Source organism: Choloepus didactylus, chromosome 7 (assembly GCF_015220235.1).
Source record: "Choloepus didactylus isolate mChoDid1 chromosome 7, mChoDid1.pri, whole genome shotgun sequence".
Classification (NCBI taxonomy): Eukaryota; Metazoa; Chordata; class Mammalia; order Pilosa; family Megalonychidae; genus Choloepus; species Choloepus didactylus.
The window spans coordinates 56,425,436-56,569,614 of NC_051313.1; the positions used below are offsets into that span (position 1 = coordinate 56,425,436).

The 144,179-nt window shown below is 36.8% G+C and overlaps 1 non-coding gene and 1 pseudogene across 1 annotated transcript; both read right to left on the bottom strand.

Moving 5' to 3' along the window:
• Positions 1–17,556: 17,556 nt before the first annotated feature.
• On the bottom strand, positions 17,557–101,551 carry LOC119540573 (annotated as a pseudogene).
• Positions 101,552–136,345: 34,794 nt separating this feature from the next.
• Positions 136,346–136,534, bottom strand: LOC119541010. Its single transcript, XR_005218148.1, has one exon. It is a non-coding gene; the product is annotated as a small nucleolar RNA SNORA73 family (small nucleolar RNA).
• Positions 136,535–144,179: the final 7,645 nt, after the last annotated feature.

Consider the following 144,179-nt stretch of genomic DNA (forward strand, 5'->3'; position numbering starts at 1 on the left):
GCTGTAGATGAATCTGGGATCACATGGCACACAGATAGCTGGCATACTTGCCATTGTTGAAGTGATGGGAGGCTGCTTGTCCACCTTTCTGCTTGCATTCTTATTCTCCCTCCCTTCCCTCTCTACTTTTCCTTAACAAATATTTACTGAGCACCGATTTTGCCCCAGGAATGATTCTAGTGATATGATGGTGAACAAGATAGAAGTGCCTCAAAGAGTTTCTATGTAGAGAGGATATGAACAAATAAAAAGGCAGCATGATGAAATGTGATGAATTCTTTGGTATAAGAAATTCACTGTGCTACAGAGTATAAGTAGTGGCTTTTTAATTTAGATTTGGTTTCCTGGAAGAAGTGATAGCCACGGTGAAGCTTGGGTTATAAGCAACAATAAGCAGGAATTTGCCAGAAAGAGCAAGTTTAAAAGGTCAGGGAGGGGGTTCCAGGCAAGAATCAGTATGAGCAAGAGAAGAGGGGTAGGAAAGGCGGGCGAGCATGGACTGGTTGACTCATATCTTTAATTTCATCATTTCATTTCATAGAATCAAAGAAAACTTATTTGATGCCTCTGTTTACTGGAAACAGGTTGTGCTGCATCCCATGAAATATGTTTCAGGATGTTTAAGGCATTTTATTTTTCAATCTAAAGAGTGTGCTTTTACACTTTCCATCTGAAATAAACCATTTCTAGATTTTTGGGTTTACTGATTATGGTTTACCATTGCATGATTCTTCACGCTATTTAAAAATCCAGGATAAAAGAATCTCTCATTAAGTTAGGTTTCACCTGAATATGAACATGATATAACTTCACTTTTAGCAGAATGACATCTTCAAGTTTTAGCGTCTTCTAGGTTTAGCTTCTCCAACATATGGTTTTCCTTGTGCATAGATCCACACAAGCACTAACCCATATGGGATATCATAAAACAGCTGCATTTAAGCGAAAGCTGTTCCCTAAGGAAAAGGAACATTTAAATGGCATGTATTATCCTCCAGCTCTGCAGTCATAGACAATCTGAAGGTTAGACACTAAACATGTATACATACACAGAGACACATTTTTACAGAAACAGATAGGGTGTTTGTGAGATCTTCTACCGCACATGTTTACAATGTTTCCTAAAACCAAATTCTCTAATTTGATTAAGTATTTTTTAACCATTATTTTAAATTATAATATCAATAGCTATCACTTATAGAGCATTTTCTGTGTCAGGTATCGACCTGCCATATTTAATTGTCAAAAGTCCTATAAAGTCATCATCATATGTGCATTTTATAGTCAAAGAAGCAGAGACTCAAGAGGTAAAGCACTTTGCCTAAAGTCCCAAACCTAAGCTAAATGCAGGCAGTCTGGGATCTGCACTCTCTGTACTTTATACTATATTGCCTCTCAGGGAGGGAGCAGGGCAAAGTAAGTGATTCTGATGACAATCAAACTTGCAATCATGATACAGATGAAGAAATTTTAGATTATGATGACTGAGACTTGCCTATATGAAATTAAGCCTGATGAATAATTAAAACACTAATTTGCTTTCTGTATATCTGTATCATTTAATTGGAAACCATCTTCTCATTTTGTACTTTTATCTTTTGTTATACCAAGCATTCAGTGCTCTTTGAAATAAATCCTTTATTTTTCCTATTATCAACAGAATTTGGGGCAAAGGTGACTCCACCTTTAAAGTACTCAGGAAGCGTGAGTGGCATCTTAAATATAACCATCTGGTAAGTGATTTTCTGGAATCCATTTATAGAATCAATTCAGAGCTGAGCACACTGTAATTTTTGAAGTGTTTTCATTCCTGGAAAATGAAAATTTTATTTTAGATATTTATGGATTTAATACTTCATGATTGTTTGGTTTCATTAGTAAATGTGCTGCTTCTATCTTGCCAACATTTATCACAAATAAAGATGCCTATCATCTTGCCATTTCTTATTACTCAATATTTAGCATCATTGTTGCTATTGATTTTGTTAATGCAGCAACATTCTGAATCATGTTTATAAAATCTAATTTTAACACAAGTGAGTAAAATTTACAAATCCTTGTAAATGTTCCATTTGCTAGAGCAATATACATTTACTGAGATTTTATTTTTTTATGGTAGATAATGCATTTGATGTTTTGTGCGTAATTAGAGCAAGGAAAATTAATCCAGGCAAAAGTAGAGGCTTGACTTTGTTATTTTTTTGTTACTTTTTTTCTTTATATATTTCATTATTAAAAACAAGAAAAATTAAAATACTATATTGGCTTCCAGATCAAAACGATGAAGTAAGCACATGCATGGACTTCCTGGGGCTATGATTGCACACTGAAATCCAAAGAGTCAATTAGGACAGTTAGAGAGTTATGTGCAGGCCCCACTTTTCTGAAAGTAGAAGGCTAATGGAAATGTGTGAACAAGTGATGGAACAAGGTGGAGGAAGCAGGCATGAGAGTGCTGAATGGAATCCCAGAAACCAGAAGTTGGATTCAGAGTAGGCTGGGAAGAGACAAACCATCTGAAGAGAGCTAAGGATTCCAGTTTCCATGATTGTGCTTCTAAATTCTGGCACGAGAGGGGTCCAAAGCCTGATGGGCTCATTTACTCACTAATGGGAAGCTGTTGTTCAACTGTTCTGTTGCATAGACAAACTTTCCAGTGGTTATTGCATGGATTTTGGGACCAGAGTGCCTGGAGTTGAAATCTCACTCCTCTATTGACTTGTGAGGCTTCAGGCAAATTTATTAACCTGTTTGAGCCTCACTTTCTATAATAATGGTGGAGATAATAGTGCCTCCTTATAAGATATTGTGAGGTTGATGAGAGGAATGATACATTTAAAATTTTAAAAAATTCCCAATGATAATTTCTCAGTACAGTTAGTTGCTGTTTCGTTATAAATTCCCACCCAGTGGGGAACATCTTCCTGACCAAAAGGGGGATGTGAAATGAAATGAAATAAGCTTCAGTGGCAGAGAGATTCCAAAAGGAGCCGAGAGGTCTCTCTCATGGGCACTCTTATGCACAATATAGACAATCTTTTTAGGTTCTAATGAATTGGAATAGCTAGCAGTAAATAACTGAAACTATCAAACTGCAACCAAAAACCTCTGAATCTTGAAGATGATTACATAAAAATGTAGCCTATGAGGGGTGACAATGTGATTGGGAAAGCCATGTGGATCACACTCCCCTTTGTCCAGTGTATGGATGGATGAGTCGAAAACTGGGGGCAAAAAAAAAAAAAAAAAGCACCCAGTGTTCGTTTTTACTTTAATTGTTCTTTTTCACTTTAATTTTTATTCTTATTCTTTTTGTGTGTGTGGTAATGAAAATGTTTGAAAATTAATTTTGGTGATGAGTACACAACTGTATAATGATACTGTGAACAACTGAATATATGCTTTGTATGACTGCATGGTATGTGAATATATCTCAATAAAACTGAATTAAAAAGAAAAAATTCCCATCCAGGGGAGATGTGTAATGGGACACAAAGCTAATTATACAACCATAGAAGATGGACATTATCATTCTACAATAGGTGATAGCAAACTTTTCTATAATTGGCCAGATAGTAAATATTTATGGCCTTGTAGGCCATAAGGTCTCTTGCAACTGCTTATCTCCATCTATAGCACAAAAGCAGCCATAGGCGGTACATAAACGAATGGGAGTGTTTGTGTTCTAATAAAACCTTATTGCAAAAAGAGGCAGTAACCTGGAGTTGGCCTTGGACTGTGTTTGCTGAAACCTGTTGTAGAATAAATAGCTTGGCTTTCATATGTAAGAAGACAACAAAGGGTCACTAGACACATGAGTTGCAGAGGACACTGTGAAGAATCTTCCAGATCCTCCTTCAGTGAAGGACTTGTTGCCCCAGATACTGGGAGGGCTGTCAGCAAACAAATCAGCTGCCAACCTCTTCAGGAATTACCTCAGTTGCAGAGAGAGTGCTGCCCAAGGCCATGCTTCTTCTTGGACCATATCCAGTGACTGATGGATGTGAGAGTATACATGCCTGTCCGTGTTGGTGGTCTATCTGAGGATACTCAAAAGGATCATTCTAATTTCAGGCTGTCCATGGGATCAGTGGAGGCTGTCTTAGAGTCTGAATTGCAGATGAGCTTCTTCATCTGCCCAGTCCTGCTTCCTTTACTTCCCTTGTGCAGGTGTTAATTCCAAGGCACTTGGTAAATACCCTGAACACTCAACTCTGCCTCAGTGTCTGCTTTCCCAGGAACCCAATCTGTTACAAGGGAACCAGGGATTATGAAAGTGAAAGACCAAGATAAATTGACAGAAAATCTGTACTTGCAAGAAAAATTCAGACAATAGAAGGGAAAGGAAATGAAATTAAATAACTAATATCAATGTACACAGATTTAAGGATATATTACAGCTGTAAACCCATAAAAGATCCAAAAATAAATTTAAATTTTACAGAATAAATAACATAAAATAACTAAAAGAGATCAAAACTCTGAAGAAATAGGGAAAGCCAGAGGGGAAAATTCCAGCAGGACTAATAATTTTTTAATTAGAATATTAAAAAAGAAAAGAGAAAATAGAGGACCCTAAAATATTACAAGAATATTATCATGGGTATAATCTCAATCCCCAAACTAAATTGTGGAAGATATTTAATTTTCAATAGCAATTTAACTTTTCTTTTAAGCTTTATTTTGTGGAAAAACTTAACTCGGTGTGAAATGGAATTTCCTTGTCATTTGAATTAGCATTTCCTGATTACTGATAAGATTGAGTCCTTTGTTATATGTTTATCAACTATTTAGATATCTTTTTTTGTGAAGTGTCCTACCCATTTTTCTTTTACATTGCTTGTCTTCTTGCAGATTTCTAAGTATTATGTATCTATTTCTATATGTACATGTATACACATATCTATATCTGTCTGGGAATAACATCTTTGTTGGGTTATGTGTATTGCAAATACCTTAAATTACTCTTTGGTTTACTCTTTCAATCTTTTTCAGTGTCCTTTGATGAATAATCTAATTTATCAGTCTTTTCCTTTATGGTTAGTGCTTTTTTTGTGTCATTTTTAAGAAATCTTTGCCTATGCCAAGATCTTGAAAATATTATTTTAGGTTTTCTTCTAGATTTATTATTTTGCTTTTTCTGTTCTCATCTAGAATTGATTTTATATGTGGTATGAGTTAGAAATTATATAGTTATATAAATAACCCAAAGACATTTATCTATTTATAAGACTGTTCACCAATTGTTCACTAGTGCCACTTTCGTCATAAATCAAGTGGTCAAACACACGTTTGTTACTTTCTGGATTCTGTTCTGTTCCATTAGAATATGTTTCTTGGTGCCAGTAACTGCACTACCTATGTCCTTTGAACTTTTTTCTTTTCCTTCAGAATATCTGCCTATTCTTATCCCTCAGAATGAGCTTGGCAATTTCCACAAAAACTCCTCTTGCATGTTCATTGGTATTGCCTTGAATCTTTAGAATGATATAGATGTGACATGCTGACAATTCCAAAACTTCCGATGGTACATCCCTCCATTCATTTAGGTCCTTATTAATATCTTAATAATCTTTGCATTTAATTTTTCAGTAGGGGCACTGCATATCTTTTGTAAATTTCATCCTAGGGATCTGATGTTATTTGATGCTATTGAAAGTCATATATATTTTATAACTACATTTACTAATTTCTATTGCTAATATTGAAATTCATTAGTTTTTTATAATTATGTTTTATACAGTGACCTTGCTAAATATACTTATTAACTTCATTACTTCATATGTATGGGTTTTTTAATATATTTCTTTGTACAAAATCATATCTTCTATGACTAATGGAAATTTTATTTATTCCTTTAAAACACTTACGTCTTTTTTTTTTCTTTTTACTTTTTATCTTCACAGAAAGGTTGGATAGAAGTAGTAATAAAAGTCATCTTTGTCTCATTCTTTATTTCAGAGGAAAATTGTTCTGTATTTTGTCATTTCACCATCTAGCATGATGTTAGCTGGGTTTTGTTCTGTTTTGTTTTGTTTTGTTTTTTGCTTTTGCTTTGTTGTTTCTTTTTAAGACATCCTTGAGCAAATTAAGGGAGTTGCCTTCTTTTGATAGTTTATTATCAAATTCTCTACATCCACTGAGAAAAAACATAATTTTCATTTCTCTGCTAATCTCTTAATATGTGCAATTACACTGATTTTTAAACATTAAAATGACCTTGGATATCTAGACTAAATCTTATTTGTTTTTCATATGTTAACTTTTGTATTCTGCTGATTTGCTTTGTTAAATTTTCTTTATAGTTTCCATATCTATTTCTAGAAGAAAGGAGGATGTGTCATTTTAATTTCACTTCATTTCCTGTTAGAATTTTGTATCAATGTAATGCTGGCCCCATCAAACAAGTTGAGAAATGTTCCCCATATTTTTAATTCCTGAAAAGGTTTTAAGATTGGTGTTATTTCTTCTTTAAATGTTTTAAAGAATTCACTGGTGCAACATTTTATGGCATACTTTAAAAAATATTCAGTTATGGGTTTGTGCCATTTGAATGTATTATGTTGCCCAAAACACCATTACCTTTGATGCAATCTGGTGTGGGCAGACATTTTGGAATTCTTTGATTGAGTGTTTCCATGGAGATGTGACCCACCCAACTGTAGGTGACAACTCTGATTAGATGATTTCCATGGAGGCGTGGCCCCACCCATTCAGCATGGGCCTTGATTAGTTCATGGGAGCCCTATAAAAGCTCAGACAGAAGGAGTGAACAGAAGGAGCAAGCTTGCCACAGCCAAGAGGGACACTTTGAAAAATGCACAGGAGCTGAGAGAGGAGCTGCAGATGAGAGACTGTTTGAAGACAGCCATTGAAAGCAAACTCTTGCTCCAGGGAATCTAAGAAAGGACAAATGCCCCAAGAACAACTGAGAGTGACATTTTGAAGAGGAGCTGCAGCCTGGAGAGGAACGTTCTGGGAGAAAGCCATTTTGAAACCAGAACTTGGAGCAGACACCAGCCATGTGCCTTCCCAACTAACAGAGGTTTTCCAGATGCCATTGGCCATCCTCCAGTGAAGGTACCAACTGTTGATGCATTACCTTGGACATTTTATGGCCTTAAGACTGTAACTGTGTAACCAAATAAACCCCCTTTATAAACGCCAATCCATTTCTGGTGTTTTGCATCCTGGCAGCATTAGCAAACTGGAATAGGGTTTATTATCTTTAATAGATCAGGTATATTCATATTTTCTATTTCTTTTTGGATCAGTTAGGTAAATTATCATTTTTTAATGAATTTATAGATTTCCTCAAATTTTTCAATTTTAGTGACATAAAGTTGTTCATAATATCCTCAGATTATTTTTAATGATGTTTTACTTCTCAATCCTATTATTTGTTATATATGTCCACTATAAAATTTTAACATATAGGCATTTTCTAGGATCACAGACAGCTCTCTGGTCTCTTTTCTATGGGTCTATCTTTGTGGCAGTACCCCATTGTCTGAATTACATAATTTATACTTGTATCATTATGGTAATTATTCAGTAGAATGGAAAACTTGATGATACAGGAGAACACAACAAATATAAGGCCCTTGAGTAGGGGGCAGGAGATAGGACCTAGTGTCTCTTTTAACAGAACAAAAAGCTGATTAGGTAGGTACAGATACAAATTGGTAGATATTTTTGTCAGTGAACATATGGAAGGTCTCCTCTGATTGCTTCTACTTTTTCAGTAAAATAAAAAAGAAAGTCGCCAGCTGAAAGTGAGACGGCAAAAGAGATCTGAATGTTTGAGAAGACATGGTATGAAATACAGGGCAGAGAATGTTTTGATATTGTTGGGAGTGGTTTGTTTGTTTTAGGGCAGTTGTGGTAGTTTGGAACCATTATGTACACCAGAAAAGGCCATGTTCTTTTAATGCATCATTGTGGGGATGACCTTTTGTGGTTGGGGACTTTGATTAGGTTGCTTCAATTGAGATGTGACTCAGCCCATTCAAGGTGGGTCTTACTCTTTTACTGGAGTCCTTTATGAGAGGATAAAGGGTGGAGACATTTGGAGAGAGCTTAGAGAGAGAAATGCCCCCAGAGATGCTAAGAGAGTAGAGAAGCTGAGAGCAATGGAACTGGAAGTGAAGGACCAGCAGATGCCAGCCTTGTGCCTTGCTATCTGACAGAGGAACCCCAGATGCCAGGAGCCTTTCTTCAGAGAAGGTATCCTCTTGTTGATGCCTTAATTTGGACATTTTTGCAGCCTTGGAATTGTAGCTTGTAACTTAATAAATCCCCTTTGTTAAAAGCCAACCCATTTCTGGTAAGTTGCATTCTAGCAGCTTTAGCAAACCAAAACAATGATACAGTAGGTTTGATGATTTCTCAAGTCTCACTTGAGATCAGTGGTGACGACTTTGGGAGCATAGCTGTGAGTTTTTCTAGCCACAGTCAGCTACTCATGTATAGTACAGTGTAGGTAGAGAGTTGGGTTTAAACATGGATAGAGTGTTAACAAAGATGACATAAAAGAGAGAAGCCATCAGACAGGTGCAGAAGGCAGGAGAGCTCTGGGAGGGAGGTTTTTGGGATAAAAAGAGATATCACGAATTAGTCTGAAATGACAAATAGATATGAGAATATGATAAACACATACTTCTATTTTGCCCACAGACACACAGCACATTCTCAAAGTAATTAGAAATGCCAAGAAAACCAAATCTGAAACAAAACCAAGAAACAAAAGACCTAGTTGAGAAAATCATGTTCTAAGTATGGAAAAAATGACAGTGTTTCATCAAGCAATTGGTGAAATGTAAGAAATGGGAGCAATGCAAGGAATTCACAGTGTTGTGATAGTGTAATACTAACACATCATCTGGCTTTGTAGTGAACAATAGCTCCAAGGCTTTACTCATATATTGTTGTTTATGGGGTTTCAACTTTAAGAATCAAGACAGAACACAGAAAGACTTAATTATGATTTCCTAGTTGAATGTAAATATTATTTTAACATAAAAGTAATCATTGATTGAAGGTGGAAGGTAGAAGAGAGGAGGAAGGGTGAAAGGATTGAGTCAAGGTGTTGAGTAAAGAGCAATGATGAACTAAAAATATATTATTTAGTGTCAACCAACTATATAAGTAGATGAAAACCAGTGGTATTCTGGAACTGAGCTGTACTGGATCACTAAAGCTTATTGCTAAGTTTTCAAAAATTTTTTGAGCCAGTTCTTAAACCTCTGGAAGCCTGATATTGGTCATGGTGGTAGTATTCACACCACGGAAATTAGTATATGCTACAAAATGGGTCTTTTTTCTCTTCATTTAACCCATTATTAAATATTCACCAGTACCTCACCAAGCATAACCATTAAACAAGTGTAAGCATGGAGGCTAGTGGGTTAGATTTTTAAATAATCTAAATCTAAAAAACAAAAGAAAACAAAACAAAAAACACCTCCAGCTTTTAGTCAACAGCAAAAGAAATAAAAGCAAGAATGTTTAATAATAACTTGACTCAGAGGGTTATAATTGGGAATTAGGAAGATTGAAGATTTAAGACATTTTCTGTTCTATCTGGCTTGCTAACTACAGCACACTGGAATTTCTTTGGTAAATTTAGAGTCATTCAATATATATTTAAATATATAGACATACATATATAGCTATATGAATTAAATTTAAAGCTATTTCCCTAGATATAAGTATTTTGGTGCATCTAATTTTATTTTCTCATTATTACTATCACTCATGTATTATTTAGACACCGAAATTGAGAAATACAAGTAAATATGAAATACAATAACAAATGGTATCTACCCTCACAGTTACCTAAATCACTTCAGTGGGTTAAGTGCTTTTAGCCTACTGGGTAGACACTTATCTGGCATAAGCATCATGTTCTTTGGGGGAATACTAATCACCTCTGTCCCCTGAGGATGTCTCATTTGTCTTCCTAAATGCAGAGCTTGAACTCTTGTTGAAGTGTTATTGCCTTTATGTAAGCAGAAGAAAACACATGCAGCAAGGAAATCACAACCCTCATACAGATAGGTTTTTGTAGGGGAAGAACTAGATCTTAATGTTCCAATTGAAATTTAGTTTAGAAGAGCATGAGAACTTTTCTGTAGTTTTCCCCTTTCCACTCTGGATATTATCTTGTTGCTTCCTTCACAAATTAATTGGCCTCTTTTCTTTATGTTTATTTTTAGTGAAAAGAGATTGTAGAACCTGCTCCTTCTAGGGCACTTTCCAGGAAGAAATTCATTTGCATGAGTTTCTCATTTTCTGGTTGATTTCTCATGCAAGTTTCAGTGTGAACTTGAGAACCTAACATAGCAGATTTTAGAGATGAATCCTTGCCGGGGAAAAAAGAATTTGGCTCAGATATGAGTCATGATCTATTAAAAATCATGTGAAAAAGGAAAAAAATACATTTCTGGGGTATCTTTCATAGTTAAAAAAAAATTGTAGTGTTCAATCAATGTTGCCTATGATTGTGACCTGGAAAAAAATGTCAGTACTTGAAAAAGGAATATTCACAGGGAATATTTTTAAGTGAACTTGAAACATTCTTTTTTGGAGAAGATAACTTTTATATTTAAACATATGTTGTCAAAAATTTGAAAATAACTTTTTGTTTCCTGAGAAAGATAGAAACGTGTCTTAACTTACTTTGCGAATCTCTGTCAGAAGAATATAATTTAGTAAACCAAAACCTGCCACATTCAGTAGAAAAATTGGGTTTTATATTTGGTTGTCAAAATAGATAAGTGGTAACCATGAGGCAAGATTAAATTTTATCTTTCCTTGGTGTGCAATAACATAGCTAAAATTTATAGGATGGGACTATGCTAGAGGTATTATCTATCAATTTTTAGAGTTCAAAAAACTATTGTATAACTGAATCAAAGAATATTAAACTTAGGAAGCTTTTAATCATAAATGAATCCCTTTTGCACAATTTAGATATAATGAAATTGACATAAATATACAACTGCAATGTGTGATAAGTTGTGTATTATAGCTGTATAAAACAGAAGAGGGAGATGATAGTAAGAGGGCTGGCTTTAGATTTTAAGGCAAAGGTCAAACATTAACTAATTTGGATTTTATCCAAAAGGAATGGAAGCAATTGAAAAGTTCTAAGGAGTCAAGAGATCCAATTAAGATTTAAATTTAGAAAGAAAACTCTGGCAAAAGCATGTGGAATGGATTTGAGGTGCTGGAGATCAGGTTAATGCAGAAATCATGGCAAGAGATCCTGGGGATAGAGATGGTGCAAAGGATTTGAGAGGTATATAGGATAAATAATTTTCTACTTGACACTTACTTGCTTTGTGGAAAGGATTATTGATGCTCTATCTTCAATTCCCCCATCCCCCGCCATTTCTATTAAATCCCTCCAATCAGGGTTTTGCCTCCAATATCCACTGAAATTTCTTTTTTCAAATTCACCAATGATTAATTCTCATTCCTTTTGTACATGGTCAGACAGTATCATATGACACAACCAATCACTCCTTCCTCTAAACATTTTCTTTCTTGAACATAACACTCTCCTAGAGATCTTTTACCTTACTGACCATTTCTTCTTTGTACACTTTGCTGGTTATACTTCTTCTCACTGACCACTTACCATTAGAGGGCTTCAGATCTCAATCCATGGACCTCCCCTGCCCTTCCCTGCCTTCTCTTCTCCTGGCCTCCCCTCCCCTCTCCTCTCCTCTCCACACATTCTCCTTTGGTGATTACTTCCATTCACTCAGCTTTAAATGTTATGTATAAGCTGTGGAATCCCTGATTTACATCTTCTATCCAGATGTCTCACGTGAATGCCAGATTGGACAATTCAAACTGAATACACTGTAAACATCATATGTTCCCAAATAAGCTGCTGATTTTTTCCTCCAAAATCTTTTCTATCTCCAGTTTTTCTTTTCTGCAGTAGATGAAAATTTCAGTTTTCCATTTGCTCAGGCTAAAAACACTGGGTTCATCGCTGACTCCTCTCTTTCTTTCACACCACACATCCAATCTTTCATGAAACTTCCTTGGCTCTAATTTTAAAATGTTTTCAAAATTTAATCACCTCTGATCACCTCTTATCACCTCTACTGCTACCAGCCTGTCCAAGCCACAATCATTTTAAATTCAGAGTATTATAATAACCTTTTAACTGGTTTTACTCTTGCTCCATGCAGTCTGTTTTACGTTCAGCAGCCAAAGTGATTGCTTTGAAAGGCAAATAAGATACTATTTCCCCACTGCTTAAAACCCGATAGTAATTCCTCATTTCACTCAGAACAAAAGCTTTAGTTTTTCTAAATGGCCCATAGGTTCTACATTTTTGATTTTCCATTATATTTTCCACCATAATTGCTAAATTACTCTACCTCTGTCATTCTACTCCAGCCACACTACTTCCATGCTATTCTAAACACATGTCAGTCTTGCCCCCACTTCACAGCATTTGCACTGGCTTTTCTTTCTCTATAAAATGCTCATTCCTTCAGTATTTTCAAGTCTTTGTTCAAATGTCACGTCTTCAGAGGGGTCTTTCTTTGCTAGTCTATTACAAGATTGCAACCTACATACTGTGCTTCCCATGCCCCTAACACTGATCTGTTTTTCTCTTTTATTACCATTTATGAAATTTAATTTTATATATATTATTTGTCTTCCTAAGTAGAATGCAAGCTCCTTAAAATCAAGGATTTTTGTCTGCTTTTTTTAAATTGATAAATCCCTAATTAATGGTCAATACATGTATGTTGAGTAAATAAAAGGACAAATGCAAGTAGGAGGAAAAAGGTGAGGGTTGCTTCCAACAACTTGAATGGCTATTGATTTGGTGACCTCCAAAGACTTAGGAATTTAAGAGGAAGAACAGATTGGGGTCAAGATAATATATTCAATAAGGTATATGGGATGTTTTGGGTGTTCTTTTTTACTTTAACTTTTATTATTATTTTTTGTGTGGTAATGAAAATGTTCAAAAATTGTGGTAGTGAATGCACAACTATATAATGGTACTATGAACAATTGATTGTACATCAAGGATGATTGTATGGTATGTGAATATATCTCAATAAAATTCATGTTTTTTTTTTTTTTTTTTTTAAAGCTAATATATTCAAGGTTGGGCATGTAAAGGGTGACCACCTGTCCCAATTTCCTGGAACTGGAAGGTTTTCTGGGATACACAAATCTCAGTGCTAAAACAAACAGTACCTGGCAAACTAGAATGTTTAATTGCTTTAAGATTGAGGTACCTGGGGGAAATATGTCCAGGTAGTCAATCTCTCAGTGCTAAAACAAACAGTACCTGGCAAACTAGAATGTTTAATTGCTTTAAGATTGAGGTACCTGGGGGAAATATGTCCAGGTAGTCAATAGGTTACTGGGTTCCAGGATTTAAAAGAAAGATCTGGACTAGAGATATGTATTTGTTGAGCCATCAACAATCAAGTATTTCGTGATTTTAAGAGGGTAAATGAGATTTCCATTATGCAGTTGAGGGAGGGACAAATTATTTTTCTCCCCAATGACCAGAGTGCAAATTTAGGGGCTTGCTATGGGTTTTGCTTTGCAGGTAAAATTTGACTTCTAGAAGAATGGTCTAATAATTCTATAGGACTGGGTCTGCTATTGGTTTAAGAGTAAAAGTTAGATGAGCTATTTGAAGTTTCTACTTTTTCATGATCATCTAACCTAGAAAGATTTCAAGCAGAAACCTTAGTATGAAATACTTTAAAGTATCATGGAGTGAGGATCTCAGTACCCAAAAGAGGCAGTGAACAAGCAGCAAACTGTTCAAGGTGAAGAAATCCTAATAAATTGCCCTTATTTCAAAACTCACAGTGAAACATACAGGTATTGTTTTCTTTGCACTGCTGGTAGCAAAGCTAGATGTAGATGATTCCCAAGTTTTCAAGTTATGTTATGTCTGCAAGTAATGAAAGCATTTAATACCAGAATTTGAGATATTAAGCTTATGAAATAACAGCAGTGACACTGAAAGGTGCATGTATATATAGATCTCAGTTATATCTCATAAAACACAATCTGAGATTTCTGTTGAAAAGCATTAGTGTAAATCAGTTTATTAATGAAAATTTATCCTTGTCTAACTTTAAGCATGTGTGAAAGTTACTTGACATATGTGCCACTTTGGAACTGTTATGGAACCCAGAGAGCCATGATCTTTTAATCCAATCTCGTTGGAACCTTTTGATTGACTGTTTCCATGGTAATTTGACTCACCTAACTGTGGGTGAGACCTTTGATTAGATCATTCCACGGAGGTGTGACACCACCCATTCTGGGTGGGTCTTAATTAGATCACTGGAGTCCTTTAAGACAGACATTTTGGAGAGGAGCAGACCAACACAGACCCAGATACCTGGAAATGCTGGGAGATGCATACAGAAGGATGTTTGGAGATGCTAAGCTAAGAGATGAAGCCCAGAGTTTGCCCCAAAGAAGCTAAGAAAGGACTCCCAGATGCTTAGCGAGAAATGCCCTGGGAGAACAAAGAAAGGAAGCACAGGAGCTGAGAGAAGTTAAGAGAGACAGAAGACCAGAGACGTTTTGGAGAAAGCCATTTTGAAAACAACCCAGGAGCAAAGGACAACAGACGCTGGCCACGTGACTTCCCAGCTGACAGAGGTGTTCTGGATGCCACTGGCCTTTCTTTAGTGAAGGTATCCTCTTGTTGATACCTTAGTTTGGACACTTTTATGGCCTTAGAACTGTAAATTTGTAACCTGAAAAATCTCTTTTGTAAAAGCCAGTCTATTTCTGGTATTTTGCATAATGGCAGCCTTAGCAAACTGGAATAATGTGTCTTGTATATGTTTTCCATATACTACTATTAGATGTTGATCTCTCTTTAAACATATTAGATTTTACATTTCTCAGGCATATACATTTCTTCCAGTATTGACACTAGAGATTATTTTTTTCACAGATAGAATGTAGAAGAGTGGGAGAAGCAACTTAAGAACATTGACAGAATTTCCTCTTGAGTAATAGAGGTAGCACGGAGTGAAGCCCAAGAAGATATAACTATTTGAAGTGCTATGCATCTAAACATTTCTTCTGAGAAACACTATTTTTCTAACCTGTGCTGTCCAATTTGGTAATCACTAGCTACAGGTGGCTATTGAGCACTAGAAATGTGACTAATCCAAACTGAAATGCACTTGAAGCATAAAATACACACTGGATTTCTAAGACTTAGTGTAGCACAAAGACTATGAAATATCTCATTAATGATTTTGTTTAATATTTATTTAATAAATTGTTCATTATTTTAACAAAGTTATTTGCTGGATTAAATAAATACTGCAATATTTAATATTGATCACATGTTGAAATAATAACATTTTGCATTGATTGTGCTAAATAAAACAGAATAATATAATTAATTTCACCTATTTCTTTTTACTTTTTTAATATGACTCCCAGACATTTTTTTCAAAATGTATATGATTTGCATTAGTGGCTCATATTTAAGTTCTATTAGACAGTACTGTTTTTCAAATTCTTTCTTATCCTCTCTGCAGTCAACTTCAAATGCAAAATGAGAGAACATACTATATTACCACATGCTGTGTGTGTGTGTGTGTGTGTGTGTGTGTTGGTGGAGTGGGTGGGAGTTTAAAAATTATAATCATATTTTTCCCCCATCCATCTCAAGTTCTAGTCCATCCCTAAGTTTAAAATGCTAAACACCAATGACATATCATGAAAATATCTTTTTGCAGTTTTATACACATTAAAAAAGAATATTAAACAGGGAATATTATGGAGTGGTTGCTATTTCATCTCTAAATAAAGTACACTGTGCTGGTTTGAAGCTGTTATGTACCCATAATATGCCATGTTCTTTTAATCCACTCCTGTAGGTGCAGACCTATTGTGGGTGGGACCTTTTGATTAAGTTGTTTGAATTGAGATGTGACACCCCCCCTGCCCCCAATTCAAGGTGGATCTTTATCCTTTACTGGAGTACTTTATGAGGATAAATGGCAGAAAAAGTTGAGAGAGCTTAGAGGGAAACACCCAGAGAGGGCTGACAGAACAAAAACTCAGAGGGGCTAAGCGACAACCCACAAAAACTCAAAGAGGAGGCCACTGGGACCAGGAACTGAAAGCAATGAAATCCAGGAGCGAAGGAGCAGCAGGTGCTGACCGTGTTCCTGCTATCTGACAGAGGTACCCCTGATACCATCGGCCTTTCTTCAGAGAAGGTATCGTTCTGCTAATAGGACATTTTCATGGCCTTAAAACTGTCAATTAGAAAAGTAATAAACCCCCATTGTAATTTGCCTACTCATTTCTGGCATTTTGACAGCTTTAGCAAATTGAAACATACACATTTTGTAGATGTGTAGGAAGAATTTTGGAATATTTTCCCTTGACATTTAAACAGCACTCTCTTGGGGGAAAAAAAGGAATTTAAGCATACTTTACAGATATTACAGGTATTATTTTAATGACAGCTTTCGAATGTTGATATCATTTACCACCTATAAACTTTTGAATCCTTAGATAATGGGGAAATTACTTAAGAATATATTATTACAATGCTCAAGCTTAGAAATGTGATACTTTCTGAATTTTGTATGCAATCCTAAAATTAAAAAAAAGATTGTCTTCAATTTTATAATAATAAGCATCATACAATTTTTCTTCCAAAGGTATAATTTGAAAATGCTCATTAAATGCTTGTTATGTGCCACGTACTGTACTAAGTTTAATTCTCACAACTAACCTATGAAGTGCCTACTATAATTATTCTTTTGTACATATATTTTAGTTGTTTATTGTCTGTCCTTCCCCATCAGAATGAAAGCTCCTTGAGAACAAGGACTTTTGTCTGTTACATGTATTCCTTGGTCCCTAGAGAATTGTGTCTATCTATAGTAGGAATTCAATAAATATTTTTGTTGTTGACTGGATAGGCATGAGTTAATGAGATATTTGGGGCTACTGTAGAATCTGATACAGAAAGAGGGCGCTAGAGAGAAACCCTGCTCCCTGCAGTCTCCCCATTTTACACTTGGAGAGGAGTGAATTCAGCTCTCTGGATGACAGGGTTGGTGGGGTGCAGAGTTACCCAAAGCAGCCTTTGGAAGGAGGTGGAGGGAGCTAAGTTCTTGACTGTCAGCCACCAGGCCTCGGTTGGACCTGGGACCCTGAGATGGGACATTTGGGGGAGTCACCCTTGTCACCAGCTCGCTGAAGAACTGGAATAATTTATTGTTTTTGAGCTGAAGGCCCTTGAAGACAGAGTAGGAGGCAGAGAGGGGAGATCCGAACCTTTACCCCCACCAGTCTCTGCCAGATCCCCAGGTACTCCTTTGGGCTCAGCCCCACTAAGAATTGCCCAAGAACCCCCAAAGGCTTGGGAGACTACTCTGGAGAGCAGGAATTGGTGTGCTGGACCTGGAAAGTCCTCTGACTAGTGGCCCAACAGGTGACATGCCAGAAGTGGTGGCTTGCTGTGGAAGATCTCAGGGCCATCCTGAGCTCAGATCTTGGCTAAGATCTCTGGGGTGGCTGCTTCTGCAGCAGGGCCAAGGTGCCCCTCTTCTCAATTGAGCACAGCTGCTCCTTTGCCCGCTGGAGCTTGGTGGGGTTTCGCATCGCTTGGATGATCACTGCCTTCCTCTCAGCTCATTCTCCAGGCGGTGCTTCAGGTTCTTGGAACCTCACTGTTTGTTCTCTTACAGGCACTACTCCTTCTCTTCCTCCAGATGCCAGGCAAAGTCCTTGGCCAGCTTCTTCTCCTGCTTCTTCTTCATTTTCCACTTCCAGGATGTGTGCAGGAACTTGTCATGAATCATCTGGAAGAACCTTTTCTTGGAGTGATCCTTCCACATCCACCCTGACTTGGGTTTCCCTTGGAGGTCATCAGAATCTCCTCCTCCTCCTTCTTTAGCTTCTTGGATGCTGGGGCCTGGGCTGAAGAACCTCGCTTCTTTTACCTGAGGTGCTTGTCACGGTCTCCTTGAACAGAAGTGGCTTGCTGGACTCTGCTGAACGCGGGGAGAGTCTGCTGATTGAGGTGTCACTTCTTGCTGTGGCAGTGAGGGCCCGGGACCTGGCACTTGCTGACCCGGGTAAGGCTCTGGTGATCCTGGGCCTGGTTGCAGCTGATGTTAAGGGACCCCGGGGTTGGTTCTTCCTTACTCTGGGCTATCTACGAGTCTGGTTCTCCCTGGCCCTGGGAGAACTTTGGTGATTCTCCACTTGGTTTTAGCTGAAAGGGGTGGGAATGGGGAGTCAGGGCTTGATTCGGGCTGTCTTTGGGGTGACCCCAGGCCTAGATCTTGCTGACGCTGGGATTGGGGTAGGGGTGGGGTTGTGGTGGGTTCTTGGATCCAGCTTTGGCTGCCTTCAGGGGGACCCCAGGCCTGTAGTCTGCCGGAGACTGGGTGATCCAAGGCTGGTCTCCAGCTGACATCCGGGACCCCAGGCCTGGTTGCTGCACAGTCCAAGGAGCCCTGGGCTTCCTTGTTTCTTCTGGGTGAGACTTGAACTCTACAAGAGCCTATCGCACCGGTAAAACTGAGGAGGAGCTTCTGCGGATTCAGGCTTTAGGCCTTCCAGCCACCGGCTGTGCCTCAGCTTGCAAGTTTCCAGGTCCAAGCACACCTACAGATGCCAAAGCCTCTTACTTTTTTTTTTTTTTTAAACAGATCAAGCAATTGATGTACAGAGGGGTTAACTAGCTTGTACACAGTCACCCAGCTAGTCAGAGAGGGTATCTGGGATTTAAATCTGAGATTCTGGTTCCAAAGGCCTGACCTAATCAAGATATACTCTCATTCCTAAAGGTGATATTTTGCTGATTTTTTTTGTGTCTAAACTAGTTTTACATATTTATAAAATGCAGTCAATTACAGTTAAGTTTAACTCTATCCGTATATTATGTTAATTAATTAAAAATCTAACATTTATTGAGCACTAAACATGTGCCAGAAACAGTAATAAGAACTTTATATTTATTATCTTGTTAAGCCTTACCACAAAACTATGATAATTGTGATCCCCATTTTAAAAATGAAGAAATTGAGGGTTCTAAAGTTTGAGAGGACAGCTGGGATTCAAGCCCTGATCATGCCTGATATCAAAGTCAATGAGATTTACAATTTCTGAACTAGACACAAGTTGTGAGACAAAGATATAGTGGCTTTGTAAAGTTAAAATAGAGGGCTTGCTGCAAAACTGATTGTGAGCTAAAGAATGGACAAGGGTGTAGGAGCAGAGAATTGGATGGGGAAAATAAGTGAAAAGGTGAAAGTAGATGAGCTACTTTTCCCCCCATCTCCTTCACCGCACATTGTTTCTTTCATTTATCAATAAAAGAGGCAAAAGAAAAAAAAAGTACTGAGAAATAATCAGTTGGTAAAGATACAGAAATATAGGTAAAATTCTTTGATACCACAGTATATATATTATTTTAAAGTTACTCATTATAGAGATATTTGTATCTGATATCACATTTGTTGTAACTATAAAATCACCCTCAGGGTATTTGAATACTGCTTTTGAGGCTTGGAAATTTGTGCCCTGATGTTTGGAAATTTGTGCCCCAAGGCCTTAAAGCAGATTTCAAAAAAAAAATGATTTAAACAAATACGGATTATTGTATTCTTGTTTCTGTTTACTTATTTCCTGCGGGCTTCACTTAAAGGTTGGTTGAAGCAAACTGCTCCTAGCATCCCTATTCCAGAAAAAGATTCAATCCATTTGGCAGTTAGTGAGATAGGGACTTTCAAGGTTATGTAGAGCAGGCAGTAAGATCTTAATAGACTGTATTGTAGGAGGTTATAAAACCACAGGATCAGATCACTTCACTCTTTTTGAGTTTGGATGTTAGAACACTGTGAAGTGAAGTAAGCATTTCTGCAGTGTAGACTGTAAATTCAGATTATGGGCAGTGGGAGCAGGTTGGTGCTGCTAAGAGTTTTATACTTACTGAAAGGTTTGTTAATGGCAGAGACATGAAACAAATGTTATTTACGAGGTTGTTAATGTAGTTAGTGAGAAACATCATTATTATCATAACCAAAATGTATTTATTTGAACCCTCAGAATGACTTACCAATAAAAATTACTGGATACATCAAAGGTGATAGCATAGTGGCAGATGAGCTACACATCTAAGTGTGTTGTACTGTATTTTGTGATAATGCTGTCCTGACTTTACTTTTTTTAGCAACAGTTAGGGGGAAAGCTTCTTCCACTCTGCTGACATTTTCTTTCCAATCAAATAGAGTCACAGTAGCATCATACTCCTGGCCCCTTCCACTGACTGTGCCTCTAAGGTGTGGGGAGAAGTGACAAAATTGCTGGTGAATTTGGGAAGAATAATCTGTGCATGCTTGACTCCACATTGTATTTCTTTCCTCCTGGGAGGCCGGTCTGCCTTCAGAAAGTATGCTTTCTTTTATGCTTCTCTAGAGACTGGCCTTCCACATGGGGTCAAACCTGCCAAGACTGGAGGTAAAAAATTGCCTGCTTCTGGGCTCAGGTACTAGGCACATTTGGATCGCTGAACTTCATTGAGCAATAAAGGTGATATTTCAGTTCTTATGTTATAATCCTTTTTTTATTCTTTTATTTTTTTTCTCTTGGTTCAGTATTTGAAAGGGGAAAACAGGTACTATTTATCTTATCTCTTAAATACTCCAACATTTGGTGTATATACTGGGAAATCCAAGGAATAAAGGAGGCAGTAGAATCTGTAGACTCAACATGTGGAGAACTTTTTATTGGATCTGAAGTGTGTGGCTTTGGAAATCCCTGTGTGGACAGCAAACTGTGTTCTGGGTGGTTTGTCAAGACTGATCATATGTCAGGTGGGCTATTTGATTTGTGAGGTTTAAGATGGCCACACAATATTTGAATCTGGGTGAGTTATTGTACTTATAATGACTCTGACCACAAAACCATGGCTATTTCTATGGGGTTCTCCACCCTCACAAAGGAAGTGCGGGGTCTCTCACCTTAACCCCTGCCAGCAAAAGTTGAAAGATGCACAGGTTTTCTAATCTAAAGATAGAGTGGGGGGTGAATGCTTTGAACAAGGTTTCCAGTTGGCTATGCCTCAGATTGTATCCTAAGAAGCAACACAGCTTTTCTCAGCAATATTGACTGAGACTAAGTAAGATTGGACTAAATGGGAAAAAGCTTAGGGTAAACCTGAGGAGTCTTTTAATGAGTTTATTAGATGGGAATTTAAATGTCGGTAACTGAATTCTCAACCCCTATAGACAAGCAGTGAGGTTGTAAACATTTGAATTGTGAGTGCCAGGCTTAGCTTGGCTGTGCAAAATTAACTGCCCCAACTTCTGTCCTGCATTTAAGCCCAGGGAGAAAACTCTGCAGGGACTGACTTTGAATTCAAGGGCATAATAAGTGTGCAGGTACAGGCGTTGTCTGACTCCTGAGGGAGTATGCCTGAGAAATATATTGACTTGAACTGGGAAGAAAAGAGTGAACTGCAGAGCACATGGTCGGCTCAGAAGGGCACAAGTTTCAGAAGCATCAATAACAGCTTCTGTTCAAAGATCTGCTGAGGGTGATTTTTCAACTGAAGCAAATGTAAGACAAGGAGAAAGCCTTCAATGGGACCCATGTTTCTCAGGCTTAAAAAAATGGGACCCATGTTTCCTAACAAGAGACAATCATAGGCATGTCTAACATGTTTTCTCACAAATATTTTAGGGGCCATTATTAGGAGAACACATCTTCAATTCAGATTGAACATTATGAACCCACAGCTCACAAGTCATGGTTTGAATACACTGGATGGAAAGTGTATTAGTTTTCTATTGTAGCTGTAACAAATTACCACAGACTCAGTGGCTTAAAAGAACACAAATGTATTAGCTTACTATTCTGGAGATCAGAAGTCTGAAATGGGTTTTATAAACTAAAATCAAAATGTTGACAACACTGGAAGGAACTGTTGGTTCAAGGTCCCTTCCATCATCTTCAAAGTGCATAACTCCAACCTCTGCTTCCATAGTCATATCTTGTCTCTACTCTGACCCTCTTATCTCCCTTTTATAAGGACCCTTGGGACATTGGATCCATCCAGATAACCCAGGATAATCTCCTTATCTCAAGATCCTTAATTTAGTCACAACTGCAAAATCCCTTTTGCCATGAAAGGTAACATAGTCCCAGGTCTGGGGATTAGGGTATGGATATCTTCAGGAAGTCATTCTTCAGCCTACCAATGATGGAGAGGTACCTCAAACAGGATATTATGACTAGTGCTGCCATGTCTACAACATCACTCTCTAAGAAGAGATAATTTGCACAAGTGGATTTTCTCCCTAGATCTAGTCAAGACATAATGTCAAAATTTCCCTTACTGAGAGACTGCCTCTAATTGAGTTTAAGTTCAAAGGTTATGGATTCTAGAAACCTACCTGACTACCATCTTGCTGAGGTTGAAATGAAGCCATTCACCACCTACATCCCTTGCCTTGAAAATGGATTCTCTGCTATTACAGCATTTGGCAAATCCTAGAATCCAATTTTACCTGATATTATGGCTCTGGGATGAGACATATGGCTTGTTTTCTGAATAGGTGTGCATGAGGCCAGTGCAGTAATAATCTTGTAGCCTGTTAGATTTTTAAAATCTTTTAAAAGTGAGGCACACCAGGAAGTTGGCTTTGAACTAATGCAAATTCTGAGACCCTGAAAATATTGCATCTTTTCCAGTGACATACAGTGCAAGTTGCAGATATTGAATATTTCTTCATTCTCCTCATTCAGCAAAAACTACTCCAGATGAGACTGAGCAGGTAAGAAACTGAGGAGCATGAATTTTGGACTGTAATTTCCTGCCCTTTAGCTAATCAAGGTAAGACAAACTTATTTCAGACTTGAATTTCTTTTGTTCTCCCTTTTAAATTTAACTTGCAAGGAGATTTAACCTTTAAACTTCACTGCTTAGAAGTTTTATAATTGGAAAGGACTTTAGTCAAATTTGGGGCTCCCTAAGTTGTTGTCTGTTTAGTTTTTGAGTATCTTTATGCTTTAGATGAATGGAGTACTTGTTATTTAATCTAATCTAAGGAACTCTGTTATGTTTAGTGAATGTAGTTGTACATAATCTGGAAAATGGAATAAGAAAGCAATTTTTATTTTATGTGATCTCACATAAACAGATTAAGAACAGTGTTTCCTAAACTACATTCCATGTAGCACCTGTATTTTATCAAACACTTTTTTGAGGTACTCTTCAGAAAAGTTGTTCTATTGTCAAATATATTTGGAAAACATTGATTAAACAACACTGAACAAGTTTGTTTGTTTGTTTGTTTTACCTGCTATAGCACTTCTCAAAGACTTTGATATGCCAAAATGTATTGTGACTCTAGGAAAGAATACTAAAATATACAGAATCTTTGAAATTTATTTGTTTTTCCATAGATAATATTTTGTTTTTCAATAGATCAATTTTCCTGGAGATGAGAAGTCTGAAGTATTTAAAAATACTAATCTACAATTATTTGAAACTTTGACTGTATATTTTAATTTGTATTCAAATTAAACTTCTGTGACCTTGGGAAAAATCATATTGATTTTCACTTTCCATCCCATACTCCAAAGAATTTTGAAAATTTAAAATATACAGAGAAACTATGCTATTGATGACTGCCGTTAGGGGAAGAATGCAGAGCTATATTTTCTGTATTAATGACATCCCTAAAAAACAGATAAAAAACAAACTGTACATTAAGTTTATAAAATATATGATGAAGACTTGGTTAATAAACTACCCAGTACATTTAATCTCACAAGTCACAAAACCCCAAATGAGAAAATGCACACTACATTTAACCTCATGAGCTAAAAAAATTTCAAATGAGTTCTGTGCATTGACAATGACATGAGGAAAAAATGCTTTGTTGTGGATTTGTCAACTGTGGGATGTTATTTCTTATTTTTTAATGAAGTAGTTAACATAGTCTTTCCTGCTTTGCATTTGAAATTTTCTTAAAAAAAAAATCAACTCCAGAAGTTAGAACAACAGTAAACTCTGGGTGAACTTAAAGAAAGAAGCATAAAAAAGGATAAAGATAATAACAGAAATGACTATAATAAAAAAAAATAATCAAAAAGACAAGATAGTCAAATAGACAAGATCATTAAATTCAAAAACTGCTTTTTCAAAAGACTAATAAAATAAACTGAATGCAGAGGAAATTAATGAAGAGGAAAGTGATGTCACATATAAATAATATTAAGAATAAAATAGACAAATTAGACAATATGTAAAGTAAAAGCTGAAAACTTACAAGTGAAAATAATTAACAACTTTGTGTCATTAGGTTTAAAAGCTTAAATGAAAAGATTAATTTGTTTGAAAATACAATCTAAAAAGACTGTCTCAAAAAGAAACTAAAAATACATAAAATCAGCACTGAGTTGTTAAAATTTTCCACACCCCAAATTCTAAACACAGTTAGCTTTACAGGCAAGCTCGTATCAAGGGAGATATAAGCCCTTCCTTTTATAAGCTCTCATGATAATAGATAAAGCAGAAAATACACAAATTCAAATATTAAATGTAATATCTCTTAAATAAGAAAGAGACCAAACTGGGAAAGGAAAATTATAGGCTAATGTCACTCTGGATATAAATGTAAAATCTTTTACAAATATTGACAAATAGAACAAAGGAATGTCTCAGAACAACAACAACAAAAAAAGATATATAACTAGGTTTACTTGTATGCAACAAATATTGACAAATAGAACAAAGGAATGTCTCAGAACAACAACAAAAAAGATATATAACTAGGTTTACTTGTATGCAACAGAAAATCCATTATTATAAATCTCAACATTAAAGGAAAAATACTCACATGATTGATATGATTGCAGCTCTACAATAGTTGCAGAAACCTCATTAGTGACTGAGAAAAATGAAAAGCAAAAGTTTTCATAAACTAGGAATAGGACTTAACATCCTTAACATGTCCAAGTAAACCTTTCCCTCCTCTCTCTGCCCCTTTATCTTTAACTTGATGGCTCCTAAAACATCTTACTTAATGGCTAAATTTTAGAAGCTGTTCATTTAATATTATAACATGCCAGAAATACTTGCTAATACCACTTTTTTTCAGCATTATAGTAGAGGGAGTCAGTGAAATAAGTCAAAAGAAATAAACTATAACCAAAAAAGAAGATACCTAGATAAAAAACTGAAGAGAGTATACTAACACACTTTTCTAATAAATTCAGAAAATTTGATTGTTAGAAGATCTACATGTAAAAATCAACTGTTCTCCTTAAATTAGCAATACATTTTTGGAATAAGCAGTTTTTGAAAGATAAAATTCATAATGGCAACAAAATATATTACCTAGAATAGTTTTTGTAAAAATATATAAACCTTTTGAGTGGCAAATCTAATTTTATTTGTTCCTATGTAATTAACCAATTTCCTTTATACTTTTCATTGAAAAAATCATCCCTTTCTCTATTGTCTTAAAATGTTACTTTTCATATCTTCCAATAATGCTATTGTAGATCTTAACAAAACTAAATAAATGAAGAAAGATATAATGTGTCAAAAGCTAGGAAATTCAATGATAGAAAATGGCCCTTCTCCCTCAAAGTAATTTATAAATTCAAATTCAATAAAACTATAACAAAAAGCAAATAAGTTTTTTTCTGGATGCTTGGAAAACATTTTCTAAAACCTATATAGAAGAGAAATGACTGTGAACCATCAAAGAAATATCAAGAAGGATAATGAATGATAATTTACCCTGCCAATTGTCAACTCTTACCACAAACCACAATAATTTAAAAAGTATTTATAGTTGTACATTGGCTAAACCAGGAATAGACAGACAAACAATGAATAAACAAATATGTAGCTAGGAACATTGCATATAAAACAAGCAACATTACAAGTCAAGAAATGAGTTCTTGAAAAAGATATAAAAACAGATTTTTTTTCCTGTGGAAACAAATGTATCTAGATCTATACGTCACAAAATGCAATAAACAATTCTAAAGAATTAAACATCTAAATGGAAAATTCTAAAACTTTCAGGAAAAAAATTAAGTGAACATCATTATGACCTGGGATTATGGTAGGATTTCTTATATAAGATGCCTAAATTACTAATTTTACAGAATGTATTAATAAATTTGATAATGTTACAATTTAAAATTCCTGTGGAATAGAAACATCATAGAGAAAACAATATTTGAGCTATTGATTTAGAGAAGTCATCTAAATTAATATCCACATAATATAAAAAGCCCTCAAATTATTAGATGAATAATCCAATTGAAAAATTGTCCCAGGGTATGAACACACACTTCATAGGAAAGAATACCTGAATGTCTAAAAAATATATTGAAATATTTTTGACCTCCTCAGCAATCGAAGAAGTACATTTATATAATATTCACATACCACTTCATGCCCATGAAATGGAAGAAAATAAAGTTCTATTTTACTATTTAATTGGAAGAGTATGTGATAACAGAGAGTTAATATATTTTGGATGGGTATATACATTTATATAATCATTTTAAAGAGGGATATTTGCAGGTCCTAGTAAAACTGAAGATGGGTATACCCAAGACCCAGCAATTATTTTTCTTGTTTGTCCTTCTAGAGTTATTCTTGCATTTGCATTTGCTAAGGAGATATGTGGACTTAAGTGCCAGAATGTTCATTACGTAGATAAATAAGACTTAATTATTTTAAGTGTACTCATATAAGGGCATGTTATACAGCTAACATATTTAAAAATCTCAACAGCATAATCTTGAGTGAAAAAGTTGCAAAAACACATAGAGAACAGCACTTAACAATCGAGTATATTGTTCATAAATACATATATGTTGAAACTATAAAAATGCATACTGAAATGATATATTTCAACTTCAGAACAGTGGTTATTTCTAAAGAAGAGATCATAGGATGGAGAGGATAGAGATAGAGCTATAAGTAGCTATATAAGTGCTTTATAAATTTTTTAAAGAGATCTGATTAATTTTAAAAATATTTTTAAGATAAACTTGCAAAGGTATCTGTACTTATGATGCCATGAGCAATTGTATCTACCTGTTTTTAATATGTTTTGAATATTTTTCAGTAAAGCATCATTTTTTTCATGTAGTTTGCTTAAATAATGCTTCATAATGGGAGAAGTATAACATTTCCTGTGAAGCATGATCTCAATTAAATTCTCACATTAGCTGCATGAATCTTATTTCCATTTTACAGTTAAGGAACGATGAGTCTAATAACTTACTCAAATGTGCATAGCATATTTTTTTAAAAATTGGCTCATAAATGATATCAGGGAGTTAAATTCTGATTTCTCTGACTCCAAACTCTGGGCCGACTCCACTATATATCACTACTAAAACACACCGATATTAGGTAATAGTGTCTTGGAATGAGTGGTGAGCTGTTTTAGAGGATCATTATGGGGAACAATTGGTGAGTGACAAAGTACTTTCCAACCTATGTTGGGCTTGTCATAGATCCTTGCTACTTTATCTTCTATTCATTGCTTTTGATCCATGAAATTGTGCTGGTGAGATGATTCTGGCAATAAAATCTGTGATGGATTGCTTGGACCAATAAGCTCTGATCCATAATGGTTGGAGGTATTGCTGCAAATGTCCACTTTATAGGCTAAAGCATGGAAATGCTTCCTCACATCATTATTTTCTTTAATTCAAATGTAGTTCCAGATTTGTTTGCTCTTTCTCTGTGTTCATCTCTAGCTTTCACGTTTATTGTCCTTCTCACACCAGTTTTATGACATAGCTGCTCCATGATGATACATTTTGATAGAATATATATTTTGTAATTGATTTTTCTGAAAAATATGTCTTACAAAATTCAACTATCTGCAGTGGAACTTCTAAACATCTAAAAATTGTCAAGATAAGGGACTTCACTGTAGGTTTCAATATTATTATTTTTAAAAAGTTAATGTTCACATTTAAAATAAAACTTCATGGCTTAATTCAATTTCTCCCTGATGTTTCCAAATAATTCTAGGTTGTTGATTTAACTTTTATTTTAGATTGCATACTTTATATTACTTTTTCATACAGAATTATAGAAAACCCCAAACTTTACATATTATGTACTATTTATCAGGTGGCTCTCTGAAAACACTTAAGACCAGGAATAAACCACTAGAAGTACTATTACTTAACTGTAATTTTAAAATTACGTGTAATTACAATGTGTAATTTGCCACATTGACAAAATATACTTTGAAAATGTGCTCTGTCCAGTACTCATGGAAACTACAACAATTCCAAGTCTTTAACTCTCTTACCAATTTCTCTTCTTAAATTTATTTTACAGGAGAAAAGGCATTGTGAAAAATAAGCCCTAGATGAATTGTATTCTTCCTTCCTCCCTCTGTCTCTTCCTTCCTTCCTTCCTTCCTTCCTTCGTTCCTTCCTTCCTTCCTTCCCTCCTTCCTTCCATAAAGCAGAATCACCATCACCCTTGAAGAAATAAAAAAAAGAAATTGAGGAAATTGATAAAGAGTTTAACTTTTAATTCTTACCAATGCATGCTGGGGTAATTCAGGTACAACATATGTCAGTGGAAGTAATGGGAATCACCTATTGAGGATTTCCTATGTCACTAGCACTTTCATTTAATATCAAATAACCTTCATAGCAAACCAATGAAGTCAGTATTATTGTCATCATCATCTTCCAGCAAACTGAGCCTCATTGAAGTTAAGTAACTTGGCAAGTAACTTGCCAAGGGCACACAGCTAGTTCAAGTGCAATCACTTTACAGAGCCAATCATCTAAGACTACAGAAGCTGCACTTGCAATTATGCTATAATGCCACTGTGATAGTGTTTGAAAATCATTTGCTAAGTGGATTATCATTCTACACACATAATGAGCACCATTTTGTTCAGTTAGTATGTCATGTGAAATGATGGTCAGCATGCCAACTGAAGTCACAGAGCCTCAATGTCTGTATGAGAACCAAGTTAGAAGGTAATTAGGGAGATACATGACTATTTGTCATTTTGAATTAAACATAATAATAATGAAATACTATGATTTGAATAAAATCAACACAAGAGAAATGAAAGGGTTATTAAATCAACAGACTTGTGGTTTGTACATGGGAGGATCTGGTAAAGAAAACTATATCATCAGATGCATTTTTTTTTAAAGAAGAATATGTTGTTTCATACTTAATTTTATGTAATACACATGCTCTTTTATTATATTAGTGTCATCAAAACATTATTCCTAAAGCTATCTTTTTTTTTTTAACTAAAATTGTCCTAGCTTTCCCAAAACAACTTCTTTTTAATATGGAAGAAAGATAAAAATAATTTGGTATGATTTCTCCAGGTTGGACAGCTGTTGGAGTTTCTCTTCATTTCAGACCCAGAAATATGATAGCCATGAGTCAAGAATATGGACATAAATCATCTAGGCATTTAAGGGATTAAGCTTTCTTATTCAAATCAGCCATTCTGTTTTCATTCAGTTGGTAATTGTAGAGGAGAAAGCAATTTACATTCCAAATTGGATGAAAAGAGAAGTCAGAGACCTGTTTGAATGAAAGGAACGCCTGGTGCATGAAGATAATTTTACCTGCACTTTTCTGAAGGATCCCTTAAAATGGGGAGATTGGGAGACTTGGTCCTAGTTAGGGAGCTGACTGGGCAGGCTGGTGTCCATGTCCAGATCCTGAGATTCCCAGGAGTGGAGAGAGCCCAGCAGAATGTACATGCATGGAGTTAGGAGCTGGACAGAACTGTAGAGAAGAAGGCTTGACTCTATGAGTGTATCAAGTCCCTAGTACAGGGGTGTGGTACACTAACTTAAAAAAGATCAAAGTTAAAGGAAGGTATCCTGGTGTGTAGAAATTAATGATCTCTAAGTAATCAAATAAAAGTGAACATAAAAAAAGCAATAAAAACATTCAAATAGTCTTTTAAATTTGGAAAGAACTTTTGAATCCTTCCTTCCTTCCATCCATCCATCCATCCATCCATCGATTTAACCAAAACCATGGGTAAGATGCTAAGGGTTTTGCATGAGTAAAACAGATATGATCTCCTGTCTTTATTGTCATTACAGTCTGTGGAGGAATACATTGAACAATCTCATGCAGTTAAATAGTTATAATTGAGATATGTGCTATAAATACCAAGGACAGTGTTCTAGTTTGCTAATGCTGCTGGAATGCAAAACACCAGAGATGGATTGACTTTTATAAAAGGGGGTTTATTTGGTTACACAGTTGCAGTCTTAAGGTCATAAAGTGTCCAAGGTAACACAGCAATCAGGTACCTTCGCTGGAGGATGGCCAATGGTGTCCGGAATACCTCTGTTAGCTGGGAAGGTACATGGCTGGCATCTGCTCCAAAGTTCTGGTTTCAAAATGGCTTTCTCCCAAGACATTCCTCTCTACACTGCAGTTCCTCAAAAATGTTACTCTTAGTTGCACTTGGGGTATTTGCCCTCTCCTAGCTTCTCTGGAGCAAGAGTCTGCTTTCAACGGCTGTCTTCAAACTGTCTCTTATCTGCAGCTCCTGTGCTTTCTTCAAAGTGTCCCTCTTGGCTGTAGCTCCTCTTCAAAATGTCACTCACAGCTGCACTGAGTTCCCTCTGCCCATCAGCTCATTTATATGGCTCCACTGATCAAGGCCCACCCTCAATGGGTGGGGCCATGCCTCCATGGAAATATCTCATCAGAGTTATCACCTATAGTTGGGTGGGGCATATTTCCATGCAAACAACCTAATCCAAACATTCCAACTTAATCCCCACTAATATGTCTACTCCACAAGATTGCATCAAAGAATGTGGCTTTTTCTGGGGGACATAATACATTCCAACCAGCACAGACAGTATGCCATGAAAAAGAATTAACGATGAAACTTCAACTGTTGGGATGTCAGGTAATACTCCCTGAGCAAGTGTCAGTCTGAAGGAGAAGGAGATAGGTAATGGGCATAGGGAGTCTGGTTCCATGCAAAGGGAGGAGTTTTGATTATTTGAAGAGTGAGAAGACCATTGTGATGGGACTGACTGATGGCGGAGGGAAGATAGTGACATGACATGATTTTGAGGAGGTAAGCTATCATCAGATCATTCAGGAATTTTAGGACACTTGAGAGTTTTTGAACTTTATCTTAGTCAAAAAATCCCCAATATGGGAAAAACGTCAAAATGCTAAACTCCCTTACCTGGGAATTCCTGATATTCCCACAAACATTAGGGAATCCCAATTTAACAAGTCAAGCCCTTGATCTTGGGGCTGGCCCTTATGAAACCTATTCTTGCAAAGGAGAAGCTAATCCTACTTATAATTATGCCTAAATGTCATCCCCTTAGTACCTCTTTTTTTTTGCTCATATGTGGTCTCTTTTTCTCAGCCAACTCTGCAAATAAACTCACTACCTTCCCCACTATGTGAGACATGACTTCTGTGGTGTAAGTCTCCCTGGCAATGAGGGACAGCACTCCCAGGGATGAGCCTGGCCCCAGCATCATGGGATTGAGAATGCCACCTTGACCAAAAGGGGGGAAAGTAATGAAACAAAATAAAGTTTCAGTGGCTAAGAGATCTCAAATAGAGTTGAGGCATCAATCTGGAGGTTATTCTTATGCATTATATAGATATTCTTTTTTAGTTTCTAGTGCATAAGACTAACCAGAAGGAAATGCCTGAATCTGTTGAACAGTAATTCAGTAGACTTGATTCTTGATTATAATCATGTAACTATATAGCTTTTATCGTGTGGCCATGCGATAGTGAAAACCTGGTGACTGACACTCCATTTAACCTGTGTATGGACAGATGAATAATAAAATAATGACTATATATAAAAATAATAGGAGGGTAAAGGGTATGGGATGGTTTGGGAGCTCTTTTTTATTTTTTTAATTTTTAATTTTTTAAATATATTTTTTCTTTATTTTGGAGTAATAAACATGCTCAAAAATTGACTGTGGTGATGAACATACAACTATATGATGCTACTGTGTGCCATTGATTGTATACTTTGGATTGACTATATGGTGTGTGAGTATATCTCAATAAAATTGCATTGAAAAGATCCCCAATAAGAAGATAGATTCAAATCTACATATGGAAACAGAGCATGGTGCTTTAGGAAAATAAGATTCAAAACACTCAATTCTAAGAAATTTCTGGCCAAGTTAGTGAATATAAGGATAAAAATAAATAAATACTGCAAACTTCTAGGTAGAAAAACATATCCCCTTAATTGGAAGTGGGGACAACCAGCCTGGTTTAGACTTTCACTCAGCAACAATCAATGCTAGAAGATGAAGTTATAATATCTATATAGTTCCAAACCCTAGGAGGAATATTAATCCAGACCAAAAGTAAATGAGGATGAAGACAATACAGATATTCTCAAATATCAAGGTGTTTGTCATTGTTTCCTAGGGCTGCTAAGGAAAACATCACCCACTGGGTAGCTTAAACCAACAGAAATGTATTCTCTCATAGTTCTCGAGTTGTTGACAAGGATGATTCCTTCAGGTGGTTCTGAGGGAGAATCTGTTCCATGCCTGTTCCTAGCTTCTGGTGGTTGTTGGCAATCCTTGGAGTTCCATGGCTTGTAGTCAAATAACTACAATCTCTGCCACTGTCTTCACATGCTCTCCCCTGAGTGTGTCCTCTGTCTTCCAATTACTCTGTCCTTATCAGGACATCAGTCACTGGACTTAGGGCCTACTCTATTCCAGTATGACATCGTCTTAACTTGGTTTGTAGCTGCAAAGATCCTATCTCCAAATAAGATCACATTTGCAGGGACCAAGATATACATATCTTTTTGGGGGACACAATTCAACCTACAGTAATATTCAAGGAATATAAAATCCATGTGCTCTTTAAAAAAGTGAAACAACGTCTGCTGGATGAGAACATGTACTTAATTAAGTACTACACTGAAAGGCATTTGGGTTATTTCCAATATTTTTTTAATCAATAATGCTATGAATATAATTTTGCAAGTTCACAAATACATCTATAAGGTTAATTCTCTAGAGTGAAACAGTTCCAGCATATTTTGATTTTTCAATTGAATGTCTACATTTTAAACTTCGTATAAATTTTAGTAACCTTTATTAGCCCATTAAAACTTTTTAATTAGATTTCAAATTTGTCTCATAAAAATGTGACCAAATTGGCTTTCTCTTTGTTTACGTGAACATTTTTGTTTGAAGGAGAAGCAGTAGAGTACAGTGGTTAAGAGCAGAATTACTTGAACCAGATTGCCTAGGTTCAAATTTCAGTTCTGCTATTTTCTAATTGTATGACCTTAAGCAAAAAACATAACTGCTTTGCTCCTCAGTTTCCTGGTTTTTGAACTGTGAATAATAATAGTACCTACATCACAGATCATGATGAGGTTTAAAAAATTGTTATTTAAGTGATTAACGTAAGTGGTGGTGTGAGTTAGGTATTATCAGTATTGTTATTATTATTATCATGTGGTAAATCCTGTGTGTGTATGTGTGTGTGTGTGCGTGTGTGTGTGTGTATATATGTATATATATATATATGTATATATATATATAAAATATTACTTTCTAGTCTCCTGAATTCTTTTCTTGCAACTGTCTGTTGTTTTGTTTTCCCTTAAATTTAAGGAGGAAAATATGCAATGAATTTACACTTTTAGATTAATGAATAAATATATCTTAATGAGAAGAAAAAAACAGGATAATACTACTCTATCTTATGTATTAGTTTGAAGAATTATTACATTGTTCATATTTGATCATTTTTGACCTACAAAAATGGCAATTGCATATGGTTCAATCTAAGAAATGAAAAAGAAATGTTTTTGGGTAATGTTAAATGTTTTTTAACATAATAGTTACTTAATTTTCCGAAACTCAGTTGTTCGTTAAGACAAAGCTCTAAAGCAATTTATTCTCTGAATAATTTCTCACCTGATCCAACAAGTTTTGTCATTTGCACAAATGGGCTTATGTGACATTTTAATGTGGTTATACTGTAGTCTCTATGTTTTTGTTTTTACAATATTTCTCTTTCCAATTGCAGACTTTTATCATTTTACCTTTTTTTGATTGCCAGCACTTATTTCTATATCTCATATGAAATAGATGTCCAATATATATTTATGGAATAAATAAATAAATGTATTTGCATATGTGGGGTGGCACATAGGTAGAACAAGTTTTACATGTTGGTCTACCTAATTAATATATCAAGAGCTTTCTTGCTCCCCCCAATATTTTTCACCTCTTATTTATTAATTAACAAGTTAAACAATTAGAATGACTGTCCTTTAGCTTAAGCCAACAAACAGTTTGAATAAATGCAATAATATATACTTTTTCAGCAACTGGTATGAATAGAAGTAGAAATAGGCCATATTTTAGTTTCCAAGCTGCTAAAACAAATGCCATACAATGAATTAGCTTAAACAACACGAATTTATTAGCTATTGGTTTTGAAGATAGGAGACATCCAAAATCGAGGTGTCAGCAAGGTGATGCTTTCTCCCTGAGACTGTGTCATTCTGGGACTGGCTGCTGGTGATCCTTGGTCCTTGGCTTTTTCATCACATGGTGATGCACATGGAGGCATCTTCTCCTTTCTCTTCCTGGTTCTGTTGACTTCCACCTTCTGGCTGCCCCCTGTGGCTTCCTCTTCATGTCCAATTTCCTTTCTTTATAAGGACTTCAGTCTTGTTGGATTAAGGCCTACCCTCATTCAGTTTGGGTACACTTTAACCAATAACATCTTTGAAGCTCCTATTTACAAATGGGTTCACACCCATAGGAACAGGTGTTGGAACCTGAATATGCCTTTTCTGGGGGACATGAGTCAATCCCCAACAAGCACTACCTCGTTAAGTAAACCCAAGACCTTTGTTAATGAAGTCAAACAATAAGAAAAATATACCTCATCCTTCTTAAGTGCCCACTATGTGGACAGCATGTCCTAAGTGTTTTATTTGTGTTCTGTCATTTAATCCTTATACAATCTCATAAGATAATCAATAATACTACCCCAGGTTATGAATAGGAAAATTGAGACATAGGGAGGTTAGGCAATTTCCCCAAGATCATGTTCCAGTTAGTGGAAGAGCTAAAATGTAAATGTAGCAATGTGATCCAGAGCTACTTGCTTTATCCTAATGTGGACTGGACAGTTTGCCTTCCCAGATGTACTTTTCTCCTGTCTCCATCCTGCTTTTCCTTGACTGAAGAGAAGGTCTCAATAGACTCATTTGCTTTCCAGTCTCCAGTAGGGCTTGGCTCATGTGTGACACCAGCAAGAGATGAGAAGGTGAAAAGAAGGTGAGGTCAGGACTTGTTACTCTGGCTCTCTTCCTGTAAGGTTCCCGTGGGTTTGCTGTGTCTCTCTAGCAAAGACCACAGTTCCTGGAGGAGTCACCCACTCTGTGCTCCAGTGACTGCTCCCTCCTCTTGCCTCCTCAGGCTCAGGGGTAGGAAGATTCCTGGCTGTTACTAGCCCCAGAGAGTCCTGCCATGATCCCTTGTTGGTTTACTTGAAACTTACTTATATTTTTGTAAGTAGTCTCTTTACTGAACTCTTATCAAATTATACAGTTTGGGTGTGTCATTTCTTCCTTGTCAGAATCATGACTGATGTATCCTCTAATAAAGTACTCAATTATATTTTTAAAAGAATTATGCCATTGTGTCATATGATTATGCCTTTTTTTTGCCAAAAATATAACAAGCATATTAGTGCTTAGCACATAGCTAAGTGCTTAATTAAGTGCTTGTTGACTGTAGAACTTTGAGACTTTAAATTTAATTAAGATTTTAAAATAACACAATTATATTTAGAGTTTACCATATTATTTCTGTAGTGCTGAATTTAAGATGATGGATATTTCAAAAGACATTCCTGTGATCCATGCTTTGAAAGAGGCCTAGTTAATCACCATGATATCACTTCATAAAGCCTAATTTCCTGAAAAACCTAAAGTTAAAATAGAGAGACTATATTAAAGAGGTGTGCACATTTGGCCAATAATAGTAAAAGACATTATTATCACTAATTTATTCTAGTAAGAGCTTATTTTCATCTCACTTTCTGGAAGATCCCAATTTAAATTTATGATGCAGGACTCATCATTGAGAAAGAAATAAATGCTAATCTAATAAGTGACTGAAGGAATTAGATATTATTTACTTAGAGATTATCTAATTGCAAACTTGTTATACTCTGAGGCCCTGAGAAACAGGTGACTTTCAGAAGAGAGACAGAATAATAATACAGTGTTCTGAACTCTAAAATTAATATTCTTTCTGGTACATCCTACCACTCTCATGGACAATATGCCAATGAGCATGTACACTTCTGTAGAATTGCTTTACATGCTATTTCAATTTTTTTAATTCAATTTTATTGAAATATATATTCACATACTATGCAGTCATACAAAGCATACATTCAGTTGTTCACAGTACCATTATATAGTTGTGTGTTCATCACCAAAATTAATTTTTGAACATTTTCATTACCACACACACACAAATAATAAGAATAAAAATTAAAGTGAAAAAGAACAATTAAAGTAAAAAAGAACATTGGGTGCCTTTTTTTTTTTTTTTTTGCCCCCATTTTTCTATTCATCCATCCATACACTGGACAAAGGGGAATGTGGTCCATATGGCTTTCCCAATCACATTGTCACCCCTCATAAACTACATTTTTATACAATTGTCTTCAAGATTCAGGGGTTCTGGGTTGTAGTTTGATAGTTTTAGGTATTGACTGCTAGCTATTCCAATTCATTAGAACCTAAAAGGGTTATCTATATTGTGCGTAAGAGCACCCACCAGAGTGACCTCTCGGCTCCTTTTGGAATCTCTCTGCCAGTGAAGCTTATTTCATTTCATTTCACATTCCCCTTTTGGTCAAGAAGATGTTCTCCATCCCACGATGCCGGGTCTGCATTCCTCCCTGGGAGTCATATTCCACGTTGCCAAGGAGATTTACAATCCTGGGTGTCAGATCCCACGTAGTGGGGAAGGCAGTGATTTCACCTGCCAAATTGGCTTAGCTAGAGAGAGAGGGCCACATCTGAGCAACAAAGAGGCATTCAGGAGGAGACTCTAAGGCACAATTATAAGGCAGGCCTAGCCTCTCCTTTGCAGCAACAGTCTTGCCAAGGGCAAGTCCCGTGGTAGAGGGCTCAGCCCATCAAACCTATGTCTGTGAGCACATCAGCAACCATCGAGGTGGGGAAGCCCAACACCCCTGCATTCTCCACCAGCTCCTCAGGGGGGCTCTGCATATTTTTTTCATTTTTTTTTAATTGACTCTTTTTTTTTAAATTAACTGTTAATTATATAAAAAAAATTAAAAAAAAAAAAACAATTAAAAAAACATTTCAAACAAACCATAACAAGGGAGTAAGAAAAAGACAACTAACCTAAAATAACTACTTTACTTCCAACAGCTTTACATGCTATTTTAAATGGTATTTCTCAGTGGAATGACATCCTCTTCATCTAAGTCTAGAATAGAGCAGGGGAAGGTAAGTGTAGGTACAGACAGTTTAGTTACTTTGGAGTTAGGTACCTGAGGGAATCCACACTTCTTGCTCTCTTGTGGCTGGGTGGAACCAAGTGGTAGTTCTGGTCAAGAGTTTTGAGTAGAAGTGGCATGAGTCGCCTCAGGCTGAAGCATTGTGCCTAAATCCAGCCTTTCCTTGGGCCCATTCCTATCAAAGAATGTGTGGAGATGGAGACTATGTCAGCCCTGATCCCTGAGTGACTAAGAGGAGCACAGCCCCTTGCCAGTCTGCATTGGACACCCCGAATGATTGAAACATTTGTCTTTCTTTATCATGGACCTTTGAGGGGAGTTTGCTATTTAGTCTAATCTACCTGATACAGTTTGGAATGGCTTCCCTCCACTACTCCCCCCCCCATCCCCAAGAGAATGAGGGATGAATACCATTTGGGAGAAGTAACACACTTGCTTACCAGAGCTTGGGACTGAGTTTTGGTCCTGTAAAACAGATTATTCAGGGACTTTGTTGTTTGTTTTGTTTTCTATTTTTTAAGTTTAGTCTTCAAATGCTTGCTGCTACCTGGTTAAATTTAGAAAAGATGCCAACCTTAAATGATCAGCTTGGTGAAAAGGGAAATAGTTCTTAAATTTACTTATTTCAGTGTCTTGTAAATGCCTGCTGTAGGACCACTTTGCACTTTGAGAGGTGGGAAATATTTGGTTTAAACTTAGAGATTTTTGTTTTGTTTTGTTTTAAGATCCCAGTACTGTTTAAGGTCTCTAGTTATTTATTGTTATATTTTAGGGAGTGGTTTTTCTTGACTTGGCATCCTCAAAAGCAAACTGTATTAGTTAGGGTTCTCCTTGGAAACAGAATCAATGAGAGATGTCTCTGATTATCAAATTGTAAAAGTGACTCACGCAACTGCGGGAGCGCACGAGTCCAAATTCTGTAGAGCCGTCAACAAGCTGTCAACTCCAAGGAAGACGTCCAACGAACTCCTCAGGAAACGAACCGACAACTTTGACGAACTCCTCAGGAAACGAACTGGCAACTTCGACAAGCTCCCCAGGAAATGCTTCACTGAGCAGCTGAAGAAGAAGTGAAGGCTCTCTAACCGTCCGGCTTATAAGCCTCCAACTGATCACCCGGACCAAATCCAGCCAATTGCATTCTCTCACTGTGGAAGGCATGCCCCTTGATGAGTCATCAGTCAGCTGCAGTCAATTGACTGATGATCCAACAAACCGGCTTATCACCCGGACCAAATCCAGCCAATTGCATTCTCTCACTGTGGAAGCACGCCCCTTGATGAGTCATCAGTCAGCTGCAGTCAATTGACAGATGATCCGACAAACCAGCCCGTTGGTTTATTAACCAGCCTCAAATATCCTCACAGCAATCGTCAGGCCAGTACCCGCTTGACCAGACAGCTAGGCCACCTAGCCAAGTTGACACATGAACCCAACCATCACACAAACCATGAGATGATGATTCATATGAAATTGTTTTATATGCCAGAAACAGCTAGTGCAGGAGTAGGGAAGTGGGCCTGGGAAAGGAAGGAGACCAAGTGAGATGCTGTATCAAGCAAAGTGCTGCAGAGGATAACTGGGCCTAACCACTCAGGAGACTGTGGAGACCATATAGGTATACTTCAGAGTTGTCCCAATCAGAGTTAAGGGAGCTGGGACATTCACCCCCCCCACCCCACCCCCCACACACACTTGTCAGCTATTTGTTAAATGCTGTCCTCCCTAGGGCAATATAGTTTTCCAGGTACTACCAGTCCCCAAGCAAACAGATAAAGCAGTTCAGGCAGCAGGAACATAGCCCCTTGATGAATCTACTGTCTGCTATGGAGTGACCATCAGAAGAGTTTGACACTCTAGAGGAGATTGATACTGATGATATGATGGACATCTCTGTATTTTCTGCTACTCTGATATAGGAGCTTGGTTATATCTCAAACTCTAAAACTTTCTATATATCTTATCAAGTGGCCAAATTTGCAGATAATAACTGGTTAATTATAATGCCTACATTTCAGAAAAATAATATTGGGATATATTATTAAGATTTGTTAGGTACATTTCTAGCTTTATTATATCATAAGATACATCTTACAGAATCTCTTTACTACCTGAAGTTTTCTCAGGACTCCCCTTCCTCAAGTCCCTTTCCTGCTCACAGTGGCCAGCAAAAGAGAAAGAGGTCCCCTATTGCTGAACCCTAATCATATCCTCTCCAAGAATTTCTTGGGCAATAGACGTCCTTGTGATTTTTCTTCAACGATTGGGTTTGGATCTTGTTCCCCAAAACTAAATATTGATAAGATAGATTTGTAAATGTAAAGAATTAAAAAAAGAAAAAGTCGATTTTAGAACAATTTACAAATTAAGGACTCCTAATAAGGACTAATTTACCTGATATAAAAGAATGCTGGACTTTAATACACAGTTTGAAAGAGTTGGCCTTAACCCCCACAAATTCAGAACATCTTTCAAATACAGGATATTTGTGGAGAGCCGTCTCCCGGGACGGGCATAGCGCATGCGCTGTAAACCTGCTCCAAAGTCCCCCCGCCCATCGAGTGGTGCCAAGATGGCGCCCACATCCTGCTTCCGGCTTCTGATGTATGTAACCACCCGCTGTATTCACCAATCATGCTTGTGTGCGTGGCGTTTGCCCATTGGATATACGTAAGGTTTATAAGAAAGTTCCCGGGCAGAGCTCGGGGAGACAGCCCACAAGGAGCCGTACCTGACGGCCGCATCGAGGTTGTTCTCCCCCGAGGTGTCTCGCCCCGGGTGGAACCTGTAAAGATGATGATTGCCTAGTCCCATTAAAAGTTTATCTGCTTTACCACCGCGAGTCCTGAGTGATCACGAGTGCGTCGGGTAAGACATTGTCCGCACCCTCTCTCCCCTTATCTCTCTGGTCCCCATCGCCGGCCGACCGAGGACTCGAGGCGGGGCGGAGAGAGCGCCGGACAAGTGGTGGCCCGTACGGGGAACTTCGAACCCGCAACCTCATTTGCGTTCCCCTCGCCCCGACGGAGACGTGCTCCCGGGATCCGTGGTTTGACCTCCGCGACTGATCACCGCGAGAAGGTAAGCACCCCCTTTCCATACGAGGACTAGGGCCCGTGGGCGTTCAGGTAGCCCCGGGGACTCGGAAGAGCTCTCCGAGTGATTAAGAGATAGTGCCGACTGCAAGCATGGGGCAGTCTGAAAGCTCACCCCTATTAACCCCCTTAAAGACCCTTTTGAAACAGCGGGGTATCTCAATTAAGAGAAGTTCTCTCCAGCGATTTCTTGATGATGTGGCCACTTTTGCCCCCTGGTTTCCTTGTTCTGGCAGCCTTAGTCTGCCCTCTTGGATGAAACTTGGTCGTGATGTAGACCGAGCGCGCCAAACGGGTGTCTGTTTGGACCCGATTCTAGTCCTTATATGGGAGACTGTTAAGGGCCATATCGCTCCCTCCACGTCACAGTGGAAAGGCCCTGACCCGGTGCTCGACTGGGCCGGAGGCTCTGTTTGTGTTTTTCCCCAGGAACCAGGACGTCAACCAGTGTGGGTTCCGGAAAGACTGGTGGGAACCGTGGCATCACCTGGGGAGGCCGGGGAGCAGCTGTCAGAAACGCCAACGAATATACGGCCTGGGCCATTGGACCAAGCCTCCGGCCTTCAGGGACTTGAGAACATTAGGAAATTGAAGCCTGTTAGTTTCGACCTTTCCACACTGGGCGAGACTGTAAAAAATCTGTGGGACCAAGTCACCTCTTGGTTCTCTTGGCCCAATTTGACTAATTGGATTCTCTTGATGGTGGGACTATTGGTGGGATTAGTCATTGTTAAATCTTTGCTAGAACGCCTGTTTCAAGCGCGGCAGTACCGTGTTACCACTATGATGGCTATGTCCTCCACCTTTGATACCCCCAACAGCGACCATTCTGATGGCCATACCCCATCCTGGCCGCCTCGGGCGGGGCACTCGGGAGCGAGGTTTGTAGCTAAGCGCGCAGCTGTGTCCCGGGTATAACGGGCGACGCCAGCAGTCATAATTTTTGTCTCAGGTAGGTCCCTAAGGCAGAGTCATAGTTGTGGCCAGACTTGACTCTAGCCAATGCATAGGGACGCCTAGTGACGCCTCCGACTCTGGTTAATGCTATCCCTGCCCCCGCCTTTGTCCCCCAGTTGCAAGGCAAAGCACTGCAGGGAGAGTCATGTTGTTTCCAGCTCACGGACTCTCCTGTCTCCATATGAGGTGAGCATTCTGGTCGGTGCTAGAGGCTCCGCCGCTAAATGGCTGAGACCTAGTCCAGACTCCCCAAAGCACCGGAACAAATTGTGAGCCATCTGGGTTCACGGGAGCACACTCATCACTGGGGACACTGGGTCGATATAAATAATAAAGGGGGAGAGTGGTGGCCCGTACGGGGATGTGGAGAGCCGTCTCCCGGGACGGGCATAGCGCATGCGCTGTAAACCTGCTCCAAAGTCCCCCCGCCCATCGAGTGGTGCCAAGATGGCGCCCACATCCTGCTTCCGGCTTCTGATGTATGTAACCACCCGCTGTATTCACCAATCATGCTTGTGTGCGTGGCGTTTGCCCATTGGATATACGTAAGGTTTATAAGAAAGTTCCCGGGCAGAGCTCGGGGAGACAGCCCACAAGGAGCCGTACCTGACGGCCGCATCGAGGTTGTTCTCCCCCGAGGTGTCTCGCCCCGGGTGGAACCTGTAAAGATGATGATTGCCTAGTCCCATTAAAAGTTTATCTGCTTTACCACCGCGAGTCCTGAGTGATCACGAGTGCGTCGGGTAAGACATTGTCCGCACCCTCTCTCCCCTTATCTCTCTGGTCCCCATCGCCGGCCGACCGAGGACTCGAGGCGGGGCGGAGAGAGCGCCGGACAGATATTGTTACCTAAAATGGGTGTTTTTCCTACCCCAACCAACTGTTCTCACTATTTTCTTCACTGACCTTTGTTTATGAGGCAGAACAGAATTAGGCACATGACAGATTCCAGTGGAGTATTGGTTGTATTTAGATGGTTGAAATGTCCTTTCTGGGTTGTTTATTTTCACCTGAAAATATAATCTACTTAAGACTATTTAAGAAATAAATTGATCTATAATTTTAAGAGAAACTTTCTGTTATTAACTTTAGCATGAATAAAGGGAAATAAATGCTTTGAGAATAATTAGTTCAAAAAAGTGACTTAATGACCGTATTGCTAATGTTAAAATAAAATATATAGGATTACAAAGAAAAGTAATTATAGTAAAGTACAGTAAAACACATAAATATGGAAGAAATGATCTAATGACTAAGAATCTGGAAAATATCTTTCATTATAATGATTCTTCTCACATTTGCATCAACTCATTTGAAAGTTGATTTTTCATGTTTAATATGTATCTAAATATTTTCCTGATTACATAAGTAATATAAGCTCATGATAAAAAGTGGAAAAATATAGAAAAAACATAAATGTGGTAAGTGACTAATAGTACCGATATATAAGATGGATCTTACCAATAGTCCAGAATTTTGGTATATATCTTTCATTATGAGTTATTTTAAACATTGGGATAATAATGCTAAATACATTCTTTTATAAATTTATTTGTCTTAATATAATATTGTATTTTCCATCTCATTTAATGATTGCTTAGTATTTTATTTGTGGATAGCACAATATAGTTAATATGTTGTTGAATCTTCAGGCTTTTTATTTTTTCCCATTATAAACAAAGTTGTAATGAGTATCTCTAGAGAAACTATCTGATCATATTAATTCTCTTTTAGCTTATTTTTATTAAAATGAATTTGTTAAAAAATACTGTAAAGCACTTATATATAGCTGAGTGTCTTGTGGCTTCCACTATTCTTTCACTATCTATGTGTACATTTTAGTAGCAAAATGACATTCATTTCATTGTTGCACATCTGTGATAAATTTAATATTTTGGTAAAATAAGTCCCCCATTATCATTAACATGTTTCAGTATTCTTCACTTTCTTACCAATTTATGGTGTAATAAATTCTTTAGATCTAGTTTTTAGAAATTGTGTGGTGATTTTAGTTGGAATGGTCACTATGTTTCTAACTGTATTTAGTACTTTTTTCATTTCTTCACATTTTAATTTACATTTATCAGTAAACTTTAATGTTGAAATTTCTTGTTAAGTTGATTCATCAAAAGTTGACATAGTTATTACTATCATTAAGGGGTGTTATATTAAATTTTTATCTGATTCATGTTGAAATATTGGAAACTGTTGATTACAATTGTAATAGTTTAGTGGTTGATTCATTTGGGTTTGTTAGTAAATATCATATCATCTCTTAATATTAACAATTTATCATTCTAACTCCTTTCTTGGCTAGCACATGAAGAACAATGTTAAATAGCAATTGATGCAAGAGTATCTGTTGTCATATCCTTGACTTAAATGAAAGTTTAGTGTTTCGGCATATGCATCATGTTGCCTTTGATTGACTATAGATTTTTAACACATTTTTATCTTGTTACTAGATTTCCAAGTATTAAACATCCTTGCATTTCTGAAAGAAATGCTGTTTTTTTCTTGGTGTATTTAATATATTGCTGAATTCTACTTACTAATGCTTTGTTGAGTAACTTTTAAATCTTTTTTTTGTTTGCTTTTTGTATCTGAGTTTGGTTACTACCTTTTTAATTCAAGCTTTCTATTTTATCTTTGGCATCAGGGATGTTTCGGCTTCACAGAAACAGGTGGGAAGACTTACAATTACAGTTGTTTTCCAATATACACAATGTGGCTTTTATTTTAAGAGACATTGATGACAATCAATACAAGTTCAGCATGGACCTTGGGAGTATCTATTCATTAAGGAATGTCCTATGGATTAAAATGCATGAGAAATATAATGTACATGTATTGGGAAGATAAAAAAAATAACAGATGTGTAGGAAATGGGGTAAGACAGCTATGGAAGAAGTAATACATATCAATCCTCAGCTCTGGGATTGAGGTGGACCAGAAACTTAAATGAATATCATGTATGAAGTCTTTAGATACAGACAAATGGAATAAAAAGAATAATGAGAGGTCAGAAATAATGGGTGGAGAGTTGCTAATTAAAAGTGTAATATCAGAAGTAGGTTTGTATAGTACCAGTTACTCAGAAATTCTCAGAATGAATAACGTACGTGAGGAGGCTTCAACTGTGCTTGACACTTGGTAAGTTATATATATTTGGGATGGACTTTTCTCTAAAAAATCATTCCTGAATTTGGGCTCCTTGACTTATATCTTATGGGCACAGCAGCAAAGGGCTTTTGAAAACACTTGATTAAATGATGTGCTAAGGTTCTGTAACATTTGCAATGTGTAATATTTTTACTTATACATTTTTGTAACAACAACAAAAAACTGATTACACAAATGTATAGCATAGCAAGAACTAAACATAGTAAAAAAGAGAAAATTTAAAAACACCAGAATTCCAAACAACTTTTTTCCTCCACTTATTTGGTAATAGTATTGATTTAGTTTTACACATTTTCTTTAAATTAATGTCCAAGTTTGTTTGTTCATCAAAATAACATGCTTCCTTAGGTAAGATGCAAAATTTTTAAATATTGATGCTTTAAAAAATCATTTAATTTGGGGGAAAAGACAAAAACTGATTTATGCTTAGAAATGTATTTTAGATCCTGTTAGAATTTTAAAGTCCAGTTATGAGAGCAATATGTTGCTTTAACTATTTTAACTTAAGTCTGTTATACCTAGCTCTTTTACCACTCTCTCCCCACAAAATGATGATGACTATCATATTGAATTGTCTATGTTATCATTTGCACTGTATGTAGTTGTAAGTTACAATTTTCATTTTCGTGGAAAGTGCTGCCTCATTGTGGATGGATTAGGAATCACTGAAGCTTAACAAGTGATTAGTTAGGGCTTAATATGTCTTCATGAAATGTTACATGTAAACTTGCTTCACATATAATATGTATGTAATTATTATTGTGGAGAAGAAACATTTTGGACAAGAAAAATTATAAAATAAGATACCGTCTGGGAAAACTGCTTAAATATAATGAACAAATAGTCCTTTTCAGAGTAACAATATTCATGGATTTTTGCTTTATAAGGTATCTTGAAAGTATCAAAACAGAGTAGTGAAAAGACAAAGTGATTTTAATATTCACATCCTATTCTTAAATATTTTAGTACATTTAATATGCAGTACAGCAAAATGAGGATTTTGCCTACTACTCTCACAAGCTCGTATTTTCACTTTCTATTTTGGTTTTTACATTATCTTGATTGATGCTAAGGCAGCTGAATTGTACCTAAATAGTGAAGATGATAAATTAAATTACATTATCAGGGCTGATTTCATCAGTCAGTTCCACAAAACATTGACACTAGTAATAGAAATGGTAACAACAGTTAAATAAATGACAATGATGCCATTATCTATTTCTTTTTTCATTTTAATATGTGTATAATCTTTGTTCATAGCATCTAAATCATTCTCCTTAGAATACAAAAGCAAGTCTCAGTAGACTGGGAAGTACTGTCTAAATCACTTTCTCTTTGAAAGTTAGAACCATGTTATAGAACTGTAGTTTTTGAAAATAATCAGTTTTACATTCAACATCTTCTCTTCCCAACCCTTGTTTATAGATGTACAAATTCTCCTCCTCCTCATTCTTGTCCTCTTATTATTACTATATTTTTGAGTTATAGGTTGCAAATTTCTTATACAATGTTGCATATGGAAGTAAGCCTGGGTAGGAAATCAGTAAACCAGGACTGTCACACGCCTGACACTGATTAGACATGCATGCTCTTGAGTTGCCTTTCCATGTGCATTGAGTTCTTCATCTCTCATCAGAAGACATTACGTTATTCAATTTTCCAGGGTCTTTTAAAACCATATCTAAAACAGGAATTGGTTCTTTTTCAGGATGGGATCTGTTTAATCTGTTTCAAGTCAACTCAATTCACAACTGTTCCATTCAACTCTGTTCGATCCAAAGAGCATTTATCACTGCATTCCCTGGGCACAGCCCTGGGATAAGTACTCTGCTGCCAACAACCAGCTCTGTGAGGAGGAAAATGAGTAAGGATTGATAATGACCAACTTGTGACTTCAAAGTTCTCATTCCTCTTTCATGATATTTTATCCTCACTATTGAAGTGGACACCAAGAAGCTTTAAAGTCAGAAAACGTGCATGTCTTCCCCATTCTCACCATGCCCCCCACTAAGTAACAATGCCCTCAGGACCCCCTCTCTCTAGGCAATTCCCTATGCCCCAAATAAAAGTGTCTTCCTTCATCTTCTCTCTAAAATACCTTCTGCATTTTGCTTTATTTTTTTTTTTCATTTTCTCTGTGCCTTGTCCTTAATTACCATTTTTTTTTTTTTACTGGATGTGACTCTAAAAAAAATAAAATCCCTAATGAATTCTAATTAAGACATGATATGTTGACATCTAACTAATCTTTGTGTTTTGGATACTGCAGTCAGTTAAATCTGAACTAGAATCACAACTCTTCCACTGTAAGGATAGTTTCCCTCCCTGATAAAATGGGTACAGTCATTCCCACCTAGAGATTTTGTGGTGGTGACTATTATCAAATGAATTCATAAAATCTTCAGTGCCAGACACTTAACAATCACTCAAAAATGTGGTGGTAGTTATAACTACTACTACTATTTCAGATTAGGTCATTTGAGAGCTGAGAAAGTGTTAGTTTTAGGGGCCTCTGGATGCCTCTCAAAATATACTCCTCTGACATACATTCCTCCACATTGTTACACTGTATTTACTCACACATCTTCGCTGTCTAAACTTGCATGTTTCAACACTAGTTCCATGTGAGACTAGTCCCATACAAGCGGGAAAACAAACAAACAAACAAACAAAAAACGTTAGAGTAAGTTTTGGAAACCCTATGTTGTATAGTCTCATTTTGAAGGTTCAAGTTACCATTAAAATGTTAAGGATAGTGAGAAAACCTTCAGTAAAGAACCTATTTATATAAATGCTATTATAAAACAATTTTTAATAGTATATTACATTAAACATGCTTCAGGAGAGGCTGGTATAAAACTCATACAAAGATCTTTTTTAAGTCAACCCTCTATTTTTTAGAACATTGAATACACATTTATGTTTCTATATTATAGTGGAGACTGAAATCTAATACCACAGAAGTCTATATTTCCTTTATAAATGTATGCAATGTTTATTTTGAAATGTTTACTTTTAATTATCATCAAGAATCTCATTGCTTGGGATGATAGATATTATCCATCTACTTAATTAAGAAAATAATTACATACTTGTTACTAATGTACAGTGACATATTTTAAATTTGTCCACATAAAAATAAGATAGTCAAAATATTACTTAGTAGCGATTAACTGGTTATATGAGTTGAGAATATTTTTGGAATATTTTTGGAATATTTTTGGAATATTTGGAAATTTAATTTGATCTAGTTTGTCCCACTATTGGAAATCAAGGAGGAGTTGAACACTAAGATTTGGGAAAGCAGGGAGACTGCTGGATGTACCCAGGAATACCTGTAATCAGGGACCTCCAGGCCTAGGAGATTTTCCTGTCCCTTTTCTATTTTTCTTTCAAGGCAGAATACATGTTACTGAGAGCTCTCAATTCCAACAGTTTACAATTTTAGCCAAGAGGAGGGACACTCACAAATTTCATGCTAGAAAGATATCTTAAGAGGTTTGTGTTGGCTCCACCATAGGCCAGCACTTAGAGAACAGGTTCACATTGTATTAAAGTGATTATGTCTACACAACCCACTGTGACAAGTGCCCAAAGAAAGGGGTTGATGGGTAGAGAATTCATAAATATTCACTATACCTGGATTAGATACCATCATTCGCTGAGAAAATGGGCCTTATCACTTTTAATTAGTATTCATAAAGGCTAATGCTGACTAGCGATCCTCTCCTTGGAAATTTAGGAGGCATAACTGAATCTAATATACATACATTTGGGGTTGGTGATAGTCCAGTTTAGCTGCTTCTGCTTCTCTCTTCCTCTGTCTTTGTACTTTCTTATCCATCAGTCGGTGTGCACTGGAAGCCTAGAGTCATCATTGTTTTTTGGGGGGAAAAGGGCACTGGCACAAAGTACTGCTTGTGTGTGGTTATGTGTGTGGTGAAAATTGAGACTTTACCAAAATGTGTAGTGCAAGTGGAAAGAAAGGCTCCAACTGGCAAGCACAAACATACTGCTACTATGTCAACATCTTCCCCTTCCAACTGTCTCCCTCTCTCCCTCCCTGCAATCATTTGTAAGAAAATCCTCTTCTGTTGAACTACAGAGCATTTCATCTATGTATGGTACTCCTCACTTAGTCCCTTGGGTTCTCATTTTCTATGCCAAGCACTTAATTTATTTTCCTAACAAAAATCAATTTCTCTTTCCAAAAAGGAATTCTGATATTCTGATTTCTAAAATGTTCTCACTCTCTTTACACCATTGCTACCCACCTATTTCAACTGTTTCTGATGTTCTGGTTTAGTGATCTGGGTTCCATACTGAGGTTTCATACATTTTACATATTGATTATATATACATATACATATATATGTATATACATATATATAGATAATATTTACTGTGAATAAGACTTCATGAGTACCATTATGAAGATAGTAGAGATAGATACAATGAAACTTTAGAAAACTCAGTGTTAGTAGTCAAGGAATAAAAAGAATAACAACAATAATAAGGATAATAGCTAGTACCTACATAACCTGTACTATGAGCTAAGCACTGTTCTGTGTGCTTTACCTAAGTTAATTTACCTTAGTCCTTCCAATAACCCTATAAGATATGTACTATCATTATCTTCATATCACAGATGGGGGAACTGAGACACAGATGAGTAATTTTTCCAGGTCATAGAGTTCTTCATGGAATTTAAACCCAGGTGATCTGGCTCCCATTAGAATTCATGTAAGAAGATTCAGAATAATGCTAATCATTGGTATCCTTGGGTTGATGATCATGGTAGATGGCCTCGCAGGGCTGCTGACTGCAAGCGAAGAGGCCCCCAGGAAACTGGGCTGCATTTCTTGGGGTAGTGGCTGCGGGGGAGAATGTAATATGGCAGGACTGAGGTGGGGGGCTGTGCTGGTTTAGATGTATTATATCCCCTCAAACCGCATGCTCTTTGATGCAGTCTTGTAGGGGCAGATATGTCAGTGTTGACTAGGATGGAATCTTTGGATTAGGTTGTTTCCATGGAGATGTGGCCCACCCAACTGTGGGTAATACCTTTGGATTATTTCCATGATTTAATTACTGAAGTACTTTAAAAAGAGCCATGCAGGCCCAGACACTAGCCACAGCTTAGAGAAACATTTTGAAGATGGCCATTGAAAGCTGACGCTGACATTTTGGAGAATGCCATTTTGAAATGCAACCTGGGAGCAAGCAGACACCAGCCACGTGCCTTCCCAGCTAACAGGTTTTCCAGACGCCAATGGTCTTTCGCCAGTGCCGGTACCCTATTGTTGATGCCTTACCTTGGACACTTTATGGCCTTAAGAGTGTAACTTTATAACCAAATAAACCCCCTTTACAAAAGCCCACCCATTTTTGTTGTTTTGCAAAATGGCAGCATTAGCAAACTGGAACAGGGGTGGTGTTGGAAGGGGCACAAAACATGGAGGGTAAATGAAAATGATGAATGATCCTGTATAGTGCAAGATGTCTCCCTCCTAGTAATCCTACAGTACTTCACTGAAGGCATGTAAGATATATTTTTAAAAATATAATTAGTGATTTCTTGTGAAAAGTAGCAAGATAGGCACAGTTGGTATAGTGGCCAGTGTGGAACCAAAAGGTAGAACTCACTCAAATTGGATGTGGGCACAGAGGAAACCATACTGAAATAAATTTTGGAGCTAGAACAAACACACATATATGCATATACATATATATATACACACACAAACACACACATATATACATATACATTATATATCAATATGCATTATATATATATGAAATATATAGAAATATCTCTATGTATGTGTTAACAATTGAGATTTTTTAGAAGAAATCATGCCAAAAAATATTGTGAAGCAGAGTTTGTACATCAAGTCTAGAAGAAGCAAGTAACTACAACTAATTTACTGCAGAGCCTCACTAGAGGGCCTTAGACTTCAAGAAGGACCAGAGGGTCCCTTGAATTCATGTAGTTAGTGAAGCTAATTGGGAATGAGAGTTACAAAAGAGACAGTATAGTAGAGGCATCTGTTTATATGTGGGAAGCTGGAGTTGCTGTGGGTACCACTCTGCCTTCTGAAGTGAAACCCTGATAAGCAGTGTCATTGGCTGTGGCACTAACAGGTCTTCTCTTTTGAGGAGGTCTCCTGAAAAATAGCCATAGCTCTGAGAGCAGACACTGATTTGCCTCTGTTTAGGGAGGCATGTGTGATGACCTGTTTCTCCAAGTGACTAGCTGGGCACACAGTTGAAACACTATTTACGAAGTAGTATGGCAGTTCATGGGAAAAAAAGGACTCACCTGTAAGTCAAAGAAGACTTCATGACAGAAGGGTGTCTCACTTGGGTTTGAAAGAATGGATATGATTTTAACAGATAGGATGCAAATGTTTTCCATTCAAGGGCACAATTGGAAATAAAACAGGAACAGCAATTGGGGGTGGTGTGGGGAATAGTGAACTGTTGAATTTAACTAAATTATAAGCTACAAGTTAGGAAGTGGTTAGTGAAATGGAGGGAAAATATAGGTCTGGATGATATTTTAAAGAATTTAAATATTAGAATGAGGTGTTGGTATCTGATTAATTATGTAATGAAGTAGTAATGAAACATTTTGAGCAGGGAAATGACATAATTACACTATAATAGAATTTCTCAAATTTAGCTTGCTCCTAAAATGGTTCATTAAATGCTGAAAATAGTAGTTATAAAATATTTTAAGAACTCACAGCATGGCTTAGGAATCAGCTGAATAAGTGTATTTTTTTTTAATCCTCTTATTTAGTTGACTGGAAGACAGATTTATTCTTTCAGAATCAAAAGCTGCAATTCCAAAAATGTTATATATACAAAAAATTAATATTTCTTGTAAGAATCACTGTCAACCTTTTTAATCTAATCATTTCACTTGCTTTTTTATCAAATATCTTGCATGGATATAATTCATCAAGTCTATGTTTTGAAAACTATGTGTTTTCCTTCATAAATTTATGCTACGTAACTCAAGTTCTCAGTAATCCTACATTTTCTTTCATAGGTAAAAGTGGGCTTTGTTATACATGGACACTTATGTAATAGCACAAATGTTTCAGTCTGCTTATAAATCTTAAATTGATTCTTTTTGTTATACTTTCTATTATAGCATATGTTACCTAGAGTAAAATGCAGACCTTAAGTGTACCGTTTGTGCTGGTTTGGATAGATATGTCCCCCCAAATGCCATGTTCTTTAATGCAATCTTGTGGGGGCAGATGTTTTAGGTATCAGTGTTGATTAGTTTGGAATCCTTTGACTGAGTGTTTCCATGGACATGTGACCCACCCAACTGTGGGTAATACCTTCAATTAGGTTACTTCCATGGTGGGATGGCCCCGCCCATTCAGGGTGGGTCTTGATTTAATCATTGGAGTCCTATATAAGAGCTCAGACAGAGGAAGAACAGCTGCAGCTTAGAGAGACATTTTGGAGAATGTCATTTTGAAATGCAACCTAAGAGCAAGCAGACGCCAGCCATGTACTTTCCCAGCTAACAGAAGTTTTCCAGATGCCATAGGTGTTCTTCCATGAAGGTACCCTACTGTTGATGCCTTTGTTTCAACATTTGCATGGCCATAAGACTAACTGTGTAACCAAATAAGCCCCCTTTATAAAAGCCAATCCGTTTCTGGTATTTTGCATAATGGCAGCATTAGCAAACTGGAATAGATATAAAACCATTCAATGATTTTTTCTCAAAGTGAATACAGCTGTGTAACCATCACCCAAATCAAGATGCAGATGTCACTAGGACCTTAGATGCCTCCCTTGTTTCTTCTCCCAGTCATTAATCTTGCCACAGGAATGTAACCATTATTCTGACTTCTATCACAATAGGTTAGTTTTTATTCTGTTTTTGGACTTCATATGTAATTCATTTTGTACATACTCTCCCATGTTTGATTTCTTTCATTCAAAATAAGCTTGCTAAGTTTACCTATGTTGCTGCATGTAGCAGTAACTAATTGCTATTCTTTTTGTTCTTTCCTTTTTTCCAGTATGTTATGGCATTGTATGAATATGGCAATGTTTACTTACCTATCATACTATTGCTTATTATTAGTGTTGTTTCCAGATTATTATTACTATGTGTAAAGCAATTAAGAATAGTTTTATATGGGTCTCTTCATATACAGATTACTCTTGTTTTGGAATAGCAGACAATGGAATTATTGGAACATAGGGCATGTATAGGTTCAGCCTTAGTTTAAGTTGATTCTTTTTGCCTACCTTTTCCAGGGGTTATAGAGGATGTATCTGTCATCATTTTGGTAGAACAAATGTGACTCTGTTGTGCTTACTTTGCCAGTGTCACTGGTGGTTGTATATAGCAAATTCATTTTAGGATATTACAGAAATTTCACATATACATGGAAGTAAAGTCAGTAATGTAAATGATGTCATCAAAGTCATATGTGTAGTAAGTAAGAGTTTTGGAAATATATATCAGAATATGCAAACCCTCAAGTCATCATAAAGTTCCACTTTTTAAAATTTGAATCAAAAAGCAAAATATTCTAATGGGATGAGCATGGTTTAGGAGTCAGAGCAACTGAATCCTGGATTTGCCACTTAGTATCAATTCTGAAGGGTTTGAGATTTTACCTTACTTTCCAGGTAACAATTTTGCCTGCCCATGTTTCATGGATGCTTGTAGAAGTCAGAGACACAGGGCAGTTTATTATTTCAGCAGTAGCTGTAGCCATAATATCAGCATATTTAGGCTGGTTTCCCAAGGCTCAGAACCCCACATCTTTTTTTTTAATTCATGCCTTTTGCTCCAGATAGAGATATCTTTCTTTCAGGGCTGTAAGAAAACCTGATATCGCTCTAGAGGGAGACACTATCTTTACCTTCCAAGACTGTTAACCCTACAACCATCCTTGAAAATATAATTTGGAAAAAAAATGTGATGAGTGTGTGCTCACAAGATAGAGCATCAGCAATAGTTTTTATACCATTCTGGCTTCTGGAAGATTTCCCCAAGCCTACATTGCTCTGTTGGCCACTGTGAATAATCTAACTGACAGGGGTTGTTACAAAGTCTATTCGATTTATCTCCAACATCTAGCCAAGGTTCCTATCAACAGAACTCCAAGCAGCAGACTGAGGCCATCTTGTATTATTAACCTCAACTATGGCCCCCATATTCCTGGACCCAACCTGGTCCAAACTGTTATGCCAACCAGGCTGCCCTAGGAGTGCCATCAGGGGAAAGGAAGAAGTATCACGCCCAGAAATGGTCAGGGCAGAATCCCAAATTTTCAAAATAAGTCTATATATCCCTCCGCTCCTCTGATAACCACCGAGCAAGCAGCTAACAGAGGATGATCTCTGTCTTGGGATAGTCAAAATCAATGACCAATTGCCTTACTAAGGCATATGAATCAATAATAGGTAAGCGAGGTAGATTCAAAACTGTTTTGAATATATTTATAGAAAGCTGTTCCATTGCTCAACAATACAAGATCCCTAGGATGTTAGGGAGCATGGGCAATCCACCAGATACTTTGAATATCAGCACATTGTTGAGTGGATTTTTCAGTAAAAGTTTCTGTCTTAGTTTGCCAGGGCTGCTGTAACAAAGCACCACAGACTAGTTAGCTTAAACAATAGAAATTTACTATCTCACAGTCCTGGGGGGCTAGAAGTTCAAAATCTAGGTGTAACCAGGTGTCTTCTGAAGTCTGCAGGTATCTGGTGGTGGCTTGCTGGCAATCTATAACTCAATCTCTGTGTCCATCACATGGTTCTCTCTCTCCCTCTCTCTGTCTCTCTGCATAGTCATATTGGAGATTATGGACCATCTTAATCTAGTTTGACCTCATGTTAACTAATAACATCTTCAAATATCCTATTTACAAATGAGCTAACGTTCACGGAACTGGAGGCTAGGACTTGAACATGTCTTTTTGGGGGACACAATTCAATCCGTAACAGGCACATCTTTGTGAGACTGCTAATGCACAGTACAAATGTAGCCTTGGTCACTGCAAGACAAATGGGTCAACTTTTGGCATGAGTCACACGTCTGGGATACAGTGGTAGCCCAGGCTCTGATGATGGATGAGTTGCCATGTCCAGTGCAATTATGGATTTGAAAAATGACGCTGGCAAGCTGGGTGGTATAAGCTTAATCACCAGCTTCATTCCAGTTAGTTTTATCAGAGAATAGCCCCTTCTAGTGGATACAAACATGAGTGACCTAGATGGTTTAGCCAGAAACAGCAATTTGATTCTACAATTTCCAGCCCAAAAGAGGTTGTTTTTAATCTCTCAGTAGTTTTTCAAGTGACTAGAAAATAACTCAGCCACTGACAATAGCCTAAGAACCAGTACAAATATAGCAAGGTGCATCACTGGGAGTATTGGCCAGAACTATGAGAAGATCCTTGAGATTTGTCCACTGAGCAGAGTCACTATCCATTTTCATGGGGTAGGTCCCAGTCCCAGCAGCCTGCCATTGAATTTCAGTTTAGCTAAGCTGTCAGTGAACCAGTTCTAGATAATTAGGGGGACTTCTCTGAATTGAGGGCTTTTCTGAGGCAGTGCCTTTGCTTCAGATGGTGGAGTGATGAATAATGTTTCCACTAGAGAGACAGCTATCACTTTTGTTGTAAAGTTGAGGCTGTTGGGGCCATGATAGCTCCATTGCAGAAGACACCATTTCCACTTGACAGTTTGTTGGACCCTTCTCTTATTGTTAGTGATTGAGTCTAAGCTGACTTTCCCCAAAATGGGGATATTAAGCTGGAGAATCACAAGGATCACATAGGTCAGAAACTCAATTTTGACAAGAACCCAGTAGCAAGCTAATAGCTGCTTTTCTAAAGTAGTGTACCTGGTAACTGTATCTGGGTGACAAGTCCAATACCCGAAGGAGCACCTCTGGATAGAGATTGCCTCCCTTTGCCAGAGGCTCTAATCAGCACAAACATTAATCATATAGACTTGTAGCTTAAAAAGGGTCATCAGAGTTGTTGGGCAGCTTCTAACTCAGACTATTGGTCGGTGCCCCACTCAGAGATGCTGCTTTTCAAATTGGCTGATGTTGAGCAAGTAAGCACCAGCTACCAGTCCCAGGGGAGAAGCTCTACTGTGTGGAGGATGGGAAAGATTGGAGTATGTGGCCAACAGGAGCAGGAGTCCAAATGCTCTGCCTGCTCCGTGGTACTGCGGTATTGCAGTCAACAAAGAACAAACACACACAAGTATTGGTTGGAACCATGCTTTACCCTCATAGAGAAAAGACATAGCTATGCCAGCTTCAGTAGTAGGTGTCAGTGTCCTATGGCCAGCGGGTCCCTCCTAACAGCTGCTGCAGGGTGAAGACTTGTGGACACCCTTCTTGTGTCACAATTGAGAGCTGTTCTTTCTGCCCCCAAGAACAAATATACTGGTGGGGTTGGCTGGGTGCCATTAGTTGCACATATGTAAGCAGTAGAAAGAAGTTCGCTGTGCACTGGAACAGAGGAGGATCACCTGTTAAGGAAGAAGGACCTGGGCCAAGTAATGAGCTCACTGCCCAACTTCCAAATAAGAGGTTATTCCAGGTCCAGGGCTGTGATGGGGGCAAGCCTGGAGAGGGGTGGCGGGGCACAGAATGGCTTTTTTCCCAACAGCTGATAAAAGGGCCTAAGTTGAATGCCCAAGTGAGGCACACATTCTATCCAATAACCAAAGAGTCCCAAAGAGTCCAATAATGTTGTGGGCCTCCTTTTTCTTGGTTGGGAGCCAAGCAGCAATTTTTCCTTAACTACAGAAATGCAAGAGACCCATGGAAAATTATCTCCTGAGACTTAATAGTCACAAAATTTAAGAAAGTTTTTAAAAATTTCTGGCTTTCAACTACCATGGCCAGAAAATGGAGATATTGTAAATATCTGAGCAGGTGTCCATAAAATGCCTACCATACAGTAAGTGCTCAATAAATGGAGGCCACTAGTATTGTGCAGAAAATAGAAAGTTGAGTGGATATATTACTGTATTAAATAAATAGATTTTCAGGTATAGCAGAAATTATTAGCTATTTAGTATTTGTGCTCTCGTTTCATTAAGTAGCTTGCTCTAGGAATTAACTGGCCACTGGGAGTATGTTTTTCATCACCCATTCTACCCCATTCCGCTTACAACTAAGTGATTAGTTCTTGCCCATGAAACATGAGGGGTAGTGATATGTTTTACTTTCACACAGAGATAGTTAGAAGTGACTGTGATTCTGTGTGTTTCTTATCATCTCTTTCCCCGTCTATTATCTGAACAGGAAGGTAGAGGCACAAGATGGCAACCTGAGTTCCAGAACGATTGTTTGGAAGGATGTCTGTGAGCAAGAAATAAATACTATTGGGTTAAGCCACTGAGGTTTCAGAGTTTATCTTTACAGAAGCTGGCTAATGCGTCAGTATATTTGTCTCAATTTAACATTTTAGTCACAATAATATCAAATCACCGTCCTTTCATTATTCTTTAGAAAAAGAGAGGAACTAAAATTTGACTTAATGTGACTAACTATACAAAATTCCTTTTAATATTGTATTCTCTGGTGGTCAATGCTGTAAAGCAGGAAAACAACCTTTTCAGAAATAAATCTATATAGAGAGGCAAGAAAAGAACAGGTAGACCAGGAAAGCCAAACAGAAACCTTAAGATATGAAGAACAGTGTGCTGAAAATTTTTGGATTAGGCAATGCAGGGGAACTTTGTTAAAAAAAAGAAAAAAAGAAAAAGAAAAAAACATGTTTATTTGTAACTCTGCTATAAGGTGATTTGGAATTCATTTCCTTTTTTATAGTCTCATTTTAGGTAGTATCCACTGCGTTTTAGCAGACAATTTAGCTGCTTCAGTGGATTTTATTGCTTCTTTCTAAATTTGTCAAGTTGTCCTCTGCCTAAAGCATCATGCAGAATGGATGGCTAGAGAGATAGCAAGAGAATTGCCTCCAGTTGTAACTGCTCTGTTTTCCTATGACACACGAAGCCCTCAGTGTTAAGGCATTTTCTGATTCTTTCTTTTTTTTTTTTTATTAATAATAAATTTTATTTTGAAATAAGTTAAATCTTACAGGAACAGTTGTAAAAACAGTACAAACCCCCTACATAGAATTCCATCATATCCTGACCCCCCTCCCCTGATACCCTGATCCATCACCTTTAAGATCCTGTCACACCACTCTTTCTTTCCCTCCCTCTCTCCCTTCCTCCCTCCCTCCCTAACACGCATCATCTATTGCTCTATCTTCTGAACATATGGGAGCAAGCTGCACATATCTTTGAACAGGCAATATAATTCACATATACCTTTCCCATGGACAAGAACATTATTTTATGCAATCTCATTAAATGCAGCTAAGAAGTGCAAGAAATTCAACATTGATATAAAGTTTACGTTCTATATGTCCTTTTCTTTTTCTTTTTTTTCCTTGTGTCCCAGCTGTGTCCCTTTGAGCCTCCTCTCCTCTGGCCTCAGATACTGTCCAGGATCATCCTTGGCATTTAATTGTCATCTATTTAGACTGTCTTATTTTTTTTTTCAATTTTGGAAAGATATATATAGCCTAAATCTTCCTATTCCACCCCTCCCTAGCATTCCCTTAGTGGGATTAATCACATTTAGAATGTTGCAATGCTATTAGCATCTGAACATCCATTTCTAGAAGTTTCCGTTCACCCCAAACCAAAACCCCTACTCTCATTTCTTAACTCCCCATTGCCCCTTCCCCCACTTCTTGGAACCCCTACTCTACTTTTCATCTCTTTGGTCATATTCTTTGATACTTTCTTTGTGTTTACCATGGGGCTTAAATTTAACCTCTTAAATCTATAACAATCTTGTTTTTCTTTGAAACCAACTTAACTTCAATAGGACATGTAAACTGTGTTCCTATACTCCACCATTCCCCCACCGTTATGTAATTCTTGTCAAGAATTACATATTTTACATTGAGTCCAAAACCACCGATTTATCATTACAGTTTATGTATTTTAGATCCTGTAGGAAGTAAATAGTGGAGTTATAAATCAACCATACAGTAGTATTGGTCTTTATATCTACCATGTGATCTTTACTGGAAATCTTTATTTCTTCATGTGGTTTCAGTCAATTGTTTAGTGTCCCTTCCTTTCAGCCTGCTTAGGACTGATCTACTGGTGATGAAGTTCCTCAGCTTTTGATTGTCCGGGAATGTTTTCATCTCCCCCTCATTTTTATCTTTCAGGTGTTTGTGAATTCTCTAAGTCTCTGATGGTTATTGACTTCTATTTGTATTCCATTGTGGCCAGAGAATGTTATTTGAACAAATTCATTTTTATATTTTTTTATTTTATTGAGGCTTGTTTTTATGTCCCCACATACAGTCCATTCTGGAGAAAGATCCATGATCACTAGTGAAGAACATGTGTCCCAGTGACCTGGGATGTAATATTCTATATATGTCTGTTAAAAGTTTCTATATCTCTCTTTCATTTCTTTGTTTCTCTGTCGGTAGGGCTCGCTTTAGTATCTGAAGTAGGGCAGGTCTTTTATTAGTAAACTCTCTCAGCATTTGTCTGTCTGTGAAAAATTTAAGTTCTCCCTCAAATTTGAAGGAGAGTTTTGCTGGATAAAGTATTCTTGGTTGGAAATTTTCCTCTCTCAGAGTTTTAAATATGTCATGCCACTGCCTTCTCGCTTCCATGGTGGCCGCTGAGTAGTCATTACTTAGTCTTATGTTGTTTCCCTTGTATGTGGTGAATTGCTTTTCTCTTGCTGCTTTCAGAACTTGCTCCTTCTCTTCAGTATTTGACAGTCTGATCAGAATATGTCTTGGAGTGGGTTTGTTTGAATTTATTCTATTTGGAGTTCGCTGGGCATTTATGCTTTGTGTATTTATATTGTGTAGAAGGTTTGGGAAGTTTTCCCCAACAATTTCTTTGAATACTCTTTCTAGACCTTTACCCTTCTCTTCCCCTTCTGGGACACCAATGAGTCTTAAATTTGGATGTTTTATTTTATCTATCATACCGCTGAGATCCATTTCGATTTTTTCCATTTTTTTCCCCATTCTTTCTTTTGTTCTTTCATTTTCTGTTCTGTGCTCCTCGAGAAGGTTGAGTTGTTGTTCAACTTCCTCTAATCTTGTATTATGAGTATCCAGAGTCTTTTTAATTTGGCCTACAGTTTCTTTAATTTCCATAAGATCTTCTATTTTTTTATTTACTCTTGCAATATCTTCTTTATGCTCTTCTAGGGTCTTTTTTATGTCTTTCATATTCTGTGCCATGCTCTTCTTCAAGTCTTTTATATCCTGTGCCATGCTCTCTTTGCCTGTCTGTAGTTCTTTGATTAATTTTCCCAGAAACTGTGTATCTTCAGATCTTTTGATTTGAGTGTTTGGGTTCGGGTTCTCCATGTCGTCTGGTTTTATCATATGCTTTAAGATTTTCTGTTGTTTTTGGCCTCTTGGCATTTGCTTTATTTGATCTTTAATTCGTTAGAATTGCAGTTTGGTGACATACACTTTCTCTAACTAACCAGCAGATGGCATCCATGAGTCAATTATTCCCCTCAAGTCAGCTCTCCTCAACTTTGTGTTATGTGGGGATCTGATTCTTTTGGGGTCCAACTGGTGCATTTAATTTGGGTGTGTTGTCGGTGCTGTCTGCCCTCAATGAGGGGCGTGTGCCTGAGTGGTTAGGGAGGAAGGGCAGGTTTAACAATCAAACCTCCCAGGTGTTCCCAGAGATTTAAAGCTGTTCTCTGCCACTGACACAAAAGTCCTTGGTATTGGCCTAGGTTCCCTGGGATTTCCGAGCGGTTCCCCCCTCCCTGCTGTGCTTTTCCAGGACCTCTGTTGAGGGGGGGAGGGCCGTGCCACGTCACAAGTGAGCGCCGGCCCCCAGGGAAGCCCTGGGCTGCTGGGCTGTGTAGGGGCGTTCCCAGCCCACTTCAAAGATGGTTGAATGGGACGCGTTAAATTCCCCCTTTCTGCACAGCTCCACTCTCCCAGCTCTGGGACAATCAGCTGTGGGTGTATTCAAGGCCACTGTCCACGACCGATATTGTGTCGTGTGAGTAGTGCTGCAGGAAAGACTCCCTGTCAGGCTGGGTTTCTTGTCTCAGTTCTGTGCTGTGTGCTTGGCCCCGGGCAGGAGCAGCCCCTCCCACTGGGGTGAAGGCTGCGAGGCTGGGCCTCTCGGCTTGGCTCTGCACTGCGTGCTTGGCCCCCGGCAGGAGCAGCCCCGCCCGCTGGGGTGACGGCCGCGAGGCTGGGTTTCTCCCCTTTGTTTCCCTGGACCCGAGACAATCTGCAGTGGGTGTGGGAAGGGGTATCCTACACCCAGACACCGAGGCGTTAGTCCAGACCGCTCTCGTCTTATTTGCAGCTGTTCCTGGGCTTCTCTCTTTTTTAAAAAAAAAAAAAACCGCCAGCCCAGTGTCTCCCCCCCGGCAGCGTGGCTGACGGATCAGCCTACTCACTCACTCATTTCAGAATGCAGACTCCTGGTTTCACCAAACACACATTCCCTGTGGCTTTAGCAGAACTTGTCTGGGTGGTGCTACTTTGGAAGTGGTGTTCTGGATCCTTTCTGTTTTTTTATCTAGTGTTTTCCACGGAGGTGTTTTTTTCTCTGTCTCACCTAGTCACCATCTTAGGTTCCTCTCCTCCCCGATTCTTTCTTAACACTCAGGTTCAAAGATTGCTATGTTTTATTATTACTTGACTGGTATATCACACCATGGGTACATAATTTCAGCCAGCTGATATCCTTTGTCATGATGTCTTTATGTCCTAAAACATCAGTGCATTATTTATATTACTAGCAAATAGAGCTTATTTAAAAATATGGTACTCTGTTTTCTTTTATTCCTCTTCTCTTTTTTGCCACTTAACCAGTGATAGGTACACCTTTTTAATATCTGAAAAGGCATGGGTACTTCAGCTTTGACACATTAAATGCAATCTTGTAAATTTAAAATATGTTATATTTTCTTTAATTTAGAAATCTAATACATGTGTTTAAGATGGAATATATTTTGTATTAGGTCCTAAAAAATTAAATGCATTCCAAGTTACTGTATAGGTACAATGTACAAGTGAAAAAAATGCACGACTCAGTTTATAGGTATCTTGTAACTCTTGACCACTTGCTAATTAAGAAGAACAAACTAGGCTTTACTAGATGAAATTAATTCTAGGTGATGTTATGCAATATGTTGAAAGACACTGTAACCTTGCTATAAAATCTCCTTAAATTGCAAAAACATATGTGGACGTTCACAAGAATTTTATTTTTAAGGTGTATATTATACTTTATATAACATATTTGACTAAACTTAAAATAAGCCATATTTAACAAGTTTAAATGGGAATACAAAAGATAAATTAAGATCAGGGTAAGGGAGCAAGCAAGTATTGTAACTAAGTTAACTCTAAAATTACAGAATAAAGTAAACTTTGTGTTTGGGCTATCATACCACAAAGCTAAAGAAAACAATATATCAGGAGACATATGTTGGAGTTTCTAGCTTTGTAGCTTACTACATGGGCAAGCTAAGGTTGGACAATTCGCATTACTTCTCCAATTCCCAGTTTCCATAAATTTAAAATTATGGGGTTAAGGTGTCTTCCATTCAGAATATTGGTCACTCAATTTGCTAACAGAAACTCAAAACTTTCTTAGAAATGGATTCACCAGGGTATTAAATTCTGGAATTTGCTACTTGTTTTCCTGGCTGTTGTGCTTGCATACCCCCTGCCCCACAGACATATATAACAGTGAAAAATGTATAAGTCTCAGAATATTTAAAGTTATTATGGAAAGGTATATTTGGTTTTAACTGATTTTTTAGGAATATTGTTTAATTGAGTGAACTTAGAAAGATTAGCTTTGTTTGAATTGCAGTGGAAACAAATGAAAAACTCTACATAAGGATAAGCAAGAACATACTGATTCCTTATGCATATGGAAAGAAATCTCATTTAACTGTTTTTCCTCAATCAGAAATGGAAGAACCTTTGAATAGAGAGTGATACTTTTCCCCTTTGTACTATCTTTGCAGAAAAAAGACTAGTTGAACAAAAGTTCCAAAAAATGTAGCATTATTTAAACCAAAGTTTGGTGGGAATGCTTTTTCAGTATTTTAGAAACTGCCATTTTTACTTATAAACAATATACAAATGATATGAAACTTATGAATAGAACTTTCCCCAAATTGCCACTTAAATTGAGACAAATTAATGAATGCTGCCCAAATCCTAGATATTCCTACAAAATCCTGTGTTATCGCCATTTTTAAAGCTACTTTGGTAATGTTTGGATTTTGATCTTTTATGGATTTTTAGACTAGTTTCCACACCATCCACGATTATTATATCCTTTTTTATCCGTATTTTCTTCTTATTGTATACAATAAGTCTGTGGAGTGGGCCTATTATCACCATAATTCTTTTCTTTAGTAAGCTTTCTCTGTAATTACTTGTCTCTTCTTGTGTTCTCTGAAAAAGATCAATAAACACAGTTTTTGATATCATAAAATGATAGGGTTTTATTATGCTGTGAAGCTATTTTCTATATTTACACCAGTAAGTAACAATCAGATCAGTCTCTCAAGACTTATTCCTTGAGTTTCTTAAATACAATTGAACAGCTGAACATATTTAATTGTTGCAGAAAACTAATTTTATTTGTAGATTATTGTATGGTTTATTATATGCCTTTGCTAGAGAGTAAATTTGGTGAATCATGTTTTATTTTATTTTTGGTAACTCACAATATCAAAAATTATCATCCAAATTATATTGAATGTGTCAAGTGCTTATTAAATTAAAGAAAGAATTACATTTCTAAGGAGTTGTATCAGTTAAGAATGTTTTTGGTTGTGTTTAAAAGAAAACTCAATTAATAGTAATTAGAAAAAGTCAGGAAATTATATTTTTCATGCAGAAAGATCTGTAAGTAGTTAGTCCTTGTGTTGTGGCTCCATGTCGTCAGTCTCCACAATACTTGTATTTTTCTGCTCCACTGTCCTAAGTGGGTGGCTCTCATGCTCATGGTGAGAACATGGTGCTGTGTCTCTTGGTAGAAAGGAAGTTGAAAAAGGCAAAGGACCAAAGAAACACACTGGCCAAGACTCACTTTAAACATCCAAATATTCCTAATTGTGCAAAACTGTTTCATGAGCCACTGTGGTTACAAGAAGGTGAGTTTTTTAATTTTCCATGCTTTACAGAAGAGAGAAGGGAGAAAGATGGTTATGAGTATCTTTCTGGATGGCAAATTTATGGGGTTTTCTCTGAGGATGTTTACATTTTCACTCTTACAGGGTGCAACCATATTGTATGAAAACACTGGATTTCAGGAGTATATTCCTCCTCCTGCCTCTCCCCCACTGATTCTGCGTGGTCGAGGAACATCTATCAAGCTCCTCAACTTCCAGATAGTGGGGATGTCAGTCTCATTGCCTAAAGTAGGAGTTACGGTCCATTGAATTTGGTGTTAAGGGATGAGTTGGTGCAGTTGGCTGTGAAGCTAGAGTGAAGAACCCTAGAGCGAGGAAATCAATATCCTGATAGAAATTAAGATACATAGTTGAGGGTTTAAAGAGTAGATATACCCAAGTAAACATTGTAACCTTTGGAAATACATAAATCGGAGACTGTTACTAAATACAGCATTAGTTTGCGTTAGTATTGCCTGGGCTGAGGCTGTGTCTTTCCACTAACAGCTAACTAGTCCTACAAGGTGACATAGTCAACTTTGTTTCTGTCTATCCTGGACATGGGGAGAGAGGTTCTTTCTTGACCATTTAGGAACTCCTCAATAGGTTGGATTTCCTTTCTTCTCCCAGAGTCAAGCCTAAAACCAAACTCTCAGTGTCAACTTATTAATTCATTATTTTCCTTAGGAGCTTATCAATCTTTCATGAAAATACAGTTCCTTTGAGTCCCACCAACTTTGCAAGAATTCTCATAGTTGTACTTTTCATATCTCTCAGGGCACTCTTTCTTAGTAGAATTGTATAATATTATTTCTTCTTGTACATTGGGTGGACTTTCTCATAATTAGTTGAAATCTGTAAGATTTTATTATATATCTAATCTATTATTTTTCTGATTTGCTAAAGCTGCCAGAATGCAAAATACCAGACACAAATTGGTTTTTATAAAAAGGGTTTATTAGGTTACAAATTTACAGTTCTAAGCCCATGAAAGTGTCCAAACTAAGGCATCAATGAAAGGATACCTTCACTGAAGAAAGGCTGATGGCATCTGGGGTTCTGCTGTCTCATGAGAGGGCACATGGCAACATCTACTGATCCCTCTCTCCTGGGCTCTGATTTCAAAGTGGCTTTCTCCAAACTATCTCTGTACTTCTGTCTTAGCTTCTCTGGGCTCTTCTGCTTGTCTCTCCAAAGGCATTTCTGTCTTATCATCTCTGAACTTTCTTCAAAATGTCTCTGCCTTTTATCCTGTCATAGAGGATTCCAGTAAGATAATTAAGACCCACCTTGAATGCAGAGGGTCACATCTCCATGGAAATAATCTAATCAGAAGGTTCCACTCACAATATCTGCCCCCACAAGATTGAAATAAAAGAACATAGTCTTTTATGGGGTACATAACAGATTCAAATCAGCACAAATATTTTAAATGTTCTTTACTTCTCATATATCACAAAACTCTTATTTTATTCAATTTTATAAATATCAGCAGTATGGCATGAAAATTACATTTGGTTGTCAGAACATTTAAAGTAATATTTCTGAGGTTGAGATTATAATTTTAAACTGTGTTAGAAATTTTCAACTTTGGAGACCAAGGAACTGTCTATAAGTGATATAAATGATATATCCAGGATGTATAATGTTTAGGTTTGGGTTGGCCTGGAATTAAACTTCCGTCTTTCAGTAAACACAGGCACCCTCAGTTATAGGAAGTAGTCATAGATATTTAGTGAGCATTTTATTTCTGTGTAGTCAGTTGGTGGAAACTTTTTCATTTTGAAATTCCAGTGTCATACAATTTCTTGGTTCACATTAAAGTTATACTAACCATGTGGTGAGCATAATCATCATACCTATGGCAGTGCCATAGTTGGCACTGTTGAGGGTGAAATCAGAGTAAATACAGCCTCAAAGACAAGCATGCATGACCCAAATTACCCACAGCATCCGAGGGAAAACACAACAAGACTTTCATTTTTTCATACATTATGCAGCAGATTGAAAAAAATTTAGTAGCTTATTTTTAAGAGTGCATAAATCTCTTGACAATTGTCAGCTCTGTGGTGTACTCTAAAGCATGAAGACTTGGCATTAATTGCAAATTGTCACAATGGGAAATGAAGAGTATGTTCCCTGCTATTACTAATCAATAGCCCTTAACAACAAATGCTTAGTTATTTAATCTTTATAAGATGCTTTTGGCCATTTAATGCCATTGAATCCTCACAAGATCTCTGTAAAAAGATGAGTAGGAAAATAAAGGCAATAAATAAATAAATAAATAAATAAATATAGTAGGGGGGGATAAGGAGTATAGGATGTTTAGGGTGTTCTTTTTTATTTTTATTTATTTATTTTTTTGGAATAATGGAAATGTTCAAAAGTTGATAGTAGTGATGAATGCACAGCTATATAATGAAACTGTGAACACTGGTATGTGAATATATCTCAGTAAAACTGCATTTAAAAAAAAGAACTCTGTAAAAGATACCATCAATTATTTCTTTTTTTAATTTTGTGGATTAGAGAGCTTAAAGGACTTAACTTGTATGACATGCATATGAGGTAGCAGATCTCAAAACTGAATCCTTCCTCTTTTATTTTCCACACTCATTTTATTCCATCATTCCATATTGCACATCATAAGGATTTTAGGTCTAAATCAAACATGTCTGACTTCTAATATGATTTATGACCTGTTGTATCAAGCATGTGTAATGAATTCTAATTATAGCTATTGATGGAAGGAAATAGTGGAATGTGACATGGGTAATCAAAGATCAATTATTTTTAACTTTAAAATGAGTTTCTATGGGAATATTTTAACATAGTTGCAACTGATATTCTGAGAAGTTGGTATACTTTTAACAAATTTTTAAAAAATAAAACCCTATGTGGAACTGCAATACTATTTAATTTTTCACCATCTCTCTTGTTTGGTTATGGTATCACACCACCCAATCTATGCTGTGATGGAATAGCATTGATTTTCACTAACAATTTAAACATTTTCTTTTAGAGAAACCTGCAGTTTTCTTTTAGACTCACAATTCTACTACTATTCTACACTAGATGAACCCAACTCTTTGGGTAGCAGGAGAACAATCTAAGCAGAAAACTAGTATAATTTCTCCATCATTGACCCAGTTTACACCAGGATCAGGAGAGTGAGCTTCAGTCATCCTGTCTTGGAATTGTCATCCAGGCAGTGGATATAAAATGACTAATAGAATGGACAAGGCATCCTAGATGGGCAACTCAATGTTTTATTACCTACCCTGATGTGACCGGTCAGTAGGAGAAATAACAGGCCCATGGTACAGAAAGTTCTTTTGAATTGGAAGATGGGAGTCAATTATGTCAACCTTCATCATTAAAATTTCTTCTTGTCCTTGACCTTTTAGAATTACAAATCCTCTTTCTAAACTTCTCCCCAAGGTAGAGGTAGCTGAACCACAGCAAGGCTCAGATTCCACCTGATATTTACTTCATTTCCATGTGATTTAAAGATACTAGCATTATATTATTATTATAGTGCTATTTGCATAAGAAGGAGAACTCTTTCTATAGGTAGCTGGGAGTAGCCATGTGAGTAGTTTCAGTATTTCCTGGAGTTTAACAATACTTCATTAAACTCCCATTTATAGTCTGGTCAAATAAATGGAATACATTTCACAGCACTGCTTTCTTTTTCTCCTTGATTTTTCTCACTAAGCCTGATTTTTTTTTCCCAGGAATTAACATTGATGCCCTTGCTTAGCCCCATATAATAAATTCCACAAATACCCTCTGACTTCCCCCTCTGATTACTAAATCTTTGGTAGTTAGGTTGAACGTGTACTTCCTTATTTCTAAAAGCAACTTGCTAGTGACCTATAAGGCAAATTACTAAGGTTGACTAAATTTTATACTCATTTATTCTCATCAGTGCTTCAAGCTGAGAACTATACATCACTAATATATCATACAGTGTGTCAGACAACACCGTAAAACTTCTGCTGTGTTTTATACACTAAAAATAGAATTGCCAGAATATGAGGGAAAAGTGTGTTTTGTTATTATTGTATTGTGTGCTGTGAGTAGGATTTGATTTACAACTGCTGCTCTTTGTGCTTTTAAATTATTTGATGCTGGAATTTCATCTTTATTGATTTAGATAGTTATGGCTTGTTTAATAAACAATATGATTTATAGTGAATATATTAATCTTTGGTCTATAATTTTTCAATAAATAGATTTTAAGATGTGTGTATTAAAGTTTAAAGATGAATCATGCATACACCTCTTGCTGAAGCAGATATATTTTCCTCCAACATACTGACATTGTAACTTCATTGATAATCTGCTTATGCATTTGTGCTATTTAAATAACTTGAAATATATTATTAACCAAATGTGATACATTTACTAGATTATGTTTATATTAGAGCATACTGTTTCATAATAAAAATTCGTGTATCTATAATGTTTATTCACCTCTTGAAACATTAATAAACAACTCATATCTGTAGCTAGCAATAAATTTACTTCTACTCCTTTATTTTGTCAATCTACAATTCTTTCCATCCACTCATGAGTCTTGTCCCAATGAGAACAATTAATATTTAAAAATAGTCACACTCTGCAGATTTTAAATATTTAGTATAGAGGGTATTTTATATGTTGTGAAAGAAAAAATATGTGTGTATTCTATACGATAACTTTAGCAATTACTAATAAAACAATTCATATTTCCTTTCACTCTTTGGCAGTTCCTCAGTTCTTTCTGAGGAAAGAAATACTTTTAAAATATGAGTATTGACAGTGTTTGTGCTATGAGGAACACTATTATTCTACACAAACTTTGCTAGTTTTACTTACCCACCTCAGTAGTTCCAGCCTCAAAGGAGTAATGGAGTTCTTTGATAAAGCAGACTGCCTGCATTTATCTCCCAAAGCCTTATAGACCTTAATTTTCATTAAGCTCATCAATCTCAGGCCCTCTTCCAATGATATTGTATGGCTAATGACAATGCTGTGGTATGTACAACATGCTTTGAATGTCTAAGTATTTCTGAGTAATTCTGAAAGGGAGTTGACAAAGTAGACAAGAATTAAGAGTCTCATTTATTGCATACTAAATGTATGTCTTCTATGACTAGATAACTATATAGCTTTTATGGTGTGACTATGTAATTGTGAAAACCTTGTGACTGACACTCCCTTTATCCAGGGTATGGACAGATGATTAAAAAAGTAAAGACAAAAATAAATAAATAATGGGGGGTTGAAGGGGTATGGGATGTTTTGGGTGTTCTTTTTTATTTTTATTTTTATTCTTTTTTTTTGAAGTAATGAAAATGTTCAAAAATTTATAGTGGTGATGAATGCACAACTATATGATGATATGAACCATTGATTTTACACTTTGGATGATTATCTGGTGTCTTAATATATCTCAATAAAATTGCATAAAAAAAGTACATCTTCTGATTTCCATAAGAAAGGCAATTTTTTCCAATCCATCTAAGACCACTTAACCTTTATACCCCTATGGTGGATTGGAGTTGTATGACCCCCAGTAAAACATGTCCTTAAATCTAATCCTTTCCTGGGGGCATGGACTCATTGTAAAGAGGACCTTTCAGTGGGTGAGGTTACTTCAGTTAAGGTGTGGCCTACCTCAGTCAGGATGGGTCTTAATCCTATTACTGGAGTCCTTTGTAAGCAGAACGAAATTCACTCAGAGAGATATTAAGCCACAGAGGGAGCAGCCAGAAGCTGAACATCAGTGGAACTCAGAAGAGGAAGGAGAGGCCAGGATGCTGCCATCTGCATGGCCATGGGTCAGTGGAGCCCAGGACCAAGGATCACCAGCAGCCAGCCCCAAGAGCTGGTCTTCAGAATGAAAGCTTTGCCTTAATGACGCCTTCATTTGGACGTTTTCCCAACCTTAAAACTGTGATCTGATAAAGCCCCATTATTTAAGCTGACCCATTGCATGGTATTTGCTTGAGCAGCCAAGAAAACCAAAACAAATCCCAAAGTCACATGGCTATTTTCTTACCAAGGAGAAAAGAAGTCTTGAATTTTAACAAGAGGTACCAAATAGCTAAATATGTCTCTTGAACATATCATTTTGCTTTTGACAAATAATTTGCCCTTGATTTCTGTAAAATAGTAAGTGCCTCATTGCTGAAAGCTATAAAATCAAATGTGATACTATTGATTGACCTTTTTCCTTTCACAGTCTAAACAAGGAAACTAAGACACGACCACAATTTCTAGATTTTGCTGTGAAGTTGTGAAATAAGAAAATATGAAATGCCACGCACCTTTCCATCTGCCTTATGAATAAGATTTGTCTGAACTAGAATGTGGGATAGAGAAATTTGTTATACAACTTTTCAATTTTAGATTATTATCCCATTTTCTGCAGGCACAATATTTTATTAATCTCCATGGGAATAGATAAAACACTGGAGTCACTCAGATTTCTTACCACAATGAAAACTACCAGTTCTTCTTGGCCCCTCATGGACAGTCCTCATGCATTTATAAACTGGAAGGAGTAGTCCTCAGCTCAGTTCTGAAGGGAGGCCCTTCCTTGAACATTGTAATGATGCATATAGAAAGTGCATTTGTCTGCGCAGCATGGTGAAAGAGAAGTAGTCACAGCAGGACAAGAGGGAGCCAATGAAGATGTCAGGATTCTTTTGAAGCATACGCTCAGGTGATATGAAAATCTGGGAAGCAACTTCAATTGCTGCTGCGTTCCACAATGCATGGGTAAAACTGATGTGAAACTTACTTGCTATTTATAATAACATTATTTGAGATACAGACAACTCTCTATATATCACTGTTTGCATCCATGAGCACTTAAAATACTTATTAATGCTTTTTAAAATTATTTTGAAACAGAATTTTAGCATTGTTAGTTTAAGGGTACATAATAATGTTTAGATCGTGAACTCTCAATAATCTGATGGTTATTTTCTCTCTCCCTAGAAAAATGTGGATATATATACTCACATTTTTCCATAAATATTCCAAGAGTTTATTGAATTCCTAAGGCTCATAGAACCCAGATTTATGGACCAGTGACTCAGGTTACAAGATATGAACTTTCATAGAATTTTTAAGCACTAAGCATTTACAATTAAGTAATGGTTATTACTTTCTGTGTAGTTAAGACAATATATTTCAACAGCCGTCATTTTCAAAGTATGTTCTGCATAAAACAGTTCTGTGGGTATTAAAATATGTTACACTTAAAGTCTTTCCTTGGCCCAACGGTCAAATAAGCTTTTAAGAAATTCTGAGTTTAAACAAAAGCTAACAAATATAAACAGCTTTCTCTTAAACAGGAATTTTTCAGAGGCTTTAATATTCTAACATGTATTTTGATTTCACCAAGAATGGAAATGAGCCCAAAGAGTTTGCAAATATATTTGCACATTTAACTTTGTTCTCTCATGGAGATGTCACAGGAATAGTGTTTCTTTGAATGCCAAGAATTTGGGAAACGTAGCAATGAGTTTTTCATATGATATGATAAAGATATTATTTAGAGTTACAGCCACTTTGGGTAGCCTTTGTAAATTGTTGGAACACAATTGCACCATATTTTGATCCGAGAAAACACATACACTTTTTTAGAAGGCTCGACAAAGGAATTTAGTTCATATTTCAAATTTTAAGTGGCACTACAGTGCAAACTGATCAGTGGGGTGTATAATATAACTGTGCTGTTTTTTCTAATGACTACAGACACATTTAATATATGAGAACACAAGAATCTGAAATAAATGAATATGAGGAAATTGTGAATGCATTAAATGGTTACTCCATTGAATAAAGAGTAAAACAGCAAATTCGGTTTTTAAGAAACAAAGACAATATCGTGTCTAGTGTCTTAGGAGGGCTCTGTAATCACTGGACACAGATCCTAATTCAAATCAAACTGTGATTCTGTAACTGGACATAAAAGGTAAAGCTAACCATTCTGTGTCTCAGAATAGGGTCAATTTTTTTTTTATTTTTAATTCTACTACTTTGTTTTTATTAAGATAATGTTACATTCATGTGGAAGGAAAAAATTTTGCTTGAGTCTAGGAAATTATCTAAAGATGTTAGACCACTATTAATCCTATTCAACAACAGGAATATTAACAACAGGATGAGTTTGCTACAATATTCAACAACAGGATGAGTTTGCTACACTATAAGCTAGCCCAATGGTAAATGAAGGACTGAGGTGGTTTTACCTAAGTGTATAATACTACGTAGTATTATAGGTATATAATATTTATGTACTTAAGTATGTTAGGTATATACCTAAGTATATAATATTTCCATGAAAGAATTGACAACTTTGGAAACAATGGATTAATAAATTCATGCCATTAAAATCATTACTTGACCTGATGAATTTAATGACACTTCCAAAGTACTTAAGGTATCTTCATTTAACAGCTACCCCTGAGAATTTAGCTCAGAGCGTGAGAAAGTGTTCAGATGTCTTTGAATAAGAATTGCTTTATCTCTATCTCCATCTCTACTTCTGTCTCTGTCCCCATCTCTATCTCTACCTACTATAACTCTTCCATATCCTTATCTAAGCTATAAGTATATCATTACATACTACACCTCATTCCCAGCCAGGATCTTGGGGAAAAAAAATTACTTTTCTCTTATAGGCTTTTGTAATTTTGCAAAAAACTCGTATCCACATTTTGAAGCACATTTTCCAGCAGGAGTTATTCCTAACTTCTAACTTAAAATGTGATTTTAATATCTTGGTTCCCTTAGTTCCCAGTAGATTATTTTCCACTATAGATTAGGTAAAAGCATATTCTATCAGGACCCATAATTAGAAATGAAATTGCTCCAGAACACTTTCGTCAGAAGCAGAACCATCTTACTGTTAGTTATGTGCTTGAATGGATGCAGCCTAATTATCAGCTCTCAGCTGAAAATGAACACCCAACCTCTAGCTGCTATGGAGCCTGCATTTTAATTTGTTTTATTTTTCTCACCAATGAGGCAAGTATAGCATAAACCTGCAAGACATGACACTGAGACCAGAGATTCAACTTTTTCTATAGTTATATTAGGCAAAATGTTGTAAAAGCAAACACATTGCTTTCTGTGAAGGTCAGGGAATGGAGTTTATAAATATCCAGTATTCTGGTAAAGAGAAAGTCAGTATATCATACCAGTATAAAATTGTAAATTTCCAAAGGATTAGAATGCAATAAAAACAACTCTAAATTGATAACAGTAATTTTACTTTTCTCCAATCAATACAAAGGAATCTCTGGGTTTTGGAGTTATTATTACTTAACAATTATTGTAAGAATAAAGGCAGAAGTGTTACTAAATAGACATTTTAGCCTTTCTAATTAATATACTACTAGAGAAATAAGGTTTAATATATAGATAAATAGATAATGAAAACACATGCTTGGGTTTCTGTGCACGGACTGATGCTCTGTCAAGGTCTGAGGTCCTAAAATCTTAAATATATGAACCTGAATGAGAACTGCATCTTGGGTATCCAGGGGGCAAATAAAATTGAGTCTGGATATTCTGTTTTATTTTTTTCCTAAGTTTTTACCCTTGAGGACATCACCATGGAGTGCTTTGATTAGGGGTGTGCTGGTTTGGATGTATTATGTCCCCCAAAACACCATCATCCTTGATGCAATCTTGTGGGGGCAGACATATTAGTGGGGATTAAGTTGGAACGTTTGGATTAGGTTATTTCCATGGAAATGCACCCCACCCAACTGTGGGTAATAACTCTGATTGGATAATTTCTATGGAGGTGTGGCCTCACCCATTCAGCATGGACCTTGATTTAGTTTACTGGAGCACTATATAAGCTCAGACAGAAGGAGTGAGCTTGCTACAGCCAAGAGGGAAACTTTGAAGAATGTACAGGAGCTGAGAGATTAGCTGCAGGTAAGGGACTGTTTGAAGACGGCTGTTGAAAGCAGACTCTTGCTCCAGAGAAGCTAAGAGAGGACAAACACCCCAAAAGCAACTGAGAGTGACATTTTGAAGAGAAGCTGAAGCCTAGGGAGGAACGTCCTGGGAGAAAGCCATTTTGAAACCAGAACTTTGGAGCAGATGCCAGCCATGTGCCTTCCCATCTAACAGAGGTTTTCTGGACACCATTGGCCGCCCCCTCCAGTGAAGGTACCCAATTGTTGATGTGTTACCTCGGACATTTTATGTCCTTAAGACTGTAACTGTGTAACCAAATAAACCCCCTTTATAAACGCCAATCCATTTCTGGTGTTTGGCATCCCAGCAGCATTAGCAAACTGGAACAAGGGGAAAGAAAAAACGTCTGTCCGATTCTGACTTTGTGGATTGAATTTTCCTAATTGCTGTATGCTCAATTTACATCTACCAGATAACTGCTTAACCCCTGTGTTGCTCTAGGTTGACTTAAACCGGAAAAGAAAAGCAAGCATTTAGACTGATACAGTTTTGCTAATACCAGCTTAATACATTCACAGAGCAGAAATCAAATATTAATTTTAGATGCCTAGTTTAATATTCTCCTCTTTTGTTTCTCTATAAAATTACTGTGAACCCTCTCTAATAAATTTTCTTTCAGCAAGTTATTGATTAGATTTTCAACCTTTTATATCTAGGTTCCTATTTTAGCATAATGGATCTCTACTGAGCAATATATTAATGTCATCACTGATCATCTGTAAAATCCTCCATGGATAATTTACATTTATTCTAGATGCATTGGTAGAGTAATTTATTGGAAGGAAAATCCATAGCATAATTATGAAACAACATGGGTGACCTATTTTTCTCACTTTATATTTTTCTCTATTGATTTCAGTTCAATGTATCTTTGTCTTGTTGTTAAACTTCAGGGTGGTTTTGTATCTGCTTCAGCTGAAGCTATGATAAACAACTACCACCATGAAAATGATGAGAGGAAAGTACTTTCAAATGCATTTTATCTTAGAGATTGACTTGAGTTTCTGGGGGCAGGGGGCTATTCCTTTTTGTCATGCAGTTACAAGTTGGACTGCTGAAGAAAACGTTCTTAAAACACTCATTCGGCTTTACTAAGGGTGATAGAGCTATAATGAAGTTTCAGATTTAAAGGAGGGTGACTTTCTTCTCTCTTAACCTCAACTTGCTTTTAAACTAGATTGCTTTAAAAAAGACTAAATAAAGTTTCCTTAAATTTAAGCTTTGAGAAAAATGATTTTTAATTTTATTTGCATTTAATGTGATTATACACATTCATGTGTCTAACAAGATCACTGTTACATTAAAAATACAGTGCAATAACATTCAACATGAGGTACTTCAAATTTGTTTATTTTTCCTTCATAAATAATGCTGTAAGCTACTAAATTCAAGCACCCTGATGCACAAGTGGCTACAGGGTCCTGAAATTAGCTGAGCTTATATAAATACCTTAAAACAACAACAACAACAACAACAAAAGAGACAGTTCAGTGCAACAGTTATGCAGAAATTAAACCATTTACTTAAATACTATTTTAAGATATGCTTAAAGAATGTTACATTAGAGCTGCTAGCCTAGTTACCCTTTATCCCCAGTATTAACAATGACAAAGACTGCCAGATACATTGAGGAAAGCATCTACAGCGTATTCTGTTTAATAAAGTTGTGTTTATATGGTCGAATTGCTTGTCTTGTCAGAACAGTGGTTTCTAGTTTTAAAAGTTACAAAATTGGAGATTACACCCTCCTCCCCCTACAAAAAAATGAAGCAAATGCATTGGCTTCATTCCGTTTTGTCAAAAATGCAGAAGAGAGAATAGGGTTTGAAATAAAAAATTCTTGTTCTAAATACAATTTTCAAATTTAACGCACAGCTCTTGGCACCAGTCAATCAGATAATGGAGGTGTCCTCCCTTTACAAGTGATAGTAATTAACATAGCATTACATTCTGTGCCCAGTGTATAGGATCTCATCCCCAGCCACATGGAGAGCAGCCAGCTAATGGGAGCACTGACAGGGAGTGTTACTGAGGAAACAATCACCATCTAAGGTTATCACACCCCCTCAAGAAGCTGATATGGTGAAATTAGTGCTAAGTTTCTTCTCCTCTGTCTTAAAAATGAGTGCCTTCTAAATCAGGTATACAATCTACCAATTTGCATGGTAGCCATCAGTTACTGATAATCTTTCTTCAAACCATGTAACTTTTCCTCAAACTAAAAAGTTCAGTGCTACTCTATATCTAAGAAGTAAGTAAGTTTTCTCAATCACCAGAATCAATCATTGCTCTCTGAATTATTTTAGACCCATATAGCCTATGATTGGGCAACAACCATTTAAAAATAAAGATGTTTTCTAAGATTGGCATGTAAATAAAGTGGAATCTCTAACATTTAGTGGCCTATAATTTGTCAATTCATTTCAAATTAAGTACTCACTGAATACATACTATTTGGAACAGAAGTATGCTAGATGTTAGGGGACAATTAGTCAGAATTGACCCTCTCTCTCCCATTAGTTAAAATTGTGGATATGGATCTTTAGGCTGTGTTTTGTTTTCTTGTTATCTAAAATTTCAATTAAAGAAAATGAGCAGAAATGAAGCACACGACTACAGTAGGTAAATGAGACACCTGAGTGAGATCCATTTCAGAGAACCCCAGGGGTATAGATAGAGCTAGTAACTGAACTAGAGAGTCAAGGTGTTTCCCTCAGGGTGTGCTAATGATCTCAGGCTTGCAAATCAACTGTGAGCTAAAATAATTTTGAGTCAGGAAATGGAAACTAGATAATAGTGTGCAGGAAATGAGGATCTCTGAATTAAGAAAACACTGTCTAGAAACTCTGTTAAGGAGAAAATATAGAGCAGCCAGTCTTTTGATAGGCCACATAGCCATTAGGAAGGAAAGATAAAAAAACCTCAGACATAGAAGTGCCATAGATAGCTAGCAATCTATGACAACTAAACTAGAAAGGACTCAACTAAACAAAAAAAGTGAACAGGAGAAATGTATGGTTATGGAGTTTAAAGCCAAGTTGTTACCATTCAGTGTGATGGAGACTAAAGCAGATCAATGAAAGGAGGTATAAAGCACAGAGATCCCAGATAAGAGGACATTCTTCCCTATGAGGTGTGGGCACAGAGAGTGGGGCTTGAACTTCAGGGGCTAGTAGAAGGACCTCAAGGAGACCTCAGTCAGATATCTTAATATCCAGTGCCAAATATTCTGAAATGCAAGAATAAATCCAGTGGAAAGAGCATTTCTTATTCAAGAAGATGCAGTAACAGAAAAGGGGACAAGATCCAGGAATAATACACCAGTAAATTGCTACAGGCAGGGGCTGATATTAACTCTAGATTTAGAAGTGGGAATACATTCTGGATTGAAGCACAAGGTATCCAATTGGTCTCCTACATCATGTAATGCAATACAATCCAGTAAGGAAATCAGGTACTCTAGATCGTAAATTATACCAACAAGAGCTTCTTAAGACTTCACAACCCATTGTGAATTTCCTACTTGGCTGTACTTGTTACTCTTCATTCCTTCATATTGAAGATCATTACAATACAAAATCAAAAAAAAAAAAAAAAAAAAAAAAAAGGCTTGGGGATAATTTGATGAGCAGGAAAGACATGGAAGCAGAAAGTCAAAAATGTCTATGCTTTGCCCCATGTCAGATCCTGTTATGGGCCCTGTGAAGGTGATCCTATGTGGAAGTAGGATCTTTGAAGATGTGGTTAGTTAACATGAGGCCAAACAGGATTAGAGTGGGTCCTCATCCAATATGACTGGTATCCTTAGAAGCGAGAATAGGACAGAGATAGAAACAGGGAGAAGGCTGTGTGAAGATGGAGGCAGACGTAGATCCACAAGCCAGGAATGCCAAGAATTGCCAAAAAGCATCAGAAGTTAGAAGAGCAAAGACAGAATCTTCCTTACAGATTTCAGAGGGAGCATGGCCCTGCCAACACCTTGATTTCAGACTTCTAGCTTCCAGAACTGTGAGACAATAAATTTCAGTTGTTTTAAGCCACCCAGTTTGTAGTACTTTGTTACGGCATTCCTAGGAAACTAATACACCCCCCAAAAAGGTAAGAAAACAAATAGTTGCAAAAAAGGAACAGAATGTAGACTGAAGTTTTAGAATCAGTAACATGTAAAAGAGTGCTTCACAGGATATTGGCCTGGAAATTTCTGGTACCTACTTGCAGGGAGACTGTACTTTAGTGACAGACATGCGCCTTCAGTGGTTATTTGTCATGCCGACCACGTGGACTCCAGGCACTCTTCTTATTTGAGGGGAGTTCCAGGAGAGCTGGTGAGTAGGACCCTGATCAATATTCACTTCCTCAACTCCTGGAAGCCAGAGCATGAGCAGAGCTGAAATGCTTGGCTACTCCTATCCAGAACTTTGTATCATGTATAAGTGGTGCAAGGAAGCATGAAAGATCTTAGAATCCACTCTGGAGCAAACAAGAGAAGTTGCATCTGGTGCTGTGACAGCTGCAAAGTGGCATATCCAGGTCCAGTGCCAGCCGTGATGGAGGCGCCAGCAGGGGCAGCCTGGAGACGAACCCACGCTGTTCCCGTGGGATGATTTTGGCTGCAGTGCTCGCTACCTGGCCTATTACAACTCTTGCCAGTTGTCCAGGACAGTTTTTTGTGTTTGTTTGTTTGCTTGGTTTTGGTTGCCTTTGCATTGATTCTATGAAATATTGCCATCCTTCCAATAGTTTACTTTTCACCAGGGTCAGCTTCTTATATTTGCAACTAGGAATCCTACTGATAAACAAACTAGCCAAAGAAGAAATTTTTTTATAGTAATGTGGGATAAAAACCATTGTGAGAATAAAGATACAGGAATGATGAGTCATGTATAAGGAATCAGAATGATCTGAATGAGGAGGTGGGCTTGAAGTAGACTGTGGGGTTCAAATCCTATCTCTACCACTTAGTTGCTCTGTGGCCTTAGGTAAGTTGTCTAACCCCTTTAGACTTCTGCCTTTATAATGTAGAGATGATATTACCTACCTAATGACTCATTACATTTAAATTGTTTAGAAAAGTGCCTGGAACATGGATAATATGCCATAAATATTTGCAATTATTGTCATTATTCATTTGAAATTCTTCTCATACACTTTTATTGAATTCTAAACATAGGGATCTAATCAGGCACTGCTTTAGGTGCTGCAGATAGAAGAGTGAACATTAGCAAAGGAGAAAGACCTTATATTCTAATAGGGGTAGGGAAGAGTTTCCATAGTTAGTGATGGTGAGTGGGCCAGATATGCCACGTGTGGCTAGAACACAGAGCCATGGGGCATGTGGGAGAAATAGACACATGCTGAGGCAAGAGAACCTGACTGAATATCACTGATGTATGAAAGTTTGCAAATTTCCCTCTCATGCTGTCCACCAAGAGGCCTGGTTTCCCACAAGTTTCTTCCCTTCCTCTTCCTGAAGAGGATCCTACCCAGACTGGGAAAAGGTGGGGTGATTTATAATAAAAAGCAGAGGGAGCAATGTGAAGAGAGATTAGGCATAATAGTCTCAAGGCCAGAAGATGAGTTTTCCAGGATTGAGAGGAGCAAAAGCAGATGGGAAGAGGCAGATGTGTGGCTGCAAAATAGTAAAAATATTATATAATAAAGACTTGCAGTGACTGCTCAGAGCTGAATCATCAGTAGATGCATGGTCCTGACCACGTGACATAATTTGCATCTATGTTTCTTTAGTTTTATAAAATTCAGAAAAATTGTCGATCGTATTCCCCTAGTAATACCTCTCCTGCCTGACTCTCTTGAGGAAAATGCTTTTTTGAATATGAAAGTTCTCATGAGAAAATATAGTCATGCCATTATCTTGGTTTTCTTCTTTCACCACTGTTATATCTTTTTCTGTTAAATAAACCATATTCTGTAAAGATCTTTGAAGATGGGTTTTCTCCTGTGACATTTGAATTAATTTAAAATTAATTTTGTTTGAATGAAATATTTTTGTGTATTGCACCACCATTTCAGATTAAACACAAAGGTTCTATGAGTCCTGGAAAAAATTATGAAGCAAGAGGAGTGTCAGGCTAAGGAATTTGAACTTCATTCACTATGTAAAAAACAATAGAAGCATATAATTTTGGATTAGATAAATCTGTGTTCAAAAAAATAAGTCTTTGTACTCTGTGGATGTAGGATTGGACAAGTTCCATTAGGTAGCTATAAAAGAGGACAGAGATAACTAACTCTTGACTAGTATGAGGATCAAATGTAATAGCACATGTGGACTGCACTGTAATATTTAACACACCCAAGTACAGTGTTTTTTCTTTAGTGGATGAGACGTAGACTCAACTTTAGTAGATGAGAGATGAGGAAGAAAAGGCCAGGGCTACAGATACATGTATGAAAACTGTTAGATCCCAGAAGAAGAAACTAACATGTAGAAGGAGTTTCTAACTCAGGGGCCCCACAGCTTATCTCACAAGAAAACAGGTGCCCTATAAACTAAAGAATGAAGTCTGTTCAAAGCTGTTCAAGGCCATTCCAGCCACAGTGGCATCTTGAAGGCGAGTAAGGCAAGGTCAGATATCCCATAAAATAAACAACCCAAAAGGCCTGCTCTCCCTAGCTAGATAATGCAGCTGCTTTCCTAAAAAGAATATTGTCTCAGAATTCTACCAACCAATCAGCCCAAAACTAGACAGGCACTCACCCAATCAAGGCACAGAACATCACAGCAGACACCCTACCCAACGTGGGTTCCTTTTCTCGTTTAAGAATGCTGCTCTCAGATAGAGGGTGGGAGCCGTTATGTTTTTCTTCTTTTCTGCTGGCTCCCACCTGCTTTCTTCCTCTAATAAATCTTAAACTTTATACTTAAACTTTGACTCGCTGCATTGGGTAAATTCTTGAATGGCTCCGAACCTAACAAAAACCAGTCACAAAGAATGATGGTTAAAATTATAACCAGGAGAAGGGATCAGCAAACTGTAACCCATGGACCAAATCCAGCCTGTCACCTGTTTTTGTAAATAAAGTTTTTTTTTTAATATAGCCATGTCCGTTAATTCAAGTATTGTCAGTGGTTGTTGTCATGCTACAAGAGTAGAGCTGAGTGGTTGTAAAAGAGACCATAAGGCTTACAAAGCCTGTAATGTTTATTATCTGCCCTTTAGAGAAAAAGGTTGCCGACCCCTAAACTGGAGGAAGAGATGAGTGATCAGGAGGAAAATCTGAAAAGAAAGCTGAAAAGGCCTGTGCCTTAGGGTCTGTCCATATATATGGATTTTTTTTCTTCTGTACTTCCACATATGTAGTGAGATAACAAGATCATCAGTAGCCTTCTAAAAGGATAGTGGATGTTTAAAAGCATGCCCTTTTGCCCAGTCCTGTTCCCTTTGCATCAAGGAAGTATAAGCAGGGACAGAACACCCAGCTTGAATTCAGCACTCAGCCTCCCTCAGGATAATGAGAATTTTTCTAACCATGGGAGGAAATTCACAAAAGTCAAGTCCAAGAGATTTCCTGCAATGGGGGCTATAGCTAAATACGTAAGAATTTATTCCCAAACTGTCACAATATATCCATTGTCCTAACAAAATATATGTAAATAGATAGATGATAGTTTAACACTATGTTGTGTGTCCGGCGCCCTCTCGCTCGGTCCCACGCGTCCTGTCCTCGGCCGGCAAGGAGAACAGAGGGAAAGAGGGAGAGACGCAGACAAACCGACACCTGAGGCACACAATGGCAGTGAATGCAAGCCTTTTACTGGAGCCAGGAAGAAAACTTTCTCTGTTACATATTCCACACGAGGCTTTACACCCCGTGGGAGAACAACCTCTATGCGGCCGTCAGGCACGGCTCCCTGTGGGCTGTCTCTCCGAGGCTAGCGCGGGCACTTTCTTATATACGATAGTTACAACCAATGTGCAGGCACTACGTAAGCGTTTACAATAGGCTAGCAGGCAGCCGCCGCCCTAAGCGTCATATGCGGAAACGGGATGCAGGCGCCATCTTGGCTCACTCGATGGGCGGGGGTAACTCGAGAGCAGGTCTCGGCGTGTCCAACAGGCCCTAACTCTAGAGCAGGTCGCGGCTCGTTCACTAGGCCCCAACCCGGGAAGCGGCTCTCCACATCTCCCCCTTTTTTATATATTTCACCCAGTGTCTCCATTGATGAGTGTACTCCCGTGGGCTTGAGTAACCCACTACATGTTCTGGTGCTTTGGGGAGTCTGGACTAGGCCCCTGCCATTTCACGGCAGAACCTCTGGCACCGACCAGAATGCTTACCTCATATAGAGACCGGGGAGCCCGTGAGCTGGAAACGACGTGACTCTCCCTACCGGACTTTGCCTTGTAACTGGGTAGTGATAGTTGGGACAGGAGAGTGGCATCCAGCGTCAAAGGCGTCACTAGGCGTCTCTGTGCAATGGCCAGAGCCCCGTGCGGCCGTCACCGGGCTCCCACCTACGAGACTTGCCTGAGACAAAATTTGAGACTGCTGGAACTATCAGCTAAATCCGGGATATGGCTATGGACTCTGCCGCGAACCCTGCCCCAGAGTGCCCCACCCCGAAGGGGATCGATCAGTCGAGAGCCTGCTGTTCAATATGAGGGAGGAGTAAAGGGAATCAACGATAGTTCAGCGAGTCGGGGGCTCAGCAGTGACAAGGCGTCTTGTCGATTGTCGATGGCTTAGCTGCTGCGGGCTAGGTGAAGGAGTCACAGGCGGAGGGAGGTTCAAAGTCCAACAGTTCAGAGAAGCCGGAGCGCGGCGTCGGTGCGATGCTTTTGCGACCGAGAAAAGCCTCGTGGCCGTCGAGCCGACCGATGGCGACGGGGTCGCGGAGGATTGGCTGGTCCTCCGGAGCAGTGGTCATCAGAGGTGGCGAGTTGCTGGTAAAAGATAGCACTGGTCTGCTTCCTCACAAGTTGGACGATTCTGCGAATGATGTATGGTCCTAAAGCAAGAGCTAGAATAATTATTATTAGGGGGCCAAGAAAGGGAAGGATATATGGGAGGACGAGAGCGAAGAAACTGGACCAATAACTGGCAGCCTCACGATCTCTTTTACGTTTTTCCAGTCCTTCCCGGACCTTCTTTAGACTGTTCTCTGCAAGACCTGTGGTATTGGCATACACACAACACTCTTCCCCTAGGGCGGCACAGAGGCCTCCCTCTTTGAGGAGCAGAAGATCGAGGCCTCGGCGGTTTTGGAGCACCACCTCAGAGAGGGAATTAATAGAATTTTTAAGATGGGAAATAGCGTCTTGTAGGTGACGGATGTCCTCGTCGACAGCAGCCCGGAGATGAGTTAGGGCGAGACTGTGACTGGCTAATGCAGCAATCCCGGTACCAGCGCCTGCAAGACCTAGGAGGGTGGCAACCGTGAGGGCGGTGATGGGTTCTCGCTTTTGCAGCTTGGCAGGAACTGCAGTTGTTTCCAGGCGGAGGAAGAAGTCTTCCTCACTGTGGTATAGGACCCTGTAAGCAGGACTGCTTTCCACTTCCGGTTGTGTGCGGACTGGATGTCTCCGGATGGGTTATAGCACGAGTTATTGATGCGCTGGAAGAGAAAAGAAAAACATTTTTCTCAGGGAGAGACTTCTACCCTGGAAAGGTTATTATTAAGGGGAGCTTAATTTTGGATACTTGTGAAATTACAAGATGGCCAGCGTAAAATCTGGGGCATGGCTAAGGCCTTTAATTATAGCTTTAAAACCTAAGTAATGGTGGAGCAACACAGGGTTGTTTTCAAACAGAAAGCTCACCATGTGCTTTATATCAAAATCATATTTGAACCAGAGCCCTGATTCGAATTGTTATGTCTCCTAAAGATTTTAAATGCTTCTAAATCAAATTAATATTAATTCAGAGCAAATTTTTCCTTTTCCACCTTATAGAGTTTCTTTTAATCCACAATCTTAAATTTTTATGCCGCTGCAAAATAAAATTATCAGCAAACAAAGATCTGTAAATTAAAAGAGTTCACCATTTTAGTACAGAGTGCATGCAGCTATATGATAAGATTCCTTTAAACTCTAAAGACAATCCATCAGGGAAAAACTTTCCAGTGCATGTTATGGAAATGATTTGCACTGTGATAGTAAAATGAGGTTTTTGTTTTGTTTTATGTTATGTTTTAAAGACAATTCTAAATCATCTCTCTGGAAAGCAAGACCTCAAACTCTTTATCAGGACATTTCCTTCTCTTATACAAATAGACAGTCTTACATGGAGTCAAGAGTATGAGCAGACAAATACTGTTTTATTTACTAGCATAGGAAATTTTCTTAATAGTACAATTCAACAGCAAACTGAAAGACGTGGCTCCTTTGTCCAGATCAAATTTTTGTTTATATAATTTATATACTCAGCACCTCTTCTATATGGTTGTCATCATGAACTATGTTTCCCTGAGAATAAAATTATGTAGTCTTTCCTCAAAGCAGTACTATAACATGAATGTATTCATTTCAGTCAACAGCATTGAAATGCCTACTGTAAGAAAGGAGAGTTTCTCAAGTAACACACGGAACACAACTCCAAGAACGTGGCTGCCCCCAGCAGTGTGCTCTCAATGTCAAGGAAACATTGCCCAGGCGGGAGCTCCCATCTGCATCCAGTCCACCCTTTCTCGCCGGCTCTCTCTTCCTCTAAGTGCCTGGACCGCTGCACACACTCTCGCCTCCCGGGTGGCTCGCGGCCAACCCCCAGTTCAAGGATCGCGCGAACGGTCTCCCATATAGGGACTAAAGGTGGATTCAGACAAACGTTAGTCCGACGCGCCCAATCTATATCGTGACCAAACTTCAGCCAAGAAGGCAGACCGAGGCTGCCGGAGGAGGGAAACCAGGGGGCAAAAATTTCAACATCATTAAGAAACTTCTGTAGGGAGCTTTTCCTAACTGAAATACCCCTCTGCTTCAGGAGGGCTTTTAAAGGAGCTAACAAGGGTAAACTTTCAGACTGCCCCATGCTTGCAGTCGGCACTGTACTTTTAGCTAACAAAGATAAACTTTCAGACTGCCCCATGCTTGCAGTCGGCACTGTACTTTCAACCACTCGGAGAGCTCTTCCGAGTCCCCGGGACCGCCTGAGAATCCACGGGCCCTGACTCTCACGTAAAAGGAGCACTCACCTTCTCGCGCTGGCCGGGCGCAGGAAGTCCGCTGTCCACCCAAGGTCGCGGGTTCGATGCCCCGTACGGGCCACCACTTGTCCGGCGCCCTCTCGCTCGGTCCCACGCGTCCTGTCCTCGGCCGGCAAGGAGAACAGAGGGAAAGAGGGAGAGACGCAGACAAACCGACACCTGAGGCACACAATGGCAGTGAATGCAAGCCTTTTACTGGAGCCAGGAAGAAAACTTTCTCTGTTACATATTCCACACGAGGCCCTACACCCCGTGGGAGAACAACCTCTATGCGGCCGTCAGGCACGGCTCCCTGTGGGCTGTCTCTCCGAGGCTAGCGCGGGCACTTTCTTATATACGATAGTTACAACCAATGTGCAGGCACTACGTAAGCGTGTACAATAGGCTAGCAGGCAGCCGCCGCCCTAAGCGTCATATGCGGAAACGGGATGCAGGCGCCATCTTGGCTCACTCGATGGGCGGGGGTAACTCGAGAGCAGGTCTCGGCGTGTCCAACAGGCCCTAACTCTAGAGCAGGTCGCGGCTCGTTCACTAGGCCCCAACCCGGGAAGCGGCTCTCCACAGTTGTGTATTTTATACCATTGAGAAAATGAAATGATAAACAGATTAGTTTGGGTGGTAATGTTTTCAATTCACCTCTCTATTTAAGAACCCAGGCTAATCTACATTATCTTCAACTGGAAGACAGACGCTTAAATTGCAAAAGGAAGTTCGGCAGGATTTTCAGCAGTTGAGCCAACTTTTGATACATGGATGGTCCCTCAATGACTCTACGTCTAATATTGTCTCTATAACTTTCCAATTACATTCAAAGACTGAGTCCAAGAGAGAGGCTCCTTCCCGACCATGGTGTTGTATTCTCTAGAGGACAATTGGTGCTGTTGGTTTTGAGACACCACAGGTTTAATGTTTGTGCACAAATATTAGATCTCATTGGCACATCCTGACAGAGAGTGTTGCCTCTTAATAATGTAACTTTATTTGGATATCTTATCCTGAATAACTGCAACTGTGAGTCCTAAAAAATTACCAAGATATATTTAATCAAGAAGATTTTAGAGTCTAAATGTCGGATAAGAAAATCAATCTTAAAAAAAAAAAAGAAACAAAATTGCCGTCTTATTCAATTAGGTTCATTCCCATTTCCTGTTGGGATTTCATTTTAAAGTCTTTTCATTTGCAAGCCTTTTATTTGGAAGTAAATGAGACAAGTTTGAACTACTTTGCCTATTTTTTTAATATAGACAATATGGCATTACTTGAACAAGTGAGTTTTGTTTTTATTTTCCTAAAATATTTTGACCATAAAACGTTTTAAGTCCTCTTCCCTAAATATTCAAGCATTATGTTTTTATCTATGCATTGTGATGTGTTCACTTTTGACTATTTTTGTTTATTGATTACTTGCTCAAGGCCACAGATGAAAAACAAACTCTGTGAGATTTACAGGACTAATTTAAGGATGATTTTCCATGCGGTTCATTCTTGATCTTTCTGTGAAGTTCATAGTAGATGAATTTCAAGATGAAATTCTAGTTGAAGTTATAAAACATGAAAATTGAAAACTCAATACATCTTGCTTAAAGAGCCTGGGAAGGACATTCATCATGCTGTTCATACCCTCTTACCATCACATTCAGAAACCCTGAGCAATAATGTGAACTAACCATCTTCATTTAACTAAACAAAGATTACCTATTGACATGTCAAGACCAACTAAATGAAAGTTGCATTCTCCAAAAGCCTCTGTCTTGGAAATGGGTGCTATGGATTCTAAAACCAAATTGATTTGGATAAAAGAAAATTGTTACCAACCTGAATATAAAGTGGAAAAACTGGCCTCATTATCATGCATCACAAACAGGGAGAAAAATCAGAATTTATTAAAAATATTCAACAAAATATTTTAAAGAAAACAGATACCATCCAAAATTTCTAAATTAATTACTTTCAGTTTCAGAGGACATTGTTCTGCAGTTCTTCCACTGTTCTTTCTTTCTTGACTAGGAATGGCCAAAATGATATAAAGTGCCCAAAGAAAGAATTAAGTTCAACACAATAATTTTCTTTATAAGTGACATGATGGAAATATATTTCAGACTTGATATAAGTAGTTTAGTTTATCCTATTTTTATTTGCCTATATATACCAGTTGCTGCAGCTTAGATTTCTCTAAGGAGAGCATGAAGTAAGAAATTTAATTTGAAAGTGTAAGCTGTGAGCAGTTGAGGTTTAACTCAGGAATTTATAGACTCACCACTGGCAATAAGCTCTAAGGAGCACATCTAATACAGTGCATTATGGCAGCATCATTCAAAGGGTTGTGGTTAATGGCTTGACAGCATTTCTATTTTAAATTCCTGTTTTCTAGCATTTATGATTTGACCATTAAGATTTGCTGGGGCTTAAAAAACAGTTTGAGTGGAATTTAGTTCAGCAGCAAATTGTATTATTTTCATTTCTGACCAGTAGAATGAACAGAAAAATTGTGTGAAAAGTATGAAATCAGGTCAACTAAGTTAAGACCTCATCTTATAAAAGGAGAAAAGAGAAATATCCAATTTACTCTACAATGGGTCCTTGTTAGCTAGGAGTGAGGGGTGGGAGGGTGGAGAACATATCACTGTGTCCAAAGGAAGTCATAATGGAAAACACTGAGGCCATGCTGAGCTGACATAGAAATGAGATGGGCCATGGTTTTGACCCTGGTCTAGTTTCCTATTTATCTGAATAGATTGTTGGCCATCTGGAGGCAAACATTTCATTTAACTTTGAGTTTACACACAAAAATTTAAAATGGACTTTATTGAGCTTTTGTTTTGTTTTCTTACAGGGACTGAAAACCTGACTTACTTTTGTTTATCCATCCCTGAGTACTAATGATTTGCCAAGGAATCAGTCTGGAGACAGACTGCTGCCTGCTTTCCTTTCCAATATGGCTACTTCCTATTAATCTGTAAACTGCTCATTTTAGATTCTGTAATGGAAAATTGATATTTATTATTTGTGGCCCATTATCTGTAGTCCATTTCCCATTTCTATCATATAGGGAAATCTTCAATTTATGTCCTAGTGGAAAGCAGGGCTTGCTACCCACATTAGAGACTGAAAACATTGGACACTCACTTTTTTTCCTATGTTCTTTTCGAGCCAGAGAATGATCACCTGGTCAAGACTTAGCTACTCAGATGCATCCTCCCTGAACTTTGTTAGAAAGAAGCAACATGGTGGTGGTGATAGCTAAGCAACATCTTATTTCAAGGACTTTCCAGTGGAGATTGCATTGTTCAGAGCTGGGTCAGCTGTGATCAGCATCATTCACTTCTCAGCAGCATCAGCCTTATGTCCACCAGGCCTTTTTTGTGTGTAATAGTTTTCAGTGGACTTGGCCCCTGTCCAATGTTCCTGGTCTTGACCAATTTCTGACCCTAGATCTCCAGCATTCCAAGAGATTCTGTGAACTATCCAAAATTCCATTCTGCTTAAATAAGCCAAAGACAATTTCTGAAACTTGCAATGTAGAAGACAGACTGAAATTTTTCTCATTATGGCTTAGGAGGAAAATAACGTTTTGCCTGGCTGGGTGAATTTCTACTATCAGCTCTTAATGCTGTCTTTTCTCTCCAGTGATTTTCATGTCCAGAGCTATGTTTCAATAAATCTATCTTGCTGGGGAGAAATTAAACCCCAAAAGAAGAGAAACAGAAGAAGATAGAAGAAATAAAATTAATACTGTAATATTTTTAGTTAGAAACTTTTTGTTAAGGAAATAATTTAAAAACTTGATTTTACTTTGGAGGAGATAGACACATTTATTATCTTAGTTGTGCAGATGATTTCACAGATTTACTTTATGTAACAACTTATAAAGTTGTATATTAAAATATGTGCAGTTCAGTGTATAAAAATTATGATTCAATAAAGCTGTTAAAATTTTATAGCATGCAAATACTTTTTGATAAGTAATATTTACTTTGTAATTGAAAATTTTAATTGTATAAAACCATCAAAAGAACATTTTTATAAAAGAGTTTGTAAAGTATATCACACAATGTAATTGAAAGATCTTATGATATTTTGACAACATCTTTGATTGCCTAAAATTATAATTTTCCAGAGCCTGTTCACTCAATAAAGCAGTTTCTTCTGGGAAAGAAAAAAGAAGACCCTCACAGCCAGAATCTGGCCTGGTACTCATAACAAGACTCTGGGCTTTTCCTGTTTAACATAAACAATTTACAGACAAGACCATGATATTACCATAATGGATCAGACGAAAACAAGACCACTGCATAATCACATTTGAATACAAACAAAAACATGAATATTACCAAAATCATAAAAATGATGAAGCATCTTGACTAATATAAGAAATTTCTGCTTTTCACCAATCACAGATTAACCCTCACTATTCTTTTGGGCATCTAGATAAGAATTAAGATACCCAAGCAATAAAGAATTTGGCCTTGCCCATGTTAGGGTCTGGGCTTTGCTCTCAGCTTCTGAGAGGTAATCCATGCCATATGTGAAGGAGTGTCTTTATCTGAGGTGGAGGCTAGCCACATCAGAAGAACAACATGTTATTTAGGGTAAGGGCTTTCAGTTATGTGGAATCAGTTAACCTCAAAACTGAGACCAACCATGTGAATAATCAATCAATCACTCTTGCCTATGACATAAAGCCCTAATAAAAACTCTGGACATTGAAGCTCCGGTGAGTTTTCCTGATTGGCAATACTCTGCATATTGTCACACATAGATGCCAGGAGAGTAATGCATCCTCACGACAGTGGAAGCTTCATGTTTGGAACTCTCCCAGACTCTGTCCTATGCATCTCTTCCTTTGTCTAATTTTTGATCTGTATGCATAACATATTGCCTATGTATCATGAGTAAATAAAGTTCAGTGAGTTATGTGAGTCCTTCTACCTAATTATCATACCTAAGGATGCTTTTGGGAACCCCCAAACTTCAGTTGGTGTTCAAAAGTGAGGGTGATCTTGTGTGGACTCTACCCGCTAACTTGTGGTTGAAACTTAACTCCTTGCAGTTGGTGCCAGAAGTCTTCATCAGACATTGCAGTCTAGACAGCTGTGCCATTTAACCTCACAGGTTGGCTAACTCCAGGTACTGCTAATCAAATAATTACCCCTGCTTCTTGACAGCGTCATTTCAGAGAAAACCATGAAGCCTCCCCCAAGTCACCTAACACAGGCCCCAATCCTATAATAAATCCCTTATAACACCCTCTAACTAAGACACCTCGTACTTCCCCATAGTGTGGTTTTTCCCTCATTTCAATGAATGAATAAATACAAATGAGCTCATCTATAGCTGTTTATTTTTTGGCCTTTAGCCAGAAAGCATTGAAACATCAAATGCAAATTTTGCTAATTTTTAAATTACGCATTGAAGGAACAGCATATCTGCATTCATCATTAATGCTCATTTTCAGGGCATTTTTTCCCACCAAGATATTACATGCAATGAGTAATGCACCCATAACATTTTCCCCGAATTAAAAAACTTAGTATTACACAAGTAGGTAATTATTTTTTGTTGTCAACTAGAAATCAGAATTTTAAAAAAACATTTTCCAAAGGGGTCTTTGTAATAGATAATTTTTTCCCTGCAGCCCTGTTGTCCCAGTATTAATTTCAGAACTAAAGCAGCAAATTATGTTTATTGGGAGGTAATAGCTCTTCTGTTGTCTCATTGTCACTTTGCTTTTTAAATTTTAACTCTAAATGTAATTTCAAGTTACAAAGTGAACTCAGACCATTTTTCTTTCATTTCAGAAAATATTACATTGACTATTTGGGTCTGATGAGAATCTTATTTATACAAAAGACAAGGTCATACTCTTACTATAAGGAATCTAAAGAAAAGAAGTAGACTGGCTTAGCAAAACTGAATTTGAGAAAAGATTACATTGATGCTATTATAGGTTTTAGATCGTTTTAGTCTGGAATGTAAATATATAGGAATTATTTTCTTTGATAACATTTAAAAATAAATATCCAGGAAGACCTAAGATGACAGCATAGAGAAGAGTGGAATTTAGTTAGTCCCCTGGAACAACTATTAAACAACAAAGAACAACTAGTAAACAATTTGGAATAATTGCTGGGGACAACCGTGACTGTCCACACATCATACACCAAGCTGGACTGGGAGGAATGCCTGAGATCACAGTAGAAAATCTGTAATAAAAACTGTGGAACTGTGCCAGGAGCCCCCTCCCCCCGCAGCAGTCTGAGGTGCAAATCCTCACTGTAGTAGAAAGCAGAACTCTCTGAGCAAGCAAATATAGCTCAGCCCAACTCCAACTGGGGCTTTATATATAATTAACAAATGTGGACTGCTGAATACAAGCTACAAACCTCTAATAAGCAAACAGAGGCTTTTAGTGATGACTAATGTTAAAGGGCCAGAAGACTCTGCTGTCCCAGGAGGGGGATCCCAGAAGACCAGGTGTTACCTCAGGCTGAGTGAAATTGAGGGGCTGTGGACTGGCTCTAAAAGGAGGCTTTCTGTCACATTTTCTGTCTCTCAACCTGAGTGGCTTAGTAGAGAAAGCCACAACCATTTTCAGTTCACAATCTACTGAGACAGACAAGGTGGAGATAACAGAGCCAGAGAGACAAAGAAGCTATCCAAATACAGATGATAACTCCCTAGAGGGTGTATCTTCTCTAAGATGAAGGAGGTGGGCTCAGCTCTACTACCCACCTTCCCTTCAGAACCAGACCTGGGAGCCTGGGGGAAAACAGCCAAAATAGAGACTAAAGGGGCCACACCTCCTTAAACTAGCCAGGAGTGACATGTTGATGGATGCCACCTGCTGGGCAGGTTAGAAAAAGCACAGTGACTGGAGACCTCACAGGAAAGTCAGTCAATTTCTAAGACACACCCACAGGGAGACTTGAAACTGAATATAACCCCATTCTGAGATCTGAACCCATTCTGGTCTGGGAAAATCTGATTGGGGTAACCAAGGAAACCAGATGCCTAGACAACAGAAAACTACAAATTATACTAGGAAAAATGAAGATATGGCCCAGTCAAAGGAACATACTTACACATCAATTAATATAGAGTTGAGATATTATTTCCTTTTAGTGAAACAATCAATTAAAGATTTTCATATAAATATGCTAAATCAATTCAAAAACCAAATCAATGAGTTCAGGGAAGATACAGCAAAAGGAATGAAGACTGTAAAGAAAACACTGGGCAAACATAAGGTAGAAATCAAAAGTTTGAAAAACACCTGGCAGAATCTATGGAAATGAAAGCCACAACACAAGAGATGAAAGGCACAATGGAGATATACAACAGCAGATCTCAAGAGGCAGAAGAAAACACTCAGGAACTGGAGAATAAGACACCTGAAATCCTACACACAAAAGAACAGATAAGGAAAAGAATGGAAAAATATGAGCAATGTCTCAGGGAACTGAATGACAACATGAAGTACATGAATGTATGTGTCATGGTGTCCCAGAAGAAGAAGAAAAAAGAAAAGGAGCAAAAGCAATATTAGAGGAAATAATCAATGAAAATTTCCCAACTCTTATGAAGGACATAAAATTACAGATCCAAGAAGCACAGCATACCCAAAACAGAATAGATCTGAATAGACATATGCCAAGACGCTCAATAATCAGATTATCAAAAGTCGAAGACAAAGAAAGACTCCTGAAAGCAGCAAGAGAAAAGTGATCCATCATATACAAAGGAAGCTGGATAAGACTATGTGTGGATTTCTCAGTAGAAACCATGGAGGCAAAAAGGAAGTGAGGTGATATATTTAAGATACTGAAAGAGAAAAAAAACACCAATCAAGAATTCTATATCCAACGAAACTGTCCTTCAAATATGAGGGAGAGTTTAAAATATTCTCTGACAAACAGACAATGAGAGAGTTTGTGCAGAAGATACCTGCTCTACAGGAAATACTAAATAGAGCACTACAGACAGATAGGAAAAGACAGGAGTGAGAGGTATGGAACACAATTTTGGATGATGGTAGCATAGCAATGTAAGTACACTGAACAAAGATGACTGTGAGTATGGTTGAAGGAGGAAGGTTAGGAGCATGTGGGACACCAGAAGGAAAGAGGAAAGATAAAGACTGGGACTGTAAAACCCAGCAAAACCTAGAGTGTTCAACAATTGTGATAAAATGTACAAATATGTTTATACATGAGGGAGAAAAAATGAATGTCAACCTCGCAAGGTGTTAAAAATAGGGTGGTATTGTGGAAAAAATTACAATCAATGCAAACTAGAGACTATAGTTAATAGAAACATTGTATTATGCTTCCTTTAATGCAACAAAGGCAATATACCAAGACTAAATTCTTATAAGAAGGGGACTTTTCTTTTGTCTCTCTACCTTCTTTGACTCTTCCTCCTTCTTTGTGGAAAAAATGGAGATGTCCTTATATAGATAGTGGTGATGGTGATAAATACATAAATATGTTACTATACAGGGAACCATCGATTGCTTACTTAGGATGGAAAGTATGGTGGGTGAACAGAACCATCTTAAAAAAAAACAAGTTGATGAAGAAACCTTGAGGGCACTATATTGAGTGAAATAAGTCAGACACAGAAGGACAAATATTGCATGGTCTCACTGATATGAACTAATTATAATATGTAGACTCATAGACATGAATCTAAGTTAACAGGATATAGAATGAGGCTAAAGAATGGGGAGTGGTTGCCTATTATGAGCAGAATGTTCAACTAGGTTGAATTTAAGTGTTTGGAAATGTATAGAGGTGACAGTAGCATGTTATTGTGAGAATAACTAACAGTGCTGAATGGTGTGTGTCTGTGGTGGAAAGGGGAAACTTAGAGTCATGTATGTCACCAGAAGGAAAGTTGGAGGTTAAAAGATGGGAATGGATGAAACAGTGAATCTTGTGGTGGACAATGTCCATGATTAACTGTACAAATATTATAAAACTCTTTCATGAGTTAGAACAAAAGTATGACACTATAACTAGAAGTTAATAATAGAAGTGTATGTAGGGAAAAAATATACCTATTGCAAGCTATGTACTACAGTTAGTAGTATTTTAACATTCTTTCATCATCAGTAACTAAGGTACAGTACTAATACTATGAGTCAATAATGGAGGGAGGGTGGTTAGGGGTATGGGAGGATTTGAGTTTTCTTTTTTGTCTTTACTTCTTTTCTGGAGTAATGAAAATACTCTAAAAATTGAAAAAAAATTAATTGTGGTGATGGATGCACAGCTGTATGATGGTACTGGGGGCAACTGATTATGCACTTTGAATCTTTGGATAATTGTATGGTATGTGAACAATCTCAATAAAATAAAATTAAAAAAAATATCCTGGTGGGAATAGGTATAGATTTCTTATTGAAGCTATATTTTAAGTTGAATAAATATGATTTTTGTCTTTCATCCATCACCTTGCCAGGAGGTATCATTTTGCACAAATCCTTATAAATTTCCCAGAACCAAGAGCTGGGGGGCCTCCCACTGAGAGTGAGAAAGTCAGAGTGCTGCTAGTTATGCCTTAAACGGAGCAACTCATGATGCTCAACAGAAAACTGGCAAATTGTTTTTCATTTAGTTTTGTCATAATGAAAGCTGGATGCTGGGACCTTTTAATAGAAGTCTTTTAAATGCACAAAATTTTGCAAGTGTAGAGAATTGGGGGTTAATTAGACTTTTAAGAGAAATTATTTTCTAAGTTCATGTATGACCTCTTTTCCAGTTGAAAGAACTTAATAAAGGCAGGGAAAATTCATGGCATTTGCCTGTGCTCACAGAGAATGAAATGTAAATGATCTAGGAATATTTCAGTGCTTTAATTCTTAGCAAATACAATTTTTCCTGAGTTATTGATCAAAGAGAGAAAGAAAGACGTAAGGCTCTTTGTACTATGGAAAATGTCAAAGGGTCATTTCCTCTTATAGCACAAATGACTTGATCATTAAAAGCTTCAGTTAGTGATTCTTTTAAAGTAGCCAAATTCTTAATGCACATTAATTAATTTTTTCTTCTGTTTAAATGTTATATTAATAGTTCAATTCACAATGCATCTGTACAGGAGCTATAAAAATTGTTTTGCATTGGTTGTAAAGACACTTATGAAACATTGTGAATGAAGAGTGATGGGAATCTAAATCCTTTCTTCTAAGTTTAAGATTTGGGGAAGTAGAAAGAGAAGGCCTGGATTTATCTACAGTTAGGGGAGAAAAGGAGGTGAAAAGGCTACTAGTACTTGTTTTGGAAAAGGCATAGAGGCGAGGCCAAGGACACGTCCCACATAGTTAGGCTTGCTTCCCATTCCACTTCTTAACTGGGAAAATATTTGTTTAAGGTAAGCTCTATTCACTTACCAAAGGAAAATCCTTTCTTTTCTTTAAGTCATAATTCCTTGTTTTCTTCTCCTACCTTTCTTTTGCCTTCAGAAACTTCGGAACTCATGTTTCTGAACATCAGGATAGTAATGATTAACAACCACTAACAACCCTGCACTCTGCCTGTTCAGACAGGTTTCCACTGTTTTAATCTCTTCTTATTCTTTAATAATGGCTAAATGTGGGCCTCAAGCCCTATCTACTCTCACCCCTACACTATATGAACAAATGGAGGTCAAGACAAATTAAGCAGTATAGAAAAGTGGAACATGAAGATTTGTGGCTCCCTGCAACCTCTGGACCCTCACTTCAAAGTTTGCAATTCCTTATAATTCCTGATAGTTTAAAAAAAAATGTGCATTTATATATTTATCAGTGTGGTTTCAGGGTCCCAACGAGAATTAGGCTTCACAGCAGATAATTCAAAATAACTTGTTTCATGAAATGTTCCCTTACAGGGATGAGGATTATCTTGGGGTAAAGGAAAGGGATGTTAAGTCACCATTAGTGCTGCAAAATAGAAGGCTGTTTCCCTGCCAGGGATGAAAGCACAAAAGGAGGCAATTGGGATTCTGAAGTCCAGGGAGAACTGGGACCTTGAAGGAAGGTCCACAAATGGAGCTATTCCAGAGATGTACCCAAGGAGGGAAAGAACGAAGAAGTACACATCTGTCTCCCTAACTGCTGTTCTGTCTCCTGATCGTGCCTTCAACTGTGTTTCAAAATGATCCTTGGGGCCTCAGGGAAGGCAGAAAATGGCCAAAAAGATCTGATGGGGTGGGGACCAAGGAATAACAAATATATTTATTTCTTTAGTTTTTAAAATTTATCACCAAGAGATCAGCAGAGTTTCTACTACATATTTTTATTGTATTTTATTTGCATTTTTATATCTTACAAGTTTTTAAATTGTTGCATTATATCACATTTTTCATTGAATTTCTTTCTTGTTTCTCCCTCTCACCCCCCAGAAAACTCTCTTTTGTAGGCTTCTACCCTATTTATCTAATCTTTTGCTGGTTACATAGAACCTATTTTTTTTAAATAACATCCCAGTTTTTGTAAACTATGAAATATCTTTTTGAATCACACTCTGTATACCTACTGGGTTTTTTTGTTTGTTTGTTTGTTTTTGCTTTTGTTTTAAATTCTTGTCTCTATATCAATATTATTTCTGTTTCTTCCAAGGTCATTTTTTTTCTCTGTTTGGGTCAATCTGTTTAACATGTTGGAGGGTTTTGTAAAACAAACAAACAAAAAGCTATACATCCTGTTTGTTTGCACTTAAGAGTGAAGCACAAGAAATATTGTTGGGTTCTCTAAGAACCCGTGTGGCGTTGGCAGATAGGCACCACTTTGCAGCAATCACATGAAGAACTATATTGACATTTTTGAAGAATCTAGGCTACTTGTCTTGTACATGTCCTACCATCTGTAATTATCTATTTACTCATGATTAGATTCAGGTTAAACATTTTTGACAATACTACTACATACTTTTAAGTTTGACTGCAGATGTGTTCATTGTAAACTTTTTTTTTTTTTTTTGTAATTACAGTTCTGCTGGGTGATGCTGAGAAAGCCTGTGAATATTGGTTCCCCAATAATTTACATCAATGCAACAAATACAGACCTTTCCTGAAACTATTACTTCACTGGTGGTTTTAAAGCAGTGATTTTCTAATTATATTATTCCTTTTAATTTGTTAGTTGATATTCTTATGTAGGAAAAGAGAAACTTTTCCTACTCCACCCCCAGCAATGTGCTCATGGGTTGTTTGTTATTGTTATTACTATTCAATATGTCATAGTCACTTACTGACATTATTCTTTTTGTGGTTAACTTGTCTCAAATTCAGCCAATGGGAGCTACTTCAAGCCAGTTCCATATCTACCTGTAAGTCTTTTAACACTTTTTGTTTTGTGGCACAAGATATTCAAAGCTCCCTTTGTAATTTTCACTGCAGAACTGAAATCAAACATATCAGGCTAGATTGGATGCTCACTGTGCTCTTTACTACTGGGATGTCATCTTTTTTTGACTCTTTCAGTGGTCATAGAGAGACTTATTTTTAATAAATCATGAATTCATACTGAAATCTCCTATTTAAATTTCACACCATAGGTCCTTCCTCACCTTTTTCCATTGATTTTATATTTCCCTTCTCTAGCAATGATAATATTAGTTTCTAGTAGTATCAATATATTAAATCATTTGACTTATCCTTAAAGCACTCAGAGTAGTTTCAGATTTACACACCAATACCAGTAACAGAAACAGATCTATTAAAGTTCAAGGTATATTTTGCAATTCTTTTTCTCTTTATATAGCCCATTAATGATGGACACAGTACTGTGCTCGAGAGTTATTTGAATAATTTTTTTCTGTTGACTATGTTACTGATTTGGTTAAGTTCATTTGTCTTTGTCAGCATTTAATTTTGTTTTTATTTTTCCCAGTGCCTCATCTTTAAATTTCATTTTTACATAATATAAGATATTTATATAGTTCAAAAGTCAAAAATATATAGGAAGGTATTCTAAGAGGAGTCCTACATCCATCCCTGGCCCATCCATTCTGTTCCCACATACCCTCTATATATTGTCATTTCTCAGTAAGTTTCTGTTTTCTTGTTCTTGTATTTCTTTTTTCAAAAAACAATTTTATTTCTTTTCTTACACAAATATAATACCATGTTTTAGTTTCCGAGGCTACTGAAACAAATACCATGAAACGGGTCTGGTTAAACAATGGGAATTCATTTGCTCACAGCTTGAGGTTGGGAAGAAGTCCTAATCAATCTTCACCAATGCAATGCTTTCTTCCTGAAGACTGTGGCTTTCTGGGGCTGACTGTAGGTGATTCTTAGTCCATAGTTTGTCACATGACAAGGCACAAGGTAGTGTCTCCTGGTCTCTCCCTTCTCTTCTGGGTTCTGTTGATGTTCAGCTTCTTGCATCCTGTGGCTTTCTTTCACACTGAAATTCATTTCATTTATAAAAGACTCCAGTAATAGGATTAAGACCAATCTTGACTGAGATGGGCCATGTCTTAAGTGATATAACCTCATCAAAAGGTCCTACACAATGGGCTCATGCTCACAGGCATGGATTAAATGTAAGAACATGTTTTCCTGTTCATATAGCTTCAAATCACTACATCATTACACATCACTGTGTAGAAGTTTCTCTCATTCTTTTTCATGACTACATAGTACTCCATTGTGTATATGTACTACAGTGTTTAAGTCTCCTGTGGATAGTCATTTTGTTATTACAAGTAATGCTACAATGAGTAACATTGTGCATTTGTCATATAATATTTTTGAAAATGTAAATTTTGGGTAAATCCCTAGACTTGGAATTATTGGGTCAAAGGATGATTTGTGTTTTGGGTTATGGATTGCATCGTAAAGCAATGTAAATAAGTGATTGTTTCTTACACCCTTACAAAGTGTGCTAGTTTTTTTTTTTATTTTTTCCAATCTAATAATTGAGGAATGATATAACAACATGTTTTTATTTGCTCTTTTCTTGTTATGGGTGATGTTGAACATCTTTATATAGCTGTAAGGATCATAAGTATTTTTTCTTGAACCAGTTTATTTTTATGACTTCCCTATATTTGACTCTTCTACGTTGTTCTTTTTCTGTCATTTTATTAAAGTTCTCTATATGCTAGAGGGAATAGCTCTTCATTTCTACATATGTTACAAACATTTTTCCCGGCGTGATATTTGTTTTTTGACTGAGCTTATGGTGTTTTCATACCATGCAAATGCTTGTGTGTATATGTTTTTCTTTTTTTAACATGGTAAAATTTATCAATATTTTCTTTCATGCAACTAGATTTTGTCACATTTATGTTATAAAGGAAATCACACTCATTTTATCTAGGGATTTGTGTAATTTTATTTTTATCATTTAGATCTCTGATTCATTTGAAGTTTACCCTGTTATTGGGAAATATAGATCCAGTATTATTTTTTTCAAATGGTGTCCATTTTTCTCAACATCTTTACTAAGTTATTCAGCTTTTTCCCAGTAAATTGAGATGCCGCCATTTTCACATGCTAAATTTCCAAATGTACTTGTGTGCCAATACGATAGTGTTTTCATAATAATTTGCTTAGAAAAAATGGTAGTATTTTCATTGGGATCATGATTTTATATGTTAACTTCAGTATTTCACATCTTTATGTTGTGTTCAAGTCTACCTTTATGTCTTTCAGGATGTTGTAAGATTTTCTTTTCCTTTTTTAAAGGAATATAAAACTATTTATTGACCACTGTTTACCAATATTTGCAATAAAGTAAACAATATATAGTTGGATAACATTCTAATTACTATGAAATTATTGTTTTTCCTGGCTTCTGCTGAACCAGTAAAACAAATACTGAAAAGACTGAGCCTACATATGAGGAATGAACTGGGGATAAAGAAAAAAACATGGGGGTTAGCAGTTTGGATTACAGAAGTCTGTTTAACCATTTATGCCAACATGTCCTAAACGCAACATCTTTAACCATCTGATTAGGTTTCCATGAATATGACCTTTTTAGTCAATACAGCACAAGGATTTCAACTTTCTATAAAGTAATGGCTCTCTAGAAAGAAACTTTAAATGCCCATTTTAACTAATCTGGGTGGGGAGACTGTTGGTTGTGGTAGATTTTCCTCTCAGAGTTTTGCAAATATTTTGCATTTGAATGACTATTGATATAGACATGTATTTGCTCTAGCTGCTTTAACTTATGTAATTTAAATTATTTGTATTATATTTAAATTGTCCAATTAATTACTGAATCATCTATTTGATTTGGAAGTTTATGACTTAAGGAAAATTTTCAGTTTAACTTGAAGTGGTTTCTTGCACAGAATGATAGCATCCCAGAATCACCATGGATTTACCCATGGTTCTGAAATGCCATTTTTGTTTTGAATGGGTTTTTTTTTTTGATGACTGTAAATAATAAAAATAAAAAAATAAAAAATAAAAATTATATATATATTTATGTATATACACACACACAAACAAATAAACAAAAAACCCAGAATGGTCAGAATGGTCTCCTTAGACATATATGGAGTTAAACACAAGTTCTGATTCATTAATGACTATGGAAATTTTTTCCTCACATTTAGAAAAGCTGTTCCCTAATGCAAAGGAAATAAAATACCATGGTATCAAATGTTCTTTTCTGATTAAAAAAAAAAAAGCTACTACAGAAAGCTTTTATTTGTTCAAAGTAACCAGTGATATTAATGCAAAAACAAAAGAAAACAAAATCAAATACCCCCCCAAAAAACTAACTACTCCTCCAATAAACTTCAAAACAAACATATCACACTTGATTTCCATTAGAAAGTAGTTATTCTTCACACTAATAAATAAAAAAACCAAGACACACACACACACATATACATATATAGCAATGCAAACAATTATTGCGCTTAACTTGACAAGAATGCCCAGTTTGCCTGTCTTCATAAAAAAACAATTACAATTTGAAGACATTTGATGTTTGCCTCTTTTGCCAGCACCAAGTCTCCCTCTTCTGAATCTTTCCATTTCCTGAGAAACATTAATTCTCCACTGCTGTCTGTGGCACCAGTTACGCATTCAGGATCAAGCCCTCTAGCAAAGCCTTTTGGTTTGTCTGCAGCATCTCTTTTCTTCTTTGATTTGCTGTCATCAGATTCACTGGCAGATAAAGATTTTCTTTTAGTACTATCTTTTTCTTTACCAGCTTTTTGAGAATTAAGAAATGCTTTAATTAACGCTGGGCAATCTGAATTTTCTTCAGGCTCCCAAGTATTGTCAGCATCTATAAATCCCTTCCACTTCAGGAAATACTCCATCTTCCCATTCACTACACATCAATCCAGTACTTTTTCCACTTTTTCCAAATTCTTCTGGCTCTGTGTCTTCCACTTTTTTTTTACTCTTTCCATTCTACTTCTTTCCTATTTTTTACAATTTTGTTTTATTGGAGGCTATTTTTTACTGCATACTTGGAGAGCTATTATTACCTCCTCCAGGCTGCTCCGGTCTCGGGTCTGCAGTATCTCGGCCCTGCACAACTCCAGCTTCAGCCACATCCCATCAGGTTTTATTAATATGAGTTGAGAATATATTTTTAAATTTTTAATTTTTAAATAATTTCAGATGTACAGAGAATTAAAAAAATAGTTAAAAGAATTCCATATTCACTTAGCAGTTTTCCCAGTTATTTTCATCTTTCCTTAATTGCCTTCTCTCTTTCTCGCTCTCTCTCTCTCTGTCTCTCTCTCCTTTACTTTGTTAGTTAATGACTTGGTTTTTTTTTTTTTTTGAACCAGCTTATTATTATATGTGTTAATTTTAATTTATTATTTATACTATTTTGCTGTCTTGTTCCTCATCAAATTCTGATTTTTATTTTCATAATATCCCTAATTCTGCTTTATTTTAGTCCACTTTGTTTTCTTTCATCTACCTTTTCCATTTAATACATTAAATCATTTTCAGACTTTTTACATATTTTTGATAAAAGTATGTAAGACTATACATTTTCTACTGCTCACTTCCTAATTGTATCCCATGGATTAATATATATCCCATGTCCAGTTTTACTTTATTTCTTTGAGAAAATTATGTGATTTTGATGTGGGTTTCACCTTTTACCCAAGAGTTGTTTAGCAAATAACTTTGTTTTTTTGTTTCTGTGTTGAATAATTTTTTTATTTTGTTATTAATTCTGACTTCATTACATTGTGATTAAAAGATGTTTTCTGTTTAACTTCTACTTAATAAAACTTATTGAGATTTTCTTTGCTAACTAATATGTGGTCAATTTTGTGACTGTTTTATTTGATCTTGAGAAAAAAGTAAATCCCTGTATCTGAGAATGAAATAATACATATCTACCATATTTACCGTATTTATTCTGTTATTCAAGTCTTCTCTCAGTAATTTTTTTTTTTTTTTTTGTCCAATTGCCCTGTCATTGGCTGAGATCAGTGTATTAAAGTTTTCCTTATTTACATGTGGTTCAATCATGGTAGAGTCAGGGGAGAAGAGTCATTAGGAATATTAGGAGATTACAGTTGTGGGAAGAGCCAGGGAATTGGAGGATTAGTGAAGGAGTCATTAACCTGTCAATCTTAGAAGCGGAGGATGCCCAAATGCTGAATTAGACCACAGAGGAAAAAATTGGAGTGGATTATGAGAAACAGCTGCTTTTGTATAGTTTCTGCCTTTGGTTATCCACAGCTAAGCATCTAGGAGCAGGCTAGAGCCAGCATTTGGGAAGAAGGGGTGAATGTAGAATGGAGGGATATGAGGTCACTGGACGCTGTTGGACCTCTCTTCATCTACCATTGTATCTGATTGTGGAAAGAACTTCACAGAGTATTGGCTCCTGCTTCACTTCTGTCTCTAAATATTGTGCCTATTTTTCTTTAGGTCAAATTTTAACAGAAACCACACAGGGAAGAGAATTCTGGGAAATGTAGATCTCAGCTTAACAGAAGTGATACAGCGTAAGTCACTACATATCAGACCTCTTCTCAGTATTTCTCTTTTCAGGGTTAGATTTGATCTTTTCTGTTTTCTCTCCCTCTCTGTTCTACCCATGACTAGGCATGCTGCCCTCTACTTTCTCTGGACAATCTCTGTCTGCTCTTTAGATGGCTTTCTACTTGCATATAATTTGGAGTTGACAGCATTCTCTGATTCCTAATTATGCCACGGGGTAGTTGGGAAAGTATTTATTTGTGTGATCTGTATAGTTTTGGAGTATGTGTGGATAAATTTAGATTTAGGTGGCTGCCATTATGATATAAGAACCTTGGAGAATGCAGATTGATTTTGTTGATTTTAGCTCCTTTAAACCATAACCTAAAGACTAAGTTAATAAAAAAACAGAGGAAATGATAAACCTACAATACAAGCAATCTAATATTTATATTCCTTTCAACAATTGTATTTTCCTAGAACAGTGTCTACCACAGAGTAAATGGTGAATAAATATTTATTGAATGATGAGAAAATGTTAAAGGAGAAAGGATTCATTTGTTTTATAGTCTCCATAAGTATTTTGAAACTAAAGAACATTTAGCAGCTAAATATATGAAAGGTATGGGATATTTAATTGAAAAATCAACTATAAAATCCCCAAGTTTCCCCCCTTAATCCTCTCCCCCAAAGACTGGAGAGACACCTGATAAGGAAACATATAGCATAAATTAATCTTTAAAGATGAATATCTCTTGGGAAATAACTTCATGAAAAATATCAAATTTTTTCATCATGATTATTTATTTTACAGTTTCCAAAAACAAAATAAAATGTTGCTTATTTCATTTTAAGTATAAAGATTCAGTGATAATATCAGTAATTTATATGATATTCAGTAGCAATTCCATATTGATTAGTCACCTTATCAATAATTTTTTTGCAATCTGTATGACAATTAATACTTTGCAACAGGCCTAATGATACTTTCTTTTGACTTCATGCTTGGCCTTGAGTTTCTTTTTATAATGGAGGCTAAAATGAATATATTATTTTGGAAACCTGCTTTTTTATGATACCATACAAGTGTCTTGTTATTTTTTCATTCCATTAATTCTTTAGGGACTTCTATGAAAGTCTATGGGAGGATGAATCAGTTTTCAGTGAGGAAATTTTAAATTTCTTTTTACATAGATCCCTTTTGCAAAAAAAGACTTCTAATCACTCTAATAACTGCTAATAAAAATAAATTTAAAAATGTGTCCTATGTTGATGACATAACCATAAAATTCATATAGAATAGTACTCTGAGAAATTATAGTTAACATAATAAGATTTGTCTAGTCTGTCTTTAGTAATAGAACTACCAAAATAGTTCATTCATTAAAATGTCATAACAATAAATAACAAGTGATTTAATTCAATTTACCCTGAAATATCTATTGCTTATGAAGTTGATGGTACAGAAAGGTTTATCTTTTAACTCAGAGATTTATCAAGGAAAGATAGGCATATCTATAGGCTGTTCCAAACCATCATAAAGTATTATTTCCTTAATGGAAACATTGTTAATATTAACCTAAAATATATGGTCATGCATATTCAATTATTTTTAAACGATTACAGTTTAATCATAGCTCATTTTTTCTAATGTGTTTCCTCTCTTGTGCTCTTTTCTTTGCGCTACAAGTTGATCACTTTCTCAGGTTACCAGTCTTATATTGAAAAGAGCAAACAACAACAATGGCAAAGATTCTCTGTTATTGGCAAAAATTATATATTGTCAAGAAACAAAGAGGCACCCTGTCTTTTCCATATGATCATGCACCTGCCCACATCAAGTTAGGCTATGAGCAAAGATCTTTCGGTGTGCCAGATTCTTTTACTTGTTAAATTTCTCATGCATGTTTTTTAGAATTTCATTGTCTTACCTTGAATAACAAAGTTTTAACTTTTTCCATTTTGAGAATTCCTGAAGTAAAAATGTATGCTCAATCTTCAAAGAATGACTTATGTACCCGGTTTATGGGGGAGGGGTTGAGCTCTCATTTATTCATAATATTTGTGTTTTCTGTGGGTGATTATTTTTTTATCTTCATTTTATTGAGATATATTCACATACCACGCAGTCATACAAAACAAATCGTACTTTCGATTGTTTACAGTACCATTACATAGTTGTACATTCATCACCTAAATCAATCCCTGACACCTTCATTAGCACACACACAAAAATAACAAGAATAATAATTAGAGTGAAAAAGGGCAATTGAAGTAAAAAAGAACACTGGGCACCTTTGTCTGTTTGTTTCCTTCCCCTATTTTTCTACTCATCCATCCATAAACTAGACAAAGTGGAGTGTGGTCCTTATGGCTTTCCCAATCCCATTGTCACCCCTCATAAGCTACATTTTTATACAACTGTCTTCGAGATTCATGGGTTCTGGGTTGTAGTTTGATAGTTTCAGGTATCCACCACCAGCTACCCCAATTCTTTAGAACCTAAAAAGGGTTGTCTAAAGTGTGTGTAAGAGTGCCCACCAGAGTGACCTCTCGGCTCCTTTTGGAATCTCTCTGCCACTGAAGCTTATTTCATTTCCTTTCACATCCCCCTTTTGGTCAAGAAGATGTTCTCCGCCCCACGATGCCAGGTCTACATTCCTCCCCGGGAGTCATATTCCACGTTGCCAGGGAGATTCACTCCCCTAGGTGTCTGATCCCACGTAGGGAGGAGGGCAGTGATTTCACCTTTCAAGTTGGCTTAGCCAGAGAGAGAGGGTCTGTGGATGATTATTAAACAATTGCAAAAGATGTATGATCAAGCCATCAAAATATTATTTTTTCAGATATTTCAAAAATGGTTGATTTCGGGAGGCGGGGCAAGATGGCAGACTGGTGAGCTGTATGTTTTAGTTACTCCTCCAGGAAAGTAGGTAGAAAGCCAGGAACTGCATGGACTGGACACCACAGAGCAATCTGTCTTTGGGCATACTTCATACAACACTCATGAAAATGTCAAACTGCTGAGATCAGCGAAATCTGTAAGTTTTTGCGGCCAGGGGACCCGCGCCCCTCCCTGCCAGGCTCAGTCCCGTGGGAGGAGGGGCTGTCAGCTCCGGGAAGGAGAAGGGAGAACTGCAGTGGCTGCTCTTATTGGAAACTCATTCTACTGATCCAGACTCCAACCATAGATAGACTGAGACCAGACACCAGAGAATCTGAGAGCAGACAGCCCAGCAGAGAGGAGACAGGCATAGAAAAAAAAAAAAAACAACACGAAAAACTCCAAAATAAAAGCAGAGGATTTTTGGAGTTCTGGTGAACACAGAAAGGGGAAGGGCGGAGCTCAGGCCCTAAGGCACATATGCAAATCCCGAAGAAAAGCTGATCTCTCTGCCCTGTGGACCTTTCCTTAATGGCCCTGGTTGCTTTGTCTCTTAGCATTTCAATAACCCATTAGATCTCTGAGGAGGGCCCATTTTTTTTTTTTAATCCTTTTTTCTTTTTCTAAAACAATTACTCTAAGAAGCCCAATACAGAAAGCTTCAGAGACTTTCAATTTGGGCACGTCAAGTCAAGAGCAGAACTAAGAGAGCTCTGAGACAAAACGCAATAATCCAGTGGCTGAGAAAATTCACTAAACACCACAACTTCCCAAGATAAGGGGGGTGTCCGCTCACAGCCACCATCCTGGTGGACAGGAAACACTCCTGCCCATCGCCAGCCCCATAGCCCAGAGCTGCCCCAGACAACCCAGTGTGACGGAAGTGCTTCCAATAACAGGCACACACCACAAAACTGGGCATGGACATTAGCCTTCCCTGCAACCTCAGCTGATTGTCCCAGAGTTGGGAAGGTGGAGCAGGGTGAATTAACAAAGCCCCATTCAGCCATCATTTCAGCAGACTGGGAGCCTCCCTACACAACCCAGCAGCCCAGAACTGCCCTGGGGGGACGGCACTCACCTGTGACATAGCACAGTCATCCCTCAACAGAGGACCCGGGGTGCACAGCCTGGAAGAGGGGCCCACTTGCAAGTCTCAGGAGCCATACGCCAATACCAAGGACTTGTAGGTCAGTGGCAGAGACAAACTGTGGCAGGACTGAACTGAAGGATTAGACTATTGCAGCAGCTTTAAAACTCTAGGATCACCAGGGAGATTTGATTGTTAGGGCCACCCCCCCCTCCCCGACTGCCCAGAAACACGCCCCACATACAGGGCAGGCAACACCAACTACACACGCAAGCTTGGTACACCAATTGGACCCCACAAGACTCACTCCCCCACTCACCAAAAAGGCTAAGCAGGGGAGAACTGGCTTGTGGAGAACAGGTGGCTCGTGGACGCCACCTGCTGGTTAGTTAGAGAAAGTGTACTCCACGAAGCTGTAGATCTGATAAATTAGAGATAAGGACTTCAATAGGTCTACAAACCCTAAAAGATCCCTATCAAGTTCAGCAAATGCCACGAGGCCAAAAACAACAGAAAATTATAAAGCATATGAAAAAACCAGATGATATGGATAACCCAAGCCCAAGCATCCAAATCAAAAGACCAGAAGAGACACAGCACCTAGAGCAGCTACTCAAAGAACTAAAGATGAACAATGAGACCATAGTACGGGATATAAAGGAAATCAAGAAGACTCTAGAAGAGCATAAAGAAGACATTGCAAGACTAAATAAAAAAATGGATGATCTTATGGAAATTAAAGAAACTGTTGACCAAATTAAAAAGATTCTAGACACTCATAGTACAAGACTAGAGGAAGTTGAACAACGAATCAGTGACCTGGAAGATGACAGAATGGAAAATGAAAGCATAAAAGAAAGAATGGGGAAAAAAATTGAAAAAATCAAAATGGACCTCAGGGATATGATAGATGATATGAAACATCCAAATATAAGACTCATTGGTGTCCCAGAAGGGGAAGAAAAGGGTAAAGGTCTAGGAAGAGTATTCAAAGAAATTGTTGGGGAAAACTTCCCAAATCTAAACAACATAAATACACAAATCATAAATGCTCAGCGAACTCCAAATAGAATAAATCCAAATAAACCCACTCCGAGACATATACTGATCACACTGTCAAACACAGAAGAGAAGGAGCAAGTTCTGAAAGCAGCAAGAGAAAAGCAATTCACCACATACAAAGGAAACAGCATAAGACTAAGTAGTGACTACTCAGCAGCCACCATGGAGGCGAGAAGGCAGTGGCACGATATATTTAAAATTCTGAGTGAGAAAAATTTCCAGCCAAGAATACTTTATCCAGCAAAGCTCTCCTTCAAATTTGAGGGAGAGCTTAAATTTTTCACAGACAAACAAATGCTGAGAGAATTTGCTAACAAGAGACCTGCCCTACTGGAGATACTCAAGGGAGCCCTACAGACAGAGAAACAAAGACAGGACAGAGAGACTTGGAGAAAGGTTGAGTACTAAAGAGGTTCGGTATGGGTACAATAAAGGATATTAATAGAGAGAGGGGAAAAATATGGCAAACATAAACCAAAGAATAAGATGACCGATTCAAGAAATGCCTTCACAGTTATAACGTTGAATGTAAATGGATTAAACTCCCCAATTAAAAGATATAGATTCACAGAATGGATCAAAAAAAATGAACCATCAATATGTTGCATACAAGAGACTCATCTTAGACACAGGGACACAAAGAAACTGAAAGTGAAAGGATGGAAAAAAATATTTCATGCAAGCTACAGCCAAAAGAAAGCAGGTGTAGCAATAGTAATCTCAGATAAAATAGACTTCAAATGCAGGGATGTTTTGAGAGACAAAGAAGGCCACTACATACTAATAAAAGGGGCAATTCAGCAAGAAGAGATAACAATCGTAAATGTCTATGCACCCAATCAAGGTGCCACCAAATACATGAGAGAAACACTGGCAAAACTAAAGGAAGCAATTGATGTTTCCACAATAATTGTGGGAGACTTCAACACATCACTCTCTCCTATAGATAGATCAACCAGACAGAAGACCAATAAGGAAATTGAAAACCTAAACAATCTGATAAATGAATTAGATTTAACAGACATATACAAGACATTACATCCCAAATCACCAGGATACACATACTTTTCTAGTGCTCACGGAACTTTCTCCAGAATAGATCATATGCTGGGACATAAAACAAGCCTCAATAAATTTAAAAAGATTGAAATTATTCAAAGCACATTCTCCGACCAAAATGGAATACAATTAGAAGTCAATAACCATCAGAGACTTAGAAAATTCACAAATACCTGGAGGTTAAACAACACACTCCTAAACAATCAGTGGGTTAAAGAAGAAATAGCAAGAGAAATTGCTAAATATATAGAGACGAATGAAAATGAGAACACAACATACCAGAACCTATGGGATGCAGCAAAAGCAGTGCTAAGGGGGAAATTTATAGCACTAAACGCATATATTAAAAAGGAAGAAAGAGCCAAAATCAAAGAACTAATGGATCAACTGAAGAAGCTAGAAAATGAACAGCAAACCAATCCTAAACCAAGTACAAGAAAAGAAATAACAAGCATTAAAGCAGAAATAAATGACATCGAGAACAAAAAAACAATAGAGAGGATAAATATCACCAAAAGTTGGTTCTTTGAGAAGATCAACAAGATTGACAAGCCCCTAGCTAGACTGACAAAATCAAAAAGAGAGAAGACCCATATAAACAAAATAATGAATGAAAAAGGTGACATAACTGCAGATCCTGAAGAAATTAAAAAAATTATAAGAGGATACTATGAACAACTGTATGGCAACAAACTGGATAATGTAGAGGAAATGGACAATTTCCTGGAAACATATGAACAACCTAGACTGACCAGAGAAGAAATAGAAGACCTCAACCAACCCATCACAAGCAAAGAGATCCAATCAGTCATCAAAAATCTTCCCACAAATAAATGCCCAGGGCCAGATGGCTTCACAGGGGAATTCTACCAAACTTTCCAGAAAGAACTGACACCAATCTTACTCAAACTCTTTCAAAACATTGAAGAAAATGGAACACTACCTAACTCATTTTATGAAGCTAACATCAATCTAATACCAAAACCAGGCAAAGATGTTACAAAAAAGGAAAACTACCGGCCAATCTCCCTAATGAATATAGATGCAAAAATCCTCAACAAAATACTTGCAAATCGAATCCAAAGACACATTAAAAATATCATACACCATGACCAAGTGAGGTTCATTCCAGGCATGCAAGGATGGTTCAATATAAGAAAAACAATCAATGTATTACAACACATTAACAAGTCAAAAGGGAAAAATCAATTGATCATCTCAATAGATGCTGAAAAAGCATTTGACAAAATCCAACATCCCTTTTTAATAAAAACACTTCAAAAGGTAGGAATTGAAGGAAACTTCCTCAACATGATAAAGAGCATATATGAAAAACCCACAGCCAGCATAGTACTCAATGGTGAGAGACTGAAAGCCTTCCCTCTAAGATCAGGAACAAGACAAGAATGCCCGCTGTCACCACTGTTATTCAACATTGTGCTGGAAGTGCTAGCCAGGGCAATCCAGCAAGACAAAGAAATAAAAGGCATCCAAATTGGAAAAGAAGAAGTAAAACTGTCATTGTTTGCAGATGATATGATCTTATATCTAGAAAACCCTGAGAAATCGACGATACAGCTACTAGAGCTAATAAACAAATTTAGCAAAGTAGCGGGATACAAGATTAATGCACATAAGTCAGTAATGTTTCTATATGCTAGAAATGAACAAACTGAAGAGACACTCAAGAAAAAGATACCATTTTCAATAGAAACTAAAAAAATCAAGTACCTAGGAATAAACTTAACCAAAGATGTAAAAGACCTATACAAAGAAAACTACATAACTCTACTAAAAGAAATAGAAGGGGACCTTAAAAGATGGAAAAATATTCCATGTTCATGGATAGGAAGGCTAAATGTCATTAAGATGTCAATTCTACCCAAACTCATCTACGGATTCAATGCAATCCCAATCAAAATTCCAACAACCTACTTTGCAGACTTGGAAAAGCTAGTTATCAAATTTATTTGGAAAGGGAAGATGCCTCGAATTGCTAAAGACACTCTAAAAAAGAAAAACGAAGTGGGAGGACTTACACTCCCTGACTTTGAAGCTTATTATAAAGCCACAGTTGCCAAAACAGCATGGTACTGGCACAAAGATAGACTTATAGATCAATGGAATTGAATTGAGAATTCAGAGATAGACCCTCAGATCTATGGCCGACTGATCTTTGATAAGGCCCCCAAAGTCACTGAACTGAGTCATAATGGCCTTTTCAACAAATGGGGCTGGGAGAGTTGGATATCCATATCCAAAAGAATGAAAGAGGACCCCTACCTCACCCCCTACACAAAAATTAACTCAAAATGGACCAAAGATCTCAATATAAAAGAAAGTACCATAAAACTCCTAGAAGATAATGTAGGAAAACATCTTCAAGACCTTGTATTAGGCGGCCACTTCCTAGACTTTACACCCAAAGCCCAAGCAACAAAAGAGAAAATAGATAAATGGGAACTCCTCAAGCTTAGAAGTTTCTGCACCTCAAAGGAATTTCTCCAAAAGGTAAAGAGGCAGCCAACTCAATGGGAAAAAATTTTTGGAAACCATGTATCTGACAAAAGACTGATATCTTGCATATACAAAGAAATCCTACAACTCAATGACAATAGTACAGACAGCCCAATTATAAAATGGGCAAAAGATATGAAAAGACAGTTCTCTGAAGAGGAAATACAAATGGCCAAGAAACACATGAAAAAATGTTCAGCTTCACTAGCTATTAGAGAGATGCAAATTAAGACCACAATGAGATACCATCTAACACCGGTTAGAATGGCTGCCATTAAACAAACAGGAAACTACAAATGCTGGAGGGGATGTGGAGAAATTGGAACTCTTATTCATTGTTGGTGGGACTGTATAATGGTTCAGCCACTCTGGAAGTCAGTCTGGCAGTTCCTTAGAAAACTAGATATAGAGCTACCATTCGATTCAGCGATTGCACTTCTCGGTATATACCCGGAAGATCGGAAAGCAGTGACACGAACAGATATCTGCACGCCAGTGTTCATAGCAGCATTATTCACAATTGCCAAGAGATGGAAACAACCCAAATGTCCTTCAACAGATGAGTGGATAAATAAAATGTGGTATATACACACGATGGAATACTACGAGGCAGTAAGAAGGAACGATCTCATGAAACATATGACAATATGGATGAACCTTGAAGACATAATGCTGAGTGAAATAAGCCAGGCACAAAAAGAGAAATATTATATGCTACCACTAATGTGAACTTTGAAAAATGTAAAACAAATGGTTTATAATGTAGAATGTAGGGGAACTAGCAGTAGAGAGCAATTAAGGAAGGGGGAACAATATTCCAAGAAGAACAGATAAGCTATTTAACGTTCTGTGGATGCCCAGAAATGACTATGGTCTGTTAATTTCTGGTGGGTATAGTAGGAACAAGTTCACAGAAATGTTGCTATATTATGTAACTTTCTTGGGGTAAAGTAGGAACATGTTGGAAGTTAAGCAGTTATCTTAGGTTAGTTGTCTTTTTCTTACTCCCTTGTTATGGTCTCTTTGAAATGTTCTTTTATTGAATGTTTGTTTTCTTTTGAACTTTTTTTTCATACAGTTGATTTAAAAAAGAAGGGAAAGTTAAAAAAGAAAGAAAGAAAGAAAGAAAAACAAGGAAAAAAAATGATGTAGTGCCCCCTTGAGGAGCCTGTGGAGAATGCAGGGGTATTCGCCTACCCCACCTCCATGGTTGCTAACATGACCACAGACATAGGGGACTGGTGGTTTGATGGGTTGAGCCCTCTACCATAAGTTTTACCCTTGGGAAGACGGTTGCTGCAAAGGAGAGGCTAGGCCTCCCTATATTTGTGCCTAAGAGTCTCCTCCTGAATGCCTCTTTGTTGCTCAGATGTGGCCCTCTCTCTCTGGCTAAGCCAACTTGAAAGGTGAAATCACTGCCCTCCCCCCTACCTGGGATCAGACTCCCAGGGGAGTGAATCTCCCTGGCAACGTGGAATATGACTCCCAGGGAGGAATGTAGACCCGGCATCGTGGGACGGAGAACATCTTCTTGACCAAAAGGGGGATGTGAAAGGAAATGAAATAAGCTTCAGTGGCAGAGAGATTCCAAAACGAGCCGAGAGTTCACTCTGGTGGGCACTCTTACGCACACTTTAGACAACCCTTTTTAGGTTCTAAAGAATTGGGGTAGCTGGTGGTGGATACCTGAAACTATCAAACTACAACCCAGAACCCATGAATCTCAAAGACAGTTGTATAAAAATGCAGCTTATGAGGGGTGTCAATGGGATTGGGAAAGCCATAAGGACCACACTCCACTTTGTCTAGTTTATGGATGGATGAGTAGAAAAATAGGGGAAGGAAACAAACAGACAAAGGTACCCAGTGTTCTTTTTTACTTCAATTGCTCTTTTTCACTCTAATTATTATTCTTGTTATTTTTGTGTGTGTGCTAATGAAGGTGTCAGGGATTGATTTAGGTGATGAATGTACAACTATGTAATGGTACTGTAAACAATCGAAAGTACGATTTGTTTTGTATGACTGCGTGGTATGTGAATATATCTCAATAAAATGATGATTAAAAAAAAAAAAAAAGAATGATCTGCCTGGGTAATGGTAATGTGCAATTAAAATTCGACGAATAACGTTAAAAAAAAAAAAAAAAAAAATGGTTGATTTCACTTCCCAAAAAGGGAACATCTAAAAATGACATAAGTAGGAAAACATTACACTAATTGTATCATTAATTACCATGAAGATACAATTTTAATCCCTTTTTAAAATGATATCTGGTCTTTTATCAAGAGGTACGCAGAAGTAGCCTCAATTTTAAATGAGGCAAATCACAATAATCATTGAAAATGGAAGTCTGGGTTATTCTCCTTTGCTTCAGCCCTTGAGGAAGGCCTGGTTTGGTGCAGCTGAGTATGAACCCAAGCACACTTCCCTGTGCTACCCACATTTGAGGATCCCAGGATCAAACAAAAACACCAGGTTTTGCTGGACATCCTGAAATGTGAAAAGCATCCTTAAAATTTCAGATACATTCAAATATTTCTTCCTCTTTCTCTGGATAAGTATGACAATAATCAATTTTTATTAGATTAAATATATCTTTGAATTAAGTTTGAAGAAATTCTGTATACCTTTCTCAGAAAAATAAATTTCATATCACAAAAGGAATTTGTAAAGTTTAAAAATTGTGATCTTTGTTGGTTAATGTTACAATTGAATGAGAGTTGTACATTAAACTTGACCAAAATACAGTAAGATAGTTATGATTATACATCACCACTGTCGATCATGTCTGCCTAAGAGCATTGTAAAAGTAACAAGAATACCTCTACACGCCCCTCGAAATGATATCTAATTGTAGACCAAACTTGAACACAATATCAGTAGTTTCTAAAACCTGGATTCAAGACCAGGTACCTCTGAAAAATGTTTTAAAATTACAATTCCCAATTCTCCCCAATGCAGATTTTAATTCAGTGGCTCTGGGAAGCTTCCCTGTAATTTGCATTTAAGAGAGTGTCTTATGTCATTATGACATGCGACAGAGTTTGAAGTCACCAGAATAAGATATTTTAAAAGCAATTAGGATATCCCCCCAATTCTTCCTCAATTCCCTTATTTTCAAGGGGATATCAATAGCCCTTTTTCTCTTTTGCCACCTCCTTTTAGAGCTATGCTGTCCAGTATTATAGCTACTTGCAACATGTGATTATTGGACACTTAAACTGTGGGTTGATCTAAATTGAGATATGACATAAGTGGAAAATACATGTTAGTTATCTAAGGGAGTATAAAAGAAGAATGTAAAATAAATCAATTTTTATATTGGTTACCTCTTGAAATGATAAAATTGTGTATATATTGTGTTAAATCAAATGTTATTAAGTCAATTTCACATTTTTCTTTTTACTTTATTATGAGGCTATTAGAAAACTTAAAATTACAATTTAGGCTTGCATTAAATTTCTGTTGGATAGCACTGCTTTAAATAATTAATTCAATATTGGTATAAAGCTAAGCGTTTCTTTAGAAAAGCCATTTATGTAACTAATGGACAAGGTTTTTTTTTTTTTTTTTTCCCAAAAATATGGTGAAAATGACATTAGTTGCATTTTGGAATGTCCTTATATTCCATTTGGGAGGCCATATATATTCAAAAAAAGAGCCGGATGATGTTTTCTCTGGTGGTGCTCTACAATATACCTTTGTATTTCTCTTTTCATGCTTGGAATTGATGTTCTGATGAACTATGCAGTGACACATTTCTGGCAAAAATACCTTTACAATAAACTTGAAAGAAACATCATTTACCCTAAAGTTCTTAGCAAAGTTATTTGAAACAGAATTTTTTGTTGTAGAATTAAATTTTTTCAACACTCACTACTATTTTGATAGACATTCAAAGCAAGGCTGATATAACATTCTTCTCTTTCTGCTATTGCATAAGTACGTTATTTCTGACAACACAGAAAACACTCTGCTGAAGCATAGAATTTCATATAAATCTCTTAGGTCACACTGATGGTAAAAAAAAATCTTAGTTGTATTATAGAAAAGCCACATTATATTTATTTTTCTTAGTACAATTATTTTGCAAGTTACACACTTCACTATTATAAGGACTCATACCCATTTTCAAAATCTGTCATTTTTAGCTTCACGTTTTTAAAATGTTGGGGTGTTTTCTTATAGCAATTAGCATTACAAGGTAATAAAACACCTTCAAACTTAGTAACTCAAAGAAGCAACTACCTATCTAACTCATGAATCCAGGCTAAGCTTTTGGCTGGTATATTAATTTCCTTCTGCTATTATAACAAAATACCACAAATTTGTTATCTTACAGTTCTAGAGGTAAGAAGTCTGGAATGGTTCTTATGGTGCTAAAACCAGGTTGTCATCATAACTGTCTACCTCCTTGAGGCTCTAAGTGAGAATCCCATTTCCTTGACTTCTTTTCTAGCTTCTAGATGTCACGTGCATCCTTGACTCATGGCCTCTTCCTCCGTCTTCAAGGCCAATAGCATAGCATTGTCAAACCACTCTTTCTTCTTTACCTCTGCTCACATCCCATCTCTCTGATCCTCCTACCTTTCTCTTATAAGGAACCTTGTGATTACATTGGTTCCACCCAGATAGTCAAGATCCTTGACTTAATCACATCTGCAAAGTCCCTGTTGCCATGTTGTAACATATTCACAAGTTCTGGGGATTAGTGCATGTTCAATAATGGGAACATTATTCTGTCTACCACCTCTAGGCTTAGCTAAACTCTCATGCAACTGTGGTGAATTGAGGGCCAGCTAGGCAGCTCTGCTGTGGGGCTTGTTGCCAGCCCTCTTCCTGTGTCTCATCTTTCATAGGTTGGTCATGAACCTCCAATGTCCAACCTTGCCATGTTCTCATGGCACAAACAGAGAACAGACATGAGTAAGCCCAGCTGTGCAAGAGAGGAGGTAAGCAGACGCACACAAGATGCCTAAGTCTAGGTCGAACTAGTTACTGTCACTTCTGCTTCATTTTTTGACCAGAGTAAGTCGTAAACCATAACTGATAACAAAGTCTTGGAAAATATACTTTGCCTCTTGATGGGAGTAACTGCAAAGTCAAATTAAAAATGACATGGAGAGAAAAAAGCCATTATCTTAGGGTCATGAATGCATTTTGTTTACCATAGTAGATCACCAGTTTTGGATTTACTGAAAAGAAAATGTAATGATTTGCACAATATAAATTAGTGATCTTGAATTTGCATCCATTTCACTCTTCTAGCTCATGTAGTATATTTGTGCTTTTTTTTTTTTAAAAAAGTAAATTGTACTTAGGCTTAGATGGATCTGATATCTCTCAACTACAAGGGGGTTAAAGATGGTGGTCACTCAAAAGTTCAAATTGAAATTAGAATATAGCTGGGACACTCCTTAGTCTGAGATCATCCTGCCTCAAACTACAGTCTAATGATTCAAATAGCCAGAAGTTCATTTTTACCAGTTATTTGGACCTCAGAGGTTTACTTAAAAAAGAAAACCTCTTATGAATGGTGGAAAGTATCAGTAGTAATCTAAGCTCAAACAATTACCAGCTGTAAATCTTTGAGTAAGTTTTTAATTTAAAATATCAGGTGCTCAATTATAGTTACCAAGGATCAAATGTAGTATTTCCAGTGTAGCAGAGCATGCCCAAGGAACTGAGAAGGAACTGGAGGATATATGTTAACGTAGGTCAGTATATATATACTTGGGATAAGATTATTTTGACTATCAATTCTGCTATCTATACAATTTCCATTGTGAAAGAGGAATTTTATTCAAGACATAGCACACACATTTTTATTGTGTGACCTATCAGTGAATTATCATTCTCAAAGATTTTTCTGATGACCAAAGGCACCCCATGCCATACACAAAAATTTTGACTTCATTCCAGCTGCTAAAGTTTCAGGCTGAATTCCTTTTGCCTTATCCACGGGACAGAACATAGGGAATACTCAAATTAGGTCATTTAGAACTTTATTTTGGAAATAAACGGTAGGAAACAAGATTTGTTTGGTGTCAAACATAATTTTATGAAGATGTGGACTTGTATTTTATTCCTCTGTCTAACAGATTCTAAAAAGTTGTCCGGTCAAAATTTTAAAAATTACTACAATTGAGTAGCTACGTTAAATGATATTATATATACAATATGATTTTTAGCATAATTTATCTCTCAAAGAAAAAGTTAGTTACACTGAGATAGATTTCTACTCCTAAAACAGTCATTTTAAATGTTTTAAAACGTGCTATTACAATGGCTATGAAAGTGAATTCTTATTTCATTACAATGTAAAGCTTGCCCTCTAGTGGTTCCAGGTTAGTTACAAAGTCGGGGAAAACAGCTTACTCAGAGTAATATTTAACAATGGTATGAAATGATGGTATATATTTTCTTTCAGGTTTTGCATGCTAAATGTAATTATTATACAAAAAATGCATCGGTTCTTCTGAAATATATATTAGAGAAGTATTTCTACTCCAGATGCTACTAACAATTTTTAAAAATAAGCATATTTTAAATAAGCACAGACTATTTATTAAAAGTTAAATTAAAATTAAAAAATAGCTCATTTTTCTGTTTTACTTGTGATAAGTAATTCTACTGTATTGTAATTACTGACTGTGAATAGGGAGTCATCCACAGTTGCATATATGTCTGGTGGCTTGTGGTCAAAGGAAGAAATCTGTGTTAATACAATTGAGTCTATGATTAACTCATTTTGGCCTAAATCACCAGCTCAGTTTTTTTAAATTGCCTTCATAAGAGGGACTAAAATATAATGGCTGAAAGATATTTGTTTAGAAAATGGAAGAACAAAGGAAAATGCTTAATTTACCATATTGGGCCATTAATGTTATTCACTGTAGAAGAGAGGCATATTTTAAATGAATAATTCTTCTGTAATTTCAAAAGACATCTGGGAAAAGGCAGTACCTGTTAATACTACTAGAAATACTTTTAAAATGAAGTGGTAGTGTGAGGCTCCAAAATACATTAGGTATATTGATTTATTATCCAAGTTTGTTTTCTATTGCTGCTGTGGGCCTACTTTACTCAAAAGTGTTATTTTAATTGTAATTGTGAAATAACGATGACAAGGTCTTGGCAAACACTGCTGGTCATAGAAATATAGTTATTCATTAATGTACTTTATATAACACACTTCATGTTTTTAAGTTTGGTTGGTATTGGTAACAGCTAACCCCCCACTCCCCACACAGGTACTGTATTTGGAACATGTATAACCCATCCACTTACCACAAACCTATCAAGTACAGGGGGTAATTTACTTCCCAAAGTCAAACACCCAGCTCATAGTGGACTTAGAATTTGAACACAGACAGGTACTGCCTCCATTATTCTTTTGTTTGTCTATTACTATTATGAGTGTTTGTTTTTATATTATTTATTTGGTCAGCATCATTCAAAAACATGATTTGAGGCATCCATGAAGCTATTTTAGGCCAATACCAAGATCAGGGTACTGTCTTTTCTAAAGTACCTTCTTTAGATTCCTTGTAATGTGCACTGAGAATGACATTAAAGAATACCAAGGTGCATAAACCAGCAGAAGTGTTTTTCTGTTGAGCTCTTTATACAGGATAAAACCAGGAAGTCTCCATCCATAAACAGTTTTACTTGTAAGCCTTTTGTTAGCTAATTTTTTTTTTTTTTTTTTTTTTTTTTTTTTTTTGGCTCTTAGAAGTCTAAACAAATCAGGATACCATTTCCTTGCTTGGTAGACACAGGGATTTTACACCTGCAAGCTACAGTCAAGGACTGAAGAAGGGGCCATAGCCCCAAAACCACCCAAAGAGAGATTCTCTGTGCTAAAATTATGCTGCCTTGCTGCTGTTGCCCGTCACAATTCAATTATCTCACACTGACTCTATTAAAAAGGTTATTTGTTTTGTTTTCATTTTCCTTCCTCTGCCCTTTTCCAATAGAAATATTTTGACATTGTTACTTCATGATAAAAAGAATGTTCTTACAGGAATTTGGCAAAATTTTTATGTTCCTTTCATTGAAAACCACATAAAATAATCTTTTAGAAAGGGATAACCATTTTGCTGACTTGCATTTGGCACAATGATATTTTGAAATAAAAACATATTTTCCCCAGAGCCATGCAGCCAATTGCACAAAAAAATAAAACCTTGATCCATACAGGAATTTTGAAAAGTTTCTTAGAATGGAAGCTAAATAAATTAACTGTGTTTAGTGTGCAAGAATACTACAAATAATTTTTTGTGTTTTTCTTTTAGGCTTTCTGTTTTTTTTTTTTAATTCATTTTATTGACATATATTCACATACCATGCAGTCATACAAAACAAAGCATACATTTGATTGTTTACAGTACCATTACATAGTTGTGCATTCATCACCAAAATCAATCCCTGACACCTTCATTACCACACACACAAAAATAACAAGAGTAATAGTTAAAGTGAAAAAGAGCAATTAAAGTAAAAAAGAACATTGGGTGCCTTTGTTTGTTTGTTTGTTTCTTTCCCCCATTTTTCTACTCATCCATCCATAAACTAGACAAAGGGGAGTGTGTTCCATATGGCTTTCCCAATCACATTGTCACCCCTCATAAACTACATTTTTATACAATCGTCTTCAAGATTCATGGGTTCTGGGTTGTAGTTTGATAGTTTCAGGTATTCACTGCTAGCTATTCCAATTCATAGAACCTAAAAAGGGTTGTCTATATTGTGTGTAAGAGTGCCCACCAGAGTGACCTCTTGGCTCCTTTTGGAATCTCTCTGCCACTGAAGCTTATCTCATTTCCTTTCACATCCCTCTTTTGATCAAGGAGATGTTCTCCATCCCACGATGCCGGGTCTAGATTCCTCCCGAGGAGTCATATTCCACTTTGCCAGGGAGATGAGCTCCCCTGAGTGTCAGATCCCACGTAGGGGGGAGGAGGGCAGTGATTTCACCTGCCAAGTTGGCTCAGCTAGAGAGAGAGGGCCACATCTGAGCAACAGAGGTACTCCGGAGGAGGCTCCTAGGCACAGTTAAATGGAGGCCTAGCCTCTCCTTTGCAGCAATAGGCTTTCTTTTAATCACGTTTATTTGGGTATAATTCACAGACAAATACTGCATCCATTTAAAGTTCAAAATTAGATGAATTTTGATAGATGTATATACCACAGTCAATGTACAGGATGTTTCCATGATTCCCTCAAATTTCTTTATGTCTCCTTGAAGTATATTATTCCCATTCCTCTGGCCCCAGGCAACCACTGATTTGCTTCTTTTTATTACAGATTAACTTCAATTTTCAGAATTTTATGTTTTCATTTCTCCTGGTTAAATATCTAGGAGAGAAATGGTTGGGTCATATGGTATATCTGTGTATCATGTTTAAGAAAGTTCCAAACATTGCCATCAGCAGAGAAAGAGTTTCAGTGGGTCCACATTCTTGCCAACCTTGGTATTATTGGTCTCTTTAAATTTAGCCATTCTAATGTGTGTAGTAGTATCTCATTTTGTCTTCTTTGTGTTTTGCTGATAACTAATGATATTGAGCATGTCTTCATGTGTTTATTAGCCATTTATTTATACATCTTCTTTCAAGGAATTTGTCTATTTCACCTAAATTGTTGAGATTTTTGGTATATAGTTGTTCATAATATTTTCTTATTTTTGAAAAACACTGTAGGCTTTGTAGTAATAATCCCCATTACATTTATTATATTGGTAAATTGTGTGCTTTTTTTCTTGATCTGTCTAGCTCATTTTGTTAATTTTGCTGATCATTTCAAAGAACCAACATTGACTTGGTTGAGTTTCCATTTCTATTTGTTTGTTTTCTCTACCCTTAAGTTCAGCTCTTGTTTTTATTATTCCCACTCTTCTACTTATTTTGACTATAATTGTGGATTTCTCTATTTCTCCTTGCAGTTCTGCTAGGTTTTGTTTCATGTATTTTGAAGCTCTATTGGTAGGTGCATAAATGCTTTGGATAGCTGTGTTCTCTTGATTAATTGACCCATTATTCAATATGAAATGAGCCTTTTGTATCACTGATATTGTTATTTGATTTGAAATCACCTTTGTCTGGTATCAATATGTCCACTCCAAATATCCAGTGTCTTGACAAATGTTTTTCCTTCCATATGTTTTGTCCAGAATTTTAGTCATTTCACGGGAAAGCAGAAGTTCTAATCAAAGAATTTCAAGCAAGGTAGTGTATTTAAGCAAGATGGAAGGGGAAAAAGTAGGAGTATTAACTATAAGATCATTTTAGTTATGATGTTTCAAAGTAGCTAAAAAAATAATGAAGAGAAGTTCTTTGAATGTTTTGGATACAAGTGCTTTTAAGATATGTGTTTTGAAAATATTTTCTCTTAGTCTGTGGCTTGTCTTTTCATTCCCTTAACAATGTCTTTCACAGAGCAAGAAAAACTTTAATTTATTAAAGTCCAATTTAAAATTTCTTACTTTCATGGATCATGCTTTAGTCCTTCATTACTTCAGTATTGTTATTGACATTTATACTGGAAGGCTTATTAATTATTATTACGGATGATAGGAATAGTTTTTCAAAGATGAGTCATGAATGGTGTTAAAGATGTGAGTTGGGTAGAAAGATTTTAACAGTTCCCCACCCTTTCATGAATAATGTGTAACATATTGGCAAGTCTGTACTCTCATACATAGGGAGACTCACTTTGAGTTTAGAGATCTGTTTGGGCCTGTACTCCCATCCCCATTTAGTAGTTGACTCTGCCAACCAATCTAACTGCTAGATGCTGTGGAGCAAGTTGCTACACCTTGCATTGTGGGAACACAGACAGGCTCAGGCATAACAAAGACTCTCAGCAAATGACTGCTTTATCACTTACACAGCACAAGAGGTCCAAAAGAGCAGGGGAAGAGATCCCATCATGGCCATTTCCCTGGAGAGGATAACTGCTTGGGTCAACATTGGCGGATGGCAGCTCCACATGTCCTGCTTCATGCACATCACAGAGGAGGGTCCTCTGTACTGAGTCCCCAGGGAACTGGGACCCTGCTGCTGAGAGTTCCTGCCCTTATAAACAACTGGAGCGGCTTGTGCCTTGTTTCAGTTTTAAGGTATAGTCAGGCCTAATGTCTCTCCCTGAATGCAGAATGGAATCACTGAAACATATGCACACAATAGAAAAGGAGGGGAGCTAGGCAAGGGCTGGGAGATGGCTGCTGGGAGTATCTCTGACTTCCACAGAAGGTGCTCCTGGAATGTCTTAGGGCTGATAGTGAGAACTTCAGCAAGCCTATATAAACAGATTGCTTGGCTGTTTTTTTGGCTGCTTTCTAGTAAATATTTGTATTTTTGTCAGAATTTAGAATAAGACTTGCACTTATTGTAACATACCAGCTGGTATTGAGATTGTGGGCTAGAGGATGTATAGCTTCTACCTACCTCTAGCCACCAGAGGCCAACAATATTTACTCAAATATTTAATTGCTGAACAGTCAAATTGGTTTGGGTCCATTTACCACAATCAGATAAAAAGAGACTCTTGAAGGTGCTATACAAATCATTAAAGTTTTGGAAGCACAGACTTACCCTTTCCAGAAAATCATCTGTAATGAAAGAATTGATAATTTCCTTTTGGGATAATCTCATAAGCAGGAATCATAATTGTATGTAGGTTAGAAAAAGGATCAGCCAATAAGTAGAATGGGATCTATTTAAAAATCTCTGAAGAATTTCTAATCACAATGTGTTCTAACTCAGCTAGAACTCAACTGAGGTTAGATAGACCCAAACATTCTTTCTTTTCTATTTCAACCTTATTGAGATATATTCACCTACCATATACTCATCCAAAGTGTACAATCAATTGTTCACAGTTCCATCATATAATTCTACATTCATTGGCACAATCAATTTTTGAACATTTTCATTATTCCAAGAAACATAAAAATAAGAATAAAAATTAAAGTAAAGAAGAACACCCAGAATATCCCATCCCCCATCCCCCCTATTATTCATTTAATTTTTGTCCCCATTTTTCTACTCATGTGTCCATACACTGGATAAAGGAAGTGTGAGCCACAAGGTTTTCACAGCCACACAGTCACACTGTGTAAGCTGTATAGTTAATCAATTGTCTTCAAGAATCAAGGCTACTGGGTTGCAGTTCAACAGTTTCAGGTATTTCCTTGTAGCTAATAGACTATAAAGAGATATCTATATAATGCATAAGAATAACCTCCAGAATGACCTCTCTTAACCCCATTTGAAATCTCTCAGCTACTGAAACTTTATTTTGTTTCATTTTGCTTCCCCTTTTTGGTCAAGAAGGCTTTCTCAATCCCACGATTACAGTTCCAGGCTCATCCCTGGGAGTCATGTCCCACATTACCAGGGATATTTACAATCCTGGGAGTCATGTCCCACGTAGAGGGGAGGGCAGTGAGTTTACTTTCAGAGTTGGCTTAGAGAGAGAGGCCATTTGGGAGCAAGAAGAGGTTCTCTAGGGGTGACTTTTAGGCACAATTAAAGTAGGTTTAGCCTCTCCTTTGCAGTAACAAGCTTCATAAGGGCAAGCCCCAAGATTCAGGGCTTGGCCTATTAAAGTGGTGGTCCCCAATGCTTGTAAGAATATCAGGAATTCCCCAAATGGGTAAGTTTAATATTTCCACATTTTTTCCAGTCCCTCAATGGACTTTGCAAATACATTTTTATTCTCTGCCCAAATTACTCTGGGATGTATCGGGGCTCCACACTAATCTTTACAAACCAACTAGATCTCACTCCCTATTCAAAGTTCCATGTGATTATGGTGTTTTAATAAACTGTCCATAGAAGTTAAATTACATAATGTGCTACAAAAAATTTAGATTTTGCACTGAATAAACATCTCTTCTGTAGACCCAAACATTCTTGACTGCAGTCTCTGTAATGCTCCATTTAGAGAGACAGAGTGTTATATGAGGTGGAGAGCTCATTATCCTGGAAAGAGTTATGTCGAAGGAGGCATTGATCCTGGCCCATCTTTTATTCCTAAGAAAAACAGATCCTTTGTGCAAATCAGAAATTGTCTACACAGACTATTTCATACTATGTCTTCTCTCCAACCTTCAACATCTACTCCTAACCTTTCTCACTGATAAAATAGATGCAATTGGAAGAAAATTTCTAGAAGCTCCCCCATCATTTCTGTAGAAATATTCCCTGTATTTCCTCCAATCAATGTGGATGAATTCTCAGTCCTCCTAGCCAAGGAACACTGAATCCATCCTATCATACCTGCTCAGTCTCATCATTCCAGCAATACTCCCCTCTCTTTCTGAAATCCTATTTTTTTTCTACCCTACTGGATTCTTCTCTTCCACTCTTTTTTTCTCCAATTTGAAAAGCAAGGCTTTTAATTACAATATTAAATGCAATGGTTTATATCAGTCTTCAATTTATTTGACCTTTTAGCAACATTCAACACTATCGATCACTTCCTCCTCCTTGTAGCATGTCTATCATCTGGATTCTAGAAGACTGTATTGCTTGTTTTTTTTTTGTTTTTTTTTTTTTTCTTACCTTATAGATAACTACTTCTCAAGACATTTAACTAGTTACTGTAATTTTAACATGTCCATAACAGAGCTCCTACTTTTCACCTCTAAACCTGTTCCTCCCCAAATCTTCCCTGCCTAAGGTGTGGCAATTTCATGATTTCCATGACTCATCAGTTTCTCTGATGCCTTGTATTTAATGTCAGAAAATCCTGTTGGCTCCACCTTCAGAGTATATCTAGAAGCTGACCACAGTATCAAAATCATCTCCTTGGACTAAGACATCATTATCTTTTGCCTAGTTACTGCACAGATTTTCTAATTTTCACACTTCCTCATTTGCTCTGTATAGTATTTTTGACATACTAGCCAGCTACAATCCTTTAACAACTTTCTACTTCTTAAACTAACAAATCAAGCCTTTGGAGGTCTATAATTTCTCCCTAATCTGACCTCCATCTACTTTCTGATTTCGTTTCCTATTGCTCTCTAGTAGCTCACTTTGCTTTGGCTTCATTGGCCTCCTGACACTTTCTTGATAACACCAGACACGGTCCTCTCCTAGGGATTCTTTATTTGCTGTGCCCTGTATCAGAAAAACTCTTCTTCCTATTTAGACACATGGCTTACTTCTTTGCCACTTTCAAGTCTTTGCTCAAATATCACCATCCTTATAAGTCCCTCCATAATAATCCATTTGAAATCTACAAACATGACCCCAACATCTAGAACTATCAATTGCCCCTCCCGTTTTAGTTTTTAACCTTGGCACTTAGCACCATTTGGCATACTGAATATTTTGCATACTTCCTTTCTTCCTTTCTTCCCCATTCCTATTTCATCTTCATTAATTTAATCTACATGACTAACTTAGTACTATTATCATCCCAATTTTATAGATAAGAAAACTGAGGCATTTAGTGAGTGAGGTTAAGTAATTTTCTCAAAACCCTAGAATTTATAATCTAAGCAAACATTAAACAAATCTGTGATTTGAATTTCTATTTTATTTTGTTCACTGATGAAGATTGACTTATAACAGGTGTCCAAACATTTGTTGAATGATAACCCATTCATTCAATGCATGGTCTTGGGTGGCTTGTTCTACCTTGTCTGGAAGCATAGACTGTGCTCATATTTTCTTCCTTTATCTAAAATGTGCCATTCCCCACTTAGACTGTACAAGGTAGTAGCCACTGGAAAGGGAAAATTACAGAATTTTATGCATTTCAGGAATCTTTTGCTGAATTCACAGCTTCTAGATGTATGCATCAATATGGAAGCCACTAGCCATATGTGGCTATTGGGTACTTGAAATGTGGCTGGTCAGAATTGAGATTTGGATAAATGCACATCAGATTTCAAAACTTTGAATTAAAAGAAGTATGTAAGTTTTCTCACTAACATTTTTCATATTGATTATATATTGAAATGATAATATTTTGTATATATTGGGTTAAATAAAATTTATTATTAAAATAACTTTATCTTTTTCTTTATTTTTTTAATTAAAAAAATTTAAATATGTGGCTCACGTTATATTTGATTTGAAGGCACTGATATAGACAATAGCTGTGTGGAAAAGTCTGCCTGAATAGTCAGTGGTATGACGAAGTCTTCATCTGTCAGCAGAAGATGATAGTCAAGATGATTAGCTTATACATAATGACATTTTAAAGACAACAATTCCTCCTGTTAACTCCCATCCTTTACCCTGATACCCTGGAAAGCATTTCTTTGCTATTTATACTGTCTCTATGTATGCAAATGAAGTTTAAGAAAATGGTTAACATGCCATTGAAACAAATCTCTAGTAATATAGCATGCTTTTGTATGTCATCAAAAATAAAACTGAGTTGCATTCTCTGACCAAAATCTGGTAAAACTGATATTTAAATTGCTAACCTCTCTAAAGTGAAGATAGGGATTTGATCTGTGGACTCTAAATAGATTAATTATAGTCTGGATGTGTTTTACAGTGTAGTATATATTGACTACCTCACAAATCTCTCTTCAGCATTACAGATTGAATATTAATATATCCACTTGCAAAATATATTGAGCATTTCTCAAAGACCTCATTTTCTAGGAACATATACGATGTGGATTAAGAAGCAATATCTAATTGATTTACAAAAAACAAATAACACTTTGAGTATTTTTTTTCTCTCTTGAATAGATATCTGTTGTGTGGCAATCATATATGCCACATGTTATTTCAAATGAATGGCTTATTTCACTTTTTATAATCTGAGAATTATCAGATTCCTCTTCTGAGTCATCTTTAAAACTTTAGACTACATATTCTTTATCTAAAATACTAAAGTGTCGTTAAGCTGCATAGTGTAAGGAAGTGTTATACTGAGATTGCAACAGTAGAGGCCAGTAAAGTGCTAGGCTTTGGAATTTCGTAAGAAGAACTTGCCTTGATAAGTAGAAAGGAAAATCCCACCATGGCCTTTATTCAACTCTAGTTACATATCAAAACACTTTATTTTCATATAGAAGAGAAAATTAAAGAGCTTTTTAGAAGTGGCAGCATTTGGCACAAAAACTGAAAATCATATGTGAGCTCTGAACATATGGTTAAAATTTTAACTTTCTGTTAGTGGGAATTTTTACTGCTTTATAATAGAGACTTTGGGGGAAAAGTTAATGTTTTATTCATCTCCAAAATTTTTGCCATGACCCTTGAACATTTGTAATGAATCCTTTTTTGCAGCAGTACAATCAAATATGTGCAAGTTCGTTCACTGTACCAGCCTGATTGCAATCAATTAAAAGGAGGAGCATGCTTTGAGTTCATGAACACTTCTTTTCTCTAGTCCACAGCTCTGCCTCCCAAATAACAATTTTAATTGAATTTTGTTGGAGTTTTAGAAAGGTGAAGAGAGGCGTTTCTATTAGCTTGTTAATAGACTTTTTGCAATATAATTCATAATAGCATACTATAGACTTATTTACTCTTGCCAAAATAAATTTTGGCAAAAATATTGAAGCCTGGATAATTAGATTAGCCTTAAAAAATACGAGTCTATTTTGTCTCAAAAATTTTAGACAGGTCAATGGAACAACCTTCAAAGCATAACAGTTGACAAAAAAAATCTCTTTAGGGTAAAAAGCATAAAAGAAAAATCTGTTCAACATATGGCAGATCTAACTGCATGGGCAACAAGAAAACAGTTACTTGATTTTATTTGGGGTTTTTATATGCTTTCCTGATTTCAATAGTGATACAATTTGGAAATACATTGCAAAAGAATTGAAGTTCTCTATCTTTCTGCCAAATCTAATACAATACGTTTAATTTTAGTTATTTAAATTTTAATTTACTCAGATGGCTTATTTCATATTGGAGTAGGAACGAGGCACTGACCTTAGCCACAGCTCTAGTAAACTATAAGACATATTTTGGTGTTTGAACTAGCATGTTGTGATACTGTTAAAATATAATTTTCTTATGCTTATATAAAACATGAAGACCTTTATTCATCTAAAACCCTTTGCTCTTCAATTCACAGTAGACAGGGTTCAGCACTTCGAGATAGCAATCTACATTTATATTAGAAAGCAAAGAAAGCAAAACTTCAGTTAACTTCCATATAACTGAATTTTTAAGCAATTCAATGAAGATAAACAACTGAAAATAATTTATTAAATACCCATTTGCGTCAAAATAGTGAAATAGTAGGCACTGTGCCCCAATTTCATATCATGAAAACATAATCATGGTATATATTCTTCACATATGGATGCCTCTCCAAATCATTTAATGCCACCTGTCTTCAGTCCACTTGCTGATGATCTCCTTGTTCTTCATGAAGTCAGAAGACTCTCTGGTGTAGAAATAAGATGTTGAAATGATCGTTCATGCTATTGACATTATGTTAGCTATTTCTGTCATTTTCTGGGAAATACCTAGAATATGATGTGCTCCTGTGGCCCTTGATAATGACACTGTCAAAAAGAAGCATCAGCTGTGCAAAACTGCATCCTCTATAGTTGTGACATATAGAGAATAGGGCATATCCTGTAGCTCAATGATAAACTTGTAGTAGTTGTTTGCCAATTTTGCTTGGCTTTCTTTCAGTCACTCAAGGAAAAATATACTCAGATTTTATGATAAGAATTATGATTTAAATAGAACTTCACTATTCGAGATCTCTTGACTGAAGTCTGAAAGCTGATTTAGAAGGGCAGTTACTTGTGAATCGAACCAGACCAAGAGTAGTGAAATGAGATCTAGGATTTTTATACACCAAACTTTATTTTCATTGAAGATTTTATTCTTGAGGTTTCCTTACTTCTTGTTTACTATTTAATTCAATGTTATTTATGCATTTAATATTAATAGCTAATTATTTAATTTTTAAGGGACATATAAATGACCAGTAGTATATTTGTAATAGAGAAAATAGAACTAAAGTGTAAGAAATGAATAAGAAGCTTCAATAAAGTTTATCTATGTCTTCTAGGTGGGTAAATTTTGTTATTTCTTCATTCTACCTGGAGTTCAAGAACAAGGGCTTTTGAACTTGGAATGAGACCATTCACTTGAGAATGCCAGTAAGGTGAATAGTTCAACAAAAGTGTAATACGGCATTTTGATGTATTTGGAAGATCAATAAAGAACCTTTTAAGTGTTTCACTAGGGGCATTAATGGGGTTGTTATCATTGAGCAGTTTCTCTTGGTAACTCCCAAAGTGCTAATAACATAATAATATAGAATGAAATCCTAATAGAATAATAATTTCAGCCAGCAATACAGAATAGAAATGTACTTTTATTATGAGTGCTGTGGGGTCGTTTGTGTAGATGTTCTAAAGAAGTCAAGCGGTTATTTGCATTAGTGTTACTAGAATTCCAGAAGCTTTCTTAAAAGAAAGTAATATGTCAAAGAATGTAAAACAATTTCTCCCATGTATCCACTTGGCTTACTCCTCTCCCCTCTCTGAAAGCTTTGTTCAGATCTCACCCTCTCATCCAGGCCGGCCTAGCCACCTCTTCTTACTGCTGTACCTCCAGCCCTTCCCTGCTACCTGCTGGCATGCTGATTTCCATTTCTTTGCTCTTTTTTTTTTTTTTTTTTTCTTTTTCTTCATACCACTGTAAAGCTTGAATTTCCAGAAAAGTATGATACCTGTTAAATATTGAGCCTTTCAGTATAATATCTACAATCCTTGAACATATTACTGGTTTAACTATTTTCCAGGCTGGGCCTTAGATATCTCTAAATAAGCTCTTTATCTATTTCAATCTTCAATTGATTCAAACTCTTACATGGTTCTCCAACATCACTGCTGCTCTCTTATTGCAGAACATGATTGTAACATATCTGAACAGGGGCATGTATTTTTAAAAATCACATTTATAAAATTTTAGTTATAAGATGTATATTTTGTCATATTATATACTTTTCATTCCATTATGTCCTTTATATATTAAATATATGCATTATTATATTAATGGCTTATATATACATTACTTATTTTTATATTAATTTTTAAATATAGAAGACATTTATTAATGGAGAAAAAAATCCTCTGTTCTCCCATGACCCAAGGCCATTCATTGTTAGCATCTCTCTGTTTCTTTCCACTAATTCTATTTCAGTTATTTGCTACCTGATTTTATGTTGGGATTTTTTTTTTAACTTAGCAGTATAGCTAAGTACTTCCTAAATTATTGTGAGGTCTTTAGCATCTTCATTTTTAATTGTAGCATATTACCACTTAAAATACATATACCATAATTTATTTGCCTCCTTATTTTGGGTTTGCAGTTTGCCTGGAAGATTCTAGATCAGCAGTAACTTTAATTCTAGTCCAAGGTTTATCACTACACTCAGGAAGTTTTGTAATCTGTAGGTTTCAAGGATCAGGCATCTGAAAGCCAAGGAAAAAAAGAGAAAAAGATGGTTTATTTTCATTCTCTGCCTATTAGAGAACTCCGTATTTTAAATTTTTGCCAATATCTGTGGAAGTTTAATTTATCCTGTTGTGGTAGATCTGTTTTAACACATTTTCTAAATATTTGAAAGGAATTCAGGTAGTGAATATTTCACCCTGTCCTTTCATTATATTTTAAAGGTAATAAATCCCTTTTAGATAATTTCAAACAGATTTTTATATTCTTTTCACAATTGCTTTCTCTTTCTCTGTAACGCAAATCAGCATTGTCTTATTCCATGCTTGTTAAACTATGTTTTGTTCAAGTATGCTGAAGTATGTATCCTTACAACTTCCAGTGATCTTTCAAAATCCTTTCCATCTACCCACTCATTTACATGAAATCTTGCATTAATTTGTTATATAACTAAAGGAAACTCCCATTTTATTATTTAATTATTAGGTCATACATTTACTTAACTGTAAGGACAAAGAGTTATAATCTATATGGTATTGAGCAGCGCAATGTTTCTTAACAGGACAATGTTTTTCAGCAGGACAATTTTTAGTTTAATGTACAAATTTACAAAACTAATTATACATTCCCTCAGAGAGCTGATAATAAGATAACATTCAGGTAACACAATCCAGGGCATCATTTCATAGATGTGCTTAACATGGCCCAGTTAAAAAGGAGCCATTCCATCTGTGCATGACCTGTTTATTCAATAGCGTCATATTAACAATGCAATTACATTGGCCTGGGTGATTCATGGGGCAAATTAAAGCATTGAATAAAGTGTTATTGAAGTCATTACCCTTCATTGTAAGTGAGCATTTTCACAGCACTTATATAAGTATTTTGCAACATAACGGTGCTGTTTTGCTACTATTTATGTATGCAGATTTCCTTTAGTGCTTTGAATGGTGAAATGAGTACAATGTATTATTGAAACCATTACTACAGAGTAATAATTTCTCATACTATTTTTAGCATTCATGCCCACTTCCTCAAGTCACTAATTTAAAAGCAGATCACTAATTTACATGCATTTGCTAGCATATTCCACCCCCAAAGTACCCCAGTCCTTTTAGAACACACACAGGAGACAGGGTCTTGATCAAATTCATGTGTTCACACTTAAGATTACTAGGATAAATCTTAATCAACAGAAAATAAATGTCTTTCTCTCTATATACGTATATATGACATTCTGTTTACTTTCTGTTTAACGTCCATTCGTTCACCGTGGCAGCTCTAACTTCTCTTGGCTACCTTCTGACTGACTTAGACCAGACATATGGTGGCAATGAGGAGACTGGCCTATTGGAGTGTCAGGAAATAAAACTGACTAGTTGGAACATATTATGCATCTCCGATTTGCTGAACCCCAGTTAAAATGCTTATTATTTGTAATAACTGTATTGAATCTATCTTAAGATGCATAGAAGTTTTAATTAACTTTGATATATTTTCAGAAGAAAATATTTATGTATTCCATTAGTGACCTAGGGAAAGAATTACAGAAAATGCTATTATGTAAAAAGCGAAGTCTGACCACATAGAGCAGCTCCTCTTCTCTTATTCTACTACCGCTTTTCATTAGTTGGGATTGTTTATAATTCTGTTTTCCAGTTTCATAAAGTTAATAACACCATCTCGAATAGAAATGAATCTTGAGTTCCACCACTTCCAGCAATAAGCAGGCCAAAACATGCCTTGTCTTTTTGCTTTTGTGGTGCTGATACAGAAGAATCAGAGGGACCAAGATGAGGACATATTTTTTAATTGTGGAAAGTGGTGTCCATGACAGCAAAAAACACATGATTTTCACCAAGAGTAGTTTGAAAGAGCGTAAGATTAGAGGAAACCTACATTTGTGCTAAGAAGTAGTACTTCTTGGATTAAATACTGAAATTTAATATATTTGTGTGTAATTAAAATTTAATTATATTTACTATATAACTATATGGCATAAACTAAAATACACAAAATGTTCAATTATATGGTTTGATTTGGGTTTGATTTTAATCTCATGTAAACAATCTGCCACTCGAGCTATGAGCTATCAGATGGCAGCTATCTGAACATGCTAAGGGAAAAATAGTTTTCATTCCTGCTTCTCCCTCAAAACCTTAATGATAATTACATTTTAGATAACATACTAGATTTATTCTTATTTTAAAGTCAACTTTTAATTGAAATATAATGCACATACAAACGAGTTTACAGACCATGTGTTTTTATATATACACAGTCAGATGGATTTTCAGAGTGAACATACCTGTGTAATCGCTACCCAGATCAAGAAAGAGAATGTTGCCAGCATCCAAAAAACTCACTATGACCCTTCTCAGGCATTATCACTCCCAACTCAACAAAATTAGACCACATCCTGATTTCTTTCATGATTGGTTTTGCCTGATTATGAACCTTATATAAATGAATCATACAAAACACACTTCTGAAACAAATATCCAAAATTTACCTAGAATAATAGCTCTTTTATTCTCACTGTAGCAAAAAATTCCATTGTATGAATATCCCATTCTATTACTGATGCACTTTGGGTTTTTGCAGTTTCTGGATATTATTTTTTAAAAAATGCTTTGGAAACCCACTACATGTCTCTTGGTAAACACATTCCTGCATTTATGTTGAATATATGCCTAGAAGTAAAATCTCTGGGTCATAGGTTATGTATATGTACAGCTATAATAGATACTTTCAAAAAGTTATCCTCCAGTAAGCCAATAGAATTCCAGATCTCCCATTCCTTTGCAACATTACGTATTTTGGTTCTTATGTTTTTTGTCCGTTCTTATGGATTGCTGAGATATTATGTTGTTTTAATTTGCATTGTCATGAACTAATGAGGTTTGCAATTTTTCATAAGTTTCTTGGACATTTGGATGATTTCTTTTGTGAAGTCCTTGTGTTTTTTTTTGTCCACAGTCTTATTGATTTTAGGAGTTCTTTATATATTCAGGATACAAGTCCTTTCTTGGCTATATGCATTACAAATACCTTCTACTCTATATGTTGCCTTTTTACTTTCCTAACGGTGTCTTTTTTTTTTTTTTAATTAAAAGCACACAAGAGTACCTACCTTACAGGGACGCATGAAACATCAGACAAGATCTTAGCCCACTGCTGGCACATAGGAAATCCTCAATAAATTAGCTATTAATTCAAGGCTAATAGCATATCATGGTGTGGCTTTGGAATTAAGACTGAGAAGTTCAAATCCTGGTTCTGCTACTTACTAGTTAGGTGATCTAGGGCAAATTACTAATCCTAGCCTCATTTTTTTTCTCTTGGAAAGGTAGGGTGGTTCTGAGTGAGTACAAGCCTGGCTTAGTGGATAAGTGAATGGTAGCCATTTTAAACATTCAACAAAATTTATCTGATACTGTAGCCTTGGTCCTTCACTTGAGAAAAAAACAGGAAAAAACACCATATTTATGTGTCAGGGATTATATTGTTTTACAAATATCAACTCATATAAACCTCATTACAACCCCATTTTACAGGTGAGAAAATTGAGACAGGACGTGTAACATAGCCAGTACCTGGTGATCAGGATTCAAACCCAGGGGGTCTGAAGTTGGCAGCAACTGCTATCTTGACTGTCTATAAGCAGAGGCCAGAAAAATGGAAAGTCTACAGGCAAGTATGTTGCAGGATGAAGTTTAGCAGAAAAGGTTGGGCCTAGAACAGCTGCTGAGTTTGCTTCAGCTGTACCTAGGAGAAATATCTGTATTTCCTACCCAGCCCCACACAGAATTTCAAGAAAACTCCAATGATTATGTGGGAAAAAAAGCTACTAACACCATTTGAATTTTACTAAGTACCTTTCTCCAAAGAGGGTGTGTATGTGCGTGTGAGGGTGGCAGGGGTACCATGAGAAAGGTAGTGAAAGCTGGACACTGACCTGACCCTAGCGACACAAAGACCCATGGTTCACAGAAATTGTGAAGCATGTCTGCAGGGATTCAAGGGCTGCATTTGTACACAAGCTCCACCATCATCACTTCCTAGTTGTGGAACTTAGGCATTTCCAGGTTCACCACTCAAAGTGCTTAGAATATCACCTGGTCAATTGTGCAAATGCTACTCCTGGTTCAGGGAGGTGACCTCATATTGCTGCCCATCTGGACAGTCCACCCACACCCCACAAACCTGGCTTCACTGGATTCTGAAAGGCTCATGGTTATTTGACCCACCAACCCTGTATTATAAAAATTACTAACCCCCTTCCAGGAACTAAACTATACCTTCTAGATGGATCCCTCCTTACCCACATCCTGCAGGGCCTCCAGATTTTCTTATTGTGCTGGCAACCAGTGCAGAGACTTTGACAACCCCTCCATTATGATTCAGACTTTTCACATCATTCAGCAGCAGAGCAAGGCTGTTTATTCATGTTTTTGTAGGCTCAAGTACAACTCTGAAGACACCTGTTGTGCAGGCTTCCACAGCACACAATTATACTATGCCCTATCCTATCTCCTACAAAACAGGTCAACCACTGCCAATATAAGCTAAGTACAATTTATAAATGAGGCAGTGGGGAGAAGATATACAGGAAATTTCTATATTCAAACCACCAAGAGCTAACTGGCAGAGGCAGTTTTCTTCATTGGTTAACAAGTAGGTTTGGCTGATGCCATTACATTTCTGCTTAAAAGAGAAACCACAGGAACATGTCAAAAAAACTTTATTTTAATTCATAAATACACTATTATTAGTAAAATAATTTTTTATTTTCAGAAAACTCAATATGTGGGTTATACTTAGTACATTATAAATTAAAACTAGTAGGAAGCTCTCTAACATGGTTTTGTATTTGTATTTCTAATCAATTCCCAAACCCTTCAAGAAAGTAGACCTCAATGTTAAAGGATCCCAAAATATTTCAGTGTCAACTCCTGCCCAAAAGGTGTTGCTCCTCTTCTCTCCTCGAATCTGAGCTGTTTGGAATTCTGAGCATTCTGTAAATCAAAGGTAGAAATTATCACATGGAATCCACAAATAGATTAAAACAAGCCATTCCTCTTGAACATGTGGTAAATGGAACCTAGATCCACAATGGGATGCTTTGGAGGGCTGTTTCCTGCATGGTTTGTCTCCTCAGTCATTGTCCACAAGACTCTAAGAAGCTGTAGAAATATGCAGGCACAGGCTCAAGGCGTGGCTTCATGTCCAATGTTGTGGAAACAGACTGTACATCACCGGGCAGGGCTTCCCTGTGCCACCTGGACAGAGCCTGGGAAGTGACCTCCCAGCCTAATGGTGTCTTTTAATGAACAGTCATTAATTTAATGTACACTAATTTATCAGTCATTTCCTCTTTGGTGTGTGATTTCATGTTTTGCTTAAGCAATTATTGCCAACTCAAAAATGGAGATACTCTATGATAACTTCTAGAAGCCTTATTTTTGATCACTCACACTTAGATAAACAATCTATCAGGAATTGATATAGTGTGGCACAGAGTAGGTCAAAAACCATTTTTGTCTCTCTCTCTGAAATCCATTTGACCCAGAACCTTTAATTGAAATGTTGAACCTTTTCCCCAAAGAGCTGCAATTTCACCTTTATGGTCAAGTGACCATATATGTGTTTCTCCCTTAATGGACTGTATACTTGATTCCATTGGTTTTGTTACCCATACTTTAATCAATGCCACTCTGTCTTAATTACTGTAGCTTTAAGGTAAGTCTTAGAAATCAGGTAATACCAATCCTCCAAATAATTCTTTTTATATAGATCACATTTTCCACTGAAATCATGTTTTTTCATTAATTTTTCTTAAACACATTAATCAGAATTATTTAAAGTCCTTGTCTGATTGTATAATTAGTCGGTCTGTTCCTATTGTTTCAATCCCAGCCCTTCTTGTTATGACTGATTATTTTTTATTCAATGTATGCAACATTTTTGAGTCTCTGGTTAGGGTTATATTCATCCAAAGAGGATTCACCCTATTTTTTGGCATAAAATTGAATTTGGAGAAGATCACCTCAAATCCAATCAGGACCCAAACTTACTCAAGAACAAATTGTAGTGTTTGTAAAATTTATTCTACCTCTCATTCACTCATACTCCTTGGGTTCTAATTACAGTATTTTTTCTAGGACACACCCCTCCACTCCTCCCTAAATCCTGCTTAGAATGTCCTCTTCTACAATTTTTAGTCCATTCTGCTTTTAACCATTTTTAAGTAGGCTTCTTAGCCTATTGAGCTGCGTAGATTAAGAGTCAATAAATACTTGTTGAAAACTGGTGCTTAATGTTGGTCTCACTTCTCTACATTTACCTTCTTTCTGTGATTTTGTACTGTCAAGTCCTGGCTGATATGAAATCTCCAAGCTCCTGTCTTTGCCTCCTATTCCCCATAGCTCTGAAAAATTGCTGAAGGGCCCCTGGCATCACCACTTCTTGTAGCTGCCTTCTGTCTACTTGTCTGGTCTTTATCCCTATGCCAAGGAATTCTAAATGCTCAGAGAAAAAAAATTAATGAAGAGACTTTTGCACTAATTTTAATGAAATTTCTTTCTCTCAAGGATATTGGCTTCTCAAGCAATGACCGCTTCAGCAGCTCTTTGATGGTTTCAACAATTTTTTGTGTGGGTGGGTGGGGGTGGTATGGTGTTCTATCCAGATTTTCTAGCTTTCCTTCCTAGAAACTTGCCCTGCTACAATCTACTCTATTAATGATGGAAGTGGGATTCCCTAAGATTTCTTCTGTTTTTCACAGACTTCCTTCTAAAATGGTGAAATTTGACTTTGAACTTAGATTTGGCTAAATAAAGATATTAATACTGGTCATTTGAGATTAAGTCAAAATATGTGTTTTGGGGATCTCTAATTCTGAAATAACATTTCTAGACTATTCATATTTATTTTAGTGGCAAGGGTTTTGCAAAATAAAGAGTTGTATATATGTATTTGTTCTATGAGGCTACTTTAGAATTAAGGTATGTTATAAGGTATATGAGTTGAAAGGGATAATGAATATTTTGCATGATTTTCTCTTTTCCTTCAGAAATGACAATGAGATTTCTATGGAAAAGTAGGTAGGCCCTTCAGAAGCATTGGTTTCTTCCACCAAAGCTTCCAGTTTAGTCCAAGGCAGCAGCTGTATTTGGCTCCTTTCTAGTGGTGGAAGTTTGATCCTAGGCAACATATGGAACCACCCTTGATTCTTTGTTTCTGACTTTCTTTCTCCACTTGGCAATTCTCCCCTCTTGGAGCTTTTCCACTGGTATTTGCTTTGGAGCAATAATAGCAGCACTCAGGATGGAAGCCGCTATAACAGATTTGCTCAAGTTATGCACTCGCACGTATGCAACACAACAGCTTCATCTTGATTTCATATTTATAGACATGGGATGCTGATCTTTGCTTAGGAATAAACATATGTATTTAGAATGTATTTTTTTTTCCTTTTATGCCATTGGTTTTGATTTTTTGATTTTCTATACATTTATAAAACAGTGATGAACTTTCTAATATCAGGTATAACATCAAAAAAATCTTGTGTGCTTTGGGAAACTACCAAAAGATTTGTGTCCTTTTAAAAAGCTAACAGACAAAATATATTTTACATAGAATAATAAAATGTGTTACTTTGGCTTTTTTCTTAAATAAAAAGAGAATTAGAATTATAAAATCATTTCAAATTAGTGTTAAACATTCTACTGACTTTCAGTTTGGGGATATCAATTGGTACATTTTTTTTTTTTTTTTTTTTTTTTACCTCTTATGCTGTTTAAAATCCCACAGAAATGAACAAAGAAATATTAAAATACTTAAAAATATGTGTAATGTGCACTGTTTTAAAGCTGTGGGTATTTGGTAACTTGAAGACAATGTGGGGAGAAATGTGAGCAGAAATGACAAATTTTAAAAGGTAATTTAACAATATGTGTAAAAGCTAAAAAGAGTGTAATAGAGATGTGCAAATATGTATGCCCAAAGATATTTATGCTTAATTATTTACAACAGTAAAAAGCAATTCAGACAGCTAATATGCTCATCAGATTGGTCAAATAATCTAGTCCTTAAATGTGCAGTAGATTGCTTTGAAAATAGAGCAAATGAACACAATGGTAAACTATTCAACCATTTAAAATGTTGAAGTATATTCATTAAGTTAAATAAGCACTTAAATGTGTGTGTGTTTATAAAGCAAAAGATATATACCAAGATTATTTTAGGAGTTAAGGAGACAAACTAAAGAGTAAGGTTGTAAGAGGCTTTTAACTTTCTACACCTATTTTCAATGAATAATTATATATTATTTTTATTAGAAGAAAGGAATGAATTTCCATTTTAAAAATACAGATACAAAAATCATTTAATAGCATTAGATATTATGCATTTATCTATTTAATATATTCAAAACTTAATTACATATCTTTCTTGCCAGTTTGAGGCAACCCAGGGTAGGTCATAGGATCAAGAGGGCATTGATAAAGATGAATTAGAGGAGTGGGGTTAGATGAGGTCACCTTGCACGGGAGACTTGTAAAGGTTAGTTGTGGTTATAAGGGGCAAACAGGTCTAACTGTTTTTCATAAATATTTTCTAAGAACTTTTTTTATTGATTTATTTTTTATTTCTTATGTGATTTCTTTACCATTATCATAAATACTTAAAACGAATGTTCAAATCAGATAGAGGGCATGTATTATTCACAGGGTTTCATGAGTCTGTTCTACCAGGGAAGGGAGTGCTGAAATAAGAGGATGTTCAGATCAGGTTAGTTTCCCTGGAGGGCAGCTCTCTAACAGGTTTTTGGGTTTTAGATCATCAGCACCAATTCTTTGGCAGTTTCTCTGATTTCTGAAGGGCTCTCCCTGTTGTATATCAAGCAAATCCCCTACAGACTAACAAGGTGTTTTTGTATACACACGCCATGTGTCTTAACTCAGGGCTATACTAGTCCTTAAATTTTCTGGCATAACAATTATGAGGCTGGTTCCCCTTGTCACCTGGCATTTTATCATTTGGGAGTGGCAAAGAGTCCAGACTCTTGCCAGACAACCTGAATTTGAATACTGGTTCCATCAATTTCTTGTTCTGAATCCTTGAGCCAATCTTCACTTTTTTTGAGTTTCAGGTTCCTAATCTATAAAATGAGAATAACCATAGTATCTGCCTCATTGGGGGTTTTGTGAGGATAACTGTGAGGTAATTTATGTAAAGAACTTAGAACCATGGTTGTTATCTAGTAAATGCTTAATAAAATTGTAGCTGTCCTAAATTCTCTAAGAGGCTACAGAAAAATAAAAGTATTTTATACTTTAAAATGTACTTTCAGATATTTTAAATTCATGTAAGACAATACACAAAACAGTAAATATGGTTTTAAATACAAATGAGAGGCTCTCTATTAAAGTTAGCTACTGCCAGCTACTCTATGGGAGTTAACCTTTCCTAATGAATATCAAGTATCAAGATGCTGAAGCTATTGCGTTTAAGGGATAATGATAGAACTTTCCTAATTGCATATCTTTGGTTTCTTTTCTTTTATTATTAGAGAAGTTATGGGCTTCCAGGAAAATCATGCATAAAACACAGGGTTCCCATATACTGCCGTATCATAAACACCTTGCATTGGTGTGGTACATTTGTTACAATTGATGAAAACACCTTTTTATAATTGTTCTACTAACTATTGTCCATGGTTTAACTTAGGTTTCACATATATGTGTTGGGCAATTCCATGGATTTTTCTTTTTCAGTTTTTATCATAGTAACTTATATATAACCTAAATTTTCCTCCTTTTTAACCACATTCAAATACGTAATTCAATGCTCTTAATTATGCTCACAATGCTGTGCTATCATCACCACCATCCATTACCAAAACTTTTCCATTGTCCCAAATAGAAACTGTACATTTTAAGCCTTCTTCTCTGTCTTTAATTGTGTAATACTCTATCCAGGTTATGTTTTATTTGGTGGAAGAAAATACAGATTATCTTATATGTAGTCAGTATATTACTGTCAGGAAGTATTTTAATTGTGTCTTTAAATTAAATTTGCTAAAGCATCTATTTATGTTGGATAGCACTATCATTAGAGAAATGTATCAAAGAACCATTCTCTGAGAAATACAGTACATTAATATATTATCAAACTGAGATGTTGCCATAAAGATGTATTAGGAAAACATATCCAAATGCATCACTCTGAAGCCGTTACCCCCAAATGAAAATTAACCAGGCAATGTCTGTTAGTTATTCTTCCTCAGTCCTAACTGCTAGATATTGTTAGTTGTGTTTCTATATTTCTTTGGTGTAACTTATGATACCATATAATTTTGGCTTTTCTCTTACCTTGTCAATTCCTCTTTGCCATTCACTCCTTTTCTTTCTCCTTCCCTTTAAAAATAGTGTTTTTCTCTATGCTGCCTTTGTGATTTTGTTCTTTTTCTTCTACTTTCCTTCTCTTGTGAGATGATTTTTAGTTTGCAGCCTTATGCTTATGTTTCTCTAATCAGTATCCCTTGTCTAGCTCTGGATCACAATTTCTATATCACATATTTATGCTAGCTACTATGTCACTTCAAACTTGTGTCAGAATCCAAATCCTTCTCCCACTCCCACAAGTTATTTCCTATCTTCTCTAAATTCATTTATTTTTGCCAGTGATGTTTTCTGATCCACTTCGATCCATTCAATAATAATCTTTCAGCAAGCAATGGGGTTTCAGCAAGGGACAATGACCTCTCACGTTAGTGTTTGCCCAGACCTACTCTTGCTCTTCTACTTGCTCAGTTATTGCCTCCTCTATCTCTAGCTCTTTGTTCCCCTGTGAAAATACTGTACCTTCTGATTGGTTGCAGGGTCTCTTTAATTTGGTAAGTGGCATAAATAATAGTAAGTGCTCAATAAATGTCAGCTGTTACTAGTTTCTTTGTGGCTCTCCTCTTGTTTGTTAACTCCCACATCACTTCTCATTCATCTCTCCCAACTTCCTCTACATTCCCAGCTTTTACATGTTTCATTCCATCCCTTTTGAAATACCTTCCATTCAGGGCAATGCTCAACTTTGTCATGAATGTTGCCTTGGTGAGACACATATGTTTTGGACTAGCAACTGACAGATACCATGATCATCCAAGTTTCTAAATCTTGAAAACTAACAGAACAATTTAATGACATCCAGTTAGCTACTGTTAAATACTGAGTCTCCAAGTTCTCTCACTTCAAAAGCCAAAAACATATTTATTGGAAGGATATGGATGCACTCAAAGGATCCAAATTAAAGCAGGATATTGAGACTTAGACTAAACAAAAGTTTGGCACCTTTACAAATCTTGGTAGCAGTAACTGCTGATTAAACTTACCTTGAACATTGAGATATGAAAAAATCCTAACCAGCACTCCTCCACTGGAGATTAAAAGTTGTGAGAGAGAATGTATGCTTGGCCGTTGGATCACTTGCCTGTCTTTGTTTTTATGGGATAGGAAGAGCAAAAATCTCAATGAAGGGGCCTCCACTGAATCCTTTATTTTCAGAAGTGGAAGACCAGAGGGGCTTCTTAATCAAGATTGAACACAACAGAGGCAAGATGGTGGAGTGGTGAGGTGTGGGTTTTAGTTACTCCTCTGTGGCAGCTGGTAGATAGCCAGGAACTATGTGGAAAGGCATCTCAGGGAGCTACGTGTTTGGACATGCATCATAAAACAGTCTCCAGTACATGGAACAGCTGATATCAGTGAAATCTGTAAGTTCTCATGGCCAGAGGGTCAGTGCCCCTCCCTGCCAGACACAAAGAACTGTTTTGTGGCTGGTTTCCTGAGGGAGGCCTAACCTGGCCCCAATTACAAAACTGATTAACAAACTCAGACTGCTGAGCAGAAATTCCAACCAAATTTCTGAGACCAGATGCTGGACAATCTGGGAACAGTCAGCCCAGTGGAGAGGAGATAGGGCTAGCCCAAACAGCAAAATACAAAAACAAAAACAAAAACAGAGACTTTTGGATTTGGAGGCGAACATAATAGGGAGAAGGGCTGGGCTCAAACAAAATCAAGCACAAGAAGAATACATAAACTTGAAAAAACAAATGGCCAGGGCCCTTCTCTGAAAAGCTGTTTTTTCTGGTTTCTTGCCTGCACCTCAATTGTTCTAACTCCTTGTCTTTTTGCATTTCAATAATCCATCAGAACTGCAAGGACAGAATTAAAGCCCTTTCTTTAAACAGTCTATACCGTGCCTTTCTTTCTCTTTTATGTTTTTTAAAGTCTTTTTCTCTTTTTTTAAAAAAATAACTATTCTAAGTAGCTCATTACAGAAAGCCTCAAAGACTTGCAATTTGGGCCCAGGCAAGAGCAGAGCTAAGATAGCTCTGAGAGACAAAGCAATAAGTCTAGTGTGGGAGACAATTTCCTGGAGGGCAAAACTCCCCAAAGAAAAGGGGGGGAGTGATCCAGTGCCAGAGGCAGCCCTCTTTCTGGTAACTCAGACTCCAGGGGCTGGAATTCAGAAACCAGCTTCATTCAGCAATGCCCCCAACAGGGTCAGGGTTACTGGGAGAACTAAAGGCTCCATACCTCCTTACACTGGTGGGGGAGCTGCAGGCTGGCAAGTGCTACCTGCTGGATAGGATAGGAAAAACACAGAATCTAAAGGCCTCACAGGAAGGTCTCATTCTCAAGGATACTCCATATACTCCTCCTGAGACCTGGGCCTCTCTGGACTGGGAAAACCTGACTAGGGTTGACCATATCTGAGGAGACCCTCACAGAAAAAGACTACATAGAGGCAGGGCAAGAACCAGAAAAACAAGAGATGAAAAACTCTGTTCAACTAAATAAAGGTCTAGAATAAGCTGAACTGAACGCCAATGGTTAGAGAAGCAAACCAACAAGAAAACCCTAGGTGAAAGAGTGAAAATGAGCTCCAGAATAAACTAATCA